We start from the raw sequence: 144,179 nt of genomic DNA, 5'->3' as shown, positions 1-144,179 counted from the left end.
GGACAAACGGGCCAGCCAGTCATGAGAAAACCCCTGCTTACCACCTGAGATAGCTGCTGGATCTAACAAAGTTTGTACCGGGAAAAGGATTGGGCCAGGACTAGGAAGGAGTCTAGTCTTTGAGAGAAGCTTATAGGAACATCTTTGAGGGTGTGATATTACCTATAATCAGTTTCTTAATGTATTAGGCTTAGACTTGTGTGTTTTGTTTTATTTTGTTTGGTGACTTACTTTGTTCTGGCTGTTGTTACTTGAAACTACTTACATCCTACTTGGTATACTTAATAAAATCACTTTTGTTTATTAATAAACCCAGGGTAAGTGATTAATACCTGGGGGAGCAAACAGCTGTGCATCTCTCTCTATCAGTGATATGGAGGGTGAGCAATTTATGAATTTACCCTGTATAAGCTTTATACAGAGTAAAACGGATTTATTTGGGGGTTGGATCCCACTGGGAGCTGGGTGTCTGGATGCTGGTGACAGGTAACCTGCTGAGCTGTTTTTAGTTAAAGTCTGCAGCTTTGGGGGCGTGGCCCAGACCCTGGGTCTGTGTTTGTAGCAGGCTAGAGTGTCTGGCTCAACAAGGCAGGGTTCTGGAGTCCCAAGCTGGCACGAAAACGGGCTCAGAGGTAATTCCAGCACATCAGGTGGCAGTAACCAAGGCTATCTCTGTGACCAAACTCGTCACACAGGGTTCATTCCTTCTTCAGTGACTTGTACAGGATTAATCACATGGGTTGCACTTGATGATTAATAAAAAATAAGTAATAAACATTGTGAATGTATCCTTGTTTCTAAAATCTCAGGAACAGTTTGGTCCCATTGCTGTAACTCATTCCATATGGGCAGAGTGCTGGGTCTGGGGGTGTACAAGGGAGTAAGTGTCCATCCATGAGGTACGAGTTTCAGGATTGGGTCCTATATTCATAAAACGTACATTATTTATGTTTTAAGCACTTTGTGGCTATCCTGATGTTTTTAAGCTAAAACTTTAAAGCGCAAATGCAAGATTTTAGATCACCTTGAAATGTCTTATAGTAATCAGTATTTGTCTACTAAATGTGAATTATTGTTCTGCAACCCACAACCAACCAGTCCCCTGACTCAGGTGCAGTTAAAAGAAGAAAGATTAAATGGTGTAGTTTCTGAGGAGGAATGCCTAACAAGGTGACAAAAGCTGTAAGTAATTTTGCAAAAATGAGTTGATTTGTAGCCAAGACCAGATGACCTATAGCCTTGCCTTAATGTGCTTTGGAAGATTCCATAGTCTGTGCTGCCCATCAGGATAAGAGGTTTCTTTTTATGTTGCATATTTCTAATAAATTGATTTATCTTCCTGTAAAAAATATAACCCTTAAAAAATATGGTTGTTTCCCATACGCTGCCCAACCTTCCCATACAGTGTAACATTCAAGATTTCCTAGAAACAGGAGTGGAGATATACAGCCAGGCAGTTGGCATGTGGTTGCAAAACTTAGGCCAAGAAACAATGAGCGGTCTTGGGTCTACACTTCTGGAATGATTGGCCTTTAAAAGTCTGACAAGTTTCAGTTTTATTACAGCTCTGATTCTCAATAAGAGCCTGGTCATGGATGGTGTTGAGTGGTGCTGAATCTTACTGGCTTTGTTGGGAATTGAGAGTGCTCAGCACCTCACAGGACCAAGCTTTTAAACAATCATCAAGAACAAAACCATGTAGTTCATATATTCTTCAAATAATATATAGGCTATACTCAACAATCAATAAAGTTATTTATACAATTGTAAAAACAGCTCTTGGCAGTCAATAAAATAGAATATAAACACATATCCCTGTCTACACAAATCCTGCAGGGACAAGGCGGCCACACCCAAACTGATGTTTTTGCTGTGATTACATCCACTTTTGACTGTTCATTCTCAAGAGTCCCAAATTTAGTGAGAATCTTTTTAGTGCATGATGATATCAATAAACTATTGTAATAAGAACCAGCTAAGACCTTTGCCTAGATTCAGAATTCAAACTAAGTCAAACTCAACCCTGTCTTTTAACATTTTCTTTTTTAATTTTTCAGAAGTAATAAACCCCCCAACAGTAAAAAGTAATATGATAAGCAGACATTTATATTAACAACACTGAATAATAGACATCAGCATAGAGGAATGTAAACAGACCATGTTTTTAGATTCTTTTTTCCCCTCTCTCTTTAAAAAAAAGGCACAGCAAAGGAACACTACTTTTTCATAAGATCAGTTTACACAAATTAGAAATGCATCCTAACAGTGTTTTAGATATAACATCATATATAACAGTTTCATTAATGCCTCCAAGGGTCACCAAATTTCCATGTATTTTTCCTCAAATTGTTACCAATTTACAGTTATTTTCACCATCAAAGCTGTGTCTGACAGTTTTTTCACTCATTCTGAATAAATGGAATGAATGGAGCTAGTAAAAATGTTCAGATTTTTTTATGACACCTTTTGTCCAAAGTTCAATTTCCAAACCCACTCTCCGATCCCAGCGCACTGGTTTAGCAGGCACCTCTGCACAGTAAACTGAGGGAATATGGTCCTTAGTACTAAGAAACATATATTTGCTTCAGAGCTTTTACAGTCTGGGCTAGTAGGAGATTTATTTTGTTATCTTTGGCTTTTCATTGCAGGTTGTGCCGATGTCTGCTGAGCAGCAGATAACTCTACGGAAGCTAAAGACAAGCTGAGTAGAGGCTTCAGTGAATCCTGCCTTCTAGAAAAAAAAGATCTTGTGTTCTCACCTTTGTTAGGACGGTTGTTTTCTGTGAAATCACTTGTTGTGTGACAGAGAATGACTCAAAGGTCTGTTGTGTGACAGAGACTGACTCAAAAAGGGCACACACACATTAGTCAAAGGCACACTTTGGTGGGCTGAAAACCTTGCTCTTATTTCTACAGTTAAATGAATGAAAATACGAAAGTAGTTTAGGAAAATACTATCAAAAGTCTAATTAAAAAACATAAGAAATTATGTTCAGGAACTGTAAATATATCCAAATTTCAATCAGCTACTTATTGTAAAATGTTAAAACTTGACCTTTAAATGGATTGGGGGCAGGGGGAGGAGAGGGATCACATTTGTAGCAGTTATCTCCAAATGACTGAAAAATGTCTTCCCTAGTACTCAATTACTAGAAATTTGAGTGCCCCTAGTCGAGACTGCAGCTGTTGTAGTTTCAATTATTTCTTACTTTATCTCCCCCCAGTATGAACCACATGGCTGCAGTGCAATCCAGTCCAGGTAACAGTGGGATGCCCACTAAGAAAACCCAACTCCCTGTGTCGAATTAACATGAGGAGAATCAGAGCTCCTGTACGTTTTTCTAAAACCTGGGGCAAGGTTTAAAAAGATGCTACGGTGCCCCGTTCTCTTACCCATCCACTTGTGGCAACTTAAAAACTTGATTAGCAGCTGTTATTAAGAAATATAACGGCACTGGTGTACAGCTTCGTGACAAATAGCTATGGCTCAAGGGTGTGACATTCAGATATCTCCAAGATAGAGAGGCATTCCAATGACACTATGAAGAACACTAATCCTCTTCCTTTCTTGGATAAAGAATTGTAGGCTGTGCAATCAGTTCACTGTCACTAATTTAGTGGATAACGATTATGATTTTTTTGTTCTAAGTAGTGATTTCTTAAAATTCAAATTGATTTTTTACATTTAAATACGATCTTTTATTTACATGTTGCTAGTTCTCTACTTTCTTCCAATTTTATAGTCTTAACTTGCAAGTGGATGTTTTGCACTTGTTTTTAAATTGTTTTTGTAATTGTTAGTAGAATTTGAGATTTTCCATAGCGATCTTTTCTACTAAGAAGTTTCACAGTTAAAATGACAGGTTTCAGAGTAGCAGCCGTGTTAGTCTGTATTCACAAAAAGAAAAGGAGGACTTGTGACACCTTAGAGACTAACCAATTTATTTGAGCATAAGCTTATGCTCCAATAAATTTGTTAGTCTCTAAGGTGCCACAAGTACTCCTTTTCTTTTTACAGTTAAAATGCTCGTCTAAACTGAAAAAGACAAGCCTCAGTTGTCATTAACATAACCGCTGTGAAAACAACATGAACTCAGACACAAAGTTGATAAGCAAATAACCTGGGATGCCTTCGCAACAAGCACCCCTTTCCAATATATTGAACTTCCACACATCAAAAAAGCAAATATGTTTTGACTAGCCTCTACTTTTCCATGAGGGTTTGTAGTTTGACGTCAATGGGACCAGTGCTCTGAAGTCAGTTAGATGTTCTGCAAAATCCCACCCTTTAGTGCCTAAAAATGGGTTTAGGAGAACTCTAGGCTCCTATTTTTGAAAAATGTTGGTTTGTGTGTACAAAAACATTCACAATAATTTTGTTAATGTATTAAAAGTTTAAATAACCTGTCATGGCTAATACTGAAGTACTTTTGTTTTGAAGTGACAAAGATTTGATTCCACTAAGAGAAAAGGTTTTAAGAAAAATACAATTTTAGTTATATGCCTGCTTAATGATGCCTAGGATCAGGGCCTTAATTTTCTATATTTTGTTTATTCTTTAGAGCAGTTTTGTAAAATTCAAATTAGTTACCTTACTAGTAATGGCATTCAAAAGAAAACCAGCATTTATAACAGTTTATTACAAATTTTAATCTAAACTTGCACTAGCACAAATCTTCCAATTAGTTTTACACAGCCTCAGCTGTGTAAATCAATAAATCAATTACTGAAACTGCCTTGCTTTCAATTAATCCACCACAATCACTAGCCATTTTATCTCCCGTCAGTGGATCTTTTCAATATCAGTTATATCCTTCTTGAGGTTAGGTAACCAAATCTGAATATATTCTACCAGCTGAAGGCACATCATTATTTTACATGGGTATACAGCCTCATTTTCAGAGATGCTGAGCACTCTCAGTGCTTCAAATCAGGTAATTAATATATGACATTATAATGAGAGTTCCTATATTATTTTTCCCGCCTTTTTAACAATCAGACATCCTATTTGCTATTTTAGCTGCTGGTGCTTTGTAGTAACTGGAGCTCAACTTTGAACTGAACATGAGAATTTCCTACATCTTATTTCTTGGAGGATCCCAAAAGATCAGTGCCCATCCACTGGGAAAAAAAAAAGACAGAAATTCATGTTTCAGTCCAGCTGTGGAGGTTGATTGATCCTACCTTAGGAGGTACTACGAGTGGTGCACTAGCTGAGAATTTGATTCTTGAAGTGCAAATACTTTTCTGGTGTGTGAATTCAAAACTCTGTTTTCACAAATTTCACTTTGAAATTCACACTGGGTCAACTTTTGTGCCAGTAAAGTTTTGTCAGCCAAATGTTCACAGCAAGTGAATACAAAAAAAAGGTACAAATATTGCTGAGGTGATTCATTGTGCATTAAAAATGGTTATAGGAAAGATAAAGGCATCAGCTGAAATGTGGGTAAAGGTTCAAACAAGAACATCAAAAGTTGGACACAAGCCCCCCTATCAGTATAGAAATGCCTTCTTGGTGAAAAGTGAGACATACTTCAAATGGCCTGATGAATGTACACAGCCAGCAAAATGTGGTTTTTTAATTGATACTTTTAACTGGAATAAAATTAATGGACGAGGAGGGTACAGGGGAAGAATGTGACATGAGTGCATACAGTTCTTTCCCAGCTCGGTGGGAAAATGAAACTCAGCAGTAGGAAGAACTTTGTAAAATCAAAGCTTTAAAAAGTGAATTCATATGTGAGATTTCCATTCCCGGGATCAAAAACCAATAGTAGTTGTGAATGCATCCATCTGGTACAGAAAGAGTGTTTATGTGACAGTTCTTCTGCTGAACAGATTATGTTTTGGCTGACTCACATGATGTCAATGAGCAATTTCGGAAGGTCCAACATATACTTACATCAATTGGCAAAAGATCTTGGCAACTCAACCAGTCTGCTAGGACTTTGGATTTGCCTACAAATTCAACCTCAATTAAAAATTGAGCTGGATCTTAGTACAGCTGCTTAGCAACTGAATTTTTAGACTAGCACATCTGCTGCTTAGATAAGCCACTGAAGCTCAGAATGGTCAGTTACCTACATGTGAGGAGGCACTAAGTTGTTGAGTGTTAGATAGATAGTCTGTAACTCTGATTATACCCACCAGAACCCCCTAGCATATGAAAATTGATGGTTAGAACCATCAGCAGTTGCAGTTCTATCTAAAAGGACAATTACATAGCCTGTTGTTAATGACAATAATAATTCTTCAAATCTATTTGCAAACACCACGACTGGAATATTTGGAAATTTCTTCTGAAATACAGAGAATTTCCTGAGCAAATAGTTTGTATTTGGCACGTGTGATGCGGCTTGGGGTGCAATCCAGACCAGTGAGGGATTGTGTCACCACTTGCCCTGAAGCCCTAGGTGTTTTACAATGATTTCCTACTGTAGCTCCCAGACTGGGATGCTCACAACCAGCCTACCAGCATGTAGTTTCCTGAGTGTCTGTGTGCTAGACAGCCCTGGTTCAGCAGCTCTGACCCCAGCAGCCTGTCTACAACCTCACAGCCCGTCTCTGGCTTTATCAGCCTTGGTTACCACTAGCCAGGTGACCCCAACATGCTCCCACTCCTGAATTTTCCCCAAACCATGAGCTCTGTAATCTCCAGCCCTCTCCTGGATAGTTCAGAGAAATAATAAGGTTCGTTTGTTCCTCTACGGACACAAAACCCACCAGCTTGCCACATTAACTGGAGTTAACATTCATTCTAATTCAAACACAGCACTGGTATTTTAGATTAATAGTAAAACAACTTTATTAACAAAAGAAGATAGGATTTTCAGTGAATTCAGGTTTAAGAGATAAAGGTAGAGATGGTTACAAGCAAATAAAAGTGAAAACACGCATCTAAAAGTTTAAAACTTACTCTAGCAAGGTACAGGCTTGTTCAAGATGGTTTCTCACCTATATTCAGTTTCCGGAGACTTGAACTCCGCCATGGTTGAAGGACCCATCTTTCTCAGCTTGCAAGCACTCTATTCCCTTTTGTCTGTCTTGTGACGGATGCCAAAGATGGCTTCTGTCCTTGCCCATATTTTCCAAAGTTCAATTAACTTGTTTCAAGAGGCAAGATGACCTCATGCTTGTTTCTCCCTTCCTGTGGGCTTCCTATCCCCCTTATGTAAATGGGGTTTCCCTTGTTTTGATTCCACCATGCTTCATTTACATAGGAGATAGGTAAATAGCTGCCTTCCCTCCTGTCTGGGAGCAAACCTGTTTCTCCCTGTTTGGCCACAGTCTTTAAACCATAATATTATTAAGTATCCATATTTCCTCATAATATTAATACATACATTTCACAAGGATATTAATCACCAGTGAGTCATTAGCTTTCAGCAAAGACCTCACTCTATACACTTTTCTAATACAGTATACAATCCATTGATCCAATTGTTTATCACTTGAGATCCAGCCCCCTGTCTTTATAGACCAATAAACTTGAAATGGATTCTTCTGAGGGTTACCCCTCAAAGTGAAGTTTATTCAAAATGGGAGGAAGATGACATGGAGTCTGGTGGAGAAGGAAGCTCCATGCTTTTTCTTCTCCCACTTGTTAGCTTCATAGCTTTGTTTTCCTAATTTGTAGAAATGGACCTTCACTGTCTCTGCCATAAGACTGGGCTGGTCAGAGAATCAAATATACATTCCCTTGTCCTAGGCAGACCTGTCTCCCTTTATACTCCCATGCAGGTTGCATTTCTGTTTTCAAATGTTTTAATTGCCCCCTTCTCTTCTCTCATCTAAAACAGTAGCGATAAATTCCAGTAATAACTCTACCACTGCAGTATCTCAGGCTAGCAGACGCTGATTTCTTTCTCTTTCTCACAGATTGGCCACAAGTCTGGAAATCAAAAGACCACAAGTGTGAATTCTGTCATTCCTAATTTCCTCCATTTCACCTCCATTCACACCTTGTTCAGAATGACAGGACTGGGGTTTGAAGCTGGCTGCTTGCCACCTTTAAAGAAGTTCCTATAAACGCTACACAGAATAACCATCTCTAGGAGCCCCATGGTGACTAACCTCCACCTTGTTGGCATGCTGCAGTGCTAACCACATACTGTCATATGTAAACAAGCCTAAACGTTGTTTGGTCAAATGTACTTACAACAGTTCTGGTATTATTTAGAATAAGTCAGTAAAATTTTGCTCTAACCAAAGTTAATGTTTATCAAAATATGCCTATTCTCACTCCTAATCCCTCCATTCTATATAAAAGGGATTTTCTTGATAGCTGGCTATTCAAATGCAGTTGAGAGCTATCAACAATCAGGAGACTGAGTGTCAGGCAAATATTTCAATGCTTTAGCCAATCACATACTGCTGTGAAGGAGCAGGGTGCAAATGCTCACCATGAGCCCTGCTTAATCTGTTACTTTGGGAAGACACCAGTGGCCAAATCCTGAACTCATCCACACTAGGTTCAGCTAGGGAAGTGAACACCTGCACCACCCTCAAATGTAAATCTGGGCAGAGGTGCTGGAACTAGGGGTGCAGGGGCTGCTGCCGCACTCTCTGTCTTGAAGTAGTAATAACAACCCAAATATTTGGTTTCTGCCTTCAGCACCCCCGCTATAAAAATTGTTCCAGCACCACTGAATCTGGGGTAACTGCATGGACTTCAATGGAGATACTTCAGATTTACACCACCCTGACAGAGATCAAAATCTGTTTAAACAGATACATATCTTGCCAATTATCGCTTATAGGCAAATGGTACATGACCCAGTAAGAAAGTATACAAGATATACAGATCAGCCACCCTTCCTTATTTGCTGATGTAGAAATCCACTATTATTTATAATCTATTTTAGTCTAATAACAGTTATTCTACTATTCTTCAACGCTTGCACTACTAAAACCATATACAAATTTAACCAGCATTGAAATAACACTGATACTGGCAAAAGGATGGTAATACGTGCTTTAAATTGCTACTCATTCCATAAATACATGTATGATATGCTGATTATTCCATATGGGAAACCGTGGCCCACATCAACTCATTCGTAATATATCTGAAACACTTTTTAATGATATATTAAAAATTAACTTGGCCTAAAGGGACAGACCAGTCCAAATTCTCTAAGAAAGTGATTACATGACAATATACTTTGTTTATGCTTAATAAGCCATTTTTAGGTAAAAGTGATTCCCATTACACTGCTCTAACTCATAAACGCTCAGCAAACACGGGATATGATTCAGTTTTATCTCACCAGCTGACCTCCCTATATGTGGTTGGACATTTTTTCCTAACTAATTACGTGTGGTTTTGATAGTGAGCAACCCACATGTTTTAACGGGGAGAAAACAAAGGCTATGTTTTAATGTAATGAACAATTAGGAATTTAAAACAATTTGGCTCATCAATCAGAACATTCAAATGTTCAAAAAAGACCCCCATCTAGTTTAACAGTCTTTTCACCTGGGGCTCATTAGTGCTGGGATTGTTTCTCTCTCCTGCTTCTAACTAATGCACTGCTGGGAGTCCAAGCAGGTGTTCATTTCAGTGCTGTATGCTCCCAGCAACTCTATCTGAGAACTCCATCTCTAGTCAGACCACACTAATGGAACCTTCTGCACTGGTTCTATTAAATTAGAGCACCCTCCAATTCTATATTAGCAAATGGAAATATTAATGCATAGCTTAAGACAACACCACTTGGGTGCCTGAAATATGGCGTTTGATTGGTGTTCTGTCTCTAAGGGAATCAGCCCGAACAACATGTTAAAGATTTCTTAAGGGAACATTTAAAAATGTATAATGGTTTTCTTTTTTCTAATGATGGGGTGTTATCCTAAAAGAAGAAATGGCTTGATTTAGAAATAAAACTGAACTAATTTCTGCTCTCAGTAAAACTGGGGTAAATCTAGAGTAATGCCATTTGAATAAACCTGCAAATGGACTACATGAGTTCAAATTTGTTTAGCCTACACAAGACAGATAATACAAGGCTTTTTCAATTCTACTTCTAACTGTTCACGAGCAATGAATTCAATTGCATTATTCTGGGTCTATAATTTGGCCCATTTTGTAGTACATACAGATTATATTAAGTACCATGTAATCATTTTCCAAGCTGTTGGTTTTATTTACAATTGAATCAATTTTTTTTAGTGACCAAGTTTAATTACATTTGTGCATGTCAGCAAATATATGTAATAAATGTATGGCCAACCCTCGGCCCCCAATATGTCCTTTCCCCTTGTGTCAGAGTATGACATAACAGCTCAGAGTATGACATAATCATATGATTCTTGACCTTTACCATTAATATTTAGTTAAAAATTCATTTGCATTTTCTCTGTTCCAGTACAACTCCTTGGAAGAGGGTTCACATTCTTGTGCACTGCAATTTAACTAAATTAAAATTATGAATTTGTTAATCTCATATTGATGTGTGTGTGTGTGTGTGTGTGTGTGTTTCTATAACATTTAAAGCTTTTCTCAGAGCCTGGGCATGTTAGGGCTTTCCTGCTTCCTTCATTACTTGCAGCTGCTTCATCTTTGACCTGCAGATTTGAGCTAAGGGTTAGTAGAATACCCACATAATCCGTAGTGTCCACGCAGGATGCCTGAGCTTCTTGGTGCCCAATATGAGACATCTTAAGCTGGACATCCAAAAAATGGAGTTACTCAAAATTAATGGCCATTTGAAAATTTAAACCTAAGTAGTTTAATTAACCATCAGAATGGATCTACCTTCACAAAGAAGTTAGCTTGGCCAATAGTGAAAACTGTTGAAATGAAAACAAAAACACTAAGAAAGTGAGAAGTATAACTTGCCTATGAATTTCTGAACTGAAATACACTATACACCAGGAAACGTGATCATGTTGTCATTGAAGCCAATGGGAATGTTACCATTAATTTGAGATGGGAGTTTTGCCTGAGTTAGGAATGTAGGATCAGGATCAATGTGCATTTTTAAATCACAATTGTTGGAACAGCAGCTCTTGTACATTCAGAGAACAAATTACCTTCTCTTTCTAGGTTTCATTTTAAACTTTTTCCTTCTGAAATTTCCTAATAAAACCCAAGTTAAACAATAAGGAAACATTTTATGGAGATAATGTGAAGGCTTTCACTAAAACCCATAGAAGAAAGCAAATCAGAGCTGATGTTAAAAATTGGGCTTGATTCTATGAGCCAAATGTTCATAACTGGCCACCTAAATTGCATGCACAAATTTCCCATTTTTGTGTGAAAATGGAAAGTTACAGGTCCAATAATTACCACACAGAATTTTGGCGTCCAGTTTTGAAATTGCGCTGTGCCCTTACCATACACTGATGCAGTTTTGTTTTTGTTTTTTTTTGCACCTGCGTGACCAGAACAGCAGAGCACTATCATTCCAACGATTTGGAAACCACCACGTTGCCAAGGGTTCAGAAGTAGAAACAAAATGATTATAGTGGATCCCAAAGAGGAAGAGTATTTGCTTCAGAGTTCTCCTTTACTGGGGATGGCAGTAGATATGGAAGCTGGATGCCAATGGAAGCTGTTTCTTCCCATCATAACAAATACAGTTTTCTGCCACAAAAACCATGCAAAGCCCAAAGAATGAGCCAGAAGATGCAACAGAACGTTATTATGGGTATGATTTACACATGAAAGGTCATCAAAGATTATTAGATGTATATCTAGAGATGAGCCTGAACAAAAAGTCCAACATTTTGACAGTCTGGATTTGGAGGACATTTTGATTCAAATATACATCTGAACTTTGCTGTTAGTCTTATCTCTGTAATGGGTCAAATCAAAACCAGGTGAGTGGCAAAATCTCTCAAATTTGAGGAAGCTCAGATCCAGATTCCAAATTTGCAGCTGAGATTCATTGGTACTCATATCTTAGCTGCCCTAACTTTTGTGGGGTTAAATTAAATCACACATTTAATAATTCTTTTACCAAAGTGTTTGTAGTAATGAGTTTCCTTACTGGTTAATCTGACTAGGACTAAGCAGAAACACTTTGAAAAGCTTAGTTCTCCATTTAATTGTTCATTTCAACATGCTGTTGCTTGTCTTTTCCTCAACTTGCCTAGCAGACTTTAGCAGTAACATACACCACTTGTTATTACAAAGTTCCTGCAAGTGATTTATGGAACTCAGCGTGTATTTTATTTAAGGGGGAAATCACAGCAGGGAAAATATTTCATGCCTGTATGTGGCCCTCTTTTGGCTTGCCTACCTGTTGCCTCCCAATAAATGACACATGTGCAACTCCAATCATTTCCTTCTTTTTATACATGCAAGTGAATGAAACTTCTGGGCACCTTTTGGCTTTAAGGTTTGTACATGTGTGAAACTTAGCTCAGGTGACCATAATAAAAAATATCACTCAATATATTGGAAAGTGTCATATGAAAATGGTAAGAATGAGCAAAGTTATTGAGGAAACAATGACTTATTCAGTGATTTATAATAAATCTAACTAACACAAAAACAAATTTTTAACGTTTTTAACCAGACCTTTTCCTGTGCAGAAGGCTAGAAATGGACATTACTACTCAGAAGCATGCCAAAAGTGAGCAGACTTGAATTCCTGCCATACTGAGTTTATTAAAGTTTAATGTGGAAGGAAAGTACCGAGAAAGCATGAAAAGACATTATTGCATAGGGCCAGATCTGCTATCTTTGGCTGTAGAACTAATGCTAACAGCCCCATTGCAATCAATAGGATTAATTAGTTGCATAAGTGATCAACAGCATGGATACCCATGGCTGCAGATCCCATGAAACAGAAACAGTGTGTGTTTGCAAGCTTTTGGAGTTTGTGAGAAGTGGTTAGCTGGAGAAGAGGCTCTCTGTGGAGCACATCTTCCCAGCAAACCCTTTGAAGGGAGCTAAGGGTAGTATAGCTCCTTAGAGGGGCTTAGTTGTTGCTCCAAGACAACTGGTCCGAACTGGGGGTGAAGAGTGAGCTCTGGGAGGCACTAGAGTTTCTGGGAGTGTAACAGTTGCATGCTGTCCCCTCCACAGATGTCCTGTTCTGCTGACCAAGAAGGGAGTGGTGATAAGATCATGGCTCCATTTCTTCCCTTCCTATGCCTTCTGGTGTGGCTAGAGGGAGTGCTCGCAGGGAGCAGTCTATGAGCTCAGTACATTACAGGGGTAACAGTTGTATCTGGCCCTGCACATGGGGAAGCACTGGACAGTGGGAAAGGAAGAAAGTTTTCTTTTGACCATCCTCAAGCACCCCCATGCAACATCAAGGCATAGTCTGCCCCTAAATTAAAATGGTTTTGCCATATTTCATATGGGCCAAATACACCCCTTGTGTAACTCAGCTGACATTAATGGAATTATACCAGAGCTGAACTTGGCAGTGAATGTATCATACCAGGCAAACATAAAGGGCCAAATATTGCTCAATTACACCAGTGTAAATCTGGCATATCACCACTGAATTCAATGGCGATAGCTACAGTAGTGTAAATCCAGTGTGTCCCCACTGAAATCAGTGGCCTTTCTCTGGACTTACACTATTGTATATGAGAACGAAATCTGGCCCCAAGTTAACAGAAGCAGACCATAACCTGAACAGCAAAGTATTTCGATAGTGACTCAGTCCCCCATATATAAGTAACTGAAACTGGCAGTTACTAGGAAGCCTCATTGGTCCACAGCAGGAAGTGGGCAGAAGTGTAGTGCAAGAGTTTTCATAACAATTGCATTCTTACGGTAAAATGTCAGGCCAAGGTCTGTCAGAGCTGAACCTATTTTATTCATTCATGAAATGCTTATGATATTGTTTGTGAACTGTAAGAAATAAAATCTCCCCAAGCAGAAATAAAATCTCGGTCTGGCAACTAAGTAAAGAGAGTGACCTTTCCCCACTGGAAAGATTGGTAAGGTGCTATCCTTGCAAAATTATTCCCTCCTCAGTGTTACTCAGCATATCATGTCTTCTCTGTGTTTGTCTTAATTATAAGATCTTTGAGGCAGGGACTGTCTCCCCTGGGTCTTATACAGTGCTCAGCATACTGTTGGTTCTTACTGTAGAATAAAAACTTCATTCTGTACCCAAAATACATGTGATATTAGCACAAAACAGACTGATTATCAGGCAGATAATTCTGTTCATTCCGTCTACATTTGGCCTGAAGACGATGAGCCAGGTTGCATCCTCTCATGGAGAAACCAGCAGGGAGGGGGAAAGGATACTCAAATATTTCCAAGAGGTTCCACCACATGCTTCTGTGAGGGTGGAAGGGTTTTCAGCTCAAGTGCAATCTGCTGACAACTGTTGACTTTTCTAATAGTGATCTGTCTACCATGTAAAATGGAATTTGGTTCAGAGCATTATCTTCAAGTAGCTTTAGTTACATTACATTATTATGTGGAACTCTGATTCTTTGCTGGTGTCAGTTGGTTCTTTGATTTCAGTGATGTAGTGCTAGTTTACACCAACAGAGAATGTGGGCTTAGGGGTAGATAGAAAAGGAATTTAGGCACCTAATTGTCACTTAAGCTTCGTGGTGCCACTTCAGGTGCCTATGTCCAACATTTAAGTGTCACTGAAAGCCTCAAAACTCACTGCTTAGCTGCCACTTAACCATGTAGGCACCTAAGTTTCTGCTGGTAAAGGCCCCAAGCAGCCTAAGTCATTGCAGGTGGGCATGTGCAGAACTGCCTAAGTCCTGGTGCTGACAAGTTGGGTGGGAGGGATAGCTCAGTGGTTTGAGCATTGGCCTGCTAAACCCAGGGTTGTGAGCTCAATCCTTGAGGGGGCCCTAGGGATCTGGGGCAAAAATTGGGGATTGGTCCTGCTTTGAGCAGAGGGCTGGACTAGATGACCTCCTGAGGTCCCTTCCAACCCTCATATTCTATGATTCTGTGATTGGCACTCTAGGTCATGCCTGCCCCATCAGGATTCTCAGACCAAGCATTCTTCCTCTTGGACCACCTGTGGGGCCTGATCCGGTAAACTTGCTCAGAGCAGACCTGCTGGATTGGGCCCCACACACAGCTAGCCAGAGATGAGCAGACTGGGACTATGGCTGGCTGCCATGCCCAGGTGTATCCCCGTGCCAATAGCTCAATGGTGAGGGCATTCACTGGTGTATCCCCTAGCACAAATCAAGCAGAGAAGTGCTTTGTAATCAGATCTCCCACATCCCAGCTGGGCCATTGGCTATAATGGGGGGGTGTCATCTCTTGTTATTCACAAGAAAGGGCTGAGGTGACTTAGGTGCCTAACTTCAAGAGAGGATTCACAGCTGTGAAACCCAAATGGCAGGAGGCACGTCCCTCTGGCCTGGATTTAGGCACCTAACTACTTTGTGGCTTAAACCCAGTCCTCTCCTTGCCATTTCCCATTGGCTAGCTTAGGTAACTCCCCTTTTGGCTTGCTGGCTTCTTTGTATCACTTTCTTAGGCATCTAACTCTCCCCAGGCACTGTATGGAGAGCGTGGGAGACAAACTTGGAACAGTGAATTCCACAGGGTGGCAGGGTGGCTAGGAGTTAGGCATTGCAATGCCTTTTGTGGGTCTATCCCTTAGGTCTTTAAGAAAATGCATGTATTTAGTTCAAATATACCTTTCATATAAGGTATCTCACTATGGTTAGGCTAAACTAGTTTGCAGAAATCTCACTTGCCTTGGTATACAGAGATATTTTTAGGTAACAAGACAGTGAATACATTTTGCTGTTAGCTCCTTATCTTAGCTAGCTGGGTGTTCCGTTTCATTCCCAGAAGTGCAACTGGGAATAACAGTGTAGTACTGGGAGTACTGATTCATTGGTGCTATAAGGTCACATTTCTCACAGGGAACCAGAGTTCAGAAACCCTTAATCGTACTGAATAGTATCTTACTCCATGAAAAGTCTTCCTGAGACCAATGAGACAACGCATGGAGTACAGTGTTACTCAACATGAATTAGCATGGCAGAATCTGCGACTGAGTGACTGCAACATCTAAGGCCAGGAAGAAATCCCCACCTTTCTCCAGGCAAGATGGAGGAAAAGTCAGGAGTTTGCACATTTTTCTTCTGTGTAGCACTGAGCAGTAACTCTCATTTAGGATCAGGTGCATATACCACACAAGATCAGTTTCCTAAAACTTCAGGGACAGATGGTTTTGGACCTCATTCCTTCTAACCATCATCTTCTAAGTTTGTGTGAAAGTGCCAGAAGCACCATGTCTAGATGTAAATACTTCTAAGAATATTATCCCTGTGCAATATTTCATTACTCCAAGGATTCACAGATATTTTGACTTCAGACTGTCTCCAGATTTCACTGCCGAAAATTGATCTATTTTGGGGCCATTTTCATTTTATTCCTATCAACAATTATTCATATTCCTATTTAACATACAGTGCTAGTAAATGCAGATAAATTAAGTAGGTGGGACATTGGCTCAACTGATTACTTTCAGATGGTAAAGTCAACACTATTGGTCTTAGCAATATCAACCCCAATATCAACCCCAAACTTATAAACCCCAAGTTTACAAAATTGTTATTAAATTTTACTGCATTGTTATGACCCTGATGAATGAAAACATTTCAGTTGGGATTTTCAAAAGCCCCTAAGTGAGTTAGGAACACAAGTCCTATTGAATTTCACAGGGGCTTGCGCTCCTAAATCACTGAGATTCGTTTGAAAATCCTAACCAAATTCTGAGATCCAGTTAAACCTTGGATTGAAGTCTAGCAAGAACAGCTGATTTTGAGAGATTACAGCTGCATTGAAATATGGATCTCATCTGTTAATGGATTTGGATCTCGTGATTCTAATCAAAACCACTGCAGAATGCAAAGAGTTCAGCTGTTGACCTCTCTCTTATCAGAGTCCCTTTAAGACAGAACTGACATCTTAATTATTGCTACTGTAATATTTCACAGAGGCTAAAATACTGGCATAATAAAGACATCAGATAAAACCAAAGAAACCCTGTGGAGATTTTTCAAATAGCTTAAAAATTCTTTGATCTTTTAGACCCATAAACTAAAATAAATGACATACCTCCTTGCTTTGCTCTGTTTATGTTTAGCATTTATCTTGCAGTTAATTAAGGTAAATGTTTCTCTATTTTTAGCAGACCAGTGAATTTTCCTTAAAAGAAAAGAAATCATCCTTCCTTTGCCAGTTATTACTAACCTCTTGAAATGAAGCTCTGCTAATTAATCAAAAACTTCTTACAGGCTCAACAATCCAACCCGAACTGACCCTGAGAGTAAATGAAAACACAGAAGTAAAAACAAGAATCTCTCAGCCAAGGAAAACATCTTTATTCTTTAAATAAGCCTGGGGGAAAGGCGATTTAGTACACGAGACTCCACAAAAAACCATCTTTTTCACCGTTGAGATGGAGCAAATGAGAAATATGCCATTAGGAATGGGGTTTTCAAAAGCACTCAGTGCTGGTTTGCATCCACTCCCATTGAAGTCAACGATAAAATGGTCATTGACTCCAATGGGAGCAGAAGTTAGGCCAGTGTTGAGTGTTTTTGAAAATTGCATCCTAATTGTGCTGTTGCCGTCCCAGGATTTCCTCAAGCTGCTGCAAAAGATGGTAGTTTGGAAAATCAGTTGCCTCAGAAATTCACCCCCATTCATAGGACCAACACTAGGCCTCTGAACCATTGATATCCTTCTGGCAACTATAGCACTTATTCTGCCTTTGCCATAGGGCTTAAATTGTACTTTATTGGAATTTGTCCTCAGAGCTCTTGCAAAGGGGTGTAGGTCACTCAGTGTGCACTGTGGGCATTGGTCTGCAGGAAAGAAAGCTTTTACAAGAAGAACTTTAGTTTTAGTTGCTGCTATTTTAGCAAATGTATACGCCCAGTCAAAGAATGCTCTGGTTGTGGTTTGAAGCAGGCAGTGTGAGGAAGTCAAAGGGCTGAAGTAATTCAGGGATTTGGTTAAGAGGTCATAAAAAAGGATCAAAAAGCCACTTAGGAAAGTGTCATAAAAATTTCAAGATGAGGAGAAGACTAGTTTGCAATAAACTTGCACTTTCTTTCCATTGTGCCTTGCCAACACCTCAGATGAAGGACCTTTCAAAGAGCTGTCTGAATGTGACACCTTGTTACTGCTTTAAACATTGCATTAAAGAAGGTGTGGTACTACGCTGCATGTGTTGCTTTAAGGGGATGCCGGGTAGCTGTTCAGCTACACATGTTCCCCATGGTTCACTGGGCTGGATTCAGTTACTCTCAACTCCTGCCATATGGACCTTTCCCCATAAAGCCTTCCATTGACTTCAGTTGTGCCATTTGAGGAGTATTGTACTACTCAACAGAAGTAAGAATTTCTTCTTTGGAACACCCCTGGGATGGTGCCACTGATGTGCTGCCTCTAGCCCATTGTTATTTCCCACCCCTGTTTTCCTGAATGTGACAAAAGCACATGGAGCTCATTGGGAACTACCAATAGCCTAAGGCTGTACTTTAAACATTACGACCATTTAAAGTCATAGGAGTTTAAAGCAATTTCTGAAAAAATGTTATTTGCTTTAAAATGCCACATTTTTCACGCTTAAAAAGAGGTGAACAGATTTCCTTCAGCTTTTAAAAACACTCTCGGACTGAGAACAAGGACGGAAAGTTTCATCTCTGAAAGTCCTTTTGTTGCTGTCTTTCTGAAAGAGGCTGACTATTAAGTGCATGGAACAAGCTGTGCGATAGATCCAGAGTCCTCCTATTTCTCCCTACCCCCCACTGCCTCAAAATCTAACAACAACAACATGGCTGCTTAAAGGGTGCACATAGTAATTTAAAATAGATTTCCAAACATTTAGACTTAAAAACTTCTCCTTTTTAAGGAAAAGTTGGCTGGCTATCCTTTGGAAGTACTGTCTTTTAAAAGTTATTTACTGTTATGCAAACGCTGCTGCTGTCTTCTCAGTCTTAAATTAGAATATTTATCCTCAGAGGTTCTAAGATCCTAACGTTAAAGATAAACTAAGACTGTTTGTTTCCCTGAGGAATCCCTTCCTCAGTTACAGCGCCAACCACATGCTGAAATGCCAGCAGTTTCACAAGTTCATTTTTATCTTGGGCTTGGATTTTAAACTGCAACGTTTAGCAGGAAGCTATTGTATGTATTCCCAGTGTATTCTTACATATAGAGTAAGGGAGTATTTAGCTCATGGTTCTGGATGAGGCTAACCAAATACTTTCAATTTAATTATAAAATAAAGCAAACACTCATTAAATAATGACATACTCTGCAGTTTCAATATTCATACTCAGACAGCCTTTCCAAGATATTATACCAGCAGTGGCGTTAAATCTATCGTTGCAGACTCACTAACAATTAGAGATCTGCTGTCATAATTTTTAGCTTTCTGTCTCTCACTTCTGATGTGGATTAAAGTCTGCAGTCACAACTCTTGCTGATAGTTTAAAGATATCTGATCCCATAGTATTTATCCATTATTGGCTCTGTTTACCCAAGGGAAAATTAAGTGCTGTGCTTTAGAACAGTAAGATCTGTAATCCACTGATGCCTTAACTGATCTCTGACAGATGTTGGTCTTTGGGAAAAAAATGAAAAGCTACGTCATTAGCTTGGGAAGCCAGTTTTACAAACTTACTGTGCTTCTGCAGGTGCACATGCAGTTATTTGTCACAAAAACTATACAAGGGTGAGAACATTTCTGATGAAAATGGTGATTCCATTTTATTTTATTTTTTATTTTGCCTGCCTGACAGGTTAAAAGGTGCCTTTTAACACTGAAAACATGTTTTTTCATGCACTTAGTTCTGTTTCATCTTCCATGGATAGAAACCTTGACGTAGATACAATTAGTGATTTTTCGGCTTTACTGAATGTGCCTCTAGCTTTTGCAAAGTAAACCATGGAGACATTTTTCTCTGTAAAGTTTAGAGGGTTCAGAGGTTGTTTTTATCCTGGTAATAAGAAGAGTATAGATTGAGACCCTGTTCCAACACGACAGTATATACATTTGTCCAAGGAATAATATGCAGTAGGAACTCCCTCTGATGTTGGGGAGCGTGCTTAAAAACATACACAATAATTACTTAGGATCTGATCTCTCACCCTTACCCACACTGTCAATACTCATAAAGGGAAGTGTGTACTCACAATGCATACAAGAGCATCCTAGGTCAGTTAATTTACCTGAATGTTGTCAGTAGGAAATATTTCCTTCCTTACAGATATTGCTTCTCAGACTGTGGATGGCTAATTTGAGGACCACAGCTAATCTGCAGACCACTCAGATTCTCTTCTGTCTAAGAAAACAGAAAATAGATTTGTCCTCAACTAACTGCAAGTCTGAAATGAACCATTCATACCATAACCTATAAGCAATCCCAACACTGGAACAGATTAAAAGCCCAGTCTTGATAGATGTTGACAGCCCTCACCTCCCATTGGCTTCAGTACTAAGGCATGCAGCACTTTGCAGGATAAGATCCAATAGGATTTAAACCTAGATCATCCTGGGGAATCTGACAGTGTCTCTGGCAATCCCCTCTAGACTGGTTCTGGAACAACATAAAACATGGGCTCCACAAAGAGCTGTTCTCATATACTTTGGGTAGGTAACAACATGGTATATTACTGGTCTGAAACACAAACATGGATGAGCAGAATAAGCACAGAAGGTTAATTAAAAAGAAAAGTCATGACCCGCTCTGATTTACCATAGGAGAGTTGCTTTCTGGTATAAATGTGTATAAATTCTGCTTAAAAGACTGAAGTGATTCACAGCAGACTGAGGGAAAAAACATTGAAAATACTATTTTAGAGTATTTGCTTTCAAACCAGCTGACAGAACAAGGGTCCCAATTCTCCTACCTTTACTCACATCACTACATGACAGGTTTCAGAAGTAGCAGCCGTGTTAGTCTGTATCCGCAAAAAGAAAAGGAGTACTAGTGGCACCTTATAGTATAACACATTTATTTGAGCATAAGCTTTTGTGAGCTACAGCTCACTTCATCATGAGTAATCCCATTGAAACCAAGACAGAGACATAATAAAGCACTAATCTAGGGGCCAGCTCCAGCTCCTATCGATGTCAGTAGAATTATTCCCACTACATTTAATGGGAGCTGGATCAGGTACAGTGTAAGAAAGAGTGACAGAATAAAGCCCTTAACCCCAGATCCTCAAAGGTATTTAGGTGCCTAATTTCCATTGATTTCAATGGGACTTAGGGGCCTAAATACCTCTGAGGACCTGGACTGTGGGAACCATGTTGTATGTTTCTTAGAAAGATCTCCAGCATCACAGGCAGTTTCTGGACCTTTTCCTCAGTGTTATTATTTATCATTACAAAGGAGGTCAGTATAATTATTTCCATTTTACATATGGGGAAACTGAAACAAAGAGATGGGAAGTGATTTGGTTATGGTCATCCAGCAACAGAATCAGGAACAGATCTCGATTCTCCTGACTCCTAGTCTGCTGTTCCATTCACGAGGCCACACTGCCTCCTCACAGCCTACATGTAATACATGCTTATGTCATATAAAATAGTTTCAAAGGCTAGAGGGATTGATTGTGTCAAAGGGTTGAATCTTTTGTTCATCCATACTACAGGTATTACCTTGCACCTGCCTGGTTTGCTTAGCTACTGATTCCAAAACGGTTCTCTAGTGGATTTGAGGGGAACGTCAGGATTTTTGATCATCAGTTCCATACCTTTTGGAAAAAGAGATCATGCTGAAGTATTCGTTTTGAGGGGGGAGGAATGTTACATGTATGGAGACAGAAACGAAGCCATCCACTATACAGTGGGGAAACTCCAGAGGCAAACGAGATCAGAGTCTGGTCACAAGATCTGTTAAAGCTACAACAAACTTTAAAGTTGTATATAACATGGCTGCCACAGCATCTCTAAAACAAGAGCAAAACAATGGTTAGCAGAAGGACTTTTGAGGTAGCCTGGAACAAAAATTAGGCAACAAGAAGCATCCTAATTTTTAAGAAGAAAGTTTTACTTTCCCTTGCAAATATAGTTTGAAGTAACATTTGAAAAAAATTGGGGCCAGATCAATATATCTCCATTGAAGTCAATGGAACTAACCACTTTCCACCAGCTGATGTTTACAAAAACAGCTGTGTTAAAAAAAAGAGGTTAACAAAACTAGATGTGTGTAAAACAAGCACACTTAGAATTCTCTATATTGTCACAGTACTATGGGCCAAATTCAGACACTGTGTGAAAGAATGTAATTTTTGTGGCCTTAAATATACAACTTAGATCTTCTATCCCAAGCTCAATGAGATATATGAACGTACCTATTTGCAATGAAATATTTTTAATTGTTTTCATAACATGACAATGACAATTATGCAGCTATTGATGGGTTGGGTTATAAATGTTGTCCTTAAACAAAACTGTCTGTTTTTCAATTGACTGGACTGCAGCTACATTTCTGCACAGACTGTTACAGTAGGTGGTGGCAGAGGCAAAAGATGGCCATTCAGGTAAAAGGGAAAGTGTAAGTTCCCAGTCCTGAGAAAGGCAAGAACTATAATATATTATCTACTGAAGCCACTGTACCCAGCCCTTTCCAAATATGCAAGAATGATTGATTTAAGACACTATGCAAAACTTCCCTTTTTCAGTAAGTGTACAGTTACTATTGAAACATATGTGCCTTGTTTTAAACAATCTCCATGAAAGAAGGACACAAAAGGCTCATTTGGGCTAAAATAATTTCACAGATTATGGAATTTACTGTGTCTTATTTATATAAGAGGCTACCATCCCAGATGTGAACTGCCCAAACAGACAGAACTGATTGATTACTCCATAGATAAACTCATTTCACACATCATCAAGAAAAATTAACATTTGAAATATGGGAACAAGTAAAGAATCAATTCAGTTCCAAGCAGAATAGTGCAATTAAAATTAGTTTGTTAAATGGAAACTAAAATGATTTAGAAAAACCTTGATATCTAATATTTAATGCTAGTCAGATTTGATTAACAGAATCATTACTTAGTCCAGTTTTTGTTTGCTGTTTGTTTTCCTTCTTAAATAACATTTATAGTCAAGTCTTGCAAGGCTATGTTATCACCACCAAACAAAATATAGGCTGTATCGAACGGAGTGTATGACTGACACACAGTAAGCTGGAAGTCTGCTTTTTTGTGTCTTCATGAAAGATATAAATAATAATGTAGTTGTCTATAATACCAATGCCAGCAATAGGATTGCTTACAGTAACATCTGCTTTTGACAGTAACCCAAAATATAACTTGTATTAAAAAATATGTTCCCTTTGAACCATCTTTCTAAAAATTCAGGAATGAAATCCTGGCCCCACTGAAGTCAGTGAAAATATTGCACCTGGCTTCCATGAACTAGAATTTCACCCCAGCAGCCTCTATATATGCAATCCCTGCTTAGTAGTAGTAGTATTTATATTACAATAGTGTCTAGAGGTTTTAACAGAGATCAAGGCCCCATTGTGCTAGGCACTGTACAAACACCTAGTGAGAGACCATCCCTGCCCCAAAGACCTAAATAGACCAAACAGATAAAGGGTGGGAGAGGAAGCACATATACCGAGCAGTAGAGTGACAGGCCAAGGGCAAACAGCAGGTTAGTAACAGAGCTACAAATAAAACCCACGTCTCCTGGCTCCCAGTCCAGTGCTTGAACCCCAAGTCAGTGCTCTATCTACTGGGTCACACTGCTTCTCCTCTGTGTTTAACCACAAAATATTACCCCAATGGCCTGGGTAGTTCCGAATTACCTATGCAAACTGTTGCTGAAGTAAATCGATAGTGGAGGGGACAAAAAGCTTTAAAAATCTCAGCAAGCCTCAAAGGTCATTCTCTCTCTCATGGGCTTTGCAGTTTGCACAGTAGCCATTTCAGTGTGTCTCCGACATTCAGGGAGACAAGTTTTCCTCTGCAGTGATGTATTGGAAAAGAAATTAAAACCAAATTCCTCACTGAAATTTATACCAAATCACAGGTTGCATTGATAGTAAAGAATCCACATGTCTTGGGCACAAAGTAAAGACAATATCTGTATTTTATATTGTTCCAAAGTTCTGTCTTGGAATATCAGCCACATATATCATTCTCCTTTCACTATCAGTAGCATCCACAAAGGGATTGTGTGTGGTTCTCCCCGATACTGGGAACTCCTTAAATCCTAGCAATGACATTCAGCTGTATCTATGAGCTCTTTCTGACCTGCAATGTATGAATATTCACACAACACTCACTAAATTTCCAAGATCCTCCTATTCCAGCATCCACTTGGCACAGTGTAAAATGTGGGATGGATTTTCTGGGGGAAGTCTCTTGTTAGGTTGTTCTGGTCAGGAATGTAGAGTGGCAATCCCCAAACTATTGCACTGTGCATCACACCAGAAAGTAAACACAATTGCTAGTTTAACAAAGTTTTCTTTTGAACACACTGTATTGGATCCTGAGTGAGGAGAGGTGTGAGGCAAAGACTTTCCACCTTCTCTGGTCCAGTCATTTACTTCTTGATGATGATGACGACGACGACGACGACGACGACGACGACTTGGATAGTGCCACAAGTGTGCTAGGCTAGAGCACCATACAAAAAATACAATACAAATTAACTCCCCCATCCTGCAAGTCTGTCTGTGCAAGGTGGGCCCTGCAGAGCCCCACTGACTTCAATGCAGGGATCTACCCACGTGGAGTTACTCATAGGATCAGGGCCTAACTTTTTAATTTGCAAAAAGGTCATGGAACTAATTTTAGTGTGAACAGGTTTTCTGGCTTTCAGGTTGGGTATCAAACTATAATGATCACATGAGCTCAGGCAATACAAGGCCTGATGTAAACAATTAGCTTGGAGGACAGGCAAACATAGGTGCAACTGCAGTGTGGGAAGAAAAGGGGATGCGAGGGACATGCATCACCATTTGTCCCTCAAACTTTTGCTAGGGTCCACTTTTTATTTAAAATGCCACATCTCATGTCCACAAGGAAGGAGGAACTTTCTGTAGGTTTTTGGCTGCCCAGTAGACTAATGAATGAATCCCGTCTTACTTTAAATGTAAAGCAGGCTGGGCTTGGGAGAAAAGCTTTGAACAATGGAGCATAACCAATTTTTCTCAGGAAGCAGCCCTTGCACTATTTGTGCACTGTTTAATGAACTATGGGAAGCCTGTAGCTTACAAGGCAAAGGAAGCTCCAACTGTAATTGATGAAGCAGGGAATGATATGAGCAAATTCAGCATTCACTCAGCAAAATTATCCATTTTCCTGTCTTGATAAGTTAAAAAATACTTCTGCAGATCTGTGACACAGAAGCACCTCAATTACTTTGCTATTTTCAGTGCGTGTTTGGAAAGATTGGACCTTACTAATCTTTCAGTAGCAAGGGAGTGTGTCCAAAAATGTGACTCACGATGTGGTACTTCTGGAAATGTCCAGTTAGATTTTAAGAGGTGTGTTAGTGTAATCCCAGTCACTGTTATTTTTTTGCACTGTTTTTGCATTGCCTTTGTATTGTATGACTAGCTGCACTGAATTAGATATTGTCCTTTTATATTTGTTTAACAATCAGCCAACCCTGCATAAACCAAGCTCATGTGTGGTCCAAAGTTAGTCATCACAAAGCCAAACAAACATACATTCAGACACCTTCTGTGTGAGCTTGTATAGCACAGGATGGGTTGTTTTAATGGGAAAAGAATCAGGCCTACATACACCCTTGCAGTTGCAGGCCTGTATGGTGCAGGGTAAGTCTCATATACCCTTTGCATGCATAACCTGCTCTTATTTTTCCATAATTTTGTGAAATTGAGTTTCATGTCATTTTTAAATTCCACAGCTAGATCATTTAGTCTAATATGAGGCATACCAAAGGACCTGGGCATTTTTTTAGAATACAAGTAGATATAGATAATAAGATTTAATTGCATCTGAAGAAGTGAGGTTTTTACCCACGAAAGCTTATGCTCAAATAATCTGTTAGTCTTTAAGGTACCTTGAAGATTTAATTTGTTTTTCTGTGCAGGGTTTGATACCCAATTCTGAAAAACAAAAACCAGCAGCTGTTTTGACATTATCCAACTTTTAATTAGAGCATGTGTCTAGTTTGTCAACCAATGAAATGATTATCAAATTCTATGGGCAGCAATACCAAAAAGAGATCTATATACTGCTCTTTTCAAGGGAAAAAGGTGCTATTGGGTTGACAGGCTGAAAGTGACATTGAGGGAAAAACCAAATCTTAAAAGAACCCCAGGAAATATTGTCAAGGAGGGCAGTCTTTGGTGAATGTCACTAAGGAGATGCTGCCTTAGTAGAATTTACAGATCATTTTTAACTACTGCGCAATCTTTCTCTCTCAAATGCAAGGCAAGAAGCCCTGTGATGTTTGCTACTACCCACATCTAACTGCAGTTCACCTAAGATTTTCCAGCAAGATAGAAGTTACAAAAGACAAGCCATAAGATAAATATTTCTGCAGATTTGCTACATTTTAGCCAGCCAAAAATATTCCTTCCACTGCCCAGCACGCAAACACCCGTTCTACTGCTAGGTTTTATGACTGCTCAGGATGGAAGTTGTAAATTATGTGAGATACTTTTGTGCTATAGCATAAACTGCTTTTCCCCCAACTTCTTTTGGGAAATCTAGCTCAAAAAGCAATTTTTGTGCAGGAAACTTAATTTATTAGCAATATCATTTTTAGGGATACAGTAGAGAAAATTACCATAAATATGTTTTACAAATTCTAGACACAGATCACCCATTATTATTGCCAGAGGCTAGAATCCTGGGATTCGATAGCACCATGCTCCTTCTCCACTTCCAACAGCTCTGCATTAATATGGTGCGAAAAACCTATATATAGAATACTTTTGTTAAAATCAGATTATACTAATTCTATATGAGGTGCTTTAATGAAAAATGTTTAATGGATGAAATACTATAAGACTGCAGTTAGAGTGCAGGTGCAAAAATGATATTCTACACTCCCTGGAGAGCAAACTTGTACATACTGTGAAATATCAATTAAAGTTTATAGTTGCCTGTGCCGGTTAAACGTCTTTGTCATGGGAAATTTTTCTCCTCTCTTATGAAGCAATCATTTTGGGTTAAAATGTGCACTGAATTATGTGGGCATTTTGAGTTATTAAGGAATAGGTTTGTTTTACAAGCAAGCTGTAAGCATTCTTTGCTGTTTTTATGAGGTCATCGACATGACTTTTAAATGGGGCTCTTGGCCAACGCCGATTCTCACATCAGTTCATTAATTCACACAGCTGTCTTTAAAAACTACAAGAATAATATATACTGCAGTCTGAAAGAGAGAGGTGGATTTCAAGGCTGTATTTCAATCAAGGGGTCCTGCTGACATCATAAACTATGAGAAGACAGCTTAAGCTGTTTTGTGAACAGCAGCAACCCCTCGATTGAAATACAGCCTGTTTTAATTGATTTTTTTTTTACTATATGGAGAAAGGATACAGACAATCATTTTCCTGTGAGCACAAATATTACAGAAAAGGACATAGCCATGCGCAACACATGGCCTAGGGCACGTACAATACTCAAGGCTGGCAAAGGTCATTCCAAAAAACCTGCCCATGCTATAACATCACGTGCCAAGGCAGGTAGTGTGGCCTACAGTAGTAGGAAAGGTCCTGTAGATAAGGCACCAGACTGGGATTTAGAAGATCTGGGATTAGTTCCTGGCTCTGCCACGGACTTTCTGGTGATGTTCTGTGCCGCAGTTCACAGTTGTCCACTTTTATGTTGTTTCCCTTCTCCCCGCCCCCCCCCCCCGAGCCTTTGTCTGTCTTGTCTAGTTAGCCTATAAGATTTCTGGGTCAGGGATTGTCTCTTTCTCTTACCCTAGCTCAATGGACCCCCAAGTCTTGGTTGGGGCCTCAGGGCACAACTATAATAAAAATCATAACAATAAATCAAATGATAAATAACCTAATAAAATACTTTGTGTTTGACATACAGAGCGACTATTTTAAAAATACTTTAGAGAATTCATCCTGGGTCAACAGATATGGATAAAAAGAGGACTACAATGTGCCCTCAGGAGCGCTGTCAAAATTTGGTTACCCTGCTATACTCATTTCCACAGGTCTCTAACACATCGTCGTTTTGCTGCGACAAGAAGTGGATGCACCAAAATATCTGAGATGGGGATAGCGGGGGGGGCAGAGGTGTAAATTGTCATAGATCCATTGATAATGCAGCTCTGACAACTTACACCCAATGAAGATCTGCCGCAGGATCATCTTGTGGTATTTCCAGCTTGACTGCAAACAGGAAATTCCCCAAATCTCAATACAAAGCCAATTCTCATGAAATCTTCATCCTGGTATCTATAGTCACGTGATTTGGATAAATTAAAATAAGCTTCTGATAGGCATATCTGAGCTGAACCTCCTAACCTCTGGAGGATAGTCCTTCACTAATGTTTTTCAACAGTTTCTACACTGTTCTGGTTTCTGAATTGGGGCTTTGGGTGTTGATAATAGGATCCAGACCCTCTCCTCTCTAGACCACTAGTTCCAATCCAGTCCTGGTCAGTAGTGACCAAAAGCTAGAACCATCTAATGGCTGTTGTTTCACCTATGTGGAATGAATTGATGGTCTCAGACCAGGTCCTCGTTACAAAACCTAGTACAACCGTCATGTGGTTGTGACGCTTCCCAGTGGTACTCAGGGTTGTGAGGCACCTTGCTACCACATGCTCTTAGCATGGGGAAACCTTGTATGGGCCATCCCAACTCCACTGGCCATGGGCAACACAAGCACTCCCCTCTAGGTCTATGCAGGCCCCACTGTCTGTCTAGAGGCTACCAATATGCACACTCCAACTCCTGGAGTGTCTCCCTCGAGTGTCCAGCACCTATTCCACTGCACACTAACAGTAGTCACAGCTCTGCTGTTTCCAAAGAACCAGTACCCCCAGCTTGCCACTTCCTCCCCAGATCACTGATCAGCTTAACACACAGCACTTGGATATGTCTATAGTGAAATTAAGTGTAAGTTTACTGAACAAAGCACAGAGATTTAAAGTAATAGCAAGCAAAAGTACTGGAAACAAACGGTTACATGAAAAATAAAATTACAACATGAATTCTAGAGCATAGACTTAATTAACAAGATACTTTCATGTCTAATAAAGTATTGCTCACCAGCACTTTACTGCAAGGCTGATTGTGATCTGCTTTTCATGAAACAACCCAGGCTATCAAACAATCCAGAAAAGCTGGACGAGCACAAGTCCTTGGGACCAGATGTGCTGCATCCGAGGGTGCTAAAGGAATTGGCAGATGTGAATGCAGAGCCATTGGCCATTATCTTTGAAAACTCATGGCGATCGGGGGAGATCCCGGATGACTGGAAAAAGGCTAATGTAGTGCCCATCTTTAAAAAAGGGAAGGAGGAGGATCCGGCGAACTACAGGCCAGTCAGCCTCACCTCAGTCCCTGGAAAAATCATGGAGCAGGTCCTCAAGGAATCAATTTTAAAGCACTTAGAGGAGAGGAAAGTGATCAGGAACAGTCAGCATGGATTCCGCAAGGCAAGTCATGCCTGACTAACCTAATTGCCTTCTATGACGAGATAACTGGCTCTGTGGATGAGGGGAAAGCAGTGAACGAGTTATTCCTTGACTTTAGCAAAGCTTTTGATATGGTCTCTCACAGTATTCTTGCCAGCAAGTTAAAGAAGTATGGGCTGGATGAATGGACTATAAGGTGGATAGAAAGCTGGCTAGATAGTCGGGCTCAACGGGTAGTGATCAATGGCTCCATGTCTAGGTGGCAGTCAGTATCAAGCAGAGTGCCCCAAGGGTTGGTCCTGGGGCCAGTTTTGTTCAATATCTTCATTAATGATCTAGAGGATGGCGTGGATTGCACCCTCAGCAAGTTTGCAGATGACACTAAACTGGGAGGAGTGGTAGATACGCTGGAGGGTAGGGATAGGATACAGAGGGACCTAGACAAATTAGAGGATTGGGCCAAAAGAAGTCTGATGAGGTTCAACAAGTCCTAAGTGCAGGACTCTGCACTTGTCCAGAAGAATCCTATGCACTGCTACAGACTAGGGACTGAGTGGCTAGGCAGCAGCTCTGCAGAAAAGGACCTATGGATTTCAGTGGACAAGAAGCTGGATATGCGTCAACAGTGTGCCCTTGTTGCCAAGAAGGCCAATGGCATTTTGGGCTGTATAAGTAGGAGCATGGCCAGCAGATCAAGGGATGTGATCATTCCCCTCTATTTGGCATTGGTGAGGCCTCATCTGGAGTAGTGTGTCCAGTTTTGGGCCCCACACTACAAGAAGGATGTGGAAAAATTGGAAAGAGTCCAGTGGAGAGCAACAAAATGATTAGGGAGCTGGAGCACATGACTTATGAGGAGAGACTGAGGGAACTGGGATTATTTAGTCTGCAGAAGAGAAGAACGAGGGGGGATTTGATAGCTGCTTTCAACTACCTGAAAGGGGGTTCCAAAGAGGATGGATCTAGACTGTTCTCAGTGGTAGCAGATGATGGAACAAGGAGTAATGGTCTCAAGTTGCGGTGGGGGAGATTTAGGTTGGATATTACAAAAATCTTTTTCACTAGTAGGGTGGTGTAGTACTGGAATGGGTTACGTAGAGAGGTGGTGGAATCTCCTTCCTTAGAGGTTTGCAAGGTCAGGCTTGACAAAGCCCTGGCTGGGATGATTTAGTTGGGGATTGGTCCTGCTTTGAGCAGGGGGTTGGACTAGATGATCTCCTGAAGTCCCTTCCAACCCTGATATTCTATGATTCTATCAGCTTGTCTCTTTGGTGAAGGATCCTGTGTGTTTCTTTGCATTCCCTGACACACCGGATTAGTTCTTGGATCTCAGTCATAAACAGGACACTCTTCCTCCGATTGTTTTTTCTTGTAGGTTTTCTCTCTTGTAGATTTCGCAATCTTTCAAACTTGTATCTGGCTTAGTATGCAAATAGGCATCAATTATTAGACACACAATACACAAATGGCCAGACAGTGAGATAAGTACCTATTACTTCCTGCCTGAAAGAGGTATGTCACCTCTTGATGACCTGCCTTAACTCCAAGACCATAAGAATATAATTTTATTATAGGTACATAATTCCATAAATATTATCTGTATGTACATTTTGCAGTGGTGAGGAGTGGGTTCTTGGCTCTCAGGAGAGACCTCACATGCCACCCTTTGGTGAATGATTATGCATTTATCTGACCTAGGGAATCCTTGTAAAACCATATGCCTACCCTGTGCCTTCTGCCAGTTGGCACCAAGAGATCCCTGAGTCACAGTGGTGGTCAGTGATCACGGAGTGTTTAAGGTGCTTGCAAGAGGACTGATATATTTAGTGTCCCATTCCAACTGGCAGTACATAACAAGAGCTTCTCAGTGCCCCTCCAGGATCTCTGCCTGGGAAACTCAGCCCTTGAATGCACAGACCTGAATACCACATATTACATGTGGTCGTCTCAGCAGACAGGTCCAAGTTCAAATGAGCACACAGACTCATGTTCAGTCTTGCATCATGAAGAGGTCCCTGAATGTCTATTCTGGGAAACACAAGCAAGGCAGTGTGGGAAATCTGGTACTGCTGCTGCCATACCTTACCTGCTGAGTAGACATAGGACTTCAGTGCCCAGCGTTAAATTAAGCCCTTTACACAAACACTTTGAGAAGAATTACAGTTTTGCATCACAGCAAATATCCCTAAGAGCATGTGTGCATGATAAAAACTGTAGTACTCAGAGAGTCTGGAAAAAATTATCTGGCCAGTAAGTTTACTTAAAAATACAAAGCACACCAAACCTCTGAGTCTAGAAAGAATTTCATTAGATTTTTTCCATTTGCTAATTGCCCCACCACACTTTGTAGATACACATATATAAATTTAAAACAATGTAAATTAAAACATTATAAAACAAAACTGTCACAATGTCACACCTCAAAACATCCAGCAAATCTTCTGAACTAGAAATTCAACTCTCTCAAGCCAGTCCCTCTGACAAAAGCCTGGATTAGTAGATAGAAGTCACGAATTGCAACTTGGGCTCTCTCAGAGCAACAAGGCTAGTGAATTCCAGACAGAGTCCAGGTCCCACACTGAGAATGCCCTACAACTAGCCCCCTCAGAATTGAAATCTGGCACTGACAGCCTCTAGAGCTGCTCCGAATACAAATTTTTCATCCTGTGAAAAACTTCAAGATATGAAAAAAAAATCATCTTGAATCAGGATGAAAAGCCAACATTTTGAAAAATTTTTGCAAGATAAAATTTTGAAAGCATTTTGTCAAATTCATCAAAATTGGTATGATTTTGTGAAAAGTGCTTGGTTTTGACAAAATGACATTTTCTGACAGAAAACTACGTTGATGAAAATGTTTCAACCAGCTCTAACAGTCTGGAGGATCTCATTTATCAGACTGAAGCACAAAGAGACAGGCTATCTCTAAGGTAGCCTAAACCTTCACTCTAGGAACTAGAGAAAGAGAGGAGACAAGAGGAGGACTATGAGAAGAACGGATCTTTTAAAATGATCAGTGGAACTTCTCTCTAAACCCTCCTCCCAATTTACTCTAAATAAAAGTTTCTGCAGTAGGTACTGCAAAGAGGCCAGCAGTGACACAAACATTGTACACTATTGTTGTGTATGCCTTGCACACTAATAATTGATCTTCAATTTGTAAGCTGTTTGGAAGCAGCTTTTGTGGAGATGAGCGACTTACACAAGGAAGGATGACAGTGTGTCCTGACCATAGGCTTCCACTATAGCTGACCAAATGTTCAATTTTCCCCAAGAAGTGTAAAAGGCATATGTCAATCACCTTCATGATCCTCAGTCTTCGGACTGAGACAAAACAGAACCCAGTGATACGGAACAAGGAGCAAGAAGAGGGTACGTTTACAGAGTGTTTTAAAATGACCTCTCCAGAGCAGGGCAACCTGCAATGGGAATAGAGCTTTCCTGGTCACTAAGTAGAGATCATTACAGTGGGGCATGGGCAGCAAGCTACCATGTAACATGAAAAGCAAGAGGAAATATCTAACAGAGAAAAAGACAGCCAGAGTGCCTGTATGAGAAGCTGGTCAATAAGCCATAGGAACTGGCTACTAGTCAAACATCTGGACTTTGAGAAAGACCAGAACAAATAGGTTCACTCATTTAATTCATGGTTCAGTTTAATACAAGTGAAGCCAATGCCAAGGTGGATGCTGAACAAAGGGAAGTGGGTTTACAGTTCCAAGTTTGTAGTGTGTGATGTCAGTAACTAGCCTGTAGAGAGACTGTAAGAACGTAGCTCAGGCACTAACTATCTTACCTCCTCCTGTGATACTGTGCACACTAACAAGACTAGACAGCCCATAAATGACAGCATGACAGTGTAAATCACCATAGGCCAGATTCAGCCTGGCTCTTAACTGGATGCACAGTAGGAGAGGAAGGAAAGGACACAAGCAATGTTGCCTGCATAAAGGCCAGGCAAAACTGCAGTCCCTCCACTCTGGAGGGTGCAGAGACCGCTCTATCCCTACTCTTTATGGAGCTCATGGCATCCCAAGGGATGTGGGAGGAATGGGAAGGAGGTGGACGACATGCTCCCACCTGCACCAGTCCAGGGACTGGGACTGGAACTCAGGAGAGGAGCAAGCTACAGAAGTGTAGTAGCAGGCACACTCCCCATCCCTATGTGCTGGGGAACTTACAGGGTCATTCCTGTATTACTGCTTCCAGCAGAACCCCAAATCATGCTGCATGCGCATGAGCTGCATGTATTCTACCAAGCAAGCTCAGAAATCCCCACCTAAGTGGGTAAGCTCTCTGTGAGTCATCTCTTTGTTTCCCTGCCTATTTTCTCCCATTTCTGCTCATTGTCCTTACACACAGGCAATGCCATGTCCTCTGAGCCCATACCCAGCATGTAAGTGAATGTATCTCAGTACTGTATGCAAAAGCACAGTATAATGTATTGCACCCCTGAACAATGCCGCCAGTTCCAAGGCCACCGTTGCTCCATTCAGACAGTGAAATTGCCTTTTCAGCATTCAAAATGTCTTCTCCATAGCGTTCTTTGTTCATCCAAAGGCAACATTGTGTTTTCTCATGGCCCTCTTCTGGAATGGCCAGATGGGGTTAGCAGATAAGAGGCACGTCTACAACCAAAAGGGAGCCAATCAGAGTCCTTTCAGGCCTACTTGTCCTGTCTAGCCATTCATGCTGCATCCCATATCCCACAAGAAATGGGAGCTTAAAACTCACATCTTGGAGCCTCATATCCACCTGGATGTTCAAGACAGAGGTATGCCCAAGGTGCGTCTAGAACATCTCTGTATGTGCCTGGAAGTAGCAGCACTATAAAAAGGTGCACAGCCATATGAATGGAATCCTGGTCATGGTCCCTGATTTACCTGAGAGCCACCCAGAATTAGCAGACATGATCCTCAATTAAGAACATAAGAACAGCAATACTGGGTCAGACCAAAGGTCCATCTAGCCCAGTATCCTGTCTTCCGACAGTGGCCAATGCCAGGTGCCCCAGAAGGAATGAACAGAAGAGGTAATCATCAAGTAATCCACCCCCCGTCGTCCATTCCCAGCTTCTGGCAAACAGGCTAGGGATAATGACTAATAGCCATTGATGGACCTATCCTCCATGAAATTATCTAGTTCTTTTTTGAACCCTGTTATAATCTTGGCCTTCACAACATCCTCTGGCAAGGAGTTCCACAGGCTGACTGTGCATTGTGTGACAAATTACTTCCTTTTGTTTGTCTTAAACCTGCTGCCTATTAATTTTATTTGGTGACCCCTAGTTCTTGTGCTATTTACTTTCTCCACTCCAGTCATGATTTTATGACCTCTGTCATATCCCCCCATATCCAAGCTGAAAAGTTACAATCTTATTAAACTCGACTCATACCAAAGCTGTTCCATACCCCTAAACATTTTTGTTGTCCTTTTCTGAACCTTTTCCAATTCCAATATATTTTTTTGAGATGGAGTGACCACATCTGCAGGCAGTATTCATGGTTTTATATAGAGGCAATATGATCGTTTCTTTCTTATTATCTATCCCTTTCTTAATGATTCCCAACATTCTGTTCGCTTTTTTGTCATGAGAAGAACCAGGAAAACAGGATGGGACACGAGTGATGACTTTCCATGCACTACAAACTGCATCTTGAAATGGCTTCTTGTTCATTACGAAGTGGAATCTCTGCTGCACGTTTGCAAAAAATAGATTCTCTTTGATGTTGCTGGCAGCTTAAGGAAAACCAATCATACAGTCCACATGATATTTGAATGCTGCAGTAAACTGGGTAAAACTCGGAGACACTGAAGGCTGTGACAACTCAGACTTCTGCAGTTATCGCCCTGGAAAGATCTTTTTGATTCACCATTACTTTCTGTGATCTGGGACAATTTCTAGAGACTGGAGTTAGCTGCTCTGCCAAGTGATAACAGAATGCAGCATGACTCCCTCTTTGGGTCTGAACCCATTTATTTACCTATTGTTTTTTAAGCCCAAACCAAAATTGACTGTGAAGAGCCAATCTGCTTTCCTTGTGGGGCCTGCGTTTTCTTGGGCTGGTGCATGTCATTATAAAGAAGAACATGACTGTCCAATATTACTCAGCTTGTCCATCTGTTAACTGTTCAAATCCACATGATTACTTTATTACATAGATCTGTAATATAGTGCTCAATTGTCTCACCTGGCTTCTCGTAAAGAAAATGTCTATTTATTCTATATAGGTTCTTATACCATGAATTTCCCAAGTGACATTTTTGCATGGATCATAGTATTCTTGAAAGTTTTAAATGACTTTGTCTAGCAGTTTGCATTCTCCTTTATTTTCACATTGGAATTTATTGTAGATCCCCATTATTTCCAACTTTTTCTTCAATACCACTTGCTTCCAGGAACAACTGGCAGCACCAAAATCACCTGCTTCAGTTCTCTCACAGTTTCCCTTCTGTACTGAAGGATACAGACAATTTCATTTGTTCCATTTTTGACAAAAGACCTAGTTTCTAACACCATGTAATCAAGACACGACACACAGGAGTCTTTGAAAGAGACCAGTCTGTATTCTCTGGCACCAGTCACATAACATTGGTCATGGTTTCTAAAGGTTACGCCCTGGTGACATGGCAAGGATCAGTATCCACTGACCTGAAGGGATGCTGCTCCACTCAGATGCTCTGATGAGGTGCTGCATGCCCTCCATTTAATTTAAATCAACAGGAATTGAGGGCTCCTGGCTCCAAACAGATAGCAGTCAGTGGGATGATTGAGTCCTATGTGACTTCTCATTTGCCTATTAGCTAGAAATGCATGGAAAATGCAAATGGTGATATATTATTGCAATGGTTGTTCTAGCCAGTAGCTGTGTTTAATTAATTAGGTTGATGACTGAGATCTATAGGACAGCATTTGAAAGCAATGTGGGAGAGAAGTGTCTGGAAGCTGGTTGTATTGTTATAGTCATCCTTAGCATGCCTAGGCATTTTTGTTCTCTGATTCAATAACAGTACAGCTTTGGTTAAAGAAATCCAAGGATAATTTTATAAATTTTGAATGTACTGCAGGGAATATTTGGCAAGAAGGATGGGATCTTGTTAAGATTAGCTAAAGGTTTTCCAGTTTGCTCCCAGACAAATCATTTTTGGATCTGATCCCAAGAGAACAGTATATTTCTAGAAAAAAAACCTTCAAATTTTCTTTTCTTTTGATGAAAATATTAAGAGCTTTGATGCTTATCTTAATCATTTGGAAAAGTTCTTTATAGCTAATAATAGTGCCAAAGGGGAAAAAAGGTACATAATGTAATGCTGTATTTTTGACCACTGTGGGAAGAAAAACATACACATGAATATTGACCGACTTAATGATACCCCAGAAGCCAAATTTTGTTTAAGGACATAATAGAGGACTTTTAAAAGCTCTCATTTTGCCAAAAAAACCTACTTTTATTGCAGAATGTTACAAGTTATGCCTGAGAAACCAGATGCAAGGGGAAACTCTTTCCAAGTACCTGATGAATTTGACGAAAATGACAAAAATATATCATTTTGGGCAGTTCTTCTATACAGTAGAACCTCAGAGTTATGAACACCTCGAGAATGGAAATTGTTCATAACTCTGAAATGTTCGTAATTCTGAACAAAACATTATGGTTGTTCTTTCAAAAGTTTACAACTGAACGTTGACTTAATACAGCTTTGAAACTTTTCTAAACAGAAGAAAAATGCTGCTTTCCCTTTATATTTTTAGCAGTTTACACTTAACACAGTACTGTACTGTATTTGCTTTATGGCTCTCTCTCTCTCTCTCTGCTGCTGCCTGATTGCGTACTTACGGTTCCAAATGAGGAGTGTGGTTGACTGGTCAGTTTGTAACTCTAGTGTTCGTAACTCTGAGGTTCTACTGTAAAATGCTCAGTGACAGATTTGTTTGTGCACAAAGCCCTGAGCTACAAGATCACTCACTGCAAGCTACTCACACAAAAGACTTAACACTGTAATTTCTGTGGGGGGGGGAAGTAGGAAATTCTTCAACTTGTGATTTCAAAAATATTTGAAGGCTTATTCTTTATTATTAACCTATTCAGTGAATCTCAGTGAGCTTGCAAAATGCAGCAGATTGTCCAGGCACAGTCCCCAATGCAAGCCCGCAACTGCTCTTGCTCAAAGGGGCTTGCCTGCAAACATTCGATCTGAACTTAAACAGCACATGTGCACTTATAAAGGAGATAATTGAAATCAGTTTGCCAGTGAACTTAGAAGCCACCAGAGCCTTTGGGTCTGTACAGGGTCTTTTTATAGGATCATTTTCATTGTAGTCTGTTTACTGAGTTTATAATCTGCCATAAACATTTGATATGAGCCAATACTTTGCTAACTTCTAACTATATGTCAGCTTGTGCGTAAATGTTTCTTACTGACACCAAATGTGCATATGTTAAGTCAGAAATAGTATTCTCTAGAGTATAGCGGGCTAAAATATTAGTGTGGATAAGACAGTAGGTATTAAAAACACAAAATTGAAAATGTTGGAAATACTAACACTTTCAACTCAGCTGCTATGATTGGCTAGTGAGAGAAGGTGGATGAAGTAATATATTTTACTGAACTAACTTCTGTTAGTGACAGAGACAAGCTTTTGAGTTTACACAGAGACATTTTAAAGCATAGAATCATAGAAATTTGGGGCTGGAAGGGACCTCAAGGGGTCATCAGGTCCAGCCCCCTGCACTGAGGCAGGACCAAATAAACATAGAGCATCCTTGACCGGTGTTTGTTTAACCTTTTTCTTGAACATATGAAATGATGGGGATTCCACAACCTCTCTTGAAAGCCTGTTCCAGAATTTAACTAGGCTTACAGGTAAAAAGTTTTTCCTAATATCTAACCTAACTCTCCCTTGCTGCAGGTTAATTGCATTACCTCTTGTCCTACTTTCGGTGGACATGGAGAACAATTAATCACCATCCTCTTTATAACACCCCTTAACAGATTTGAAGACTGTTATCAGGTTCCCCACTGTCTTCTTTTCTCAAGCCTAAGCAGGACCCGTTTTTTTAACCTTTCCTCTGAGGTCAGGTTTTCTAAACTTTTTATCATTTTGTTGCTCTCCTCTGGACTCTCCAATTTTTCCACATCTTTCCTAAAATGTGGCACCCAGAATTGGACAGAGTACTCCAGCTGAGGCCACATCAGTGCCAAGTAGAGAGGGACAATTACCTCCCATATCTGACATACAGCACTCCTGTGAATACCCCCCGGAATGATCATTAGCCTTTTTTGCAACTGCTTCACATTGTTGATTCATATTCAATTTTTGATCCACTATAATCCCCAGATCTTTTTTTGGCAGTACTACCACCTATCCTCTCTTTGTAGTTATACATTTGATTTTTCCTTCCTACATGTAGTACTTTGCACTTCTTGTATTTGAATTTCATCTTGTTGATTTCAGACCAATTCTTTAATCTGTGAAAGTTATTTTGAATTCTAATCCTGTCCTCCAAAGTACTTACAACCCCTCCTAGGTTGGTGTCATCGGCAAGGTTTATAAGCACTCCATTATCCAAGTCATTAATATCGAATAGCACTAGACACAGGAGTGACCGCTGCAGGACCCCACTGGATACACCCTCTCAGTCTGACAGCAAGCTATTGATAACTACTCTTTAAGTACAGTCTTCCAATCAGTTGTGCACCCACCTTATACGTAAGAACCTACCGGGCTGGAATCTGGGACTATGAGGGGTCTTTACTGCTGCTGCTTCTGCATCACCACTGGAGGCTTAGGCTGGGCTCCTATGGGAGGTCCATGTGAGGCTGGGCTTGGCAGGAAGTACTGCCCAGCAGGACCTAAGTGAAGTCTCCTCACGGCCCACTGATGGCTGGTACCAGTACTTAAACCAGGAAGCCAGGATGGGAAGCTGCCTGAGCAACAATGCAGACTGTCTACCTGTCTTCACTCTGGACCCTGCTTGTGATGACACTAGAATCTGGCTTCCGACCCTGGTTTTTTCTTGGTTTTCTTCTTTGATTGCTGTCTGCAACCTGATGTCTGACCCTGATCTTCTGATAATCTGACCCTGGCTGCCTGCTGCCGCCTGAGCTTCAGTCTGCCCTCTGGCCTATCCTGGACTCTAACCTCTTGGTACCTGACTTGGCCTGACTCCCAATTCCTGCTCTGACCACTAGGTCTGACTACACTCATCCCGGTCATTACATTACAGTCATTTCATTTAGACCACATTTTCTTCATTTGCTTATGATAATATCATGTGCTACTGTGTCAATGCCTCACTAAAATCAAGATATATCACGTTTACTGTTTCCCCCCATCCACTATGCCAGTAACCTTGTCAAAGAAGGAAATAGGTTTATTTGGCATGATTTGTTCTTGACAAATCCATGCTATTTCTTATAACCTATTATCATCTAGGTGTTTACATATTGATTGTTTAATAATTTGTTTGAGTATCTTTCCATGTATCAAAGTCAGGCTGACTGGTCCATAACTCCCCAGGTCCTCTTTGCCAGTGATGCAAGTGGAATACATTCTTACCTGTACAGGGAAATGTGGGGGGCGTGTGACAGCCTCACATGACCCTCGATGTGACTCCTCCCCACCGCACCTGCAGCCAGGGCCCCTACGCTCTCCCTGTCCCTTCCCCATGATCCACCCCCCTTACCTGGTGGGGGAGGCCCTCTGTCCTCCTCCCGCTGCACTGGAGACTTCAGAACCGCAACAGCGAAAGGAGCCAAACGTGGGCCCCACGCCTGCAGTTCCTCCGGTGTGGCTTTACCGCCCCAGCCCTTCCGTGCAGGGTCTCCTCCATCTGTACAGCAGCCCCGCTAGAGGATGGGGCTGGGGGAGGTACAGCTGCGCCAGAGGAGCTGTGGACGTGGGGCCACCCAGTAGCCCTATGTTCTGCTCCTTTCCCTGCTGCAGTTCCCGGGAGAGCCCTACGGTTCAGGGCTCTCCCAGGAACCGCAGCGGGGAAGGGAGCAGAACTCCAGCCCCACCCCTGCCCTTCCACGGAGCTGTGTCTCCTCCAGCTCCATCTGAACAGCAGCAGCCCCGCCGGAGGACAGGGCTGGGGGAGCAGGGCTTGGGGCGGTACAGCCGCCGGAGTTGCTGCCGGCAGGGCCGGCCCACAACATTTTGGCACCTGAGACAGGGAGCTCAAATGACACCCCATACCCCCTCGCTTGGGCCAAAACTTTGAAACTCTGGGTCCTAGTGGTGCCCCCCCACAGTCTGGCACCTGAGGCGGCCACCTCAGTTCGCCTCATGGTAAGGCCAGCCCTGGTCAAAGCACACAGAGCGGTGGAAATTCTGGGCAGTGGTGTGGCCCATAGGGCAGTCTGGCAATAGTACTGCAACTTAAGTCCCCAGGGCTGCGTGTTCTGGGCTGCGTGTTCTGTGCACTTTGCTTCTCCTAGAGGCAAAGTGCAGAATAGCATCCTGTGTTTATGCATGCGGGCTACAGCTTAGATGTTACTCTAAAAGCCTACATTTTTAATGGTTACACAGAGCTCTTCTTCAGCACTCACCCAAAGATGAGCTCTGTTGAAGCTTGAAAGCTTGTCTCTCTCCCCAGCAGAAGTTGGTCCAATAAAAGACATTACCTCACCCACCTTGTCTCTCTAATATCCTGGGCCCGACATAGCTACAACACCGCTGCACACATTTTTAATAGCAGCAGAAAGAGTTTGTGAAAGTCCATATAGGCAGAGCACACTGGTAAACTTACTGCCTAATAGCTTTTGTTTAAGAGTTATTCAGTAGTATTTCAAATACTGTTTAATGTATTAAATGTAAATATTTGTTTGCTAAGCAAATTGTGTAATTCTGTCTCTGCGAGGGTGAGTGGGAGTTGTTACTAATATCTAAAATCAGGGTTTTGAAAACAATAGCCCTGGGCTTTGTCTCTGTAATGCTTCCTGAAAAGTACTGAAAGAACATAACACTGTCCTGGGCTTTCGCAATGAGTCCAGCTGAAGTGCAGGAAAGGGGAGTGAAATAATAACTGTACATAATTTAACCCATCCCACCCAACATGATTTTTGCGTGAATCCATAATAAAAGTACCAACTGGATTTTGGATCTGATCCATTGTATTAGACTAGCTGCTTTGGAACCATTATATTGATCTTTGTGATGCTTTTTTGTCTGGTCATCTGTTAACTTACCATTAATTAAAGCACCAGACATAATTCTAACTTTTTTCTTTGTTAGGTACCCAGAATCTTAAACATTACAGACACAGCCTCTCAGTTCAGCAGCCAAACAAACTATTGAGTCTTTCTCTGACAACTCCCCGCTCATTCCACTAAATGCACTTTTACATTCTTGCATTATATATATTTATTCAGTCTACAGATGGACTATTACAACGTTGATACTTGTGAAATCAGTCCTGCAAACAATTTCCGCCAGGTATATTGCTTACTACCACTGACCTCAATAGGAATAGCCATGATAATGCTTGCAGTATTGGGCCTTTTGATCGAGTCCATTGAAGCCATTGATATATATTATCTGGTCTGGAGTTAATATTATGATATACGTTTCCATGTCAGATTCCTTAACGACGGGAAGCTGTTCCAGAATGAAGGTCTGCTGGGAAGAGATGGGATCCACCTGATCAAGAACATGAAGAGCATCTTTGAAAAAAGAAAAGGAGTACTTTGGCACCTAAGAGACTAACAAATTTATTTGAGTATAAGCTTGCATTAGCTACAGCTCACTCCATTGATGCATGCAGTGGAAAATACAGTGGGGAGATTTTATATACACAGAGAACATGAAACAATGGGTATTACCATACACACTGTAACGAGAGTGATCAGGTAAGGTGAGCTATTACCAGCAGGAGAGAAGAAAAAAAACCTTTTGTAGTGATAATCAAGGTGGGCCATTTCCAGCAGTTGACAAGAATGTCTGAGGAAGAGTGGTGGGGCGGCATAAACATGGGGAAATAGTTTTACTTTGTGTAATGACACATCCACTCCCAGTCTTTATTCAAGCCTAATGTAATGGTGTCCAGTTTGCAAATTAATTCCAATTCAGCAGTTTCTCGTTGGAGTCTGTTTCTGAAGTTTTTTTGTTGAAGAATTGCAACTTTTAGGTCTGTAATCGAGTGACCAGAGAGACTGAAGTGTTCTCTGACTGGTTTTTGAATGTTATAATTCCTGATGTCTGATTTGTGTCCATTTATTCTTTTACGTAGAGACTGTACATGGCAGAGGGGCATTGCTGGCACATGATGGCATATATCACATTGGTAGATATGCACGTGAATGAGCCTCTGATATTCTGGCTGATGTGATTAGGCCCTATGATGGTGTCCCCTGAATAGATATGTGGGCACAGTTGGCATCGGGCTTTGTTGCAAGGATAGATTCCTGGGTTAGTGTTTTTGCTATGTGGTGTGTGATTGCTGGTGAGTATTTGCTTCAGGTTGGGGTCTGTCTATAAGCAAGGACTGACCTGTCTCCCAAGATCTGTGAGAGTGATGGGTCATCCTTCAGGATAGGTTGTAGATCCTTGATGATGCGCTGGAGAGGTTTTAGTTGGGGGCTGAAGGTGATGGCTAGTGGTGTTCTGTTATTTTCTTTGTTGGGCCTGTCCTGTAGTAGGTGACTTCTGGGTACTTTTCTGGCTCTGACTTACCAATCTGTTCAGGAGGGCTTTACAATAATTTCAAAAGGGGGCAGATGACAAAAGCCCACCAGTAAGCATCAAAAGGAGACCTTAAAAGAGGGCTAGATGTTGGGGGAAGAGAAGGGATGGAAAATTGCAGTAGGGGCAGAGGAGCAACAAGAATGAAATCTGGGGGATTCTGCTGTACATATAGAAGTCTATATACAAATGCAAGGTGTATGGGGAATAAACAGGAAGAACTGGAAGTATTAGTACATAAGCTAAAAAGTGTGACTTGGAACACAGAGACTAGGTGGGATAAATCTCATGACTGAAATATTGGTATAGTGGGGTATAGTTTGTTCAGGATGGATAGGCAGGGGAAAAGGGAGAAAGTGTTGCATTATACATCAAGAATATATACACTTGTTCTGAGGTCCAGAACAAGGCATGAGGCAGAGCAGATGAAAGTTTCTGAATAAAGATAAAAGGGAGAAAATAGTGGTGACATCATGGGACAGCTCTACTATAGACAAGCAAATCAGGAAGAAGAGGTGGATGAAGCATTTCTAGAACAGATAACGGAAATATTGAAAAACACAAGACTTGGTAGTAATGGAGGACTTTAAATATAAAGACATCTGTTAGAAAAGTAGTATGACAAAACACAGCATTTCCGATAAGTTCTTGGAATGTACTGGGGACAACTTGTTTTAGAAAGTGAAGGAAGTAACAAGGGGCCGGCCATTTGAGACTTGATTCTGACTAACAGGGTGGAATTGGTTACAGATCTGAAAGTGGAACACAATTTGGGTGAAAAGCAGGGGCGGCTCTACCAATTTTGCCACCCCAAGCAGCTGCCGCTGAATTGCCGCTGCCACAAGAGCCGAAAGCCGCCACGGCGGGAAGAGCAGTAGAGCTGCTGCCAAATTGCCGCCGTGGACACAGACTGCTGCCCCATTCTAAATGCTGCCCCAAGCACCTGCTTGGAAAACTAGTGCCTGGAGCCAGCCCTGGTGAAAAGGATCATGAAATGATAGATTTTATGATTCTAAGGAAAGGAAGTTGTGAGAGCAGCAAAACAAGAACAAAGGACTTCAAAAAAACAGACTTTAATAATCTGAGAGAACTGATAGGTAAGGTCCCATGGGAAGAAAATCTAAGAAATAAAGGACTTCAGGAGAGCTGGCAGTTTCTCAAGGAGACATTATTAAAGGCACAACTGCAAACTATCCCAGTGAGAAGGAAAGATAGGAAGAATAGTAAGAGGACAACATGGCTCCACCAGGAGCTCTTTAATTATCTGAAAATCAAAAAGGAATCCAGAAAAAGTGGAAATGTGATGAATTGCTCAGGAGAAGTACAAAAGAATAGCACAACTATGTAGGGACAAAATCAGAAAGGCTAAGGCACAAAATGAGTTATACCTAGCAAGGGACATAAAAGCAATAAGAAGAGATTCTGTAAATATATTAGGAGCATGAGAAAGTCAAAGGAAAGTGTAGCACCTCTACTTAGTGGGGAAGGAGAGCTAATACCTGATAGCTTCAAGAAGCCTGGGGTATTTAATGCCTCTTCTGTTTTAGTCTTCACAAAATGGGTTAGTGGTGATTAGATACTTAACCAAATTAATATTAACAACAAGGGGGAAGGAACACAAGTCAAAATAGGGAAAGAACGGGTTAAATAATATTTAGGTAAGTTTGATGTATTAAAGTCAGCAGGGCCTGATGAAATTCATCCTAAAATACTTAAAGAATTAGTTGATGCAGTCTTGGAACCATTAGGAATTATCTTCAAGAACTTGTTGAGGACGGGTGAGGTCCCAGCAGACAGGAGAGGATAGTATTTATCTTTAAAAAGGGGAACAAAGAGCAGCAGTGCAAGTAGGGCGGTACACTCCGGTACACTGTATCAGCAAGATATTTATAGCTGGTACGGTGTACCAGAAAGAAACAGGAGGAGCAGCTGTACCGCCCCCAGCCCTTCCATGCAGGGTCTCCTCCATCTGCACAGCAGCCCCACCAGAGGACTGAGCTGGGGGTAGGGCTGGGGGTGGTACAGCTGCCCAGTGGCCCCACATACTGCCCCTTTCCCTGCTGCAGTTCCCGGGAGAGTCCTGCGAGAACCGCAGTGGGGAAAGGAGTAGAACGCCGGCAGCCAGGGCTGGTCTTACCATGAGGCGAACTGAGGCGGCTGCCTCAGGTACCAGACTGTGGGGGGGTGCAACTAGGACCCAGAGTTTCAAAGTTTTGGCCCAAGCGAGGGGGTATGGGGGCATCATTTGAGCTCCCCGCCTCAGGTGCCAAAATGTTGTGGGCTGGCCCTGCTTTGACCCCATCCAACACACCCCTCCTGCCTCCATTCCTACCCCCTACATTACAAGTTGTTAGGGGCTCCTCTGGAGGAAGCCTTATGACTCTTCCACAGTGCTTTCACCGGAGTATCCTCCCCTGAGGATATACATGACTTTTAGGGCCCCTTTACACCACTCTAGCTCTTTTACTTGGTGTAAAGAGACCAGAGTGCAGGGGAGGAACTCAGCCCATTTTTCCCGATATTCTTTCAGGACGATTTTCTCCATTTATCATGTGGCCCTAACATGCAGTGTGTGTCATCTCGACTCTGGGACTAGAGGCGAGTGCAAAAGTCTCTCAGACCAGACTCAAATACTTGTCAGCAAAACAGAGGTCTGGTCAGTGCATCCTTCTAGCTGGCAGCTCTCAGTCTTCCACTAACAGATGATGGCCTCTCTTCAGCTTGTGCATCAGATAGTTTTAGTAAGATCTTGTCTATAGCAAAGCTATTACAGATGCTGATACCCAGCCCTAAGAGCCAACACAGCTCCTGGCCTTGTGTCATCTTCATCAGCCAAGTTCCCTTAAGGCTTTCAGTAGCGACTATATTTATAACATTCCCCTTGAGCTCTGATTCACTCAGCTCTCAGGCTGAGTATAGGATATGCAGAACAGCCTGCCCATAATGAAGACTTTCTATATGGCTTCACGACCCCTACTGAGCATGCTCAGTAACTACTACACTTGTCTTCTGGATGTTTCTGGGCTCTTCCCTACCCCTGTTCTCTGCACATGTGCAGAAGCACAGATGATTTCAACTATCCATCTTTATTCACCACTGCTGCTCCCCCCTTTTCTGCACTTAAAAACAAAATGGTGCAGTATCAAGCATACGGGTTACAACCATCACACACAGGAAAGTATTATAGTTGAATGAATACAAATATCAGTTCCATTTTTTCTCAATGCAAAATTGATGTATGATTTTCATGAAATATTCCCATTGCCAACTATGATGAGAAGCCAACCAACTAGAAATTACAAGTTGTGGCTCCCCACAGTCCACAAATTGGTTGCATTGTGTGCCTGGTGTTTTAAAATAAAATGTTTAGTATTATACTGCATAGCCCAAATACTGTTTCAATACATACTTCAGTGAATGATTAATCAGATCAACTATGAATATTCTTTAAAATATCTAAACATATTTTGGGCCTGATTCTAATTTATACAGGGCCCCTTTAAACAGCTCTGGTAATGTAAGGGGGGGTCTTAAAAAGGGGAAAGCTGTAACTGGGTTACCTTGGGCAAATTGCTTAATCTCCCTGTGCCTCAGTTCCCCATATGTAAAATGGGGATAATCCTACCGGGCTCAGAGGGCTGTAATGAGAGTAAATGTGTGGGAGATGCTCACATACTACTGTGATGGGGGGCCTTGTAAGTAAACACAAAGGATGAAATTCCATCTTCAATTCATTGTGCTCATTCATTGCTGGGGCTCCTGAAAGCAGGGATCATAGGGCACACGCAGAATGACTCTAGAATACTGTGACAGGTTTCAATCGGTCCTCCGAGCCCCGAGGGGGCGATGGAGAGCTATGGTCCCACTGGCAGGCCTTAGTCACACCTTTCGGGCACTGGGGAATTAGCAGGAAAGGTGTGCTGGCCGGAGTCTGCAGTGCACCCCTCAGGCAGGGAAGCGCCGGCAGGCGTCTACAGCGCGCCCCTCAGGCAGGGGAGCGCCGGCAGGTTGGCCGGGGTAGGGGAACGCCGGCCCACCCAACTCCACTGCGTTCCAGCCCAGGGCCCTGACAGTGGCAGGAGCTTAAGGTCCCGCCACTCGGTCAGTGGGGGGCCACCCGCGCCCGCTGACCAAACACACCCACCCCACGGTGCAGTTCTGTCCCTGGGCTATGTCCCACCCGGTCTCTCAAGCGGGTCTCTCCGGTCCCTCCAGCTCATCCAGGTATTCCGCTGCTGGCAGCTCCAGCTCCCTCTCTGTCTCAGACTCACGCTGGCCTGGGCTACAGCCGGGCCCCTCCAGGTCCTCCGGGTACTCAGCGGCTAGCAGTCCTGGTCGTCACAGGCCTTCCTCCCTGTCAGGTTCCTCCTGGCCCAGGGCCTCCCCTGGGTCGGCAACAGGACCGCGAGGGAGCAGCCAGCAGCCTGTGTCTGTCTCCCTCCCTGGTGCTCTCCCCACTGGGCAAAGGGTCCCACCCTTTGTACTTCCTGTCCTGCCCCTCCCCTTCCGGGGATTGGCGTAAGCTTGGTCTGGCCCCACCCACTCAGGCTGAGAGGGTGGCTGTTTACCCTCTGGTTCGGAGGGGAGCCACCCTGGCTCCCTAAATACCCCATCCCTCAAATCCAGCTCCCGAGCTGGCGTCCTCACCCTCTCCAAGGCGGGATAGGAAATCCGCATTGGCGTTGTCTCGTCCCGCCCGATGGTGAATCATGAAGGCATAGGGCTGCAGAGCGAGATACCACCGCATCAGCCTGGCATTATTGTCCTTCATCTTATTAAGCCACTTCAGGGGTGCGTGGTCCGTAACCAGTATAAAGGGGGCTCGAGGATGTAGTAGCAGAGAGCATCGACTGCCCACTTAACTGCTAGGGCCTCTTTCTCCACGACGGAGTAGTTCTGTTCTCTGGAGAACAGCTTCCGACTGAGGTAAAAAATCGGGTGTTCCTCCCCGTCCACCTCCTGTGAGAGGACCGCCCCAAGCCCTACGCCTGAGGCATCAGTCTGAACGATAAAGTCACGATGAAAGTCAGGGCTGAAGAGTATTGGACTGCTACAGAGACAGACATTCTTTGATAGTTCGAAAGGCCGTCTCGCACTCGTTGGACCAATGCACCAGGCGGGGACTGTCCTTGGTCAAGAGCTCTGTTAGCAGGGCCGTAATGCTTGCGAAGTGGGGTACAAACCGCCGGTAATAACCAGCTAAGCCCAAGAACTGACGCACCTGCCTCTTCGTGGTCAGCACCGGACATTCCTGGAGTGCTTGGACTTTCCCGATGAGGGGGCGGACCTGTCCCTGGCCCAAGGTGTACCCCAGGTAAGTGGTTTCCTCCCGCCCGATTCGGTATTTTTTTGGATTGGCCATAAGCCCGGCTGCGCGGAGGTCCCGGAGGACCACCGCTACTTGGTTAAGATGTTCCTCCCAGTTATTGCCATAGATGACCACATCGTCCAGGTAGGCCGCAGCGTACTTCGTGTGTGGTTGCAACACCCGGTCCATCAAACGCTGGAAGGTTGCCGGGGCCCCATGTAGGCTGAAAGGCATCCGGGTGAAATGGAATAACCCTGAAGGGGTGGCAAACACAGTCTTCTCCTTGGACCTGGGATCCAAGGGGATCTGCCAGTACCCTTTGGTGAGATCTAAAGTGGTGATATAACAGGCCTCCCCGAGGCGGTAGAGGAGCTCATCAACGCGGGGTATTGGATAGGCGTCAAATTTTGAAATGGCGTTTACCCTCCGGAAGTCAATGCAAAACCGCTGGCTCCCATCTGGTTTTGGTACGAGGACGACGGGGCTCCGCCACTCACTCTGGGAGCGCTCAATAACACCCAGATCCAACATTGCCTGGACTTCCTCCTCCACGGCCTCCCGCATTCGCCTAGGCAATGGCCGGGTTGTCTCTCGGACCACCACCCCGGGTTCCGTCTGGATCACATGGTAGGTGAGCGTAGTCCGCCCGGGTTTCATGGTGAATGTCTTGGGGAATGCCCTTACTAAGCAGAGTGCCTGTTCTTGCTGCTCGACTGTGAATGTCTCTGCTAGCTAGTCACCATTATCCGACTCCTCGGGCGGTTGGGGCCCCAGGTCCGGTTCGGGGGGATATGGGGCAACTAGGAGCCCTTCCTGGTCCTGCCAGGGTTTTAAGAGGTTTACATGATAAATCTGTTTTTCCTTACGGCGACCAGGTTGCCGAATCTCATAGGTGACAGGCCCTACCTGGCGGAGGACCTCATACGGACCCTGCCAGCGGGCAAAAAGCTTTGATTCCTCCGAGGGGAGCAGGAGGAGTACTCAGTCCCCTGGCCCAAATGATCGAGCCTGGGTGCCCCAATTGTAGTGCTGCTCCTGGGTTCTTTGGGCTGTGTTTAAGTTCTCCCTCGCGCCAGCCGCTCCTGCAGTTGTAAGACGTATTGCAAGAGACCCTGTGTTGCGGACGGGTTGTGTTCCCAAGTCTCCCTCAAGACGTCCAACACCCCGCGGGGTCGCCACCCATAGAGGAGCTCAAACGGGGAGAACTTCGTGAATGCCTGTGGGACTTCTCAAATTGCCAGTAGTAAAGGAGGGAGCAGCTGGTCCCATTGGTGGAGGTCCTGGGTGCGGAAAAGCCTCAACATTCCCTTCAGGGTCTGGTTAAACCGTTCGACCAATCCATCAGTCTGGGGATGGTAGACTGAGGTCTGCAATTTCTTAATCCCCAATAGGGCACATACCTGACGGAACAGCTTAGACGTGAAGTTGGTCCCTTGATCAGTGAGTATCTCCCGTGGGAGGCCCACCCTTGCGAAGATCTTCATGAGCTCCGCAGCGATAGTGCGGGCGGTGATACTTCTTAAGGGGACGGCCTCGGGGAAGCGGTGACATAGTCCATCAGGACAAGGATGTATTGATGGCCCGCCTTACTTTTTGGAAAAGGCCCGACCAGGTCCATTGCTACCCGCTCAAATGGTACACCTATGACTGGTAACGGGACCAGGGGGGCCTTCCGTACCTCTGCCGGGGCTACATGTTGGCAATCCGGGCACAACGCACAGTAATCCTTCACCTCACGGTGGACGCCGGGCCAGAAGAACCTGACCAGGACCCTGGCCACAGTTTTTTCCTGCCCTAAATGGCCGGCAGCCGGAATGTCATGTGCCAGCTTCAGGACTGCCCAACGATGAATGCGGGGGACCCCGAGTTGGGTCCGGGCCTCTTGGGTCTGGGGGTCTCGGTCCAGGCGGTAGAGCCGCTCGTGGTTGAGTTCAAACCTGGGCCATTGGGTGGTGTGCCGTGTCTCCACGACCTCACCATCCACCTGGGCTAGCTGCTCATAGGCAAACCAGAGCGTAGGGTCCTCCCTTTGATCCCAGCTAAAGTCCACCAGGTTAGGAGGAGGACCAGCCATTTCCAGGCCATCCTGCCCGGGGGTGAGACCTGGGTCAGCTCCAGGGTCGGAGCTCGAGTCAGGTCCTGTCTTCGTCTCAGGCAGGGCTCCCTCGAACGCCTCTTTGGTGGGTAGGGATTGGAGCACCTTGACGAAGTCTGGCCAGTCATGGCCCAGGATCACTGGATAGGCGAGGGATGATGCCACCACCACATTCATTAACTGAGTTGCTCCATTCACAGTGATGGGGACCCGAACCGTGGGGTACGATTTTATGTCTCCGTGGATGCACTGAATCCGTACTTCCCCAATGGTCTGCTTGGTGTCCGAGGAGAGCGCCTGGTGGACAAGGGTCTGCCCACAGCCCGAATCAACTAAACCTACCACGGGGACCCCGGTGACTTCCATGGGAGCTGTCAGTTTGGCCACGGAGGGCGGACGGGCCCGTCGCTCCCCAGTGCGCACCAGGCCAAAGTTGCAGTCCATCGCAGGACAGCCCCGTTGCAGATGACCGTACTCGCCACATCAGAAACAAGGTCCTACCTCTGGGCATGCCAGCCGCGTGGGGGCACCAGTGAGGCTGCAGAGTTGGCTGGGGCCCGGTGGTCGGGTTAAGCGTCCAGGGCCAGAGAGTGGTGTGGGCTCAGGGCGTCGGGAAAACTCGGTCCTGCCGCCATCTGGTCATCGGGTATGGTGGGGTGCATTGCTTTGGGAAGCGGGCCCCCTCCTTTCAAGTTTCAGTGCATTGGGTCCACGGTTTGGGGGGTGGGCGGCCGGTCCTATTGGGGCCTCTGCCTCAAGAAAGTCCTCCATAAATGTGACGGCCGTGCTCAGGCTTTGTGGCCGGTGCTGCAACACCCAAGCCCTCCCCTGGGGCGGGAGGATGTGCACGAATTGTTCGAGAATGACCTGTTCAGTCACCTCAGCTGCGGTTCAATGCTCGGGTTGGAGCCATCGGGTACCTGTGCCCTTCAGTTCCTGGGCCACGGGCCGGGGTCTGGTGCCCAGTGGGTAGACCTTTTCCCGAAACTGTCGCCGAAAAGTCTCCGGGTAATGTCGAAGGCATCCAAGATAGCCGTTTTCACTCAAGCATAAATGCAGTCCTCATCATCTGGGAGCCCCCGGTAAGCCTTCTGGGCCAGCCCCGTCAGATATGGGGTGACGAGGGTCGCCCATTGGTCAGGTGCCCAACCGGCCACTGAGGCAACCTGCTCAAAGGTCACCAGATAGGCCTCCGGGTCATCCTCCGGCCCCATCTTGGCCAGACGGATTGGTGGGGTGGGAGGGGTCGGGGAGGCTGCCCTCTCCATTTGAGCCCCATCGTGGCCCGGCCACAGAGTTGCAAGCTGCTGGAAGCATTGGGTTTGTTGTTCATGGTGCTGGGCCCCCAGGGTTTGAAGCAACTGCTGCTGGTGGGCCCCCAGCTGCTGTACGAGTTGGTGCTGCTGCTGTTGCTGGCTCTCAGCCAGGAACTTGATAAGCCTTTCCATCTCCATCTTTCCAGTAGGGGAGGTTCACAGGTCCCCTCGCGCTAACCCCTTTCTGCAGGGATAGGGATCGCCTGCCCGCATTCTCCACCACTTGTGACAGGTTTCAATCGGTCCTCCGAGCCCCGAGGGGGCGATGGAGAGCTATGGTCCCACTGGCAGGCCTTAGTCACACCTTTCGGGCACTGGGGAATTAGCGTGAAAGGTGTGCCGGCCGGAGTCTGCAGCGCGCCCCTCGGGCAGGGGGAGCGCCGGCCGGAGTCTGCAGTGCGCCCCTTGGGCAGGGGGAGCGCCGGCAGGTTGGCCGGGGTAGGGGAACGCCGGCCCACCCAACTCCACTGCGTTCCAGCCCAGGGCCCTGACAGTGGCAGAAGCTTAAGGTCCCGCCACTCGGTCAGTGGGGGGCCACCCGCGCCCGCTGACCAAACACACCCACCCCACGGTGCAGTTCTGTCCCTGGGCTACCTCCCATCCGGTCTCTCAAGCGGGTCTCTCCGGTCCCTCCAGCTCATCCAGGTATTCCGCTGCTGGCAGCTCCAGCTCCCTCTCTGTCTCAGACTCACGCTGGCCTGGGCTACAGCCGGGCCCCTCCAGGTCCTCAGCGGCTAGCAGTCCTGGTCGTCACAGGCCTTCCTCCCTGTCAGGTTCCTCCTGGCCCAGGGCCTCCCCTGGGTCGGCAACAGGACCGCGAGGGAGCAGCCAGCAGCCTGTGTCTGTCTCCCTCCTTGGTGCTCTCCCCACTGGGCAAAGGGCCCTGCCCTTTGTACTTCCTGTCCTGCCCCTCCCCTTCCAGGGATTGGCGTAAGCTTGGTCTGGCCCCGCCCACTCAGGCTGAGAGGGTGGCTCTTTACCCTCTGGTTCGGAGGGGAGCCACCCTGGCTCCCTACAAATACCCTTTTAGTTGTATTGCAACTCATAGGCGCAATACACAGATTTAAGCATGGTGTTTCAGACTTTGACATTTCCTAGCTTTTGTAGGCTTACTTTAGAACTTTAATGTTGTCTGGATAGAGTTTCCTGTGCTTTACTAGGAGAGGCATTGTGTAGCTATATAGATGTTAATAATGCAGGTTTCATGAATTAGAAGTAAAGATGGTCAAAGCCTACAGTATAAACTCAAAATTTATAGCTGGAGGAAAGGGGAGGGAGTTACAGTTCAGACATCTTGATTGCAGGCTACAATGAATTCTTGTGTACTTCAGTTTTACAGTGCTCAGGATGATAGTTATGGTAAATACATTCCTGATGGCACATGTTTTTAAGGGTCTTGCCTTCATCTTTTTTTCAATTAAGCTTTTCTGTTAGCTACATATATTTTAAAAGACCATTTTCACTTGCTTTGTAGTCAGTGACAATATCAACTTAAAGCAAAGCTGGAGAGAAAATGAAAATCAGTTCAACTGTTATAAATTAATAATTGAATGGGTGAGATTTTAATGGAAAGAGTTTGCAGTAACCAAGACATTAGACAGAACCATTATTCAAATCAAAATGTCTTACCATAACTTCAGATCAGTCTAAAGCCCTTTTTAAAAACACATTCCATAAAATAAGGATGGGGCTAAGACTGAGTTCCCAGACAGACAGCAATAAAGTCTCTGTCATGCCACTTCATTACACATTCCATCAATGCCACTTGTTTTGTTTCAGTTTTGATATCATTTAGTCTGCCTTTACTTTTTCCTCCTACAAAGTAGATTACTCACTATGAGGGAGATGTTCAAAGGCACAATTAGCAGTTAGGATCACAACTCCCCACTGGCTTTCAGTGGGAGTTGGGCTCCTAAGTGACATTTGTGCCTTTGAAAATCTGCCTGTATGGATAGACAAGGCCAAACAGAGCAGATGGAACTTCAGTGACTTCAGTGCAGTTCACTGGGGCCCACATCCGTGCACCTGCTATGCACAATGCATACTGTTGGGAGACAGGGCCACCAGGGGTGGAGAAGGGATAGTTTGCCTTGTGCCCCCGTTTGAGAGGGGCCCAAACCAAGTGGTATTGTGACCTGGAAGGCAGGGTTGCATCACCACTCAGGTGGGGGCTGCCGGGCCAAACCTGAGCGGTGCTGCAAACTTACGTGGCAGGTCGCAGCGCCCAGAGTGGGGAGCCAGGGCCAGCCCCAGAAGAAATGAGCCACCACTACAGTCCCAGGATTGAAGTAAGTGCACATTTAAAAGTTTCATTGGTATTTTAATTTTATAAATATCCAAGATAAAAATGTATAATACATTTGCCTGATGGCTGACATTAAATTAGAAGTTGTATTAATATAATCATCAACGTTTTAATTTTTTAATCTGCCTCTTTTGCCACTAAGTGTATGCGTAGACACTATGCTAAGTTAAAGTGAGAGTGGTTCAGTTGTTCATACCATGTGAAAAATTTCTGGGGGCACCCCTTGTTCTCACTTACACCAGGGTTGACTCTGGTTTAACAACATTTGCCTGCATAAGGAAAGAACTGCAGCTATCGGGCCAAAGTCACTTCATTTCTCCTCTCCCTCTATTTTAGAGCTTTTCATAGAATGTTTCACCGTATAAAATGAAATTCTGGCCTCAGTGGGAGTTTTGCTGCACAGTTAGATTCAACTTGCATGAATAAGGTCTGTAGTGGACTTCGCAATGTTTTGAAATCTAGACTGTGGATTGTGGAATACAGGAATTGGTGTGACAGTTACCGTAACACATTACTACAACTAATAATTCCCAACAATGAGCTAAGCACCTCATAAAAATGACTAATAGATTCTATCCTTGCCCTGACGTGCATACAATCTCAGATAACAAATGGTAGTCAAAAGCAAACCAGAAAGAAGAGTGGGGAAATGAAGCTGAGGATGACATGTCCCCAGGGTAACACAGTAAGGAATGTACAAAGCTTGAGGATCCTGTAAAAACTCTTTTAAAAATGTGTTATTTTTATTCTCCATTGTTTCTCATAGGTGAGAAGAAGAATTTCCATCCGGTGAAATAATTGTAGTTAATATACTGAACAATGAGACCTTCAGTAAATCAGATAAAAAGAACGAATGGCAGAGCTGGAATTCGCTAGCTAAAACAAGGTAGCTAGCTAATTAGAGATGACCTGCCTCCTTGATATTGCTTAAGGTCTACAGTTACGTTCTTAACACCTGGTCCTGTGAAAAATCCATCTCTAAGAGAGGAGAGTCATGGAGCTGCATAATCTCAGATTTAAAAGCTTTATTGTAGATGTGACAATTTTACTTGCTGTTAAAATAAAAGCTACTATTGCAGCAAAAATCATGTGTTTGTATTTCAAAAGAGTCATTCCACATCTAAAATCCTCAAATCAATTGGGCATTGTTAAGAACAGAATTGCCAAGAAAGTTCTGGGAAAGTTATGCAATACAATGAATGTAATGGAGCCTCATAAAATCTCTCTCTCCAACATCTGTATATGAGAGAAAATGCTGTGGGGCAAGTCTTTGAAATGTCTGGCTGAGCTTCCTTCCCCATCCCCCGGATCTGAGTAAGACTTCGATTCACTGTGCAACTTCTGATCTTGATTTGAATTGTTCCCTCAACAAGATCCGTGCATAGCAGGGACATTCCCTCTGCAGATCTCACTGCTTTATGGCACTGTCCCATCCCCATGGAGGCCGCTCTGCAGGTCTGGGGTTTGCACTGGGAGAGGTGACTGAGAAAGCTGAAGGTGTGTGGGGGGATACATATTGTTCCCCTCCACTCTGGCCCTGCAGAGAATGCCTGGAGAGCCTGATACTGTCTGGGGCCACAGCTGAACTGGACAAATATAACTGGTGTGTCCTAAAGACAGAAGTCTTTGTATCACTTTACCAACTTTATCTACAATAATCATACATACTATTTATATACTATACCTGTATAATAACTATGATATAATATGTATACTCTCTAAATACTATGCCTTTATAAATGTAACTATAGTATACTATGTATGCTATAATACTATATTACTGTGTTGATGTGACATGTAACAAGGCTTCTCCATTTTTTCCCTGGTGTGGACCACATCTTAATATTGTCTCATGGATCACATCCCTTTCCATTTTTGATCATATAATGTTTCAGTGGCAGCTACAGCATTTGCTTACATGAAAGATTGATATTAGGGATATATTTTAGCTGTCTTTAAATGCAAATATCAGCTGAAAACAAGGACAGGAACCAGCAGCATGTGACCAGCCAGTATGCCGCAGACCATGGGCCACAATCTGATAGCCACTGGCATACATTATATCTCTACCATATGAAGAATCTGATACAATGTTTCCCCTGAGACCCTTTCCAGAGTTGCCTTTGTAATTAAACAATATCATTTTGGTATTCATGATATTGCCTAAACTTCCCTGTAGTCAGTATAAAGAATAACTACCACAGGGAATACGTGTCTGAAGTAATATTTATAGTAATCTCAGGTAACTGAATAAAAAGCCTTTTAAAAAGGTGATCGCTCTGTATTGTATATCTTACATTTATGAATGACCTAATAGCCAAAGAATAGGAAGTACAAATTGTTTTATCAAGTTTTGTTCAGAAAAGAAGTTTGGTTTCTATTGGGATTTAATACAATGAGTACATTGCAGTAGTAGAGAGTCATAGAAATTAGATCTGGAACTGAACGCTGACAAATTCTTCAGTACCATTAGCTCATCTAATCTATAATTCTAACCAAAACAGGATTGTTCTCGACAATAAATTCCCAAGATTTTTGTCCAATCTACTTTTAAATGACTCAGGTGATGGACTTCTGTCATTTCCCTTAAGACAATTTTCCCATCTAATAAATCTGTTAGGATATTTTTCATGGTATTCAGACTAAGTTTGCCTTCCATTTACATTTCCTTTGTTCTTTCCTTCCAGTTCATTTTTTAAAAGCATATATTATCATCAAAACAGAAAATAATTTTTCTGTAATCGTTATGTGTACCAATACAATAATATTTTTAAATATTTTTTTTCCAGTAAAAAGTCCACTTTTTTAGAGTAGGTCCTAGTCAGTTTGTCTTCCATTTTAACTCAAACACATCACAATATGATCCAAATTTCAGAAACAACATAATAGACAATACACACCGGGCCATCTCTCTGCCTTCGATGTTCACAGAGAGAATCATTTTATAGGACTGACATACTGTAAAAGAGAGGGTATTAGAGGTGAAATTAGGAACAAATGAGAGGCCCCAACCCAATGAAATATATCTGATCAACAGTGCAAGATATCTTTATCTTCTAACTCCTTCTAGTCTCCTCTCCCCACCAAGGTCAGCCACTCTGAGGAGCAATTTATAAACTCACAGCTCATATTGTGGTTGCAGTTCCAGAAATGACATGAAATTAAATCAGTCTTGAGTGCAGTAGGATACAAAAGTTACCTTCCTAGTTTAGTGAGCCCTTCACAGCTCCCAATAAATCTTCGAAAGGTAGCATTCCACTACAGGTTGCCTATCTTTCTTTCCTTACAAAAAGACCTTGAAATGGAAACAGAGGGGTTTTCTTTGAAGTCATATTTCATACCATAGAAAAAGCCATGCACGGAAGCAACTGACTAAGTGGTTCCCCCTTTTTGTTCGAAGCATTTTATGAAAAGTTTTAAATGGGACTTTTCCCTTAATCCCCAGCATTCCTAATTGCTGCAGCCACATTAGGTTAAAAAGTTGCTGAAAAAGCATGAGCTGATGTCAACAAAGACTTCTTTTAAAAAAGATAAAGGCAAAGCTCTTTAAAACATGTGGGCCAGCAGCAAAGTAGGGTACTTAATCTAACTATAGCCTCTCCTGCAGATTGTAAAACTCAAGCAAACATAAATTAACAATTGGCCTGGAATTGATATCGATCACGGATGTGTATGCAGCATATGCATGTATAATTATTAAATACACTAGACCAGATTCATCTCGGATAGAACATCCTTAATTTCAGTAGAATTAGATCTAGGCTGAATCAAGCCCAATCAGATTAGATGTTCGCATTTATACTTCATAACGCAGAACAAAATAGATCTCTCTCTCCCTGAAGACCACATGTTGGGCTTGATTCACTGAGGGTCTGTAGGTCTGGTGCATAGCCTTGCACAGGTCTCCCTGCAATAGTAAGTATGCTTGGATGGGGTATGAGGTGTCCCAAGACACTCACAACCTCCCTTCTACTGGGAGACTTGTAGCCAACCAGCATATCTCCAAAAGTGAGTGGCCAGGGGGATGCACCAATTAATCACATCCACATTGAAGCCTGCAACAGCAGGGCTCTTCTGGAGTTCTCACCTGATATTAACATGCTCCTCCCTTGATGCATCCCCCAGAGGGAGGGTGGCAGTTGAATCACTGGCTCCCTTTCCTTTCCCTGGGGTATTCCCTGGCAAAGAAGCCCTTCCTGGCACACCAGCAAAGGTTAACCTAGTCCCCTCTTTAATAAAGTGTTATCCTAATTTCTTTGATATTGGACCAATAAGATTCTCACTAGCTTAAATGCTATATACTAGATATGGACTTAAACAAAACCTTGGAACCTAACCCCTTCCAAACTTATATCCTGATCCAATTCCAAACTTTGTGACTTAGGTCCACCTCTATTTTATATACAGAACCGTCCCAATCTCTCTCTCTGTGAATGTGCTCTGAAAAGAACTCCCATATGAGAGAGCTGTGAAGACTACATTTTTTGTTAGGCTGCCTAAAGTGTTATTGGAAAACTTTGTAGGGCAGCTCAAGGGAGTGAAAATGATTTGCCTAGGATGAATGTAACCACCAGTGCATTACTTCACATAATCTAAACAGAGTTTCAGGCACACTTCATCTATCATTCCTTGAAAGAGAGAGGCTGAGTTAATGCTCTCTGACAAATATTATGTTTCCCAAGCAGCCCTGGTGCTGTCTTCCACATTTCCTGACCTACTTTGATTAGATATATAAACAGAAGGAGTAAAACATAGTTTGAGTTTTGCTGTTAGAAATACAAGATAAGGATTCCATAAAGATTCATCAACACCCTAGTGCTTTCTGAGTGAGATGTGGAGCACTCAGAAGATCACAGATTCTTTCTCAGTGCTGTAAGATGAGTCAGTTGGCTAATAACTATGATTTATAACAGGGTTTCAATAGATCTCTGGGCTTTCTAACTAAGGCAGGAAGGGGTAAGCGGTAGGGTGTCACACCTCAGGATGATTGCCTCCCCTAAGGGAGGCTGGAAGGAAGGGAGACATTAAGGTGAAGTGGGACAGTAATCTTGCACCAGTGAGATATCTAATGTCTGACATTGTTAAGGGTGCTGGCAGACTTGCAGCTGCTAATAAGCATCACTCAGAGCACTGCTGATGAAGACACAAAGAAGCTAGAGAAACATGTGAAAGGGAGGGAAGTTGATCAAGTCCTAATGAAGGATTCGCAGATAATGGCATTTTCCCCTAAATCTAAAACTAATGTTTAGGTCACGACATAAAGCTGACAAAAGGCAAGAACATTCCATCTCAAATCCACTGTCTTCTTTACAAAAACAATTCTTGAATAATGAACAATTCGGCATGTTTTATTTATTGCAATGAATGCACAAGAGAATGGGTTAGTCAGCCCCAAAGAACAGTTGTACACAGTTTGTTATTTATTATTATTTATTTTTAAATGGCCCCATCCGAAGCTCTGGGAGCATGTACAAAAAAGTAATCAAAAGAAAAATGGAACGTTATCATGAACATAAAATCGTCCCACACCCACCAAATTAGGATTCCTCCACTATCCAGTGCAATGCGTTCTGTCCACATTCCCAGAAAGAAGTTTTACAGCATAACCTGAAGGTCAGCAAATGATGTATCTGATACAAAAATTAAGATTCTAAACCCTTTGGGTGGAGAACTACCAATAAGAACAGAAACATTTTTCTTATCTCTGATTTCTATAACACCCTCCCAAAACTTTTGCTCTCCCAAGGAGGAACATTGAATATTGGCGAAAGTACAGAACTACAGAGCATTGATCTGGGTTTTGGTCCCAGCAATGTCCCTGACTTGGGTGACCTTGGACAAGACATGTGTAAGCCACACCCACTCAGCATAGCACTCTGTCCCCCTTTAGTAGTGGCTGAGCCACACACAGAGGTTGAGGAACCTACTACAGCCTCAGCTAACAGAGCTGGGTCTTTTAGTTCAGACAGTGGAGGCTCATTCTTTAAATCCAGAGGTTCTGGGTTTGATTCCCTCTGCCAACTAGCTGCCCAGGGGTGTCATGGTACACATGCAATTAGAACTGGGTGGGGAATGGTTTTCCCCTCCTTCAAGAATTTTTGAGATTTCAATAGTCTTTCCTGTCCTATCCCAGGACAAAAAGTCAAAATTGTAAAAATCTTTGCAAACTAAAAATGCAACGACAACAAAAAATAATCCAGACCAGGTCAATGAAAACATTGTTTTTATAAACGTCAAGGGTTTCAGCTTGATTTCAGCCTTCTTAACTTACTCTGCTTCCCTATCTGTAAAATGAGAGTAAAGTCAGATACCTCCACGTGGAGCTCTGAGGTGTACAGTTATTCAGTAGTATTTGGAAAGCACTTTTTAAGATGCTTGGATGAAAGATGAGTGGAAAGCACTTTTTTTCCTGGGAAATGTTTTTACAGCTCCACTTCATGTTTCTATCTAAAATTTTCTGCAAGCTGCTAACCGGATAATTACTATAATGCAAAGTGGCTACGTAATACACAGTAGTGAGGAGTTTAGTTCCTTCATTGAAAAGAGGAAGGATGCTAATTTTATAGATGTCTAACTTAAAGTCTCTTTTGGGAGCGTGAATACGAAGAAGAGCATTCTAGGGTCATTTGTGTTGTCATATTATTTGTTATGTGCTGTCCCAAGGTACTTCCTCAGCTACCAAGGGTGCTGCATGGCCTAGCCAGTTTGCATGGTCTCTTATTCACATCAGTCACACACTCTATTTCTTTTCTCCAATTGTAGCTTTAATCATTACATTCCAAGCACTGCAGAATATAGCACAGACATGTAACAGGGGGAGCCTTTCACCCAGCTTTCTCTACCACAACCAGCTCACTCTCCCAGGCCTCCCCCCTTACTTCCTCTTCCTACCAATTCTATATCTTCCCTAGGGAGCTAGTTACCTCATTAGCCCAATCATTGCTCCAAAGTGTCAACAGTCCCCACCAGAGCAGGTTAATTGATTCCAATTAGGCCTGTAATCTTCTACAGCTAGCACTCTGTCACCTGCACCTATTTGTATTATGTTTAGTGGAATTGTTGTAAATGATGCATGTTCATATTTTGAAAGAAGGTTTTCAGAAAAATACTTATGAAAATCATTTCTCCTAAGGAAGCAAATCAGCCATTAAGGAATTTCCTTTGTGGGTTTGCTTTTCCTTAGATTGGATAGCTCTTGAGCTACTATCAAGTAACAATATTTCAGGTAACTTTAGGTATCTCCATTTATTACAGCACAGAGTTAGGTTCTATGAATATCCTAGATTTTGTGCAGTAAACCTCCTCATCTAATAAACAAATTACCTAGGTAATAAAATTGCAAATTAAATCCATAAAGCAGTATGCACTAACCAAGGCCCAGAATCTAAAATTAGCAATGCTACTTGAGAGTTAAGGTGGTACTCAGCATGAGTAAAAGTAGTAGATTTTGGCCCTAATAAGATAGTGGTCAATGTACCCATACCAGTGTATCTTGTGAGTCATAAAGCAATAGAATATGCATAATCAGCCAAATAACTAGTTACTTAACCCTGCTATTCTAGACATCTAGCTTCCATTCAGCATTCTCTACTAATAAAAGAAAAGCGAAGAAGAAAAAGCTGCTCCCTTTGAATATATATAGAGTCCAACCCCACCTCTCTCCCAGGTGTCAATATTTAGGGATCATATTCTTTCTAACAAGCTTCAGCTAGCCCATGGCACTTGCCAGGTTGATCAGTTAATGAGGAGATTGATGTATCTTCTCTAGCTTGTTCAGAGAAGCTTTAGCCCTTTGTTTGCATCAAGATACTTAGGGGTGTGAGAATAACCATCTGAGTTCACAGATGGGCTTACAGACTTGAGTTTTCAGGGCTTGTGCTCTACCTTGCCTGGGCAGAATGCTTGTTTGCTCCTGCTTGAAACCTAGTTCCTGGTTCAAAATGTAAGTTACCTCCTGGGTTCAAATGATGCTCCATCCTTCTTCCTGGGCTTGAAATGAGATGAGAGCTGCTGTCTCATGAGATTTTGAGCCCATAAAAGCTGGAGTCATTGGACCTGATTCTGAACAAACTCACAACAGGAGCAGCTTATTCAGGAGTAGCTCTGCTGGAGTCAGGAGGGTTTCAGTAAAGCTATTTTCTCCCTTTCTCCTTTTGCAAAGTTCTCCCTGCTCTTCCTCACAATGGGCCTGACTCAACTCTCACTTGGGGAATTCACCCCTGTGCTGTAGCCACTTTGTGTTCTGTGATGGGTGGGAGCAGGTCGGGGAATGGGTAGGTGGTGAGGAGAAAGAGGCATGGCCAGGATGGATCTTCACCCTGGCAATTGTGTGTCACTGTGCATGTCCATAGGGGCCATTGTAACAGAGGGCACAAATTCCTCAGGATTGCCTTAGCTTGCACCTGGAGCCATCCCCCAAATAGAAAGGAACCAGCTGCTTCCCTCAATATCTGCAGCATCCCACATACCCCTCCTCTAGCCTACTCCTGACATGTCACTGGCTGCCCCGTTGCTGCCTACTCCAGCCACATCAGGGATCTGATCCGAAGTCAAGGGGAGTCTTTCCATTGACTTGAGTAAGTTGTGGATCTGGCCCTTGTGTTACTGTGTTCTGTTGCAGGAAGCGGTAACTGCTATGTAGTTGAAATTAGCTTAATTAATAATGACCTGTGTGGGAGAGCACTATAATAGATAGCTACTTTGCCAGTACTTTTACTGCCCTTCCATTCCTGGTGGTGCTGAACTGTGATGTGAGTAGCTATAAAATGCCAACATGAGAAATTATAGCACGGGCATCCACAAGTGTCTGTGACTCGGAAAGCCTTTGGAAGGGTCGTCTGGCTTCAGTTTGTGGAAGACCACATGCATTCCAGTAGCAGTGCCCCCTGTTGTGCATTTCTCGCCAGTGACTGCACCGTTCTGTTATGGTGCTGCTGGGACACTGGATGCCCTTAAAAACATTCCCATGGTGAGGATTAGACAGCAGTACTGCAGTAGTCCTGATATTTTGCTGTGCGCTTATACCTAAGGCATACCACAGACACAGAGTATGCTGTTATTTAGCAAAAGCAAAAACAGTTGGTCAAGGTGACCTCTCCAGCAAGCTAAATATTTGCTTGTTTAATAAGGGCACACCCGTGGCTCAACACTGTTTTGGGGGGTTGTCTTTCTTTGACCCTCTTTAAGACAAACAACACGTGTTACAGCACCTGTTGTTTTGTCCTCCCACTTATTGCTCGGTTGAGTCAACCTCCCCGAGGCGAGTAACACAGCTCCTAGGGCTGCACCCAAGCACTGGCTGTGCTCCCCAGCTGTACGCTTCCTGGCAGCGAGCGCTGTGCTGAGTGCCGTAGTTACTGCTACTGTAACAAAGATGCTCGATGAGCAAGAGCACTCATTTGTGCCACGGCCGCTTTTGAGGGCGTGAGGCTGTGGGGTTCACCCAGACTGCTGAGGGGCTCTGTCATTGCCTGCCCTTTAACCTTCAGTCCTTCTGTGCTGTGTACAGCCCTGACGCCAGCTGCCTGCTCACAGCACAATGGCCTCACCCTGGCTTCCACCAACAGGCTTACTCCTTGCAGGGTGACGCTAACAACCCCTCCAGTCCCGAGTCTCACCCAAACCGTCTCCGCTGCAGTGTCCTGTTCCTGTCACTGGCCCCTCACAGAAGTTATTCAGTTGGCTGCCTCCAGAGAGACAGAGCATACGCCTTCCGAGTGGTTTAACCAAAGACACACACTTTACTTTATTACATAGCACTGAGATAATTTTCTAATAAACAAGAATAAGTTTATTAACAAAGACCAGAGATTTAAGTGATAACAAATAAGAATAGAAGACTCATGTATGGTTACAAGTAAAACAAAACAACGCATACTTTCCAGTGACTAGAACTTAATTTCAGCAAGTCACATTCTTTGTCTATGCAGGTTTCTCACTTACCTAACGTCTCCAGCAACTCTTGCATTCCAGGGTAATAGGATCCAGTTTTCAAAGGCTCAGAGGGTGCTGTACCCTATTGTCCCCTCAGTAATGGATGCCAAAATGGTTTTCTACCTCTGCTTATACTTCCCAAAGTCTATTGTCTCTGTTTAGAACCAGGAAGTTGTCTTGGGGGTGCAGGATCCATACTCATGGTGATCACTAAGCAGTCTCCCCACCCCTAAACCCTCCTCATTTAACTTGATGGCTTTGTTTGCCTTCTATGTAGATGTACTTTTCATTGTCCTTCAAGGAATTACCTGCCTCAATTTACATTGGAGATGCAGGAAAACAGATGAAACAACATGCCTTTGTCTAGGACAGACTGGGATTATAAATGACTTGCGAAACACCTTTTAACAACATATTTTCAAGCATATATAATGCTTTACACACCGCCAAGGCCAGCGTGTTACCAGTTCACATACAATACTCTCATGACAACTTTTAGATACAAATTATGACAACAGTGTATTTGGGCAATGAGTGTGTCAGGCCAGATGTGAGTTATGATATGGTGTGCCCTCTGTCAGTTGGCATTGAGGGACTCCCTGGGTCACCATGGGTATTGTCTCTCTAGAGCAGTGGTGGGCAACCTGTGGCCTGCAGGCTGCACACGGCCCATCAGGGTAATCCACTGGCAGGCTGCTAGACAGTTTGTTTACATTGACTGTCTGCAGGCACGGCAGCCCGCAGGTCCCAATGGGTGTGGTTCGCCGTTCCCGGCCAATGGGAGCTGCGGGAAGCGGCACGTGCTGCAGGGACATGGGTATTTTGGGAAAACAAAATCTAGTGATCTTACTGTTAGAAAACAAGAAACAATTACTGTGATGGTGAAGAAGCCCTTGGCACCAGCTGCTACTGTAGCAAACACCCTAGGAATGTGAGATACTGTATTCTCTCATGCTTTGGTAGGGCAAATGGTTTGCTACTATTCTAGATGGAAATTTCGGTAATGAGGAGTCGTGTAACATAGGGCAGGATGTCAATGATGATTCAACTAGGCATGAGTTCAGCAACATTGATGCTGAATACATTTCTGAATCTGAAAATTGGTTTAATATGCCAGAGGTTACATGAATCTCTCAGGGTTTGCAAAGAATGTCTCAGGCTGGAAAGATAACAACTGAAATAAGGTAGTAGCAAAGAGCTTAGAAGAATTAGCATCTAGCAAACTAATTGCTCTGTCACAGGTAACAGTCTGGCAATACATACATTATTCTAGGGGGAAATCTTGGCCCCATGGAAGTCAAAATAAGTTTTACCACTAACTTTATTGGGGCCAGAATTTCACCTCAGTATTGATCCAATCTGTGCTATTGCTATGAAGATGTTCACCTTGTTTACAGCTTTCTGGTAGGATCACTCTGTGGGAGAGGATGGATAGTCCTGTGGTCAGGGCATGATCTTAGGACTTCAGAGACCTGGAATTCCCTGCTCCACCACAGACTTCCTGTGTGACCTTGGGCAAGTCAATTAGCCTCCGTTTCTTTCAGCTCCCCATACATAAAATGAGGATAATAGCTCTGCCCTACCTCTCCGGGGTGTTGTGAGGATACACACAATAAAGATGCTAGGCACATACTTGGGACAGATAGTACATTGAAAACAGCGCTATGTCAATGAGCGCTAGTGCAGGTATGTCCCCTCCAGCTTGGAATCAAACACCCCAGCTCAAAGTGTAGACGTACCCTAAAAGAGAGAGATTCTGATGATGCATCATTCAAATATACGCAACATTAAGACATGGCAGGTATATGGGATGGAACAGAAAATTTATTTTTGCTGAATATAAGATTACAAAATGCTACTTCGCTTTTACCAAAGTATTTTGCCTTCCATGACCTTAGCTAGTCAGATATATTAGAAAACAAAAACAAACAGCCAAGGATTGATAAACACTTAAATGATGTTTTATTTTTATTTTCTTCGGTCTCTCATCTCTCTCCCTGACTGGTCAGATTAACGTATATATTTATGACTATGCAGGAAATATGGGAGGGAAGATTTTCCCATGATTACACATGTATTGTTACTCAGTGTAGTAATCCAAGATTCAGCCCATTACCAATCAGTTTGGCTTTACCAAGAGGCCATTGTCCTGTCGCTGATGTAAAATAGATTTGCAGATAAAGAATTAAAAAGCAGTCTTTTAAAACAGAAAATGCTCAGTGCCACAGTTAGAATTTCATTGTTTATATATGGAGTCATTAATACATGGTTTATGAGTTGCTTAGGACTAATTTGTATATTATTGAATTTATTCAGAAAACTGGATGATGCTTTTATGACTCTGCTGGAGAACAAACAGAGCTAACGGGTGACTCACAGCGCTTGTTCTGGACTGTTGACTCCATTCTTAACTCCCTCAGCACCTCCCTCCTTTTATCTTTCTTCAATGAACATTATGAGAAGTCTGCCCTTTGTTTCTTTTTGAAGAACACAGAGACACATAGCTCCTTGGCAGCCCCAAAGCCAGGTACCTGCATTCTCCTCTGATCTACCTGTATTTCGTCCCCTCTTCCATTCTATCCGCTCTCCCATTCTCTATGGTTCCAGTTCAGATTAGAGTTAAGCATGTGCTTAAGTGCTTTGCTGAACTGGGGCCTATCTGATTCAAAAACCTGCTTCCTGGATCATGCATTTTCACCCTCAGTTGTCATCTCTTGCCTTCCCCTTCTTTATCCTTATAACACTTTCCTCATCCCAAATAGACTTTTCCTGGTCTCTTGCTGACACCCCCATCTTTGGAAAAATTCCTTGCTTGATTTCTTTTCACTGTGTAACTATCAACATGGTCATTTTCCCTTTTTATAACAAAGTTCTGGAGAAAGTGCTTTCCCTTGCCTCTCTGACCACTATCGCTAGTTTGCTGCAGCACAAACTCCTTGACTACTTTCACGCCGGCTTTCAGTCCTTCCCCAGTACCAGCCTTGCTTCTCCCTGCTTGCTTAATCACCTATGCTTCTGATCATGATTCTTTTGACTCCTTTTATCTGACATCATTTCACTGTGACCTTTATTCCTCCTCCAAAATATTTATTCAATAATACTACAGGGTAACAGAGAACCTTTAAAGACAAGCTACAGTTCATTTGTCTCTGATGAAAGAATGAAGATAGCAGTGCAAAGTGCTATTAGCTACTTGACCATATTAATAAAGAACTCCATAAAATAACAAGATTGTTTTCACATGTTCATGGTTGTGTTAACCATGGAACAAAAAGTATGGTGAAATGTTTGTATTGTGTTCATTGTAATATCATGAAACAAGTGAAAAATTAGAATAGAAAACCTGGAATCATGGGGTGAAATCCTGGCTCTATTCAAGTCAATGGAAGTGTTGCAATTGAGTTTAAAGGGACCAGGATTTCTCATATTCATACTAGACAAGTAGAGAGATGCTTGCCAAAAACAAAATTAAGCAAGCAAACTCAGATCATGTGCAATAAGATGCCCTCATGAACCTTACACATATAATGACAACGTAAGAGTTGTGAAGAATAAGATATGAGCCCATGTGGAGGATTAGCAATAATGTTTTTGACTATGACAAAAGTTTTCTCTGGTGGAATTATTCCATTCTACTGCCAGATAATCAGTCCATTGTGTCTTCATCTTATTTTTCCTTGCCAGATCCATCTTACGTAGTGCTTTATACAAATATGGAATAGCTTTCTCATTAAACTATTTTTTTAGAAGAGGAAGCTTCCAAGTAAGTACTTTGGTCAGTTATTTGTTAATCTTCTGGTGTGTGTTACATATTTAAACTGGTAGTGAAATAGGTCAGAAGGAGGTGAACTGAAGAGGCAGCTTTCTCAAACATAATACGTTTTTATCCTTTTATATGTCCCTGTCCCCTCCCTGTATGTATCCCTTTTCCATCGCTGAAATATTACTCTCATGTGATCATCTGGATCTGTGGATGAAACTGGGTTACTATAGCAAATATGGAGATTTTAAACTGATTAGATCTCACTGCGTCCAAGCATTTGTCCAAGGTATTATTAATATATCTAATCATATAGCTGTAAATATATATAGTTGTGGGAGGGGGTTGTCTTCTTCTGCAGCATGGGGCATGGATCATTGGCTGGCTTGAACTAGAGTAAATGGTGGATTCTTTGTAATGTGAAGTTTTTAAATCATAATTTGAGGACTTTAGTAACTCAGTCAGAGGTTATGGGCCTATTACAGGAGTGGGTGGGTGACGTTCTGTGGCCTGCAATGTGCAGGAGGTCAGACTAGATTATCATGATAGTCCCTTCTTCCCTTAAAGTCTATGATATCTTGCTTCTAGGACAACATACAGGGCCAGTGCTGCTTTATTAATTAATTATTATTATATTTATTATTTATTCTATCCTGGTTGAATATGAAGTAGTTTCTTCTCCAACTTTGAATCCTTTCCTTTCTAACCACTCATTTGAAATTGCTTATCGAGTCATCACACCATTTCTTCCTGCTTTCCAGTTTACAATGCTTCAAGGGTTTTCTTGGCCTCCTCTCCTTCATCCATTTTCTCTTGCTGCTCATCATCCAATTGCTCATTGTTTGCTCGCTTTCCAGCTTCAAGGCTCTGATCCCTGCTCTCTGCCCTCCCATGTGAGCCAGGATCTGGAAGGCTCTGCCTTGTGAGGGGTGGAGGTCAGAGGGTCAATAAGACCCTCTCCCTATTCCACAGTGTGAGCCAAGATCTGGGGGGTATCAGAGCCCCTCGTCTTCCCTACATAGCGTCCAACAATGAAAAGGGGCTCAAGACTCACCCTTCCCCCTGATGTAGTTCCTTCTAGGAGGAAGGGGAAAGTCAGAGAAGTGCAGGGGAGTGTGGAAAGGAAAGGAGGTGGGTTAGAGCTATTGAATGGGAGATGTCAGGGGGGACTTCAGATCTCCCCAGATCCTCCCCATTTTTGTCCAAAACATGCCCCCATAGTGATGGGGAACTGGAAAAGTCTTGTTCAGTGGACAGCACAGGCACACAGTGCTGAGAGGAGGTGGGGAGTTGAGAACAGGCTTGCTTGGTTCATGGCACAGAGCTATAATGCAGAGACCAGGGTGAGAAGCAAGAAATGGGCATGTTTGCTGCATGGCACAGTACACAGCATTGAAATCTCAGTTGGGAGCTGAGAACAGGCATGCTTGGAGCATGCACCAGGAACATAGTGCTGAGGTTGGGGTAAGAAGCAGAGATCAGCCATACTTGATACATGGCACAGACCCACAAGCCCTGACACCATGAGAGGGGGAGGAGGTACCCACTAAAATGAATGGAGCAGTTGACACTTGTCAGAGCTATTGTTTCAGGCTTCATTCAGCTGACAACCTCTCACTGAGATGAATGGGCTATTTCAGATGTCTCTGAGCCTCCAGTGCTACAGATGGATGTGCAGAGCCCCTTCCCATATACTAGGCCCAGATTGGGGCAGGGACTCCGCATCTCCAGTCTCCTGCCTCCAGCTGGTACTTGCACTCCTCACAGTCCACCACTTTCCCTCTGCCCCAAGCTGGCAAGAGTGTGGAGCATGGAGTGGCAAGTAGGAACTGTGTGTGTGTGTGTGTGAGAGAGAGAGAGAGAGAGAGAGCGCGAGCATCAGAATTATGCAGTGGGGTATGTTGTGGGTAATCTCTTTCCCCCAGACACCGCACACCCATGTCCCCCCCGAAGTCTGTCTCCCTCTTCAGTAAATGTCTCCACTGTTTCCATGCTAGCCCCTGTGCCGCTCTTGCATCCTCTCCCCAGCTCTTCAACCTCCGAGGCCTGTGCTGCTCCATGGGGAAGGGGGCTGAAGAAGGAGAACCAGGTTGGACAGGCAGATAGAGGGGACGTGAGGAGAAGATGAAGGGGAAGTGAAGGGACTAACATGCAGCCAGGGAAATCATTGCCAAGGAGGCAGAAGCAGTGGATGGGGAGAGCTAGAAATTAAATGCCCCAAAGCTTCATTAACACAGTTAGTTTCCCAGCAGTACCTCATGCCCTTTCAGAACATTGAATTAGCTACACTCAAACCTCTAAAAACCATGAGATGAAGAGTTAAGGTAACATAAACTTAATCTTCTCAAAACCAGGAAGTAAAGAATTAAAGTGCATATTACCCCTGCAATGTAACCTTAACTCTGCCCTTTTTGGGAGATGCCCTGACACACTAATAATGTACAAAGTAGCACTCCATCCTCACAGCTACTAGTGAACGCTGTGAGAACGGAGCCCATGAGCACTGTTGGACACAGTCTAACTTATTCTCTTTGCTAAGGCAAAACCTGGGTGTAGCAAATGGGAGCTACTTACACCTACTTATGTTCAAACATTGAGCCCATTCCGCACAATCCACCCAGACTTGCTAAATGTTACCGCCCTGTCACCTGGGTGCCCCTCAGTGCCACCTGGCAGAGGGCCCTCATTGTACTGTAATGCATATCAGGCCTGATGCACTCATTACCCCCAACACGCTGTCATCATAATATGTATCAAGAAGGTGTCATGTGAGGTATCATAGGTAAATTGGTGACATGCTGGTCCCAAAAATCATTGTGTGACATATGTTCGAGTTGAGTACAAAGAATTATAGATGTGTGCTGGAAATATGTTCTTAAAATGGGTTTAGGAGGCAGGGCATACACCCAGCCTGCCCTAGACAAAAGAATGTGTATCTACATGTCTGACCAGCCTGATTACTGTCAGAGGACGATGAAAGGACATTTATATAGAAGGTAAACAAAGCCATTAAGCTAATGAGCTGTTGAGAAGACAGTTTAGAGATCAAGTTGGGGGGCAGTTTCAAAGAAGCTACATGAATTCTTTACATTAGTCTTCACTGCAGAGGATCATGAGGGAGATTCCCACATCTGAGACATTCTTTTCAGCTGACAAATCTCAGAAACTATCCCAGAGTGAGATGTCGATAGAAGAAGTTTTGGAACAAACTAATACATTAAACAGTAATAAATCCCCAGGACCAGATGGTATTCACCCAAGAGTTCCGAAGGAACTCAAATATGAAATTGCAGAACTACTAAATATGGTATGTAGCCTATCACTTAAATCAGCCTCTCTTACAAATGACTGGAGGATGGCTCACAGTTCTAGGTGCCTTGAGCGGATATCACACACCCTTTCACCTTGGCCCTAAAGATTCCAAGACATTTCCACGACTCACAATGCCCCGGACTGTCCAAATACTGCTCACAACCCATAGGACAAGACCACCTTGGTGCACCACTACTGACACAGTCTATAGCAGTGGTTCTTAAAGCCGGTCCACTGCTTATTCAGGGAAAACCCCTGGCGGGCCGGACCGGTTTGTTTTCCTGCCGTGTTCGCAGATTCGGCCAATCGCAGCTCCCACTGGCCGTGGTTTGCCGCTCCAGACCAATGGGGGCTGCGGGAAGCGGCGCGGGCCAAGGGACGTGCTGGCTGCCCTTCCCGCAGCCCCCATTGACCTGGAGCAGCAAACCGCAGCCAGTGGGAGCCGCGATCAGCTGAAGCTGTGGACGCAGCAGGTAAACAAACCGGTCCGGCCCACCAGGGACTTTCCCTGAACAAGCAGCGGACTGGCTTTGAGAACCACTAGTCTATAGAACCCAGCATTAAAATGAGGCTTAAGTGATCCTTTGAAGTACAAATGAACCTCTCCTCATACCACAGGAACAATTATGCCACCCCGCGCCAACTAATCCCCCACCATTCAATACAACTAACACAGGGAATGCAGCTGGAATGCATGCTGATAAAATGCTGGAATTCAAATCTGTGGAACACAGCACAAATAATGGCACATTCTCTTAGAATTTCCTCACGTCTACGTGTTGTGGCACCCACATCTCTTATTAAACCATTCCCAGTGGCTATTGCCAGATCTGAGGGGCAGAGTTAAGGTTATGTTGCAACGGTGGCATGTACTTCTGCTCTGTATTTCCTGGTTTTCAGAATTTTGAGTGTTGCTGAATTCATTGTTCTGGAATGGCATGGACAATGCTGCACAACTTTAATGCTGTTTTGTCCCTCTCTCCTCCTTCACTCTCCATCCCATTTCTGCCCACATACCTACCTGCTTTGAGTTTCAGCACTTGTCTAAACCATAACTTCCTACTGCTGACTGCTTTAGAGAATGCAATCCTCCTTTCGGGTACATCAATACAATTTCATCTCCCCAAATCATGCTCCCTATCCCAGATTTAAAACTTTGCTTCCCAAACTCCTGGGATCAGACTTGACCATGAATCTATTTCACTTCCCATATCTCCTTATCTCTAATACCTCCTTCTCATATCTTCTCTGTGCCCCCTTGTTTACATGACCAGAATTCACCCTTGTCAAGTGAGCTGTAGCTCACGAAAGCTTATGCTCAAATAAATTGGTTAGTCTCTAAGGCCACAAGTACTCCTTTTCTTTTTGCGACTATAGACTAACACAGCTGTTACTCTGAAACCTTGTCTTGAATCTACCTCTACTGAACTCCTTAGTACACACCTTAATCATTTCCTGACTCAGTTACTATAACAACTTCTTTTTTGGACTTCCTGATTCCCTATTCTCTACACTACAGGGGATCCCAAATGCTGCAACCAGTCAACTCTCTGACTTAGAAGTCAAGATTCTCCCCTCATCCTTCATCACCATGACTGGCTTCTTATCCATTTCAGAAAGCAGATCAAAATTACTCTCCTGCTTTTGGAAACTCTCTGTGAACTTGCTTTGCCATGCCTCTGTGAGGCTACATTCAGCTACCCGCTTAACAGCTCACTCCATTAGTTTGAACTTGGTCCCTGATTCTCATTTGCATGTTAAAACCCTGTATGGTATGACTGGCATTTCTTCATGAATGCATCTTTCCATCCTCCTTTCAAGATAAGTAGCCTGAAGGAAGAGGTTCTTCAATCCTTACCTGCTTATACCATTCAGCTGCCTCTTCTCTGACCCTTCTCCCTGGTGTATCTATTTTTCCCTTGCTGCACTCTGCTGGGCACTGGACCCAGTGCTGTAAGACGCGCTCTCCCTCTCCATTCTTTGTGTTGCTGGGAAGTGTTTTGTGATGCTGTATATGAAGGATGTATTAAAATAAATGGCATTATACACGCGATTAGGGAGAGCATGATGCAGAATGTTTCTTTTCAAACAGGAAGGCAAAATCACTGTGGTTTGCTCACAGTGCAGCTTGTAATTAGTGTAAGATGGCACTGTATAATGGAATCACCAAGTAGGTGAGCTGAAGCAGGAAATTCTTTGCTTACTAGGCTCTCTGGTCCTAAAATAGTCTCAATCTATTCCACTGCTAAATAAGGGCTCCAGTCTCTGTGGAGGAAGGGAGTGTCACAGCCCTACCATCTCCCAAATTCACCAGGAATTACACCGGTCTCTGCCAGCAGAACTGCGTACAACTCAGGTGGACGGCGATTAGTGTTTCTGCCATTGACCTCCACAGGTTTTCTACCAGATGTGGCCAGCTCTTACTCCTATCAGGGGTCCAAAGGAGCTCCCCTGGCAGGAGGTTGACTGGTGCACTACTGAATCAGCAGGCTCCCCAGATGCCCTGGCCACACAACTTTTCCTGACACCTCCATTCAGTATTGGCTCTTTTTTCCTTAGAACTGAAATTGCTTTTTTTTTTTTTTTTTTTTGCCACCACATGATGAGGCCCTGGTAGGTGCCACCAGCAAAAAAACATCCTCCAAGGATTATTGGCCCATTGGCATCACTGGATCTTAATACTTGTTTAAATACAGATCTGTGTGTAAGGTGCCCAGGTAAACAACATACATTTGACAATTTTCACTAGTCAGGCTTCCAAAAATAGTACGAAACAATTTAAATAATGATTTACAAGTAAGCATGTATATGTGTAAAATGACTGTATTCATTATATATCATGTTTGCCTTCTCAAACTGTTTTTAAAGTCATAAAAGTGTTTATCCCCTCCCCAAATTACTACTTTTCTTGGCACCCTGATGCACATTGGCTTGGGATTCTGGAGCGAACGGTGGGATTTGGGACCGCCCTGGATTTCCAAGCTGTGTTGTCACCCTGATTTGTGGAAGAGCTGTGGCTATAAATTTCATCTGGCTGTGAACCTGCTATGTCTAGGTCACAGTAAATAAAATAAAATTAAACCACTTGGAGATCGGGGAAGTTGCTAACAACAGCAGTCAAATGGTCCTCTCTGCCAGCCAATCCTCAGAGTGGCTTTGGGGTTAGCCTTGGATATGTGTATGGGAGGGATGGATACTTTCAACCATAATGACAGCTGCTAAGTGAGTACAAGAGGCAAGAACATAAAAGAATGAAAATGAAACATTTCAAATTAAAAGTTAAAACCTTAAGAGCCCCCGGCTGAAAGCCCCATGTGCAAACTCCTCTGAATTCTGCACACGAAAGGTTTACAGAATCAGGCTGTAAAACTCCAGATGGTGATTGCTTCTGTTCTGAAGTAACTGTGTTGCTTCCCTTAAAAGAATATTCTAAAGATCAAAACTTAAGAAATATTAGAGAGACAAGGTGGGTGAGGGAATATCTTTTGTTGGACCAACTTCTATTGGTGAGAGAGACATGCTTTTGAGCCATGCAGAGCTCTTCTTCATAGCTTCATGTGGCTCGAAAGCTTGTCTCACTCACCAACAGAAGTTGGTCCAATAAAAGATATTACCTCATGCACCTTGTCTCTCTAATATCCTGCGATCAAAACAACTATAACTACACTGCGTTCGGAAATATTGTCATTCACTGCCATCTAGTGTTAATCTGAGAGACTGCCAAAAACAGCAAATGACTGTCCTCTGATTTTTATAGATGTAGTGTTTTTTCATTTACAGACCCCTAAAATATTTTGAATGGAGGTGTGGACCCCTTTGGAAATTCAACCTGTGGCCTGAGGACCCCTACCATAGAAGTTTTAGACTGAAAACTGACTGAACAGAATTCAACTATAAAGGTAGCATGTGCTCAGCCTGGCACTTGACACAGCATGAGAAAGGGCATTAAACTGTGGGCTTCTATAGTACTGACACCACTTCTGACTTTTGACCTGTAGGTGGGGGTATTTGCACACTTTTGATGGATCAGAAAATGGAATGCCTTTTCTGGGATCTGAAACTTTATTTTCACGATCACCTTTTGCGGGCCCCTTAGACAGACTGTGGACCCCGAGGGGTCTGCAGGCCATAGGTTGAAAACCACTGGCTTAGGCCAACATTTTCATACATGTGGGGCTGAAGTTAGATACTTAACTTCATAGTTTTAAAAAAGTGGCCTGATTTCCAGAGGTACCGAGCACCCCCATATTTCACTGACAGTAGGAACTGCAGATGCTCAGCAACTCAGTCAGGCCATATGTCAGGACTTCCCTGGAGCCCCAGACCCTGGATGCCCATCCGAGGACTTCTTGGCTTCATAGCAGGGAGGAGAGACTTGATTAGAGCTGGATCTCCCAGGGCTTCCAGGACTTACAGGCTCCTGGCTCGGACTAGCTCTATTTTAAAGTAATAGCTCTGTTTAGTCAGTGGAAGCTGCATGCACTTGGAACCTTTGAAAGCCAGACCACTTATTTTGATGCCTAAATATGAACTAAGGTGCCTGACTTTACCCTAGTTTCAAAATCTGACCCAGGGCTGCCACAGTATGTCTGTGGGGTGTCACTCTGGGAGTGAAGATCCACCTGATGAGCAATCTCAGAAGAGATTCCTGGACATCTTTACAGAAGCAGCTCTTAGGAGAATGGTCACCACTTGAACTTGAAAGCGGGAGGAAAAGGGGAGGGGCAAAGCTGGGAAATGTCCTTCATCTTCAAAAGAAGCGATCAATAGAAGCTGTGTCTACTTGCACCTGTGGCTGCATTCAGGCCACAGAACTCAAGAACTCAAGAGTTCAGGCCACTGTGCCTCTGCCCTTCAATGCAACTCTTACTGAGCCAGTAAGAGTTGCATTGAAGGGCAGAGGCACAGTGGCCTTCCTGAGCCTTCCTGTTCTCCCATAGGAATCCAGGAATCATCAGCAATCCAGCAGCTGACTGCACTTCACCTTTGGTAGTCCCAGCAGAATAGCTGTGAGAACAGAGAGAGCCTGTTTCTTTCCCTGTTCTCATTCAGCAGCAGTGTCAGGGAGTATGAAGATGAGCAGATACTAACTAGCTCCAGCTCTGGACTATAGCCAGTTTTGGGTTAGAGATGTTGAGTGAGGTGATATCCTCACTGAAATCATAGTGTGGTGTTATCTATGCTACCTCACTCTAGGCAGTTTTAAAGCACAAATGCCATTAACTTGCCCTGAGGGTCCTCGCCTTTTGTGTAGATTAGTGAGGTTCTACATAGTATGACATCATTCCCAGTACTTAATTTACCATTACCTGAATAATAAGGTATTCTTTAGAGAATGAGTAAAATGATGTGCAAAGGCTAAAAGTAAAATATGTCTGAACACAAAGGCAGAGCACTAATGGTGACAACCAAATACAGACATAAGCAGTTTATTGTTACCATTTCTGAAACAGAAAATACATTGCAGCATTTCAACAGTGCAGTTTAATTAATGTTTATGGCATACATACATGTATATTATTTTATTGCACATATGCATTTTACATTCTGTAAATAAATAAGACCCAAAATGCAGATTAAGCTAAAAGATGAGTTCTTATGGTAGAACCCAGAGTAAAGGTATGTCTACAATGCAGCTGGGACCATGCTTCCCAGCACAGGTAAATACATACATGCTAGCTCTGGGAGGCTTTGGATATGTACCCAGTGGGTTGGGCAGGTTTGGACTCGGTTGGCTATCCTGAACCACCACTCATGGTGCCACAGCCACACTGCTATTTCTAGCACACTAGCTGGAGCAGCAGTAGCGTGTGTCTGTTCACCTGCGCTGGAAAGCACCATGCCAGGTTTGTCTACACTGAAACTTAAACACACTACGTATAAAGGACAATAGTTCAAAGTGACTGACAGAACTAAATTCTGCATTCTGCTATTTGTATTTTAGGATGTACTTATCTGATGGCAGAATCTGGCCTTTCAGTTGCACAACAGCTTCACAATCTTACGTTTATTTTGTACCTTTCAGGGCCTGATCCTGCAGTCCTTACTCAGTCAAAACTCCCAATGAAATCAGTCTGGCTCAGCTTCTTGTTTTATATTAAATGATTTTTGACATGAAGTGATTCCCTTCCTCATTTTCCCCAAAAAGTCAGGTTATTATAGGAATTAATATACTTTGAATCCATGAAAAAAAGATGTTCATAACAGCAGAACAAGTCAGTAAATACAGAGCTAAGAGGTTTACTGTATTTCTTGTAAACCCTAATTAGGAACCTGTTCTATACTTGTGTACATGATGTGAGTACCACTAACATTACACATGGGCATTAGAGGAGATGAGACCCTAAAGTAAAGCAATTTTACAGATAATATATGATGTGACAGTCATGTTCAGAAAGAGTTGTCATTTTCAGCTGTGCTAGAGCTAGGGACATTTTGATTTTACAGCTTTTAACACAGTATCCCATTTACTGTTCATTCGTTCTAACTGCTGTTTCCTAAACTTATGCTGAAATAAATCATTACTGTCTTCATCCTCAGCCTCTGATACTATCTCCATTTTTTGTATGATCAGTTTAATGAGCTCATGCTGTTTTTCCAAGAGCGTTGACATATCCTTAAGCCTAAAACAAAATAAGTATATACATAGAGAAAATTTTAAAATCTAGTTTTACAGCAGATTTCATAGAATCATGAACATTAAAGATGCAAAAAACCTATTAGATCATCAAGTTCACTCCTCTGCCAAGAAAAAAAAAAGTTCCCTAGAGTATATTTAATATCTCATGCCATGGTGCTTCCCCCATTTCAGGAATATTGGGTTGGAAAATGAGCTGCATGGTCCTTAAGAAAAGTGATATATAACTATACATTTTAAATATAAGAGCAGGGCATGAAGTAGAATTATCACTTGCAGGGCATGATCCTGCAAAACCCTTTCTATCCACAATAGTTACTCATTTGTAAAGTCCCACTGACGTAAAAAGGGCCAGATTTTTAAAAGTATTTAGGTGCCTAAAGAGGCAGACTGGTGTCTAGAGGATTTTCAAAAGTGCTTTGGCACCTGCCTAACTAAATCTGGCCCAAAGGGACTACTGACATTGCTGAGGATTTAGTATTAGTCCTATAGAATGCAATTTGACATGTACATCTTTTTGTTATCTTTTACAAAAGAAATTAATTACAGAAATGGAAACCATCCCCAGAAACTGTCTCCCATGAGTTATTGAATGAGTGTTTTGAAAACTCCAGTGGTGGTCCAGTGGTAGAACAATGATACTCAGACTGAGGCTTGGGAATTGCAAGGGGCTCCTCAATGCGTCGCCTGTGGCTCTTTGCAGCACATGATATTAAAACACTCAGATTTAATTATTAACCGATCAGGATCCTTTTACTACGTTATTAATCAATTGTAGAATACTTGGTTAGTCATTTTGCTGTGAGAATTATATATATATACACACACACATACATACAGCAAAATGACTGACCAAGTATATGGTAAATGAAACAATGAATTCACACTTCTGTGGCTCTTTTGGGCAATGTTGATCGCTAATTTGGCTCCTGAACCACTGAGATCTATCACTGGCCTAGAACATGGAAGACCTGTGTTCAAGTCCCTGCTCTGTCACAGATGTCCGGTGTGACCTTTGGCAAGTCATTTAGGCCCAAATTTTTTTAATAAGATTTAGGCTCCTAAATCAGTTATGGGTTACAACGCTGAATGCAGCAACACCTAAATATATTTAAAAATCTGGACCTTAGTGTCTCTGTGCCATAGTTCTTCATCTGTTAAATGAGGACAATAAGACTTCACTACCTCACAAGGCTGTTGTGCATCTAATACATTAAATATTGTGAAATATTCAGATATTATGTGATGAGGGCCATCTGAGTACCTTAGATAGATTTAATTTCACTTTATGAGTACAACACTAAGTGCTATGACACTGGCATTAACTGAAAATATATTCGCAATGCTGATTCTGCTTATTAGTGCAGAAATAAAACAAAAAAATTAAATACCTGTATTTCTGCTTCAAAATTTCCAGTTCTAAAGTTGTGTCAGCACTCTGAGCATCTGTGACAGAGTCTTCAAAACCAAAGCAATAATTGAACACGCTCTAAACAAGAAATTGTTTAGACATTACAACTCAGACATTACAGTGATGCACAAAACCCTAGGGAGATAAATGCAGCAATTTCTCCTCCCTAGAGTGAAGGTTGCAGCTTCTATCATAAAGCTATATTTTAGCACCCTTATAACTTTGGTTTAGAAAATGTATTTGGCCTGAAAACAGCTAGATTCACTTTGTCAGCAAAATAACATGTTCCCTCAAAGTCTGGAAAAAAATATTCTGTGCTGCAGGTCATTAAACTATTACCCTTGTTTGTACTATATTAGTTTATCTCATATTTCTTTGACTTTCTCTGCCAAGCTTCTCACATGGTTATACTTCCTTGAAAACTCATGACCAACTATAGTTGCTTAATTACAACTTGTTTCTTCAAAGTTATGTTATTTTTGTTGTGGATAGTTTGAGGCCTAATCCTGTGCCCAGTGATGTCAATGGAAGATTTTGCCATTAACTTTAATGAGGGCAACATTGTATCTTCTGGTCCCACTCCTGCACACAGAAAAATTAATGACAACATTCCTATTGACTTCAGTCCGTGAAAAACAGAGCCCCAAGTGTTTGTCAGCATTTTACTCTAGGATACATCAACTTACCATAAATCCACAGTATCTTGGCCTATTAGGATACACAGTGATTGATTCCTGGTCCACCCGACTTAGGAACCAATATGGCAGCTTCTTCTCTAAATTTGTGTGAAGATTGACCTAAACATATTTTTGCATTTAGAGTAGTAATTAACATAGCATAACACAATTCTCTTTAGATCAAAATACATGATTCGGATGATGTAAATGCCCTTCATCTCACCAATGTCCTACATTCTGGTAATAGGTTAAAAAAACCCATTTGCTTCATTGTTTTGAAATGTAGACCTTCATCCAATGTATAATATGTAAGTCTGGTTGTTATGGCCAAAAAGAGGAGAAGTCATGAGTTAGTCATAGCAAGATAATGCAAATGTAAAATATTTATAGAGAAAGAACACAAAAAGTCACTGGAGACACTTGTTTAGTGGATGCTGGGTGGGCTGGGAAACATCTGGAGTCCAGCATGGTTTGTAAAGCTCAGTCTCAGAGCTCAGGATGGGTGGCTTTGTGCTTAAGGCTCTGGATGCAGACTTCAGAGACTTGAATGTCCTGCTCTACCATAGAGATAATGTGTGACCTTGGCCAGTCACATACTGTCTCTGTGCCTCCGCTCTCCATCAGCAGAATAGGAATACTAGTAATTCCTTGCTTTTCAGCAGTATTGTAAGAGTAAATACATCAATAATTATGAGGCTCTCAGATACTCTGCTGATGAGGGCTATGTAAGCAGCTGAGATAGAGAGACTGGTATTGAGGGTTTCAGTGGGATTTGGGGAGGATCGTGCAGTTGTCAGAAGGTTAGATCAGAGAGGATTTCCATCACTTGAAGAGGTTGGGTTTGCAGGACTATTAATAGGATTAGTAATAACAGGAGAAATTAGGAGAGATTCTGCAATAGGATGATGGTTGGGTTCTTGTCTCTGTGGTAGGATCTGAGACAATTCAGCAGTCGGAGTGGGTATTATGATGCCCTGACGTGCAGGGGGCATGGGTCTATGGTAGGGCCGCTGTAGGGTAGCCTAAGCTGCCTTGTGTAAAACCGGTTCCAGTAGGAATTCTCCGCTGGCTTGATTCAGCGCTCCACTGGCCTTTTTACACTGCTGCTGCTGAGTGATGAATCCCTCTGTGATGGGGTGTACAAACTCCATCTTGTGCCCACAGGTGTTAATGGACAATACTGGACCCAGGTAGCCTGCCTGCAGCACATGCTGCAGCTTGAGAGGAAGCTTAAAAGGGAGCCACTCAGCTCAGAAGGGAAGAGGCTGGCGAGAAGACAGACCTACCCTGAGGGCTCCTGAACAAGGGCACTAAAGAAGCCTTTCTGTGAGGAAGAGGACTACCTGCTGAGCTGGGGCTGAAGTTGTCTTTTCTTTTGCTATCTTATATTTAACTTGGAGACTTTGGGGGAGATGGATGGTAGGAAGTGACTTAGGGAGGCAAGCTCTACGGCACTCCAAATTGTCCCACATTTTATAGGGCCATGGGTCTGAGCCTGGTGGAGTGGTAGGGCCCAGGATTCCCTGCCAACTGCTCTTGTTGCAGGAGGGGCATAAATCTCATTCCCCCACTCCCTCAAGTAATGAGAGACTAAGGATGTTGAAAATGCTGAGGCAAGGATAAGCCACATACAAGAGTTAAGAACTGGATGGAAAGTCCTTGCTGCTGGGAGGTGAGAGACTGCAAACTGGGTTCTGGCCCTTTGAGGACTCTACTACACCCTCCATCCATTGAAACTGTTAAGGAAATACTGAACATGTATACTTATTTCATTAAACATGAAATACTAGATCAGCTCATTTCCATTATTCATAGCATTGGTATTTCATGTATTTGTCAAACATGGAAAAGATCACATAGGTCATTTGAAGTTTCAAAACACAGATATTTGAGTTTTCTGATAGCCACCTGGATGACTCCTAGTGACCATGCCTGGGGAATAGCATTCAACCAGTCTGATGCCCCATCCTTCAGTTTCTCATCTGTGGTCTCGCTCTCTCTGGAGTCAGGTTACTCCTTATCTTCTCTTTCCTGGTTCTGGGTTTACCACTGGAGCCTACTCAACTCCTGTGGCTACTTCACCCCTCCTGGCCTCTTACCAGACTCCTTAATCCAGTACAGGATCCCAGGGCTTGCTCTCCCACTGGACTTCCTCTTTGCTCCTGGAGGCCGACTTCCTCCCAGGAAGCAACTGCAGACTCCTTTCCCTGCAGCCCTCTGCTGCTTTCAGCCTCGTGGTTTTATAGTGCTGGCCCTGCCATTCCCCATCTGGGCTTCACTCTCAATTAACCTCGGCCCTCCTTTTTTCAGGTGATGCAAAGTGAACTAATTGGCCTCTTAGACCTTCATTATCCCTATCAGAGCTGGTGTGGGGCGCACACTCCGTCACACCAACCAATAATTAAATAAGTGCAAAACATGCATTTCTTCTTCAAGAATTGCCTCTGTATTCCATCCCAAACCCCTGCTTTCAGTCATTTGTATCTCTAGCAAAAGAAATTCCTTTTGAGATGAAATTTCTCATTCCGTAAGCTAAAAGCAAATTTTTAAAAGAAGTTTGAACATAGTCAGTTCAGCTAATTGTGAGTTTTGTGAGCATCAGAAGAGAAAGGTTACTCACCAGTAAGTGTAGTTCTTTGAGTGTATTGCCTCTGCACACTTCTGGGATATATGCTGCAGCATTGTGAAGCTCTGGGAACGTTCTAGAAAGCAGTGCAAACCAGGGCCACATATGCACCCCCTCTTGACATTGAGTTCCTGAACGTTCAAAGCTGGAACTACAAAACAGCTGTACGCTCCCAATCACCTCGGTTCCTTCCACCAAACTTTGGAGCCCTAGAGAAGTAGAACTCCAAGGTAGTGTGAGGATGCAGAAGCAATACATTCTAAGAACTATAATTAATGATAAGTAACCTTTATTTCTTATTTGACAATTGCATATTCTTCACGTTTCCACTCATGGAAGTCTAGTGGTCATACAACCTACAGGTAGGTGGGCTGAGTTCTAAATAAATGTGTGTATAGAACTCCAAGCAGCAGACCTGCAGATTTCTTAAGTGAAAACATTACAAAGTCATGTCACCTAAGCTGCCTTACTCCAGTAAGCAAGCCCCAAGGCCTAGATTTTTAAAGGATTTGGGGCACCATAAATGCAGATAGGTTCATAATCAGGTTTCCAGAAGTGCATAAATGAGTTGGGTGCTCATATACTTTTGAATACCCCACCAGCTGCATCTTTAGGCACCTAAATACCTTTGAATTAAGTTCCTTAATTACTGTCATTGGCTACCATATAACACGTTTCAATACATAGCCTCTGCCCAACTGAGTGAGCCTCTAATATGTTGCAGTGGATCTGGTATCCTTCACATTTTCATGAATCTTGATCATTTTTAGGCTAAATAGATTCTCCCCTTCAAAGGGAAAGCAATAAATCCCCAAAATTACACATACTGTTTTTGGCTTTTATGCTCACATAACTAAAATTGGCTGAACTGACTGTTCAAACTTACTTTAACAATTTATTTTTAGCTAAAAGCATGAAAAATTTCATACTATAAGGAATTTTTGTATAGTTATACAAATGACCAAAAGCTGGGATTTAGGATGGAATGCACTTGTCAACCTACCTAGCTTACAGAGATATTTGAATACAAGTTTACCATAGTGATAAAAATTATATTAAAAACGACACTAGAGACCAATAATATTAATGCTAAATAAACCAGTTCTTTCAAGGTGATGTTTAAGCAATTATATCTTCTACTTACACCCTAAAACCTAACATACACTACGAACCTGCATTGCAATCCTTTTCAGTGCAGCATATTTTTGCACCTCAGCAATGTCTCCAACAGCCAAACCAATCTAAAAATACAACAACATAGAATCAAACAAGTATTTTTAATTACCTGATTTTTTACATTGCGTGGTTTAAATTATATTCGTCACTGGTATTATGATCTGAAAAGCCTTTTGCTAAATCATATTGTATCAGCAGAACTTTACCCACTAAACACAGAAGATTTGTGCATGCCTAAAATCCATAATCAAGAAAGTTAACTGTTTGTTTAATTATATTTTCATTTTCTTAGCAAATTATATTTGGCAGACCTGATGCTCTTTTTAACTACTTCTAAGAACTGTTCAAAAACTAATACAGCTTCTTTAAGGCCCTTTATTGCTTTCATTGACTTCAACTGAAGCAGGATCAGGCCAACATCCTGTAAAATAAAAATCTTTGTATCATTTCTTCTCAAACATGTTGTTTAACAGGGCATAAGCAAAGATGATACATAAAATATTTTCTCTCTCTCGCTCTCTTTGCTACAGTTCCAGTTTGCTGATCCTTTTTATTTACATCAGTCCTACCATTTAGTGTTCAACAATACTTCCAAGGGGATAAGTGGTTCATTTATTTAATACAACCCACTGAGATTTGCTTAAGCAATTTGTTTAAATATGGCTCTAAGAACATCAACCTGTAAATTACTACAGTTAGGTCTAGATATTGGCTTTTATGTCCTGGATGGCGGCACCGTTAAGCCACATCAGTTCAGGAGAAGCACTGGAGAAATTATGCCTCAGACAGGCACAGTCTCTGCTATGGCTTCTCCATGGACATGGGTAGGGGACACAAACTGCTCCAGCCATTAGGCTGATACAAGGTTGCTCTCCATGATGTGCCACCCTTGCTCTGTCAGCTGGTGTGGGGCCATGATCTTGCTTCCTTCCCTGTCCCTTTTTAGGTTCATTGCTTTCTAAGGGAGGTGGAGGAACCAGTAGTCTCTGGACTCCATGGAGCATAGGGGCTAATATTGAGGGAGGGCAACATAAGGGGCTGGATTCTTGCATGCCCACCTTATACTTTGCAGTTGCACAAGGGCCATCACAATCTGGCTCTAAATACATAAATACTTAAACTTGTTCTGCAACAATGGCAGAAAAACACTTGTTTTAGGTAGTAAAATGAAGGAAGAATGGAGAAAAGAGAACCAGAGAAAGTCAAAAGGGAACACGTCAATGTCTTATTTAAAAAAAAAAAAGTCACGTTGCTAACTAATGAACAAAGGTTTCTGCAAATCAGCGTGCATATACACAAATTATCCTATCCAATAATGATGTGTATAAACAGTTATGTTCCCAAATCTCCATATTTTACTATGTGAAATACTTACCAGCAAGTTCATAAGAAGAATTGGAATAAGCAAGGTGAAGACAATGAGAACTGCATAACTCAGGAATGGATAGGGTAAATTATCACTTAGCAGCGGATCAAGGAAAGCTTCATGATAATTAATATCTCCCAGCATCATAGCAAATGTCTGCATTACAGAAAGGAGCGGAGTCTTGTAATGTTGCTGAAAAAAAGAAATAAGGCAGGCAATGTAAACAGGTACGTTTTTAAAATCTGTAATGTCCCCTCTTTTTTTTTTTTCTTCCAGATTCTCAATTCATGAATATTGGTTGTGGTGTATTTAAAACTTGCACATAGATCTGTAAAATTTACAAATAAAAGATAGAGTGGACCAGATCTTCTGCTGGTGTAAACTGGTGCAACCCCATTGACTATTCAGCCTTGCAAAAACTATTGTCCTAAATACCATACCGAGTGATTCAAACTGGAGTGATGCACTTCTGGAGTGGATTAACTTCTGACTGGAGAGAAATGAGGGGACACAGAATCAGGATATTCTCTCCTATTCTATTTTTATTTACAATGTTCATGTAGGGACAAATTGGGCTCCCATCTGCGCTACTGTAAAAGGGCTTCTGACAGTTGAATTTGACAATTTCTCTGATGCACAGGGCACTAAGTCAAATACTTTACAGAAGTCTAAGTATATTATATCAACACATACCCCTTTATCAACCAAACATAATCTCATACAAAAATGATTCCAAGTTCATTTAACAAGACCTATAGTATTTTCCATACAACCTTGTTGACTGGTATTGATCATGTTGCCATTCTTCAATTCTTAATTGACTGAGTCAAGTGTCAGCCTTTCCATTATTTTACCTAAGATCAATGTCAAGGTACAATTATCTAGATACAGTAACCTAGGTTATCTCGGTTTTTTCCTTTTTTAAATACTGGCACCCTGTTAGTACTCTTCCAGTCCTCTGGAACTTCCCCAGCATTCCAACATTTATTAAAAATTAACACCAATGGTCCAGAGAACTTCTTGTCCAATTTTTTTTTAAATCTTGGGGAAGATCTATTCAAGAAGAGCTCCAACAACTCTGGGGTTCTTATGGGGCAATCTATCCTTCTATATTTTCTTTTATAGGGAAAAACAACAGTAGCACCTTTTGGATTGGTTTCTGAATTATTATAGATATGTCATTTTTTCAAAGATAGAAATTATTTTTCACTACATTATAAATTGTCCTAATTTTAGACTATTAAAGTACCTCATCAATTATATCTATCAAATATCTGAATACAGGAAACATACAAACAGGATTATTAACAATGACAACAAATAACTATGCCATTAATCTAACCTGTGAACACAGAAGGACAAAGAAGCTGAGTCCAAAGGCCAATATCAGGAAAAAGAACACAACAGCAATCCGAATCAAAGTCCTCAGAATTTCCCAGAACATTACAATGTAGATTCCATAGTTTTCAAATCTAAGAAAATGTTTGTAGGTAAAAATTAACCACCATCAAATACTATGACAGGTTACTTTTCCTGCCATATCTGTAAAGCAGAGCACAACCCTAATGCAAGCTGCCTGGTTGTCATTTTGCTTCTAGGAAAGATTTTTAAATGGTCAGTACATTTTTCTAATTTCATGCACACAAAAGTGGAAAAAGTCCAGTTTGTTACAAGTTTAGAAGAGGGGTTCTCAGATTTTTTAATATGGTGCATCACATTTTAATTGAAAGATGATTGTCTCATGATTGTCTCATGGGCTTCTCTCCCATTCATGATCCCACCTCCTCTTCCATCTAAGAATGCCTAAGAATGCCTGTACCATGTACAGCAACTGATTACATGTAAAAGTAATATTAGAAAACCAGTCCATCTATTATAGCTGTCTTTTAATGTGACTTAGCCACTAGAAACAAAGAGAGCTGGTACCATGAGATAACCCAGCTGTCCAATTTATAAGATCTTCCTTCTTTCGCAACGAGGGATAAAATGTGCTATACCTCTAAAAGCTGCAGCAAAAAGCTCACAGTTGACGTCAAGGGGCAAGCTACCACGGCTTTAAGACACCTTTGTAGCCTCCTGATTTTGTGCTACAGAGGGCTGCCTATGTAACAGTTGTTTCAAGCTGGCCTATGCACAGAAGTGCTACCCACAATCCCTGCAGCACTATGTCTCAAGTCACCGCCCCCTCCTGCCTGTGATATTCCCCTCCCACTCTCTGCCTCACCCCCAAAGCTGCCCCAACACCAGGGATTACAGTGGGGTTTTCACAGGGCACTAGAGATGCCTTATAGAAAGCTTGTACTGGGTGAATTCCCACTCCCTCCCCCAGCCACATTTAGGGCTTTCACAGCTCTTTGACACGCTGCAGCAGCATAAAAGGGCCATAGCAGATGGAAAAATCCCAACTTTAGCGTTTCTCTAATGATATATTATGCGTTAGTTCAGAGGAGCAGTTTTAGGAATAGAGGACCTAATCTTTTTCTGTTTTACGTTGTGTATATCAGGAGTAACTCCATTGAAGGCAAAGGAGTCATACCAGGGTAAAATGATGTAACTGAGAAAAGAGTCAGGCCTACTAGGTTAGAAAATCGATGTAAATGGTACCTAAAAGTTTCTGCTGGCATACAGAACTAAAAGTGCTTTGGGGAGAGGAAACATTTCACCAGGACAAAGAAGGATGGTCGAGCAGTTAGGGTATCAGCCTTAGACTTAGGAGACCCTGGTTCAAGTCCCTGCTTTACCATGTTGCTCAGTGCTGTGAAAAAATTTGTAAGCTGTGCAAGATAGTTAGATAGAGTTAATCCCTGTGTAGCTGCGGTTAAGTTGACAGAAGAATTCTTCTGTCTACCTAGCTACTGCCTCTCAAAGAGATGGACTAAACTACATAAATGTGAAAAAAAATTGCAGCTGTAGTGTAGACCCTTAGAGTATGTCTACACTTCAAACTAAAGGTATCAGTTCCAGTTGGAGGCAATGTACCTACATTAGCTCTTATTGGGCTAGCATGCTAAAAATAGAGTGTAGCTGCAGCAATGGGAGGGCTAGCTGCCCTGAGTACATGGGTTATGTACTTAGGGCTGCTACTCCTTTCCACCACTGCAGTTATATTGTATTTTTAACATGCTAACTTGATCAATGCTAACGCAGGTACATCTTCTCAAGCTCGAATGTATACCATCAGCTCAAAGTCTAGAGGTACCCTTAGGGGATACACTGCACATCAAACCCAGGCTCTGACTGAGGTTTGAGCCCAAGCTCCCCTTCCATCCATCAACAAATCAATCTGACTTGGGTCAGCAAGCACCTAGGAGCCTGGCGCTGAGATCTTGCTGGGGGGGCATGGGTCAGAGCACAAGTGCCCCTGTGACGCAGGTCCCCAAGCCCTGTCATTTTGCAGTGTGGACAGAGCTCAAGCTGTAGACCTGAGTCAGAAGATTTGCACGGATCAGTATGGCCATGTTAGCACAGCTGAGAGACCCAGGTTGAGCAATTGTAAACGCAGGTTTACAATGCAGTGTGACTGTTCAAACACAGGCTTGGAAACACTGAGTCCACAAGCCAATGTCCCACAGACCTGGGTTTATAAAGCAGAGTAGACATACCCTTAATAGCTCCGTGTCTTGGGTTCCCAATTAGTTAAATAGATGTAACTACTTCCATAGCTCACAGGGATGTTGTGAGGGTAAGTATGCTACCGATTACGAGGTATCCTGACGCTATGGTCAGGGCCAGCTCCAGGCACCAGCGTTCCAAGCAGGTGCTTGGGGCGGCAGTTAGAAAGGGGTGGCAGTTCCTTCGGCCATGGCAGCAATTCGGCGGCAGCCTCTCTGTTCCACCCGCAGTGGCAGCAATTCGGCAGCAGCCTCTCCCCTTTGCCGGCCGCGGCGGCAAATCGGTGGCAGCTTCTTCCTTTTGCCAACCGCGGGGCAGTTTTTTTCACTGCTTGGGGTGGCAAAAACTGTAGAGTTGGCCCTGACTATGGTAATGAGGACCATATTAGTACTTGATAGACTATCAGTCAGCCATGGAAAAATCTTACCCATCCCAGCTCCTTGTTCAAATACGAGGGTGGCAAATTTTTTGTTTTTTCATTTAATCGATGAAATGATACTACAAAGCTGCTCTGGAGTAAAAAACAAACAAAAAAACCCACCTTTTCCTCAGTTGCGGGGCAGTCTCCATAGGTAAAAACTAAAGGGCAGGCTTTCTTAGGCTAGTGGAGGCTGCTTTCTTCTGGATATAATGCAAAACAAGATATAACGCCTTTTATTAGGCGTAACTAATCTTTCTCTTCAGACCTTTTTTCTTTTTAAGATTTTTCAAATGATAGCAAAAAAAAAATCCTGTTTTCTGAAGCTGAAAGGATATACAACATAACATTTTAACAATTTTGTATTTAGGCCACTAAAAAACCTAAAGATCCTTTGTTTTCTTACAAAGTGACATGGAGAGTGCTAGCCACATTATCTATTATTTCTTCAATTGGTGTTATGTGCTTTGAAGTTTTCATTATGAAAAACAATGAATCACAATTCAAAATTCCTTAGGGAAAACAGAAACAGAGCAAAGGCCTAATCCATGCATGTGTTATAATTTTACCCATGAAATTATTCCTAATGAATTAAATGTTTGTATTCTAAGTGTTTGGAGAATCAGGACCTAAATTTTACCTTTGAAGATAAAGCAAGAAGTTCATCCAAGATAAATATACAGAAATTGCTCCACATTCCCACTGCAGGTGAGCTGGGATATTAACAAATAAGGAAGACACAAAAATTATGCTTGAGGTATAAATTATCCAGTCTAATAGATTAGAGTAATCCAACAGGTACTTCAATTTCTAGGATTTGAAAGAGAGAAAAAATTAGCATACTGACAAGTATGAAACCATTAAAAATAATAAATTAGATAATATTTTTCTGTCCTCTTAAGTTTTAGTGTATCTTGAGTATAACCCTAAGTTAGCATTTCACTTATAAGAAAAGAAAAATCCAGCAGTGTTTTTAATATCAAACAAAATTATTAAGACAAATAGAGTATGATAAAATTATATACATATACCTGTTGAAAGAGCTGAAATATCTCTTTGCAGATTCCAAATAAACTCATGGTAAAAACTAAACACATACATACTCTTATGAAGTATGAATCCTGAAACAGAAACCAGAAAGGACAACAAAGTGGTAAATATAATAGAAACTTTGGCTGAAATTCTAATTAGGACACTCATGTTGCATTGACAAGTCTGACAATTCACAGGACAAAATTTTCCAGGAGAATATCATTAAAAATAGTAATAAAAATGTTCTATTAACATTTATGGTGAAATCCACTCCACCTGCATTGAGTTCAGACAATGAGGCTCTATACTGATAATGAGGCTCTATACTGGAGGGGTTGCAGAGGTGAAATCCAGCCCTACAACTCAGAGTCTTTGACCAGGACTGCTGTGCAGCCTCCCTAGAGCGGCTATTCAAGCCTATGAGCTGAAATGGTAGCCACTGCCCATCTATACCACTTGCACAGGGTGTTGTACTGGATGTGTGTAATCACTGAACCTGTGGCCCATCATCTCTGCACCATTATGATCTTCCATGCTGCCTACAGTATTCACAGCTAGCAAGGGGATCCTTTCCGTGGTACTTAAAGGGTGTGCAGGCACCCTTAACTGGCTACTCTCCCTTGATGTCTCCCAATGCAGCCACTATGAAAGACATTAGTGGAATTCCTATGGAATTCCTCACACTGACCCCCACACCACTGGTGAATTTCATACTCACTAAATAAATTCAGACTATGTCTTAGTCATATCTTTTCTCAGACACATTCACATGCCAGCAGCAGAGCTGCTCTCACCTCCTTGCCAGTGTGTCAACCATTATCTGAAACGAACAAATTAGTTTTAAATCTACACCATAGGCCAAGCTCTGCCTCACATACACTGTGCTCCCTCAAGTACTTGGCTCACACCTGGTCATATCTTGACTTCAGAGTTACTGCATGGTTTTAAGCAAGGCAAGGCGAGGGCAAAACTTGGCCACATATTCCAGCAATTTCCACAAGATGCATAAGCCTTGACTGCAAAGTCACATGCAGAGTTACTGTATGTCTTGTTTCTGGATGTTTTTGTCACTGATCTCGCCAGTACACCGTGTGTTGTGGATTTTCCTCCTAGGGCCGAGGCACATTTAATCATTTATAATTATATTAACCATGTTTATATAACTGACACACTGAAATTAACATTATTTTCAATATTTTGGGGTTTTTGTGGGGAGGAGATATTGCAATATAATTTAGATTTCCTCTCCCCTTTTCTCTGTTCCATTCTTTGATTTATATTCACCTTAATATTCATTTTGAACATCATGATATCACAAAAGACAACAAACATGCAGTATTTTAAAATCATTGTTTGAGTGTTCTTGGAAACCTGAAAAGAAAAAGAATCAATACCACCACCACCACACCAAACATTAAAGTTGCATATGTGTGATATTGCTATTGTAAACTTCAACGCTATTTTTCAGTTTTCAGGTTCTTATCTCACCACAGTATATCAACATCTATCCTTCTCTCTAGTTTCCTCTGCCCATTAGCTTATTTCTTTTTATTTGTGTGTAAAGCACAATGCTGACTCATGGTGCTGTATAAATAATGAATTCCCATCTATATCAACAGAATATTGAGGATACCGGGTTAAGCAGATGACAAAGTTACGGTTGCGTACACAACCTTTACTTGTGTGTATGTGTTTTGATTAAGTCTTTTATATGCAATAGCATTCTGTTTCCCAAGTAGGATATCATAAATATTGTCGCACAGCAGCCCTTCTTCAACACTTTTACAATTTACAAAGTGCCTGGGGGTTGTGGGAAGAATCCTGAAAAAGAATCTTGAAAATCCTTGAAATATGTGCAGGAGCCTTTCTTTAACCCCTTACAAGATGAACACAGACTGAGGCAATGGCTTAACAGTATTCCTTCGCTACATTTTTCACTATAGCTACAGCAGAGTTAGTCATGCACAGTACAACCCTTCTTAGTTGCATACTTTTTTGAGCTTAGTGCAAAATGTACTGTGCTTGTGTGGCCTGTGAATGTCAAAGACACAAAACATGGCCAAGTAAAACCCAATGTTCACTGGAATATTCAAAAGCACTATCCATGCCAGATTTCAAACTTGCAACTTTGGACATTACCCATTTTGCTGCTTTTTATTTTTAAGAAAAAGACAGAAAGTGTATTTTTTCAGACACTTCATACTAAAAAGCAGCTTAATCCCTTTTGTTCAAACTCTGCCTTAGGGCAGAGACAGAAACCGGAAAAAAAATGTACCCAAGAGGTAAAATTTTCAGAAAATGAGTAAAAATAGAGAAAAATACTGTGGAATTTATACAGGAATTACCACTTCCCATTCCAGGACAATAGCAGCATGAGAATAGATTGTTTGGATGTATATGTTTTATAATTATATGCCTTATTGTTGCAAAGTGACTAATAATTCTAGAAAACCATTTCAATTATCATATTGCCCTGTTTTAAAATGATAAATTGTAACTAATTAAAAATAGTACCTCATACTCTAATGGTCCTGTTTGATGGGTTTCTGTTGCATTGGAAGATATTCCTGGTCGTATGCGGGTGATCAGAAGAGTCAGAGGAATGAGACCAAGAGAATACACACTGAGGTTCATAATATGTGCTCGGAACCCATAGGCCATCCTGGAAGACGAAAAAAGGTTATATTTGTGAGGTTGTATTTCCAATTGTCCTTTTGTGATCATGGGGAAATGCACTTTAAGGTTGCAACCATGCAATTACAACTGTATATATATTCTTAGTGACTGGCCTTGCCAGGAGTTCAAGGTGAACAAAGGCTTAATGGCTGACTTTAGGGTCTCTGGGCCCAACTCTGCTCTTGTTTCCTTTGAAGTTAATGAAGTTACACCAGATTTTCTGTAATGGAACGGAAAATAAAACTTGTGCCAATATAGATGGGGGTGAGTTTCTGCCTCTTGTAAGTTCAAAAGAATCTGCAAGAATCTTTGCTAACATTCAAGCAATCTTTTTATTTTATCTGCTAATGGTTGAGATATTTAAATATTCTTATCAGGGTGACTGGATGGGAGTGAAACTGACTTAAATTCTACAGTTAAAATTATCTTTCTTTGTAACAAATCTTTTCCATAGGACATATAAACATTTTTATAGCAATGGGTTTCTTTGTATATTCCATTTTATTGAAAATCTGATTAAGAGATTAAAAAATACAATTTACTCTAATATCTCTTTTGGCAGTCCAATTAACAGATACATACCACTTCATGAGCAAATATTCTTTACATACAGGATGATTGAGAAGCTCCATGCGATTATGACGTACCATAGCCTACAAAATGTGTAAGCAAATGTATCAAACATACAGTATATCCAATTCAGTTGAGTGACCCAGTTACAAACCAATTGTTTAGATTACCTATTTCAGTACACTAGAACCCCCTTTATCTGAGCCTCAATTATCTGGCTCTCCATATCAGCCAAATCACCGACTACCCGGAGCTGACAGTGGGGAGTCCCATCATCCATTCTCCAGTTTATCCAGATGTTTTATTATCCCATTTGGCCCAGGTCCCAGTTAGATCAGGATCCCACTGTACTTTACATGAATTCTAGCCTACTGAAAGGTACAGTACATTTGAAATGATCTTATTTATCTAATTTTATTATGATTGAATTGGAAAGAACACAATATTCTTTGAGGCTAATGTTGTGTGAGAACATTGGAATTTGTTTTAGATCAATAAAACATTTTGCAATCTGCAAGTGAAGAAAGGAAATGGTGAATACATCATGGCCACTTGTACCCTGGCCAAATCCCTCCTTAAAAATGCTTTTTCTGCAACTCTGTTTACATTTCAGGATGTGGTCACAAGTGATGAAGGATGAGTTTGCTTAGATACATGCACATCCACACACACTGTACCCTCTCAAAGTATCTGAAGTGCAGGCCCACCTTGATTATCACTACAAAAGGTTTCTTCCCCCCCCCCCCGCTCTCCTGCTGGTAATAGCTCACCTTACCTGATCACTCTTGTTACAGTGTGTATGGTAACACCCATTGTTTCAAGTTCTCTGTGTATATAAATCTCCCCACTGTATTTTCCACTGAATGCATCAGATGAAGTGAACTGTAGCTCACGAAAGCTTATGCTCAAATAAATTTGTTAGTCTCTAAGGTGCCACAAGTCCTCCTTTTCTTTTTAAGTTCATAACATCTATCTATACCTAATAACTGATTAAAATATTTATTATATAAACTATAAGAACTTCCACTGGCAAATTAATGCTCAAGTTTCAGCCCAATGTGCTTTAAAACTGCTGAGTTACAACCCCTGGAAAAGAGGGTTTACAATGAAAAAAATCGTACCTTTAGCTCCAACAATACCAATGTACAATATTTTGATAGTTAAAAAACAGAACTTACATTTAGAGTGGTAAGCGGTTCATAGACAATTTCTTCATCTGCCTTTACTTTTTTGTTAAGTATTAGTGGACACTGGAGATACCTGAAGTTATATTCAATCTGTACAGTAAATACACATATTAGTGTGTGTTTATGACAATATTGATGTAGCAGTTCAGTCTTGGTACATCAAAGCAAACAAAACAAAAAATAAATTAAATATTCTTCAGAAAAAATATGACAGTTGTGGCAGAATAACTATCAACATGGACACTTTGTACTTATCAATCACTCAGTAAAACTATGCAATCTATACGACCAGCTATGATTATTATGGATTTTCATCACTATCAGTAAAATAAATGGGATCTTAAAATACTCTTAAAGAGTATTTCCCCTAAAATATTATAATTTTAAATAATTGTTCTAGATTTTTATTTTATTTTAGCATTGACTACAAGGTAAACGTTATATAGGTAATATAAGAAAGAAACCTGATAGTATTATATTAATTTTCCAAATGATCTCTTAATGTTGTGGACACAATCCAATGAAAATCTACATGAGATGTTTTAATATAAATCCAAAATTAGCACAATTGTAAAAGCAACAAAGACTTAAAAATATATCCTGCTTCCTTGGATATCTGTAAGGTGACTGTCTGTTCTTTTAGATTTTGGAAGTGATAATAAGATGTGCCAATTTATATTCAGAAGCCATTTTCAGGTTTGGAATAAGCACATCCTTGTTAAAATAACAACCTCGTTTACAGGGGACGTGAAGGCATTTATAAAAATTAATGTCTAACAAATGGAAGAAAGGGGAAGTTGATAGTAATTAATATAAATCAGAAGTTATTAATGTATAAAATTGATATGGGAAGCCAAAGGACGTAAGAAGAAAGCTATGGCCTGCAGAGTTTTTTAAAATATAGTAGGAACAAAAAGAATCCTGACAATTGCATTGGTCCATTACAAGATGGAAATGGTAGAATTATCAACAACAACAGAGAAAAGGCAGAAGTGTTCAATAAACATTTCTGTTCTGTCTTTGGGGAAAAAACAGATGATATAGTCTCATAATATGGTGATAACACTCCTTCCATTCCATTAGTATCTCTGAAGGATGTTAAACAGCAGCTATTAAGGTTAGACATTTTAAAATCAGCAGGTCCAGATAACTTGCATCCAAGACTTTTAAAAGAGTTTGCTGAGGAGCTCGCTGGATCATCAATACCGATTTTCAATCAGTCTTGGAGCTCTGGAAAAGTTCCGGAAGACTGGAAGAACGCGAATGTTGTTGTGCCAATATTTAGAAAGGATAAACAGGATTACTCTGTTAATTATAGGCCTTACATCAATCCCAAGCAAGATAACTGAGTGGCTGATAAGGGACTCAAGTAACAAAGAATTAAAGGACGGTATAGTAATTAATGCATATCAACATGAGTTTATGGAAAATAGATCCTATCAAACTAACTTGATATATTTTTTGATGAGATTACAAGTTTGGTTGATAAAGGTAATATTGTTGACGTAATCTATTTACCTTAGCCTTCTCTAAGGCGTTGCACTTGGTATCATATGGCATGCTGATTAAAAACTAGAATGATATAAAATTAATATGGCACACATTGAATGGATTAAAAACTGACTAACTGCTATATCTCAAAATGTAATTGTAAATGGGGAATCATCACAGAGCGGGTGTTTTTCTAGTGGTGTTCTGGAGGGATCAGTTCTTGGCCCTATGCTATTAAACATTTTTTTATCAATGATGTGGAAGAAAACATAAAATCATCACTGAGACAGTATGTCAATGAAACAAAAATTGGGAGAGTGGTACATAATGAAGACGAGAAGTCACTGATTCAGGGTGATCTGGGTACCTTGGTAAAAGGAGTGCAAGCAAACAATACATGTTTTAATATGGCTAAATGGAAATGTATATGTATCAGAACAAAGAATGGAAGTCATGCTTATAGGATGGAGGGGTCTATCCTGGGAAACAGTGATTCTGAAAAAGATTTGAGGGTCATGGTGGATAATCAGCTGAACATAAGCTTTCTGTGGCCAAAAGAGCTAATGTAATCCTAGGATGCATAGACAGGGGGATCTCAAGTAATAGTAGAGAGATTATTTTATCTTTGTATTTGGCACTGGTGTGACTGCTGCTGGAATACTGTGTCCAGTTGTGGTGCCCACAATTCAAAGAAAGATGTTAATAAATTGGAGAGGTTTCAGGAAGAGTCACAGAATAATTAGACGATTAGAAAACATGCCCTATAGCAAGACTCAAAAAGCTCAATCTATTGACCTCAAAAGAGAAGTTTAAGGGGTGACTTGCTTAGTCTATAAGTCATGGGGAACAAATATTTGATAATGGACTCATCAATCTAGCAGAGAAAGGTTTAACATGATCCAATGACTGGAAGTAGCAGCTAGACAAATTCAGATTGGAAATATGGTGTAATTTTTAACAGTGAGAGTAATTAACCATGGGAACAATTTACCAAGGGTCATGATGGATTTTCCATCACTGACAATTTTAAAATCAAGACAGGATGTTCTTCTAAAAGATCTGCTCTAGGAATTATTTTGAGGAAGTTCTGTGGCCTGTGTTATACAGGACATCATACTAGATGATCATAATGATCCCTTCAGGCCTTGGAATCTATATGCAACTTTATGAACACTGAAGACAGCTGCACCACTTAAACCAGGTCTGTGTTTGACTCAAAAAATGAACATTTCGCCTGTTCTCATGGTTAAGAAATTAGCATATATTCTGGAAAATTTATAACCTTTGATTCCAGATTCATTTCAAGAGGTATTTTAGCAAAGTTGAAGACCTATAAATTGCTAAAGTTTAAATTATAGTTATAACAATTTCTAAACATGAAAATCACAGCAACTGACCTTCAAAACAGTTTGCAGGACAAAGAGGAAAATAAGACAACCTACCTGGAAGCATATATTTACATTATGTGTATGTTATCTATCTGTATGTGTATATATCATTTTGTGTGTGTGTGTGTGTATGGGTGTACACACACACACACACAAAATTATATACACAATTATATATACACAGACACAATTATATACATCCACTGAACTGCTAAGCCAATTGTGAATGTGTCCATTTCAATCTTAACTACTATAAAAAAAATGATCAAGGGTATGGAACACATTCCATACAAGGAGAGACTAAAAAGATTAGGGCTATTCAGCTTAAAAAAAAGAGAGAGATGACTAAGGGGGATCTGATAGAGGTCTATAAAATCATGAATGGTGTGGAAAAAATGAATAGAGAAGTGTTATTCACCCATTATCCAATATAAAAACGAGGAGTCACCAAATGAATTTAATAAACCTCAGGCTTAATACAAACAAGAAGAAGTATTTTTTTCACACAATGCACAACTAACCGTGGAACTCGTTTCCATGGGATGCTGTGGTGGCCAAAAGTATACTATATTCAAAAAAGAACTGGATGAGTTCATGGAGGATAGGTCCATCAATGGCTATTAGTCAAGATGGTTAGGAATGCAACCCCATGCTTGGGGCAACTCTAAACCTCTGAAAGAAGACTGGGTGGATCACTCCACAATCACTCTATTCTGTCCACTCCCAGTGAAGCTTTGACAACTACTAAGCAAATGGATCACAGTCTGTCTCGGTATGGCAGCTATTGTATTCTTATGTTCTAATCTCATGCAGAAGGTGAAAAGGGGATATTAGGGACATCTCTTGGTACAAGATATTTCTTCCCTTGTCAATATATAAAGTTGTCAGCATCATTTCCATAAATATTTCACCAACTGGCCCATATACTCAATAGATGACTATAGTATCAGGTTTGAAAGGGCCTTCAGTTCAAGGAACTACATAATATGAATAGTGTAGCCTTTTGTGGGTTCCTGATTAAGTAGAATGGCTTTAGCAGTGCTCTCCTCCAAAAGCGAAGTGTGGAGCTGTCTCCTCCCCTTGTCTCCAGACAGATGTGTAGATTTTAAGTATATTCTTCTATTGCCTTTAAATGGCAATTCTGATTTCATTAATCCTCTTTCTTTTTCTTCTTATCCCAGTTTGGCTCATGTTACTGAACCATCTGGGGAGGAACATGCATCAACACTTTAAGTATGACATCAACACAACTTGTGCTGAAGTTGCTGGAGTCAAGGATGCTGACTGTACTGAAGCATATTATGAAATTGTGTGATGACAGCTTCAAAGGTTAGAGAACAAACAGGGATGTTAAATACACACTTCATGATTTTAGCACCAAAACCATCTAAGGTCTAACCCTGCAATTCTTGAAGTCAATGGAAATTTTGCCATTAGGTTTAATTGGAGGACACTGAATCAGTTTGGTAGGGCGAAGTACTGGGAAACTGTTTTCACCAGTTGATACACGTATACAGATTGACAGAGGTGAAGTCAAGTGATAACAAGTATTCACCAGGCTAGTCAACATGTTTGGCTGTGGCTTAGATACTGGAGTACTAAGAAAGACACTGAGGACTTGAAAGATCAGAGTTCTCAAGGAGTTTGAAACAGACATCAAAAGCACCCAAGGTATCTGTGGTAGCAAAAGATCACCACAGTGTAGCCTTAACTTGAGCTTTGTAGGACACTCATTTTCAGTTGAGTTCTCCTGGGAAAGGATTTTTTAACACCTACTCCTTTGAAGCCAAAGTGGGTCCTCCCATCTTGTATTTACAATAGATGAAGGAACTATTTATGGTGTGGTAGTGTTTCTGTAAAGTCTGTCTCAGCTGACCTATGCAAAAGCAGGTAGTAAAAGGAACACCATTACAGACTGCAATGAAAACGGGACTGATAATGACTGCACTGCATCTTAAGATGGGGGGGCTGTTGTCTGGCTTGCTGGGGGAAGGAGTATACCTCTTTAAGAGGCAGAGAAGCACTAATGCTGGTGCAGCCGAAGAGCAGCTCAATGTGGGGACACTGAATCATCCCTCCAGGTGACCAGACCCAGAAGGAAGGGGAAAGTATATAGAGTAAGTCAGGTGAGGAAAACCCTCTCTCACCTGGACCAAGGCAAGGTGGGGGATTTTTTGTCTTCCTCGCAGCAGGTTCAGTGGGGCATAGGTAGGGCAAGCAGGAACAGGAGTTAGGCTATGATGTCACAACTCATGTAAGCATGGGACAGATGTCCTGTGCAAGTACTCCACAGGAAAGGGATAGAGTGATCAGATAAATGGATTGGTAAAGGAAGCGTTTGTTAAACGAGTGGAAACAGGGGGGTTTGGGGCTGCCATAACTAGAACAGCAGGGAGCTATCCCCTCTCCCTTAGAGCCCATCTTAACCCTAATTCGAGGGCGGGGGGATGGTAAGGACCCAGCAGTGGATTGGCTGGGAACCAAGATGGAAAAGGGATAAGGCTAATGGAAGCCCCCTGGGTAAATAGTGAAATGATCATGGATTTACCTGCACTGTACACTGTTATCTGCCAGGTACTCCCAGACAGTTGCAGTCTAATTAAACCATATCCAGTGTCTCCTGTCCTTCATCTGGTATAACTGGATAATTAGAGGCAGTTGGTACCACTGAACTGCATGACCAGGTAAATTCATGCTACCAATTGATGAGGTGATTTAAATGATTTATTCTAAACTAAAGGGATTCTTGCCAATCACACACTGGGAGCACAGACCCACCAGTTTACTCAGCTTACCTTTGGTGAATTTCAGTTGCACAATGATCCAGATATAAACTATCTAAAACATGTTAAAAAGGGATTAAACTTTACAGAGTAAGCAAGTTTAAGCAGATATAAACTACACTGATGATTTGCCAAAGTTCAAAAAGTGCCAAGTTCACTCAATTTACTACGATCCAAATTTCTAACAAACGATTTATCACTACTAATATATTGCAGGTACATTATGACATATCTTACTGTAATAAGAGTTTTAATAATTAAAAGGTACTAGTTTTAATTACTTTTTTTCTTCCACTTACACAGAAGTCTTGACCTGTCTTTTCCTCTGAAGACTCAATCATACAGTTGTCCAAAACCAACTTTCAGGGTAGAAAGAAAAACAATTAATTTGCATAAATTAATTATGATGATTGCTGAAAATTAGGACTGTTCAGAAAAAAAGGAAGACTTCCATACTTTAGAAAAAAAAGTTTCCATGGTCTTCAACAATACAGCAGCCCTTCTAACAAAAATAATGATTCAATCCACATTTACAGCATACACAGAGATGTGCACAACTTATACTTGTACATATATGTTAACAAACGAGAAATTTTACCTTGTTTACAGGTAAACTTACATTGGATGTATGACAATTTGCACTTGCATGTGCCAAGTCTTTATAAATACTCACACTTGCAGATTTACTTGAAAATTTCACAGAATTTTTAGAATGAAGTAAATTCTTAATGTGTAGTCTAAACAATCTTACCTTTAACGATTCAGGTACATATTCAACCATTTCCAACAAAGGACACTTATTGGCAGTAGAAGAGTGAGAAAATGTTGTCACAGCTTCTTCCCATCTGCAACAATAAGTTGAAATAGTGGAGAATGAATTCCATGCTTCTCAGCAAAGGATAAGAAGTTAAACATCAACTTTATAATGAAAGAAAAAATGGATTATGTTATTTTGAAATCTAATCGTTTTTAGACCGGATGAGCTATTATTTCAGAAATTATTCTGCAAATTGCAATGTATAACAAATTTATATGCCATGAAGTGAAAAACAGCAGTTGAGGCCAATGTTTAATCCGGTTTTCAGATAAGCAGTGATGTTTTGCAAATCACAGGATATACTGAGCTCTTCTTAAAAGCTTGGACTCATTATGAGCCCTACACTGATACCGGAAGTCTGTATCTTGGGCTCACAAAATTCTGAAGGTAATAAAAAAATACTGGGTGTCATCCTGCTCCTCTTAGCATGATTGGTGGTCACTCATGGTACATTTCCATCGGTCCTGAAATGGGCCCATCAGGCTCAGCAAACTGATGGCATATAGAACACGTCCCATCTAAACTTCAACAAAACTCTCATAAGAGCATAAGAATGAACAGAAGAAGATAAGAACAGACACACTGCGTGAGACCAAAGGTCCTTCTAGCCCAGGATTCTGTCTTCCGACAGTGGCCAATGCCAGGTGCCCCAGAGGGAATGAACAGAGCAGGTAATCATCAAGTGATCTATCCCCTGTTGCCCATTCCCAGCTTCTGGCAAACAGAGGCTGCCATATGGAAGCCATTCCAAACCCCTAATCATTTTTTAACCTTTTCTGAACCTTTTCCAATTCCAATATATTTTTTTGAGATGGGACAACCACATCTGCACACAGTATTGGAGCTAGTTAACAGGGGACTTTTGTGAGGGAGTTCTCTGGATAAAGCCAAAAGAAAAGGTGTACTTGTGGCACCTTAGAGACTAACCAATTTATTTGAGCATGAGCTTTCGTGAGCTACAGCTCACTTCATCGGATGCATACTGTGGAAATTGCAGAAGACATTATATACACAGACACCATGAAACAATACCTCCTCCCACCCCACTCTCCTGCTGGTAATAGCTTATCTAAAGTGATCATCAAGTTGGGCCATTTCCAGCACAAATCCAGGTTTTCTCACCCTCCGCCCCCCCACAGACAAACTCACTCTCTTGCTGGTAATAGCCCATCCAAAGTGACCACTCTCTTCACAATGTGTATGATAATCAAGGTGGGCCATTTCCTGCAGAAATCCAGGTTCTCTCACCCCCTCACCCCCCTCCAAAAACCACACACACAAACTCACTCTCCTGCTGGTAATAGCCTATGCAAAGTGACCACTCTCCTTACAACCTGCATGATAATCAAGGTGGGCCATTTCCAGCACAAATCCAGGTTTTCTCACCCCCCCCCACACACACAAACTCACTCTCCTGCTGGCAATAGCTCATCCAAACTGACCACTCTCCCCACAATGTGCATGACAATCAAGATGGGCCACTTCCAGCATAAATCCAAGTTTAACCAGAATGTCGGGGGTGGGGGGTAGGAAAAAACAAGGGGAAATAGGCTACCTTGCATAATGACTTAGCCACTCCCAGTCTCTATTTAAGCCTAAATTAATAGTATCCAATTTGCAAATGAATTCCAATTCAGCAGTTTCTCGCTGGACTCTGGATTTGAAGTTTTTTTGTTGTAAGATAGCGACCTTCATGTCTCTGATTGCGTGACCAGAGAGATTGAAGTGTTCTCCGACTGGTTTATGAATGTTATAATTCTTGACATCTGATTTGTGTCCATTTATTCTTTTATGTAGAGACTGTCCAGTTTGACCAATGTACATGGCAGAGGGGCATTGCTGGCACATGATGGCATATATCACATTGGTGGATGTGCAGGTGAACGAGCCTCTGATAGTGTGGCTGATGTTATTAGGCCCTGTGATGGTGTCCCCTGAATAGATATGTGGGCACAGTTGGCAACGGGCTTTGTTGCAAGGATAGGTTCCTGGGTTAGCGGTTCTGTTGTGTGGTATGTGGTTGTTGGTGAGTATTCGCATCAGGTTGGGGGGCTGTCTGTAGGCAAGGACTGGCCTGTCTCCCAAGATTTGTGAGAGTGTTGGGTCATCTTTCAGGATAGGTTGTAGATCCTTAATAATGTGTTGGAGGGGTTTTAGTTGGGGGCTGAAGGTGACGGCTAGTGGCGTTCTGTTATTTTCTTTGTTAGGCCTGTCCTGTAGTAGGTGACTTCTTGGAACTCTTCTGGCTCTATCAATCTGTTTCTTCACTTCCGCAGGTGGGTATTGTAGTTGTAAGAATGCTTGATAGAGATCTTGTAGGTGTTTGTCTCTGTCTGAGGGGTTGGAGCAAATGCGGTTGTATCGCAGAGCTTGGCTGTAGACGATGGATCGTGTGCTGTGGTCAGGGTGAAAGCTGGAGGCATGTAGGTAGGAATAGCGGTCAGTAGGTTTCCGGTATAGGGTGGTGTTTATGTGACCATTGTTTATTAGCACTGTAGTGTCCAGGAAGTGGATCTCTTGTGTGGACTGGACCAGGCTGAGGTTGATGGTGGGATGGAAATTGTTGAAATCATGGTGGAATTCCTCAAGGGCTTCTTTTCCATGGGTCCAGATGATGAAGATGTCATCAATATAGCGCAAGTAGAGTAGGGGCGTTAGGGGACGAGAGCTGAGGAAGCGTTGTTCTAAATCAGCCATAAAAATGTTGGCATACTGTGGGGCCATGCGGGTACCCATAGCAGTGCCGCTGATCTGAAGGTATACATTGTCCCCAAATGTAAAATAGTTATGGGTAAGGACAAAGTCACAAAGTTCAGCCACCAGGTTAGCCATGACATTATCGGGGATAGTGTTCTTGACGGCTTGTAGTCCATCTTTGTGTGCTCTGCAATACAACCGCATTTGCTCCAACCCCTCAGACAGAGACAAACACCTACAAGATCTCTATCAAGCATTCTTACAACTACAATACCCACCTGCGGAAGTGAAGAAACAGATTGATAGAGCCAGAAGAGTTCCCAGAAGTCACCTACTACAGGACAGGCCTAACAAAGAAAATAACAGAAAGCCACTAGCCGTCACCTTCAGCCCCCAACTAAAATGACTGCTTCTTGGAGCAGCTAGTCCTGGAACCCACATGAGGCAATTCTTGAATGGCCATACTGGGTCAAACCAATAGTCCATCTAGCCCAGTATCCTGTTGTCTGACAGTGGCCAGTGCCACATATGGACGGAAAGAAAAGAACAAGGAACTTATCTATTGATCCATCCCTTGTCGTCCAGTCCCAGCTTCTGGCAGTCAGAGGTTTAGGGATACCCAGAGCATGGGGTTGTGTCCCTGACCATCTTGGACAATAGCCACTGATGGATCTGTCATCCATGAACTTTTCTAATTCTGTTTTGAACCCAGTTATACCTTTGGCCTTCACAACATCCCCTGGCAACTTGTTCCACAGGTTGACTGTGAATTTTGTGAAGAAGTACGTCCTTATGTTTGTTTTAAACCTATTGCCTATTAATTTCATTGGGTGATCATTAGTTTGCATGTTATGTGATGGGGGAAAATTACACTTTATTCTCTTTCTCCACACCATTCATGATTTTCTAGACATCTATCATATCCCCCTTAGTTGTCTTTTTTGTGTAAGAGCCTTTGGTGAGGGACCTTGCCAAAGGCTTTCTGAAAGTCCAAGTACACTGTATCCACCGAATCACCCTTGTCCACGTTTGTTGACTCTCTCAAAGAATTCTAATAGATTGGTGAGAGATGATTTCCCTTTAGAAAAGCCATGTTGACTCTTTCCCAACAAACCTTTTTCATCTGTGAGTCTGATAATTCTGTTCTTTTCTATAATTTCAACCAATTTGCCTGGTACTGAGATTAGGTTTATTGGCCTGTAATTGCCAGGCTTGTCTCTGGAGTATTTTTCCTAAAAATCAGCGTTACATTAGCTATCCACCAGTCATCTGATACAGAGGCTGATTTAAGTGATAAATTACATACCACAATTAGTAGTTCTGCAAGTTCATTTCTGAGTTCCTTCAGAACTCTTGGGTGCTGGTGACTTGTCACTGTTTAATTTATCAATTTGTTCCAAATCCTTCTCTAATGACACCTCAGTCTGGGATAGTTCCTCAGATTTGTCACCAAAAAAGAATGGCTCAGGTGTGGGATTCTCCCTCACATCCTCTGCAGTGAAGATCAATGCAAAGAATTCATTTAGCTTCTCTGCAACAGCCTTTTCTTCCTTGAGCCTTCCTCATGTACTTAAACATTTGCAACAGTTTTACCCAGCAATTTTAAATTAAATCCCTGGAATTATGTGACTTGTGCTCAGGCTTTGATAAAAATCCTGCATCCTTGTACCATTACAGTATCATATTGTAGTGCAAGAACTACTCATTCTCTTGGTTTCTTGCCATGTTTCTTGTGGTTCTTGAACAATTGCCCTGACATGCAGAGGATTTCCTTCCTATAGCTGGTTATTATTTATTTACCATTTCTTCCCGATTCTCATTATACATATTATATCAATATTAATCTTTTGAATATGGAAAATACATATCTGATCAACCATAGTACATTACATGCTCAGTACTTTAACTGCCAGCGAAGAAAGAGAAGACAATGGACACTAAACACCTGAAACTATTAAAAAGTGTTGTATAGGCAGCTCACCTTTTATTCAGAATGACAGCAGACACTACATCTTTATGCCTCTTGTGTATCGCTTCATGGAAAAAAGAGGCTGATGCTTTGTTCAAGATTATTTTGGCACCATCATCAAGAAGCAGTCTCACTGCTTTCGCGTGCCCTTCTTTTGCAGCAAGATGAAGAGCTGTGTTCTTTTCAGAAAGACAACATACCAAAACATTATTAGGAATCACTATGCTTAAAAGAAATGTACGACCCTTTCCCCCTCCCCTTCCACTCCTCAAGGGCAAGATTCTGCTCTCAATTCATAGAGCCATAGGACTGGAAGAGACCTTTAGAGGTCATCTAGTCCAGTCCCTTGCACTAATGGCAGGACTAAGTACTGACCATCCAAATCACTTCAGTGGTGATATATAAAAAAAAAGAGACTTTTGTTCCAAGTGCTTAATTGTATATGCCTGTACCATTACAGAGAAAACAAACTGCATATAGGAAAGGGCAAAGCATATACAAGGGATACTAATTATTAATATCTCATAGTTTTGCAATTAATAAAAGCAAGATGTTAAAAATAAAACTGTCCTGTTCAACAGATCCACAGAATCTATATTTAGGGTCAGGAAGAGAAGAATCTGAAATTAGTTTCCACCAGTATGGTACTACACATATGTCTGCAGGGAATTATTTGCAAGCAGCTCTCTGGAAGGAGGATTTTGCCTTCAGTGACTTGCACAAAACCAAGGTAAATAGTTGTGACTTTCAAAGCACTAAAAGGCCTTAGAAGCACAAGTCCCATTGCAAGTTAGTGGGCAGGAAGAGACGTGCTTCTAGATATCTTTGGCACTTTTGTGAATCTCCCCAAATATCAAACCATCCAGTCTTCTCTGAGCAATGTACAAATAAGGGACTACACAATGGCTTCTGATTAGCTTCTAGTGGAATCTGAAGTGCTGTTTTTAATCTAACAGGTCCTAAATGCTTTGAGCCCTGACTACCTAAAAGATTGTCTCTCCCCCATTTTGGTAAAACAACAGTTGCTTGAGCTGAACATCCCCTGGTTTCTGAAAGGGGGCTGTTGATGCATCATTTTCTACAAGAGGTCTTCAGCTCTGGAACTAGATTCCTCTCCTGGCCAAAAGATCTTGGTTTTGACAAACTTCAGAGCAAGCTGCAAGCATAGCTACTAGGCTTTGCTGGGGGAGTAGACTGAGAGGTTTGAAGAGGTTTGTTGGTGAGTCATTATTTATGGTGGGTTTCCTTTCATTGTTATGAGCTCTTCATATCGTGAGCTTATTATGTTATTATATTCTGCTATATTGTTATGTGGGTCATGTGGCATAGTTAGTAGAGTCTAAAGTGCTTTGTACTTTACGTTTTGTGTTAATGATGTTGATTTTCTGTTGTTTACAGCTCCTAGAACTTGGATGGGCATTTCACTAATTATAAATAAACCTAAACAATATATGTTAACAAGAACAAAACAGTTAGGGTTTTATAACTGCCAAAAGAAATATATTATCATAAACAGAGTCTCTCATAATCTTCAACAGTGAAACAAGTTTGCTAACAGGGATTATCTGTTTGATTGCAATGAGACAACAGAGTGGAAACAAACAAAAATTATACATATACGTACCCCTTCTTCATCCACTCTGTCTGTAGATTTTACATTAGTATCCAAAATTATTTGCATTGTGCGAGTGTATCCTCCGAAGGCAGCATGGTGCAGGGCTGTCCAGCCTTTATAATCACTTTTGAAACAGTAGATATGATGTTATTCACATATTTTTACAAGTATAACCTACAACCTTGAGCTCATGGGCCTGATTCTCCCCTCCCTCACAATAGTTTCCCCACTGTTGTTCTCCATCAATGTCAATGTCTTTTTGCTGAGTAAAGTACAATAGTCTCCTACTAGCACTACATTCAGGTATGTAATGGTAATCTCAACTGTGTAGAAGTAATTGGGTCTCAAAGGCAGATATGTGATCTTGTGGGATCTTGCCTGTTTCACGGGATTCGCCTCTGAAATGAGTGAAAAACTTACAAGACCCTGGTACTAACACTTAACAGCTGATGCTGCATACAACACTGTAGTACTGTTGAATTGTACATTTAAGGCAACTGACAAACATTAAAAGCACACAATTTTATTTCTATTAAAATTATTTCATGTTAATATTGTGACATCCTATGTGTTAGTGAATTGTCCCGGACTAATAACGCATTATATGAAAAGCCCCCTGAATCAGGTTTATTGTAGAATATACTTAATGACTTAAACAAAAGTGTAATATACATGTTAGTGTACATGTGATAATTCATACCTTAGCTTTAATGCAAACTTGTGTGGACAATCCAGAACAACTTTAAAGGTGAGTACAAAATATAAGTAATAAAGTAGCTCAGTAACTCTAATTATTTTAAAGAAAGAAAACCCATACGCTTACCACAGGAAGAGGGCACCCTTCTTCAGTAGAAATTGGACAACCTTTTCATGACCATTTTGGGCTGCCAAGTGAAGGGGAGTCATTCCCTTCTTATCACCTTCATTCAAAAGCCTTGTGTCATTCATGTCTCTGAGAAGTCGCTGACAGGTGTTGATGCGCCCACAGCTTTAAAAGATTAACGTACACGTTAATACTGAGAAAATCTGGATGGATAAAATGGCATTGATACATTGTGTAGACTGCATCACTTACCTGGCTGCAAAATGCAATGGAGACTTCTTGTCTCTACTTTTAGAATAGACAGAAACATTCAAGTCGAGCAAGCTATTTACAGAGAAGGGCACTCCTTGTCTGCATGCATAATGTAGTGGAGTGCACCCCTCGTTATCTTCTTCCACTACAAGATCTTTAATATGTTTCATCTGTTGGCAAAAGGAAATGGTTGTATACATATTACCAATGTTACTGTGGGTCCTAGTTAGTTAGCAGTAATTTTCTGAAGCTACATTTAAAAAAAAATCTTTATGGAACTTTAAGAAAGGTAAAATTAAAACAACAAAAACAAGAGAGCCTTTTAAAAATATGTATGCTGATTGATGGTTTTCAGTGAATTTACACTTCACAAGAAGAACTCAGCAACTTGCAGTATTGGGCCCTCAAGCTCTCTATTTATCCACAGAACAGGTACATACAGGAAGTACAAGATTCTTTTACACTGCCACACCATGCACCTCAACCACATCAGGGAGGAAAATGAAGGCATGTCAGCCTACATGCCTCCTGAATATTTGGTCTCTCTGTGGGGCCATTAAGAAGGAGGCCAGTGAGGATGTTGGTAATTTTGCAGTGTGGACACCTGCAAAGCCATCAGCAGGTGAAAAAATTTGGTCATAAATTACCTGAGGCTAAATTAGCCCACAGTAGTACAGAGAGGCAGAAACTGAACTCCTGTGCAAGTGGGAGCAGCTGCACTACAGCGGAGATTCAATCTCAGGAGGTGGGAGACAGCATTTGCCAACACCCTCCTCTGGGGAATTCAAATGGAAGTGAGGACCTTTACAGAAGACGTGTCAAACTTATTCAGAGGAATGGAATAAATTCTGTTTAACTGTGTTCCATGGGCTGGGGTATAAATTTAGGAGTATATATTCCCCACAGTATACAGTGGAATGCCCACTGATGTCAGTAGATTTGCACAGAGAGCAATAGGAGAATAGAGCCTTTAGGTAGTAATGAAACATTTAGTTATTTATTCAATGCCTCATTGTCACATTCACTACTCAGTGAGGGAATATGCTTCCCTTGAGGCATCACTATTTCTGCTTTGTGTTTCTCTTCCTTCCCCGTCCTTTCTCTTTCCCTCCTCTAATTTTGAGAGTTTCCTCTTTTCTCTGCATTTCCCTTCCTGCGGCAACTTCCAATTCCCAGTCCAGTGTACTTCACTCCCAGCTCCTAACCCCATTCCATCCACTGAAATAATCAGTGATTAAATAATTTTAAAAGTTGACAATGTGACATGCAAGTATCATCATTGTTCTTTAAAGTTGATTCTCCAATCAAATTAATATGGGGAGTTCACACCTCTGACTCATTGTTTCAAGCTGTCTGCACATTCAGGCAGATATAACTGCAGCAGTTATTCTCGGCTAACATCTGAAAAGTTATCTCTGCAGCTATGAGGGCTAGAAACTTATTACATTTTCTTTAAATGAAAGCTTAGATTCCAGAGAATCTGAATATTTCATGTTGCCTATATAAATACATCAAACAGGCCAAATGCAGAATTATGTTTGATACTCCTGTTTTAAAATATGGCTGGGGATTTACTGAAATCCAGGCAATGGAGACTTCCTTAAGAATTTGCTGCAGCATATCCCAGGATTTGAGTGCCTATTAATGGGCAAAGTAGGAGAAAAGGTTCTATAATATATTGCTAATCTCCTGAGCCATTCAATCCCCGGCAGCAAATAACTTTATTCCTTTGCCTGCCAGAGAGATCCGTATTATTGGCTTGGTCATGTTTATTTTTATATTTGTATCTATTTAAATTAACCTGTGGAGACAGTGAGGTGAGTTTACAAATAAAATGAATTTCCATAAATGTTCTGGAAGAAAAGAGAATCCTTAAACAGTTGGACAAAGATATTGAATTCACCAGAGAAAGATACAAATAGATCCTCACTGTACCTGCAGAAATTTCTCATCCAGATGTTGTAATCCTCCAGGTTGCAGTACTGTCAAGTGCAAGAAATTCCGACCAAGCTGATCTTTTAGAGAGATATTTGCTCCTAAATAAATATGGAGATAAATATTAGCAATTCAAAACTGCTGGCCTCTGATAACTAGCTGTGTTTAATTAAAATAGACACGCTAAAATGAAATTAAAAATACAATTATTTCAGCCAATACAACAACAAATATCACACCAAGACTTCTACCGACTCTAAGCTTTCAGTTTCCAGTAATGTATGAATTTCATTTGTTCCACTGTAGCACTCAGATTTATAGGGGTCTAATATTCGGAAACTTTGAGCCTCCACAACTGCTGGTGTGAATGGAGGCTGCATGATCAACACCTCTAAATATATCAGGTTCATAGTGTACTGCTGCCATAGTCATATTGTTTCAACTGGAATTCTATGTTTTAATATCAGTTTACTTCCGTGCTGTTATATGAATAATCTATTATAACATAATAATAGCTGGGCAACACGGAAATGGAGTGTCTTGCTTATTGGAAGCAAGAGAGTGTCTTTCTAAAGTCCATAATAGTTTTACTATAAGCTTTCTATTTAAAAAAAAGAATTATTGTTAATAAAAATTAATGTTATAAATACTAATGAGAGAAATACTCATAAGAATATTTACAGTAGCTTATTCTTAAAAATGTGGCAACTGACAATTAAAGATGAACCTTCATTAACGCTGCAGTAGTTAGTAAAGTTTCAGGTGACACTACACTGTGACCACTTACTGCAGTTTAGGTTTAATACTTAAAATCCATTAATGGTCAGAAACTTGACCATGTCAAAGTGGTATCTTCATGTTCAATAATTCTGTTCCCTCTCTGTGTACTCAATAGTGCAGAGCTGCCTTGAGCTTGTGGAGAGTGCAGGGGGAGTGCACACCAACCCTTAGGAGGGTGCAGCATGTGCTTTCCTTCCACAGCCCACACGCTCTGTAGGTTGATGTGGAGGGGCAGGGACATGGCCCTGCCTCCTCCTTTTCCTTTCTGAGGATTTAGCTCTCTAGAAGGTGCTAGCATGGAGCAGTTCATGTGTTCACTTGTGCCTGCCATCTAGGTAGGAGGCTTGAAGAGGAGTCCCTTGGGAGAGAATCTTAACTTGTATGGACCCTTCTCAGAACCACCCCCCCCCCCATGTAATACTTTTTTGTTCCTTTGTACCTTTTGAGAGTAGTAAATTCACAATTTTCCATGATGCACAGGAAGTAGCCAGCAGAAGTGGTGACCGACCCTCAATGTCAACACTATCAATATTTGCTCCCTGCAATGAAAAAACCCAGGTTTATCATGGATTCATGAACAAATTCTATTTAGCAATAAATTGTAAACTGAGCAGAATTACTCAGTTAGAGTTATGGTTAGACACTTTCACATGCTTTAAATTATGTAAGTTCAATAAACAAATTCCTTCTTAATTTAAATGAATTTAGATCAAAGTTTTCAAACTCGAGTGCCTAAGGTTAGGTATCTAAATCCATATTTAGTCATCTAAATAACAGCATCTTGATTTTAAGAGGTGCTGAGCTGGGGAATATCAGGTCCTTTATGTGGAGTTGGGCAAGGCCGGATTTAGGGGCAGGTGATCACCTAGGTTGCTGGGCTTGGGGGGTGCCAAGCTTGGAGTGCTGTTTTTGTTGTTAGTGACAAAAGGGAAAATAGAATGTTTGAAGTAAAATGTTTCAGGTATTCTGTATCTGGATTCATTTTTCATTAACATCCTAGAAAGTTCTGGACCTTTGTAGAATCTTGTGGAACCTTCCAGACTTTCTGAGAACTATATTTTCCTTGAACCTCCTAGAATGTTGTCAGCCATGCCCTCGCGGTACATAAGGGGCAGGGCGTCGCCAATCAGTCAGTTAGTGAGATATAAGCGTGAAGTGAAGTGAATGTCCAGCTGCAATAATGTGAACCTTGCTTTATTGTGTAATTGTGAAAGTGTACTTGTGTTTTAAGATTTGAAGAGTGTAAGTAGCAACTAATAAAGGACATATTTAATGATGATAGATATCTACCAAACCCCTCTCTACGCAATAATATAAAAGAAATACTGTTACCTCTTTTGACATGCTTAACACGTAATGTTTGATGACTTTCTAAGACTGTGGAACATAGACTTTTGCTCTCCCTAATACTGTCTCTTTTCCCCCCACATATAAACACTGTCTCTTTTCCCCCCCACAAATAAAAGATGCCCCTGAAGAAGCCTTCAGGAGCTCAGTATAGGAAGCGAAAAGCTCAATTGCAATCCAGTTTGCAGCAAGGGGCAAATTTGATGGGAAAATATCTGAAGCAGAACAATATAGACTGGGCTTTAGGCAGTAGCAATCGTCCCAGTGCAGAAGAAATTGAAGAGTGAAGTATAAATGATGGAAGTCATGTTACTAAGGAATTAGCAGATTTACATGAAGATAAGTAATGGAAATGTGAGGAAATTTATGGAGAATCGTCCAGTTTTCCTGATAAGCTAAAGGAGAGTGATGATAAAGAAGAATTTGGCTCACATGAAAAGGAGAGTAATAACAAAGAAAAATCTGGTTTACATGAAAAGAAGAGAAAATATAAAGAAGAATCAACCTCACATGACGACAGAAACAGTAATGAGAAAAATTGCACACCACAAATCGATACATCAGATCCTGCTTTATGGCCGGCGATCCTAAACTCTGCTGATATTGATCGTAAAATTTTGAAAGGGCCAGGCAAAACTGAGGATATGACGCTTCTAGTAAATGAGCGGAAGTGACATTTCTCAAAGTCACCCTGAGAAAGAGTGCTCGAGAATGGTGAGAAACTGAATTGACAATGGCTAGCTTATTCAAAATCAACTGAGAAAGTGCTCCAGTTTTGTTGCAAAATATTTGACAAGAATGTTAAATCATTGCTTGCACTTTCCAGCTAAAATTACTGACATAACTTAGCTGATGCTCTGAAGCAACATGAAAAGTCACCCAGCCATTTTACAGCCTACTCCAAATGGATGGAGGTTGAGTCCAGGCTCAAGCTGAATAAATGCGTAGATGCAGAAAACCAATGCATTAATAATGTAGAAACCCATTACTGGAGGAATGTGTTCAAGTGTCTGATCTCAACTGCCCTCTTCCTTGCAAAGAATAATTTGTCTCTCCCGGGCTCGCTGGATAAATTGTTCACTAAACATAACGGTAATTTCCTCGGTTTGGTAGAGCTCCTTGGGAAATATGACACTGTCATGCATGAATACCTACATCGAGTAGTTCGTAAAGAAGCTATGACCCATTCCTGTAGTAAAACAATTCAAAATGAATCGATTGACCTTATGGCAAGGAAGGTGTTTGACAACATATTTATGCGACTCAGCAAAGCGAAGTACTACGCCATAATAATAGACTGCACTCCTGATATTAGTCACAGTGAAAAAATGTCATTTACAGTAAGATTTGTTGATGACAAGGATGGCTGTATCCAAGTAAAGGAACACTTTATCTGTTTTCCAGTCTGTGGACGACTCTACTGGAAAAGGCCTAACAGAACTATTTATGAAAGTTTTGAATGAGAATAAAATAAAGCTTTAGGACTGCCATGGCCAAGGCTAGGACAACAGCATGAACATGAAGGGAAGAAACAGTGGTGCTGAGGCAAGGATCTTTGCACTGAATCCAAGAGTTTTCTTCATGACTTGTGGCTACCATTTCCTCAACCTGGTTGTGTCAGATGTAGCATCATCTTCTTTAGATTCACTATCTCTCTTCGGAGTACTGAAAATAATACACGTCCTATTTTCAGCATCAACTATCAGGTGGAAGATCCTCAGGGACAATGTTACAAATCAGACCACAAAGCCACTAAGTGACACTTGCTGGGAGAGCCACGTTGACAGCGTGAGGCCAGTGAAGTACCAAATGACTGATGCGCTGATGGCACTGGCACAGTCAAGTAAAGCCAAGGCTGGAATGCAATACGAGGCTCAAAGCCTGACAAACCAGATCACTAACTTCAAATTTCTGGTCTGAATTGTGGTTTAGCAAGATATCCTGTTCCAAGTAAACGTTGTAAGCAAGGCGTTACAAACTCAGTTGATGGACATCGTGACCGCTACTACTTTGATAAGAAGCTGCCTTGATTTCATTGTGGCCTACAGAGACAATGAATTTGAGGATGCCATCACTGCTGCCAAAGAAATGGCAGAAAACTTAGGAGTTGAGCCTGTCTTCACGGAAACTTGTATTCATCCGAAGAAGAGACAGATTGGTTCTGAGGGCAGAGATGAGGTGATGGGAAGCTCGGAAGAAAAATTCAAGAGTGTTTTTTTGCTCAGTCATTGACATTGTTTGGGTGTCCATCAAAGAAAAGTGTGGATAAATGAAACACCATGAAAAGACCTGGGTTTTTTTGTATGACCTTAGTAAGCTACCAGTGGACAGGAAACCACTCTTGAACAACTGTACAGACCTTCACCAGACACTGACATGTGGGGAATATTCGGAAGTCAATGATAAAACCCTCTATGGTGAATTGGACAATATTTGTCACATTTTACGACATGAGACACACTCTCCACTCCAAGTTCTCCAATTCATTTCTGAAGCAGAGCAGAAGGACACTTTTTCTAATGTGTGGATTCTGCTCATGCTGCTGGTCATAGTTGCGAGCGGTGAGCGCAGTTTTTTGATGTTTGGGCTCATTAAAACATATCTTCGATTGATGATGGCTGATGTGAGACTGACATCACTTGCTATTTTATCATTTGAAAGTGGCATTGGCTAGTATTTGGATCTCTCTGATGCTGCGCTTCAGTCCATGAGGGCAAAGGCGAGAAAAGTGACCTTTTGAACTCAAGGACTAGGATTAACATTCTAAGACTGTCACCTACTGTAATCCTATTGAATACTGGTCCACCCAATGTTGGTACACAGTTCAATATCTTGATGTTAGTACATTTCAGTTATTCTTAAAATTAAAAAGTTTCTATAAGCTTAGAGAAAATCTTTTTGATTTGTGTACATGTGGCATACAGATTTACAGATCCTAGTGTGCAAATTTATCAACTTATATGACATGGATAAATCATACATGCAAATTGTGCATCAAAGTTATGAAATGGGCTAGAAATGCCATAAAAATAAGGTATTCAAAAGTTTAATAAATGGGGGGGCACCAAAGAGACTCTTCACCTGGGGCGCCATTTGGTCTAGGGTCAGCCCTGGAGTTAGGTGCCTATTTTAATGGACCCAAGTTTGAAAATAATAGACTTAGTGGTCTGGAAATGTACCAAAATTACAGACCTGATTAATAAGATTCCCTACCTATCCACATAATAGGCAGCAACAGTGCAAGCCTCTTCCAAACCACCATACCACTGCATTTTACACCTGTCCTGGAGGAATCACATCCAGAAATTAATGTAGTTTGATCTCTATGCCCATTAAATCATTGTCTTCTCTGCTCAGACTGCCAGGGAGTGCAATTAAAGGGCCAATACGTGGCAGCTTCGATGGTGGATTTTGTGATGTGGACGTTTCTAGAGTTGAGAGACGAACTAATCTAACATCTAGTGCAAGTCTGATCCAAAGTCAATTGAAGTGAATGGGAGTCTTTCCATTAATTTCAACTATCTTTGGATCAGGCCCTAAATCACGAGAGAATTATTAACCAAAGCCACAATCAATATTTAACTTGAGGAATAATAAATCTTGTTGTTCATAGAAAAGTGGTAAGTTGATTGTTATATACATAACGACTAGAAGCAGCAGGAAGTTATCCAGCAAGGCCATGAATTTCTTAAGGATAACAAATAATTCCCTCCCCCTGCCTTTCAGTTACCATTCATTCAATAACTTAAGAGGGCAACTGAAAAAAAAGTGTTCATTTCTGATAAGCCAATCAAACAGAGATTTTCCTATCCGATTGTCAATCAGAGATTAAATATAGTTTCAGATGAGACAGCTGCAGCGAGTCACATGTAGCCATTTACATAAACATTCTGAGTGGTTACCTTTACTCCAGACATTACTATTGTTGACCTCTCAGGAACATGAATTCAACAATATTGTACATCCTATATGTTTTAATGTATTTAACAAGATTAAGAGCAGTATATTAAAATATATATTTAACAAGGACATCAGGAATAGAAGATAATGTGTATTTATAACATGCTCAAGTTATCAGTGCTCTACAAACCTTGAATTTTCTGACTTTTGTGTAATTTAGTTCTCCTTAACATTACTTTAATGTTATTCCTGCATTTAATATAGTTTTTTTAATTGAAAAGGGAGACAATGAAAATATGAAAGGAAAGAAGATGAAAAAAAGAATAAAGGACTAACAAAGAAGCCCCTTAGTGATATAAAATCACTTCAGGGAGAGAAACTTTAATTAAAATGTTCTTAACTCAAGATGCCTTAACTGAGGCAGTCCTTAAGAGAGACATCCTTAACTCAGGAGGTCTTGAGCATGTAAAGAGATCTCAAAGCTAACTTGTCCAGTATACAAACAGAATTCTAAATCATGATAGCCCGAAGTCCTAATGGAAAATGATACAACCAATTCTAAAGCACATTTGTGAACATTTTGACTTTGCTGTTCTGATTTTTTTAAATTACTCACACACAACTGAATGCCTAATATGTGTATGCAATTACATCATTTGTGTGCACAAATCAGATGCTTTCCAATACAGTAGAGACAAAGAACTGTCTATGTGCATATGCAAATACCATAGTTGTGAATATAATTGCACAAGTATTGGATACACAATTGACCACAATTTCCAAATACCTTTTTAAAATTACATACATAAAGTTCAAAACATTAAAATAATGACCTAGATGTTCTTTTTCAAGCTTAATTTGTTTTGCTTCTTAAGGCCCTGATTTAGCAAAACCCTAAAGCATATCAATTTCTGTTCAAGAAATAACATATACATATGCTTAAGTCCCACTCAAGTTAAAGCATCTGCTTAAGTGTTATGCTGAATCAGGGCCTACATGAGGACGACAAAACAAACCATTAGTTCAATTTTTAGCTGCAGGGCTTGATTCTCCACTGCTTTGCATCTTGTGCAGTCATTCACATTGGGCACGAGTACAAAGTGGGTGTATAATGCTACAGGAGAATTCTGCTTTTGTGGGGATGATCAGGCTCTCATTGTCTAAAACACGACATATAACTTTATACCTGTTAAGAATGTTTTGACAGCTGCCATTTTTATTTCCAAGTAGAAAAAGCACTTACAATAAGATAAACGTTTATACAAGCTTACATGCTTTAAATGAGATGTGGATTATTAAAGGATACAAGTGATAATCAAACCCAAAGTCAATATTTCTCTCTTTTTACTATGGAGACAATGGGCAGGATCCTTAGCCATGTTGTGGCAGGAAAGCTGCACTAAACTGGGAGCTCATGAGTCCCACAGAGCAGTGAAATCTCTGACTGACACAATCAGCTCAATACCACCCTTTCCCATTTAACCCTGCTCATATCCAGTGTAGAAGATGCCACAGAAGCATGCAAGGAGAGAGGAAACAGAGGTAACAGCTGAAATGTGCAGTGTTTTGTTGATCTTAGCTAGTACTTTGGGGGTTATCAGAAGACACTGCAAATTACAGGCATCCTGAGGTGGTCTTAATTAAGCTCCAAACTGCATCAGGGAGCAAGAAGCGCAAAGACAGCACATAGTCACTGTAATAGAATGTTAAACTGTATTATACTGTTCATCCACTAACCAGCGATGAGTGTATAAATACCTTATGTAAATGACCCTCAGCCATACCTGGAAGACCACTGAAGGATCTTATGATGAACATATCTGGTGTGTATAAGCAAGCTCTGAGCCCTGACCATACCAGATACAGAAACATTACATGGTGTCAGGAGTAAGATAAGAACAGAAACAGAAGGAAAACAGCTATAAAGGTTGCAGACAGAAGGAACACAGCAACAAAGGTTGCAGGATCTCATCAACATGCCAGTCTTCAATGCTCCAGAGAACTTCAGTTTGGATAAACCTTCAGAATGGACAGACTGGAACAATATTGTGAAAAATTTTGCATTGCTACCAAGCTGCACAAAGAAACTGAAGATATACAGGTATCATCTTTAATTTATGCTATGGGGAAGCAAGCAGATCGTATCTTTCAATCCTTTAAAATTACTGAAGACAGTCACAAATATGACTATGAAAAGGTTTTGGCTATGTTTGATGAATACTTCATACCTCAGAGAAACGTTGTTTATGAAAGAGCATGTTTTTACCAGAGAACTCCGAACCAAGGAAAAATGTTGAATGTTTTATAAGAGCTCTACATATATTGGCTGAAAACTGATTTGGGGAATGCAAAATATAAATATATCAGAGACACATTGGTTATTGGGTTAACAGTTAAAAACCTTTCACAGCACTACAACTGAAGATAGATTTAATTCTAGCCATAGCTATTCAAATAGCAAAATAGTGGTGAAACAGGAAAACCTAGAGAAACTTGACAAACTTAAAAACCTGAAACTAGCTTAGCAACTGCAGACACTTGAGTCTTAAAAATCACTATCATAAAACCCCGATGCAAGAAGAGAGGGACACATTCCAGCCTACATGCACAAGGTGTGGAAAAAGTCAAATCCCAAGAGATGATGAATGTCCAGTTAGAGGCACAGGTTGTAATAAGCATGAAATATGGACATTTTACAGCTGGGAGTTAACTCAGATTACAAACAATCAAGAGCCCTTGTTTTGGGGACCTATCACTTACAATGACATAGAACCTGCCTGGACAGTGAAACTGAATATTCATGGCATGACTATTGACTTTAAAATTGACTCAGAAGCTGATGTCTCAGTCACCTCAGTCAGCACTTACAATCACCTTCAACCCCTCCCAGAGCTGAAGACACCTGACACAGCTCTGACTAGCTCTGGAGATACTCTGAAATGCACAGGTCAATTCATCAAGAAACAACTTACAAACGCAAAAGCTTTGCATTCAGAGTGTATGTGATTAGGGGATCTAAGACCAACAACCTTCTCAGCACCCATGATGGGCCTAGTGAGAAATGTGGAGGAAGCTGATGATATCGGACTTTGGGGCAGAGATTGAGCACAAATCAATTTAAGAGATAATGCTGAACCACAGTATACAAACACCCTGTACCAGAAAGACCTTGGAAGAGGCTATGGCAGATTTATGCAAATTCAGAGGATATCATTACCTAGTCACTGTGGACTATTTTTTCAGGTATATAGAAATAACGTACTTGAAAGACCTAACCTGTTGCAGTATTATCGAGAAACTGAAGAGCACTTTTGCTTACTTTGGTATTCCAGAACAATTAGTGATGTACAATGGACCGCAATTCATTGCAGCAGAATTTAAGTCATTCCAACTGAAATATGATTTTGGTCTGGAGACTGTCAGCTCGCGATCCCCTATGTAATAACCTCGTGACCCCCTGAGGGGTCCCAAGCCCCAGTCTGAGAACCCCTGGTGTAAATACTATAAATGGTAAGAATGTAGAACTTAAAGGGGGAGATGTAATGGAATGCTAAAGCTAAACTGTATTATACTGTTCAGACAGAGGTGGCACTTTGTGTAAAATATCTTATTTCAATGAACCTCAGCCAGACATGGCAGAACATTAACAGATCTAATGATGAACACATCTGGTGTGTATCAGCAAGTTTTGAGACCAGTCCATATTGGGTACAGGAACATGATAGTCACCTTGACTTTCCAGCATGGATCCTATGTTGAGCATAGCTCAGACAGATCTCAGGAATGCAACAAAAACATTCTAGAGAACATCAGAAAGGAATGCAAGTTCATTCTTAACAAATACAGTGTTAAATACTGGATTTTCATCCTTTAGGCTCTAATTGTTTGTAGACATGGACTTCCACATTCACAAACTAGTGCCTACCCTTCACAGGTGAAAATATGTATGTGCCTGTTACTACTCAAGGATAAGTTTAAATAGTCTAATGCCAAGTGTCAGCATTTGCTGATATTTAAAAAAAAAAAACCAAACTGGTTCCGTAGCTCACTTTTACTCAAGTTCTTAAGACAAGGACAACTACTTGTATGGACTAAAACATTTCTAACATTTATTGTCTATTGACACAACATTAAGGGCAAAATCTTCAGCTAGTATAAATTGGCATAGCTCTACTGACTCCTGACAATTTGCTCAGCACTGTACTAACACAGAGGATATAGTAATATAGTACAGCATACAGTGAATATAAAAATCTTATAACCTACATCGGTGTTAATTTGCACCCACATTCTAGCCAGCAGCAGCCTCAACTATGTTTCCCCTTTTTCTTTCCCAATTATTCCATGAACAAACCCAATACATTTTTTGGGGTGTGTGTGTGTGTGTGTGTGTGTGTGTGTGTGTGTGTGTGTGTGTGTGTGTGTGTGTGTGTGTGTGTGTGTGTGTGTGTGTGTGTACGTACACACAAGATATTGCTGGACCACACATGAATCCTTTTCTCCGCCTAGAAACATCTGTGTGATGCCTGTCACACACACGGTGAGTGTGAGATTTCACTTCTGAAAAAAGCAAATGAATTAAATTAAATGTATATTTAAATTTTATTTCCTTTCCTTGTTAATTACTTTAAAAGTGAGGCCAACTGAATCATTCTGGTATATTCTATAAACACTTCTGCATGTTAAAACTCTGTCTGAATAACTCAAATACAAATATAGATTCAGTTTTGCAGCATCATTATGAACCCCTACAGAACGTTACAGTGGAATCATAACTACAGCAGTACTGTAATTTGCAGCTGTGTATTATGAAATATATTTAAACAAAAAAACCTGTTCCTGAAGAAACATTCCTCTTTGTAATTTCCTGTACTTGCTAAACAGGAAATTATTTTTTAAGTAAAAGTCTTTAATAGATGTTTCTATACAACCTGCATTAGTAGCTAGCAACAATCTTTGTTAATATATTCCTTGATTAAATATTTACCATTGAAATTAAATACTCTGCCAGTTCATAGTGATCAAATAATGCAGTCCTGTGGGGAAAAAACATATAGTTATTTTAGAAAGATCAATGAACTTTAAAAGTAAAGCCCAATGCTTTTCTCCATCTGCTGCCTTCTTTCAGTGCTTTCAAATGATTTTCTTTATATAAACAGAGAGAAAGAGAGAGACCAAAAATGTTTCCTCCATAATAAGCTCATAGAATAAATTATTGTGGACCTTGTGGACTCCCTGTATTGTGGGCCTTGGATTTTTAACCATGTTCAATTATACAGATATGCTAAAAACTCATTGAGTGAAATCCTGGTCCCCCGCCCCTCCCCCCCGGTAAAGTCAATGGTAAAACTCCTATTGACTGCAATACAGCCAGAAATTAGTACCTTTTATAATACCACAAAATGTTGATACAAAGTATTATGCACCAGGAGCTCAACTTATTCTGTGTACACCTGAAACTCCAAATGATTTCAATGGGATATGGCACCCGGAACTCCCACTGACCCTACTGGAAGCTTTGGATGTGTACAGAATGCCAGATCAGGCCCTGCAATTGCATTGACCCTGCTCAGGGAATATTCTGACCATGGTAATCAATTCCATACCAAAACTAGGGAACGAATTAAAACATACCTCAGGGCAAACTTTTGTAGTGATAATCAAGATGGCCCATTTAGACAGTTGACAAGAAGGTGTGAGGATACTTAACATGGGGAAATAGATTCAATATATGTAATGACCCAGCCACTCCCAGTCTCTATTCAAACCCAAGTTAATGGTATCTAGTTTGCATATTAATTCAAACTCAGAGGTTTCTCATTGGAGTCTGTTTTTGAAGCTTTTCTGTTGCAAAATTGCCACCCTTAAGTCTTTTACTGAGTGGCCAGAAAGGTTGAAGTGTTTTCCTACCAGTTTTTGAATGTTATGATTCCTGATGTCTAAATGAGCCATCTTGATTATTACTACAAAAGTTTTTTTCTCCTGCTGATAATAGCTCATCTTAATTAATTAGCCTCTTACAGTTTGTATGGTAACTTCCACCTTCTCTGTATGTGTGTGTGTATATCTTCTTACTATATGTTCCATTCTGTGCATCCGATAAAGTGGGCTGTAGCCCACGAAAGCTTATGCTCTAATAAATTTGTTAGTCTTTAAGGTGCCACAAGTACTCCTGTTCTTTTTGCGGATACAGACTAACACGGCTGCTACTCTATATACAGGAGATATCTCCTGCCAGGAAGATCAAATATTTAGCATATGGACAAAAGAAACTCCAAGATGACAGGACATAGGTTTTGTAAAATATTCAAACTGAAGCCTTAACCCAGGACTCTAACTGGGTCTCAATCCCACACACGCTTGCTGCCCTTAACAGATTAGAGCTACTACCTACGTTATGGAGTCTTCTGAGGAATCCTGTTAACAATGAATTCTTCTTGTGATGCCTGGTGGCACATTCCTCAGCCAAAATTAATTGGGTGGTGACAAAAATCATCTGCTGTTGAGCAGAATGCCTGCTTTCCTATTTTCCTGCCTTTCTTCAACAGCAAAATCCTGATCTTGCTACTGCTGCTGCTTTAATTTACTCCAGGCTGAGATGCCGTTACATGTAAAAATGGCCATTTACAAATGCGTGATTTGCATAAGCAGGCATAGAAACTGTGCATGGATGTGCAGTTGCACCGTGATTTTTCTGAAAATCAGGCACTAAATGGCTTTGTTACAGAACAGTGAAATAGACTCCAGTGCGTTTTTGACATTCCTTGTTCATTCATTTGTTTGGGAAGGTCCACTGAATCCTGGTAAACCAAGTTTAGCATTTTTTTGGGCCCGGTGCCTCAAGAGGCTTTTGATAGTTCCAAAATGTCATCTTCTATCTTCCCATGAGTATCCCTTTTCCAGTACTGCAATTTCTTTCAGCTTGTCTGCCCACTCACCCTACACTAGAGTAGTTTTCCAGTTCAAAGAGGCAGTGTACATTGCTGAATGTACCATGTGAGATGCCAGAATCTCGATCTCTCTCTGGTCTTGACCCTAGGCACAGGACACCAGGCATCCAGCAGCTTGATCAATCAACCAATTACAATGTGTCCTTGTGAGACCACCTACCTACTGAATCCCCATATCAGTGAGAAACCCCTCCAGATGTGGATGCACATCCCCTGTTTTCTCTCATTAGTTGAAGTTATATTGTTGGATATTGTTGGAATTGAAACAGTGATTATGAATATAATGTTAGAGGATTCTCTTACCTGTGAAGCAGTGTTTCCTTATTCCCATCTACTGCATCAATAATAGATTCATCACCAGAATAGGATGACATCATTAATTTAACAATCTCAGTTGCTCCTTGGGTGGCAGCAAAATGAAGAGCTGTGCATTTTTCATTCTGCAAACAGGATTATACGGCACAATTTAAAATAAAATTATTTTTCAATCAATTCTATCTGCTTAAAAGATGAATCGTAGCCTGACTTCAGTGATATGAATTGCCATGCAGGAGACCACACTTCACTTCGTACACTTGGACTCTTACATATTAGGCCACAGAAGTCTAGGAATAATGCAGTGTTAATTAGATCATTTTTAAGGTCTACCAGATACTCTTAGTCATTGAACAGCAGCCCCTTGAACTCAATGACATAGATGGACTGTGAAAAAGTCCAAGCTGTCCTTTGTAGCTAGAATAATAATGGCCACACTGAGTAGCTTTGAAGGTTGGACGCTAAAGCAGAGGAAATCATCTGTAGGTACTCATTTTTTGTCATGTTAATTATTATATTTAATTTATTTCCTGAGGTACATTTTCCAATTTCTTCATTTTATAAAAAGTAATTGTTTGCTTGTTAGCCCTTATTAATGTGATCTGTTTGACTGGGTGAATCATATCCACCCTTTATAGATGTCTGAGCGGTCCTGTGTTTTTCCTTTTGGCTACACATGTATAACTTTTAATGATCAGAAAGTCTCGTTGAATTGAAATAGTCTTTTTCATGATGCCATATCCATGCTTAAATACTCCCTGCACCATCCACTCACCAAAAAGAAAAAGCACAAGTGTTGTATTAACAGTTTCACCACCAGATGATCTCATTTAGATTCTACATATCCAAACAACAAATACATAAAGGAAAGACCTATCTTTTTGTCATTAAGAGCCAAGTCATGCAAATCCTTACTCACATGAGTAATCCATATTCACATGAGTAGAATTCACTCACACAAGTAATCTAATATGTATTTGCTAAAAAACTGAATGAAAAACATAAGACTGTTAATACAACACTTGTTACCTAGGTCCTACTTATTACAATCAGACTAGTGGTCAGAGCGTGGTGAGCAGAATTTGACTTTTTAGATATAAAAAGTACTACAGTCTTTAGGTGAGTAAATGTTGCTTGATCCACCATATCCTTACTAATAGTCCTTACTCACACAAGGAGTCCTGTGGAAGTCAATAAGATAGCTTGCATGAGAAAAACAAACAGGGTCTGGTCAATAATTTGTTCTCCTAGAGCATTCAACGTTCCTTTTGTCACTGCAGGCCTTTTCTGCAAAGTTTCCCCCTGAAATAACTGTTTGTAAATACCATATGCATTTCATTTAGCTTTTATAACAGAAATACATTGTTTTAAATGTCCCAACTTCCAGCAAAGTGATGTTAAGAACTGTATAACTGGAAGTGCACTTCAGAACACAAATACATGCCAGTAATATTTTTGCTTTCAAGCCTATCCTCACATTTCACAGTGTTTCTTACAATTGGCTTTCAGAATTGAGGAGCAGCTTCTGACATTGCTTCATCTGCTACAAAGAGGACTTAAAACTGCCTTAGCCAGCTGAGGATTTCTCCTGACTTCAGCATGTTGCTCCCCATCTTCTCACTTGCACAACCACATTACCTTCAAACAGCTCTGCTATTGCAACGTTTATTTCAGAATCAAGTTCACAACTACCTTCTCTTGTGGTGAAATACTGGCTCCATTTAAGCCAACAAGAATTTTGCCATTGACTTCAACGGAGCCAGGATTTCATGCTTTGTTTGTAGGAGTTTTCTTGTCTTTGGATTTGCTACAATCTCCCTCAGGAACCTTTTCTCATTCTACTCTCCTGGATGACACCACTAATCTAATCAGTGTTGGAGGGAGGGTTTTCTCTTCTGCAGTTCCTGCCATCTGGAAAAGTCTTCTTGTCTTTCTCTATCTCTGATTCTCCATTTATTTACAAATTTCACCTGAAACCTTATTTTTTTCTCATTTCCTTATTCCTCTTAATTTCCCTTAACTATCTTTGGAATTGCATTATTTCTCTGTGTAAAACTTTTCAGGATACAGTTTGTAAGGGAAAAAATCTACTTAAAGTATTTCTAACAGATACAAGTATATCATTAGGGCCCTTCATTTTTTGTTTTTATTTAATCTTTACCAGGAATTTATCAGTGTTTATTACTACAACAACAAAAACAGATGAAAATCGGTGGAAGAAACGTAGATTATGTGGGTAAATATTGAGGTTTATTTCAGTGGACTGAAGGATGGGAAAAAAGTATTCAGTAGATTAATGCTTTGATGAATGGAATTCAATGTGGTTTGCTGCAGAACTAAAACAGAACTCAAAACACAATGCCACCTCTGAGTTTAAGAAAACAATATATCTCTAATCCCCAAATAAAACTTTTCATTTGAATAAACAGTTTACTCTTGTAGACTTAGAACTATTAGCCTATAAATGTTTACATTAAATAATTGGGCCACATCATTTGCAGTGCATACACTCAATTTAATCCTTTTCTCCTGTTTTTGTTTTTTTTAAACTTTCAAATACTTCCTTATGTTCTGAAACTTATTCTGATACAGATTTTCATTATCTTCCCATTTTAGGATGTCAAATCTTTAAACTGTTATCTGCTAACAGCTTGAAACGTGCATGCGATGGGTGTGAGATTCATCAGTAGGTTCAGATGCGCACGCACTTCAGAGCTTGCATGCTTGCCTGTTTGTTTATTGTGCTTATCTTCTAGACTAAAACATAGCCTGACTTCAACAGGCAGCTTTTCATATACACACAGACTCATGTTTTATCGTAATACATATATCTCATGCAAGACATTGTATTTTTCTAATAAAACAAGTTATCTTTATATATTTGAATAATACAAAAATAGGGTGAAAATCGGAAAAAAATGAACATTACTTTCTGTAAAACCTGTGATTTTTTCGGTAAAATTAGTTTAAACTGAAAACGAAGGGGATTATGTATTGTATTATATTATATTACCTGTTTCAGATCAATCTGTGCTCCAAATTCGATGCACATTTTAATCATTTCCAAGTCTCCACTCTGAACTGCCAGATGGAGAGGACTGCACTTTCCATTATTGGTAAAATTGATGTGACTTTCAGTAGAATGACCTAACTCTTCACCTGAGAAAGAAAATAAAATACAAACGTATTAAATAAAGATAACACAAGAAATCAAGATTTAAAAAACAAACAAATATAGGGATATATTTTCCCCCTAAATACCAATATGTAACTCCTGTTAACACTCATGGAGTTCTGTGAATGCACTGAGCATATGAGTTATGGCCCTCGTTGTACAAGCACTTAGTCATATCTGTAACTTTACTCATTGGAGCATGCTCGTTGAACTTGTAGAGAGTTATAGTGTGTAAATGTTTGCAGGATCAAAACCTTTGTTTGCACAGCCCTTTGAGAAGCAAAGTACTAAATACACACTAAGTGTCACTACAGGTATGTCTATATTTGAATTGGGAGACGTGATTCCCAGCTCGCTTAGACTTACCCGCATTAGCTCTGCTCAAGCTAGTGTCTAAAAATGGCAGTGTGTCTCAGCAGGACAGGCGGCCACATGGGCTAGCTGCCGCAAGTATAATCCCACCTGACCCCTGGGTACGTACTCAGGTGGCTACCCTGAGCCACCGCCTGTGCCACCATGGACACATTACTTTTTTAGGCACTAGCACAAGCAGAACTCATGGATGTACATCTACACAAGCCTCCCAGCTCAACTATAGACACACCTGTAACAGGATAGATGGCCCATTAAATGAAACTGGGTTCAGTTCTCCTGTCCCAGTCTAGGTGCTCCCAGTTGGGCCAATTAAGAGGATGGGGCAGCACCTGGGGGCCTATAAAAGGTCAGTTAAATGTCAGAGCTGGGTGAGTCAGACAGGAGAAGGGAGAGAGAAAGCTGCCATAGAGAGAAGACAGTCCCTGGGAGAAGTCTGAAGGCAGGAGAGCAGCAAGAAGGGTTTGCTGGCTGGCTGGCATCCTCAAGTCAGAAAGCCAGGGCTGGAGAGGGCTAAAGGTAGTAATAATAGGAGGAGGAGGAGCAGGCTCTAAGATTCCTCCTGGCTCTAAGCCAGAGCCAACAGCCAGAAAAGGCTGAAGGAAGGGGCAGCAGCAGAGGGGCTTACCAGCTGATATCTCCTTGCTGGAGAGCTGGATCCAGAGAAATAACGAAAGGAGGATACTCCCAGAAGAGAGGCTTTGGGAGTTTCCATGAGGAGAGCGGGGTTGCTCCCCAAAAGGAAGGCCTGGAGTAGCTGTCATAGCTGAGGAACAGAGGACTGACAAAGAGTCCACGTACAGAGGAAGATGCCAGAATGTGGTCGGTGTTATGTCAGTGGCCAAAAGGATAATGTGCTTTTTAAGGACTACTTGTACTGGGGTGATATGGACTATGTTTTGGAACTTTTACTGTGGACTATTTGCACTATGTTTTATTAATGAACTGTGTGTGGATTAGAAGATAAGCCTCCATGGAGATACTGGGGACTCAGAAGGGAAAATGAGGCGAGGGGACAATTGAAGGGCTGCCTTGAGGCCACAAGAGTGCAGCTGGGAGGAGGCTACTCATTTATAGTACCCTATAACTAATAAGGATGAAACAAAAGAGATTTGGAACATTTATTTACCTTTTTTTAAAATAATTTCCATACATGCTTTTGCACCTGAAAAGGCAGCTGAATGGACAGGCATACATCCAGTTTTGTTTGATTTACATAAATTTCCTCCATTTTCAAGCTGAAAAATAGCATCCACATATAGTTAAATGGCATGCTGCAAATTATGACCAAATAACACGTTATCATAGATGTACTTTCTCACTTGTAATGTCTGTGTCTATTCTATGTTTTGATGATCTTTAAAATACATGATTTATTTGAAAAAAAAAAAAACAGAATAGCAGGCTAGACTTATATATATAAATCCAATAAACAATGAAGTATAATTCCTCAAGGAGCATGCTTGAAGTTTACCCAACGGTTTTCTAAAATTCACATTTCCAAAATCACATTTCATTTGGGGTTTCCTGGGTTTTTTTAAATATACTGGACCAAAGTGGGGTGAGTTTTTTCACCTCTCTCACAGCAGACTGGGGACCCAGTGGGGAAACTTAGTAGATAGTAGGTGTAGCAGCTGTCCAGTGCAGGCACAAGGTACAGAGGGAATACAGTTCCCCGATAAACTCGATTTGGAAAGGGATTTAGGGGAAGACACCCCCAAGGAAGCTGGGAAAATGGGGCTGGGGCTCCTACTGTCTGGTACAGTGGGGAGACAACCCCTAATCCCCTTTTTCCAGTCCCCCATAACCGTCATTCAATGGTGCTGGGGTCCCAGCGAGAGACTGGGACCAGGTTGGGAAGGGGGAGGGCAGACAGCAGTTCTCCCAAATAGGAGAAAACAATTAAGGAAATAATGATGACCCACACTGTATGATTTATTGCTGGGTATTCCCAGATATTTTAAGTGAATAAAGTTGCAGCCTAATTAAACTACATCCATTGCCTCTTCTCTTTCTTCCAGCTTGGCCAGGACAAGCTATTTTTCTCAGGAATGGGCATTGTTTTAACATAATGCACTCAAGAATCTTGTTAACACATTTTTTCATAGTGCTGCTGTAGGTACAAAGAGATTTAAAAGATTCCCAAGGAAAGACAGGCATATGCTGGCAGATAAAACACACTGCATTTCAGAAAAAATAAAAAAAATATACCTCATGCAAGATGCTAAAATGTCTTTTTTCTAGCTTAAGACACCAATTTTGCAAATAGATGCACCCTCACATGTAATGGAACTATATGAGAGCACAACGATGTGACACACTTATTTGCAGTATTATAAGAGGCCATTGAAGTAAACGGGGCTCCACTCAGGCACATGCAACTTGCCGTACTGGGGCTTTAATTTATGCTTACACTTCTTCAGTTAAGCAGAGCTATACAAAGTAGAAAAACAGACAACACATTGTATTAAGATAAGTGGAAGAACATTAGGGGAAATCAAATAATTCTACGTACCAGAAGCGTCAGTGCCTCAGGATTTTCTTTGTAACATGCTACTATTATAGGTGTGTTGCCAGTTTCTCCTTCCAGATTAACATCTGTACTGCTGTGTTGGACCAACACCTAGAAAGTAAACATAAGAACGGCCATACTGGGTCAGACCAATGGTCCATCTAGCCCATTATCCTGTCTTCCAACAGTGGCCAAAACCAGGTGCTTCAGAAGGGATGAACAGAATAGGTAATCATCAAATGATCCACCCCATCACCCATTCCCAGCTTCTGGCAAACAGAGGGTAGGGACACCATTCTTGCCCATCGTGGCTAATAATCACAAAAGAGAACCTTTAAAATTTTGCACTAATTTAATTGCTTATCATGCATCATTTCTTATTATTAGTGTTCTATTTAAGGAGCACCAACAGCATGCAGAGTAATGGAAGGAGAGGAAAGGAGTTCCAGATATATGTACAACAGTGCAAGAAGATACAGGTGAGAGTAGGCCAGGGAAACAAAGCTTATGTTTACAGTAGAGAGTCACTAGTAATTGAACTAGTGGGACAATACTGCTGTAAGCACCAACAGTAAAGTGACTACACACTAGCGATACTATTTTGGGTCAAGTTCTGATTCAGTTTTGCCCTGTGTTTACACTGGCACTGAACTATATACCACTGAATTTCTACTGCTGTCTGGATATCTAACAAAGTTACCAGAACAGGTCTAAGAAGTAATGGATTCTGGGAGATCTGAGAAAAATTAAATGTCTCTAGATATTATCTATATTTCTCTGTGTTTTCTCTTGCTAAATAAACTTTACTTTATTTCCCTTTCAAATAGCTCCCATATGCCTTGTCGGCACTGGAGAATTTGGCATATTACTAGCTTTTGGAAAGGGAAACAAAGGGAGAGTTAGGTTAAATAGAGGAAAGTGCGGGGGAAGACATGAGAGCATATATGTAAGCATGAGCAGACTTGTGCAGAGTCTTGAAGGTGAATTTAGGCCCATATCCAGAATTTAATTTTCAAATTCCGTGTTCCACATTTATTTTTAACAGACAATGCATATGTGCAAAATTGTGAGGAGGAAGCTGGAGGTTTTGGCAGCTGTTTAGGGGAATCTCTGACATCTTACAGAACTTTAGTTACATTATGGACCACAGTCGTGTTTTCTTCCTTTTCGTGTTTGAGAAAACTATTGGAAGAGTTTGGATTCAATTTAGAAAAGTTCTTTTCTGGTGATGTCATAACAAATGCATGAGCTAGTAACTTCCAGAATTCTACTTACACAACATATGCCTCGTCAAAAAATGGGGAAATAGTTTTGCTAAAAATTTCAAAGTTGTTTCTGCAAAAAGAAAAGGAGTACTTGTGGCTTCTTAGAGACTAACAAATTTATTTGAGTGTAAGCTTTCATGAGCTACAGCTCACTTCATTGGATGCATGCAGTGGAAAATACAGTGGGGAGATTTTATATACACAGAGAACATGTAACAAGAGTGATCAGGAACGGTGAGCTATTACCAGCAGGAAAGAATAAAAAAACCCTTTTGTAGTGATAATCAAGGTGGGCCATTTCCAGCTTGATAAGAACGTGTGAGGAACAGTAGGGGGGGAAATAGTTTTACTTTGTGTAATGACACATCCACTCCCAGTCTTTATTCAAGCCTAATGTAATGGTGTCCAGTTTGCAAATTATTCCAATTCAGCAGTCTCTCGTTGGAGTCTGTTTTTGAAGTTTTTTTGTTGAAGAATTGCGACTTTTAGGTCTGTAATCGAGTGACAAGAGAGATTGAAGTGTTCTCCGACTGATTTTTGAATGTTATAATTCTTGACGTCTGATTTGTGTCCATTGATTCTTTTATGTAGAGACTGTCCAGTTTGACCAATGTACATGGCAGAGGGGCATTGCGGGCACATATCACATTGGTAGATGTGCAGGTGAACGATCCTCTGATAGTGTGGCTGATGTGATTAGGCCCTATGATGGTGTCCCCTGAATAGATATGTGGAAACAGTTGGCAACGGGCTTTGTTGCAAGGATAGGTTCCTGGGTTAGTGGTTTTGTTCTGTGGTGTGTGATTGCTGGTAATTGCTTCAGGTTGGGGGGCTGTCTGTAAGCAAGGACTGGCCTTCTCCCAAGATCTGTGAGAGTGATGGGTCATCCTTCAGGATAGGTTGTAGATCCTTGATGATGCGCTGGAGTGGTTTTAGTTGGGGGCTGAAGGTGATGGCTAGTGGCGTTCTGTTATTTTCTTTGTTGGGCCTGTCCTGTAGTAGGTGACTTCTGGGTACTTTTCTGGCTCTGTCAATATGTTTCTTCACTTCAGCAGGTGGGTATTGTAGTTGTAAGAATGCTTGATAGAGATCTTGTAGGCGTTTGTCTCTGTCTGAGGGGTTGGAGCAAATGTGGTTGTATCGTAGAGCTTGGCTGTAGACAATGGATATTTGATGTGGTCTGGATGAAAGCTGGAGGCATGTAGGTAAGTATAGCAGTCAGTAGGTTTCCAGTATAGGGTGGTGTTTATGTGACCATCGCTTATTAGCACTGTAGTGTCCAGGAAGTGGATCTCTTGTGTGGACTGGCCCAGGCTGAGGTTGATGGTGGGATGGAAATTGTTGAAATCATGGTGGAATTCCTTAAGGAATTCTTTTCCATGGGTCCAGATGATGAAGATATCATCAATGTAGCGCAAGGAGAGTAGGGGCATTAGGGGACGAGAGCTGAGGAAGCACTGTTCTAAGTCAGCCATAAAAATGTTGGCATACTGTGGGGCCATGCAGGTACCCATAGCAGTGCCACTGATTTGAAGGTATACATTGTCCCCAAATGTGCAATAGTTATGGGGGAGGACAAAGTCACAAAGTTCAGCCACCAGGTTTGCCGTGACATTATTGGGGATACTGTTCCTGACGGCTTGTAGTCCATCTTTGTGTGGAATGTTGGTGTAGAGGGCTTCTACATCCATAGTGGCCAGGATGGTGTTTTCAGGAAGATCACCGATGGATTGTAGTTTCCTCAGGAAGTCCGTGGTGTCTCGAAGATAGCTAGGAGTGCTGGTAGAGTAGGGCCTGGGAAGGGAGTCTACATAGCCAGACAATCCTGCTGTCAGGGTGCCAATGCCTGAGATGATGGGGCGTCCAGGATTTCCAGGTTTATGGATTTTGGGTAGCAGATAGAATACCCCTGCTCGGGGTTCTAGGGGTGTGTCTGTGCAGATTTGTTCTTGTGCTTTTTCAGGGAGTTTCTTGAGCAGATGGTGTAGTTTCTTTTGGTAACCCTCAGTGGGATCAGAGGGTAATGGATTGTAGAATGTGGTGTTGGAGAGCTACCTAGCAGTCTCTTGTTCATATTCCAACCTATTCATGATGACAACAGCACCTCCTTTGTCAGCCTTTTTGATTATGATGTCATAGTTGTTTCTGAGGCTGTGGATGGCATTGTGTTCTGCACGGTTATGGGGCAAGCGATGCTGTTTTCCACAATTTCAGCCCATGCACGTCGGCGGAAGCACTCTATGTAGAAGTCCAGTCTGTTGTTTCGACCTTCAAGAGGAGTCCACCCAGAATCCTTTTTGTAGTGTTGGTAGGAAGATCTCTGTGGGTTAGTATGCTGTTCAGAGGTGTGTTGGAAATATTCCTTGAGTCAGAGACATCGAAAATAGGATTCTAGGTCACCACAGAACTGTATCATGTTCGTGGGGGTGGAGAGGCAGAAGGAGAGGCTCCAAGATAGCCCAGCAGAAGAATCTGTCCTAAGAGTATAGTTGGATAGATTAACAATATTGCTGGGTGGGTTAAGGGAACCACTGTTGTGGCCCCTTGTGGCATGTAGTAGTTTAGATAGTTTAGTGTCCTTTTTCTTTTGTAGAGAAGCAAAGTGTGTGTTGTACATGGCTTGTCTAGTTTTTGTAAAGTCCAGCCACAAGGAAGTTTGTGTGGAGGGTTGGTTTTTTATGAGAGTATCCAGTTTTGAGAGCTCATTCTTAATCTTTCCCTGTTTGCTATATTGGATGCTGATCAGGTGGTTCTGCAGTTTCTTTGGGACTGTGTGGCACAATCTGTCAGCATAGTCTGTGTGGTATGTAGATTGTAATGGATTTTTTACCTTCAGCCCTTTTGGTATGATGTCCATCTGTTTGCATTTAGAAAGGAAGATGATGTCTGTCTGTATCTGTACGAGTTTTTTCATGAAGTTGATAGATTTCCACTCCATACGGCTAAATTCAGTGCCTTGCATAATGACATGCTATGAAAGCTTATGCTCAGATAAATTTGTTAGTCTCTAAGGTGCCACAAGTACTCCTTTTCTTTTTGCGGATACAGGCTAACACGGCTACTACTCTGAAAGTTGTTTCTGTTTCACAGGATTTGGAACAGTCCCATTTGCTTAATTTGCTTAATTTCAGCTTTATCAATATTTGTATTGAAATTGTTTTCAACATGGTTATAAAATGTTTTGTTTACTAAAAACCAAGTTTTCTTACTAAAAACCATGGTCAGAACAAATCTTAATGGATAACTTTGTTGGTAAGTCACTTTTGCTTAGCAACTTTTGAGTACAGTTTATCTCTTTTGTGAGTACCTGCCATTTGAAGAACTTAAAGGGCTATATTTTCAGTGGGTGTAAGCTTCTTGTGTGTGAATTTGTACACTTGGAATTTTGCATATAACTAGTGAAATTGTGTGCCCAGGTGGCTCTTGAGCCCTTTATGCATGTATATTTACTTGGACTATAATCTTACCTTAACTATTTCATTGTGAAGGCACTGCACAGCTAGATGAAGAGGTGCCATCATACTGGAGTTTAGAATGTTTGGGTTAGCGCCTCTGCTGAGAAGTAATTTAACACTTTCAACCTGGTTTTTTTTTGTGGCCCAGTGCAATGGGGTGTTTCCAGAGGAGTCCATCACATTTAGCGCTAGGTCAAAAGGTAAAAAAACAAAGTACATACTACAATAAACATGTAGCTGGCAAATGTTCTGATGCAGTTAATAGACAACTGATTTTCCTGTGAAATATATTTTCAGTAGAGGTTCTCTGTCACGGGGTTTGTTTGTAGGTTTGTTTAAATAAATCATCAACCGTGAAAGACTCTTGCTGCTATTACTAAGGTGCCAGTTACATTATAAATGAATTACAATTAATTAATTACGTCCTATGCTGAATCCACAATGTTATTATTGAGAGGTAATATTACATTAAAAATGTCATCATACAACAACAGAGGAGAGCAAGGATGAACATGTAACAAAGATACCAAAACAATGTTAAGAAAATCATGATTCCTCTGTGAAGATGGCAGTAATAAATCCGAACACCAATCTACACCATTGAAGTAATGAATGCTTTTATTTAAACTATTTTTATTTAATGATACAGAAGATAATTTAATAATGTATTACCTTCATTGGAAGAATCATCTAAAATCATCTCCATTAATTCTATGTGACCTCCTCCTGCAGCATGATGCAATGGAGTGGCCTTCAGTTCATCCAATTTGCTAAGCCCAGAACGATTTTTCTTAATTAAACTCCGTAATCTGCAAGCACTTCCATCTGAAATCACCTAATTTTGGGTGCAAATATTGTAAATTGCTTTATTTTTTCCAGTAAACAAGACTTTAGTAACATCATATGCTAAAAAGTAGATCAGAATAAAATTTCTCTCTGTCTTGTTTGCCTATCAGTTTCAAAAGCAGTTGGACTACATATATTACTTTTACTTAGGACCTTGCACACGTTTTTCATTATGTGACAAATAAATGTGTGATTTGTTCCTGGCCTTACCATTCAATTAATTTCTAAAAGTAAAAGCAGTTATTTCTGAAAATGTTCAACTTTTTCATTGATTTATCATATAAAATCTTATAATTGATTTGAGCTTTCAATATATCAAAGACAAACTACATGGATCAACCAAATATATAAACCAGCTGGCAACAGAAAATTAAAAAAACAGACACTTTCACACCAATCCAAACATGAAATACAATATTTAAAAGTATAAGTGTAATTCAACATCCTTACTCCAACTTCTTCTAATTTTCCCTTTTGCTAAAAAGAATGGCAAAGAATAAGAATCAGAAAGTACCACGTGAATTGCGTATATTTTTCATATTATTGCTCCTGTCTTACAGCCTGATAATGCATTTAAATAGCTGTATTCAAATACTGAAATGAGTATGTGCTCTTTGCAGTTGTTATATTCAGAAACCTCCATAGCTCACCAACTGCACAACTCCATGCTGAAGGAATCAAATCCTGCTCCACTGAAGTCAATGGCAAAACTCCCATTGACTTCAATGAGTGCAAAATCAAACTCAAGACAAGCAGCAAAAAGAAATTAACAAAAATGTAAGTAATCTAGACTCAGCTGTTTTCCCTTCTGCATAAAGTCAAAGATCTTCCCACCCACCAGCCTCTATTCTGTTCCCCTGTGTCCAGGAGGGGAAGAGGTTAACGATGAAGGAAAATAAACAATCTTGACCCTTTCCCTGAACAGAACTTTACACTGAGATTGAGAATGATTCGGGGCTGCGCCTCCAAGTCACAGTTCAAAGAGAGGGGGCTTGTGCCCTCAGGATTCTGGACTGCTTTGGAGAAAAAAATCCATTAAAATGTTCACAGCTGCAGGAAATTATGCAGATGCATGTCAGACAATAGAAGCGGTCAGAAAATCATTACTTAATGAGAGTAAACACTGAGATTCAAAACGTTAAAGCTTTCGTACCATTAACATCTAAATTGTCAATATCCCATCCCCGAATATACCAAGTAACCTTAGATCAAACTCTGGTAAGTTCTCAAGGGACACAAGGTGGGTGAGGCAACGTCTTGTATTGGGCCAAATTCTGTGGGTGAGAGAGACCAGCCTTCAAGCCACACACAACTCTTCTTCATGTCATAATAGCTAATAATAATCTAGGGATACCCAATATCACAGTAGCGAACATCTGAGGACCAACAGGGCTGCACCATCACTGCAGGCAAGTTCTCAAGCGGCATTTTCCTTCCTTCTCCTCCCCCCCCCCCCCGGGGGCTGTGCATTTGGACTGTTATCCGTGGAAATACAGTGTGTGGGGGCGCGGGGGCGTTAGTGGGTGTAGGGGGAAACAGAGGGTTGCTGACATTGACCCTTCCAAGCCTCCTCCCGCCCCACGCCCTCTGCTGCCTCCAGCCTCTCCCATCCCCTCCCCCACACCTTAGACAACTCAGCCCCCCATCTTCCCCCCTTAGACCCCGCTCCCCCGGCAGAACCTTCCCCGCGCCCTCAGCGCCTGCCCAGCCCCGTCCTTGCCCCATTCGCCAGCCCGTCTGCCCCGCTTCTCGCCGCACCGACCTTAAAGACGTCCTGCGAGGCGAGGGAGGCGGCATCGGCCTCGCACACGACCCCCTCGTAGGAGCCGCACGCCGCCTTGTCCCGCGGCTGGAACATCCTCAGCAGGGCGCGCTTCATGGCTCTGTCCGCCGCCCGCCCCAGCCACCTGGAAGGGAGCGAGAGCAGCGAGTGAGTCCCGTGCCGGCGGGGGTCGGGGGGGGAGGCGCCTGCGGCAGGGCGCGGAGCGCGGCCGGCTAGGGACACGCCTCATGCCGCGCACCTCAGCTCCCCCACGGGCGGCCCCCGCCGGGAGCCCGACAAGGCTGGGGGACCCGCAGCGGGAAGAGGCTCTAGGGACGCGAAGCGCTGGGGGCACTCAGGAAACGTCTCCCCGCCTGGCCAAGGAGACCAGCCCTTGCCCGCCGCCTTTCCACCAGCCGGCAGCCCCGGCCGGCACGACTCAGGGAACCTTTTCCCGAGCTGCGCCAGGGAGGCTGAGCCCGGGGTCTTTCCCCTGCCGGCCAGGAGCGAAGCACTGCGCTGAGGGGGCGAGGAGAGCGTTCGGTGAGGGAAGGAAGGGGGTGAATTTTGCGCCCCCCAGGGGCCTGTGAGAGGGAGATTCACAGCTGCCAGTCCTAGAGGGGCCAGGTGGGTGAGGTACATGGGACCAACTTCTGTTGGTGAGAGAGGCAAGCTTTTGAGCCACACAGGGCTCTCCTTCATGTCTGGATAAAGGCTCTCCCAGCCGCATGCAAGGTGGAACAGCTTATTTTAGCATGAAAACCTTCAAAATTGCCCTGGTGTTCTTGTTGATCAAATAACTGGACAAGCTCTGAGTCAAAAGAACAAGGAAAACCCAAATTTACTCAACTCGCCAGCAAAAGCTTTGAAAACGTTTGAAATGTCAAATTTTGATATTTCCTTCAGATCAAGCAAGATTTCCCTACTGACACTGAGGGACCTGAACAGCCCCATCTTGAAATCCCAATTTTAGCCCCAGTAAAATTGTGTATTATTATGATCACTCAGAATGAAATTATGAAAATGTTCATAATCTTTAAATCAAATCTTTAAGTGTTTTCTGGGGCACCAGTTACAAAAATATAACCATAGTGATGTCAGTATGGTTACACAGTTGTAAATTAATTAGGGTATTAACTAGTAAATTCATTTCTTGAGTGCTTTAGGATTTCCAGCATATCAACAAGTATGAGGTATTTATAGAGCTCTGGATCATGCACTAAGTATAATATTAAATGAAAAAACTCCAGTGCAGTTAACTGAAATGAAAAAAAAATGCAAAAACTTAATGCATTGTTGCAACCTAACTGCTAAAGAATCAAATCCTCAAATCAGAAAAATTCTACAACAATGTTGTCTTTGCCATAGTGCACTGCTGGCAATGCTGAGCCCTGGGCACTCTGTGGGAAGGGGGGCAATCCTGGCTCTACTAGGCTCCCAGAAATAGAAGGTAGCCTTTGGGCTGATCTGTTTTACGTTTTGCTTCCTCTGATCCCCCTGGGTCATTCCAGAAGCTGGGGATTGGCCAGAGGTTGTGGCTAATCCCTGTCCACGCCTCAACATGCTGCCTATACTGAAGGCTGTGAAGGAGGGTATGATAGGGTCAACTAGCCCCATGATAGGCAGCTGATTAAACTGACTTCAAAACTGTTAGCTAGGGTCAGAATTTAGTCTTGCATTTTTATGCTCTACATGCATATCTGCACCACTGTATAAATAGTTATAATTCTATATACATTTAATATCATGAACTATAATCCTATGTTGGATCATATTAAAGAAGTTCTGTATTAAAATCACAAATGAGTTTGATTCCCCATAGTTTAAATTCCAGGGTATTACTAATTAAGAGGTCTCTTGGGTTTTGGTACTGTTTCTCTCCCTCTATGTGTGAAACTTGCAAGCTGCTAATTGTGTTAGTACATTCTAAGACAGAGTCTGTTCTCAAAGCAATTCACAGAGACTCAAAGCAATACTCTAACAACAGAAACAGCACCCAGAGACTCCTCGCCCTTTTGTTGTATTAACAATTGTGATTAAAATAGAGATAGAGGATGTATGTGGATGGATGCTTGGTGTGGATAATAACTGAATGATCAGGGAGGTGCCAGCCTAAGAATCCAGTGTCCATCGGCTGAAGAAGGCGTCAAGTGGAAATAACCAGAGGACCCCCGGAGGGCAGACTGGAATCCACCCAACAGCCTCAAGAATGGGAGAACCAAAGAACAAGATAACATCTAGCAGCACGGAGCCGTCAGGAATGTGCCATCTGCTGATTGATTCAGCAACAGCATGATGAAGCAATTCCCACAGACTGGCCTAGGAAGAAATTCCTATAAAAAGAGACTCTAAAAAGTGAGAACTTTGGGGTCTGATTCTGCAAACCAACTTCCAGGAGCATCAGATGAGCATCTGACAAGGCCCTGCTCCCTCCTCATGTCCAGGCCACCTGGCCAGTGGCTTGGCATGAGCAACTCTAAGGCTGGTAACTATGATGACAACCTTGCAGAACCTCTGTGTGTGTGTGTGTGTGTGTGTGTGTGTGTGAATGTGTGAATAAATATGAGATTGAATGGAATGTTATAGCTATAACTAACTGCTTACTATGATAACAACCTTGCAGAACCTGTGTGTGTGAGTATGAATGAATGAGTGAATAAAGATGAGATTGAATGGAATGTTACAGCTGTAACTAACTACTTACTATGATTCTTTCTGTATTCACAATAAATGTGGTATTTTGCCTTTTTCCCTTTAATAAGATCCTGCTGGTTTTTAATTTATTGGTACAACATTTTGGTGGAGAATTGCGAAAGGGGGAATATTGGTAAAAAACCTCAGTTATTGTAAATATTGGTGTGCACACCGCCAGCTCTAGTGAGCTAGGCATTTCTATTAGGTTAACCAGACCTGCTGGCCTCCGAGAAGGTAGCAGGGGACCTGCTGGCCTCCGAGAAGGTAGCAGGAAAAACAGATTAAACCAGACCTGCTGGCCTCCGAGAAGGTAGCAGGGGACCTGCTGGCCTCCGAGAAGGTAGCAGGAAAAACAGATTAAACCAGACCTGCTGGCCTCCGAGAAGGTAGCAGGGGACCTGCTGGCCTCCGAGAAGGTAGCAGGGAAGAACAGGTTAACCGGACCGGCTGGCCTCCGAGAAGGTAGCAGGGAGAAATAGGTTAACCAGACCTGCTGGCCTCCGGGAAGGTAGCAGGGGACCTGCTGGCCTCCGGGAAGGTAGCAGGGGAAAAACGCATAGATTAAGCTATGATTTCAGAATCTAGGCTGTGTCACTTGCTAAGTAATACCAGCAGTGACAAAGAGATTGAAATATCCATGTTAAGATGTTTAAAAGAAAACAGGGTAAGCCAGTACCAGAGGGAGGAATGGAGTCAGAAGGAACTCCAACCTCACCTTTTGTTAAAGAAATTACACCTTTTAAACAAAACCTTCAAAAATTTGGGCACAGTCCTTGGACTAAACAAGCCCTAGCTGATCTCTGCACTATTTCGGACCTAGAGGATAGATTGGCTCAGTATATCCTCATATACAAACCTTCTAGTGCTGCCAAAAGAGATGCAGCAGCAATTTGGTTGTTGTGGGAGGCATGTAAGGATTCTTCCCTCCGCTTGTCTTCATGTAAAGAGGAAAAGGCACAAACGGAAAAGGGAGCAGACAATTGGAAGGTGCTGGCTACAAATACCCAAAGCCAGCTGAAAATAGTGAAAGAGGCACTCCAGGAATACAAAAAGAGTGAAAAAGTTAACTCTGCAGAGGCTGGAGGGAGGCAGGTAAAGGGGGAGAAGGTCCTATGTATGGCACCCCCAGGCATAATTACAAAGAGAAAGAGTAAAAAAAAAAAAAGTTAACTCTGCAGAGGCTGGAGGGAATTAAGCAGCTAAACTTTGTGAAAATGTTAAAAAGGAAAAGTGTTAGAGAAAGAGCATTCTTGGTTTCTTTGCAGCCATTCTGAAAGAAAAATGGGCCCTTTTCCAAAGGAATGTCTGTAAATTAGCCAGGCAAAAGAAACTGATTAAAATCATTTGACTGGACAATTTAGTCAAATTTGCTAAAAGAACATAAGGGGGTTCTATTGGAACTTAACTGCCTCAAATGTATAAAGGGAATGTAAGATGTAAAAAAACAGAGCAACGTGGAAGGGATGTTAAAGAAAAGAAAATGTGTATGTATCTATCTCTGTGTGTGTAAATATGTAAAGTTCTAAGGACCAGTTGGTTTTGTTTTAAATAATGCCACTAAAAATCCATTTGACTCTTTAATTCAAAGTTGCAAAACTGACAGACCTTTTTGCTAGACACAGGTAATTAGTGTTGTTTGGCTTTGGGATTTGGCATTTAACCCTTAAAAGGTAACTCAATGCTTTACAAAATTTAAAATGTTTTTAAGTTGTGGCTGCAGCTGGGCAGTCAAAATCAGGAGAATATAAAAAAAAAATTTTCTCGATTCTTTTTGTTTGTTTGTTTGTTTTTGTAACAAAATAACAGATGAGAGTTGTAGAAAAAAAAAATTAAAAAAAAACAGTGCCTCTCTGAAGCAACAGCAGGGGTGAGGTGCACAAAACAAAAAGAAGCAATGTTAGAAACACTGAGTCTTAAAATGGCTCTGAGTAATCAGACTGTCACTTTGATAAAGGTACATGAAACCTCTGTAAGCAAAAAAAGAAATAGTGACACCTTATGTAAAAATGGATCTGGATAATGTTATAGAAGTTAAACTATGGAAGGAATGTGCATTTGCCCCAGAACATGTGCAGGGTATATTGTAGAAGGGGCAAAAGAAATGCAAACATACCATGCTACTTAATTAAAATGCTATTAGGGCTCCAAAGGGAGCCACAATAGGTTGGGTTTTCTTTTTCAGATTGCTGTGTGTTTTGGAAGCAGAAGTTAAAAGTAATCAAAACTCTGGTGAAAGTTGATGGTGTCCCTTTTAGTGAGCTGCTGATGGCTTTAAATCCAAAAGCAGGAAGCTTCTGTGAAAATGCAAATTACCTAAATGATAAAGGAAGGAAAGAACTAGCAGCACAAAGGAGCTGCAGATAAAGGACACACCTGGTCAGCAAACAAATTGCCTAAATAAAAGGCATGGGATAACAAGATAATTTTAATAAATTTAATGATAATAAGTATCCCTGTAACAACGTATAGTGTGTATGATTTTTGGAAAAACCCTTTAAGGTCGTATGGTAATGATGCTTCTCAGTTATTACCTGTAAATAAAACTTAAAGCTTAACACAGCAGGAAAAACATTATAAACTTGGTCTGCTGTATAAGAAGGAAAACTCAGGGATTTAATGACTAAACAGTGGGATAATTTCCCCATAACCCTTAAAAGATAAAAGCCATTGAAACCTGGCCCACCTATAGAACAAAAACAGGAAAATGTGGGGGCAATTCCTCTGTTTTGCCTGCAATCAGCAAGGGTATTTGTAAAAGAAATATTTTAAGCAATAATCTGCCACCCCAAAAGGGGTAGAAACATGTTCTTTTTGTCTTTCAGAAAAATCAGGAAAAGCTGATGCCAGCTGAAAAGTAACCCAATACCATGAATCTACTGTCACAATAGAAATTGTGTTTTGTGTTCTATGTTTTGTCTTGTGTTTTGTCTTGTTGCTAGCACTGTTGTGTGTTTAAAAAAAAAAAAAAAGAAGATACTGAAGACCTGCAGGAACTTAAAAATAAATTAAGCTCTCTGTCCCAGCTACAGGACAGCCTGATACAAAAACAAGTACATGCCAACGTAGACTTGGTCCAAATTGGTCTGGGTAACCTAAAAGGCCGATGGAATCTTTAGTAATGGCTTAATACTACCACATGGCTTATCCATTAAAAAAAATATATATATTAGAAATAGGAAACTACACAGCCATAGCTCTGGGATGCACTGAAATGCAGATACTTGCACGAGCTACTTTGGAACACAAAATGTTCTGCGTCATATTGGGAAATATTAAGGGTTTGATGCATTTGTTAAAACAAAGAAAGAGATCATTGTTTGACACTTATCAACATGAATGGATGCAATATGTTTCCAGTATTGTGAAACCAGACTTGTTAATGGGAGAAATTGTTGTCAAAATTGCACACCAACAGTCCCTGGAGGCAAAGGTATTGAAGGTTAACCCACTCCCCATATTACACATGGGATCCTTCTGGCTACCCTGGACCTTGAGCCAGTGGGCTGGGGAGGGAGGGAAGCTATTGGACACTAGAGGTTGTATCGAATGGACTCCTCAAAAGTGGGTGTGCCTCACCTTGCCTGTTGCCCCAGAACCTTGTAGTAAAGATACATCACTAGGATCGTGTATGTGGCATGAATTGGAATCACAAACTCAAATTGCCTCACAGTACCTTCTCTTGAATAGGCTACATAGAAAGTGACACTGACGATTATAAATCTTAGTGTCAAAAGGGGGATTATGTTGGATCATATTAAAGAAGTTCTGTATTAAAATCACAAATGAGTTTGATTCCCCATAGTTTAAATTCCAGGGTATTACTAATTAAGAGGTCTCTTGGGTTTTGGTACTGTTTCTCTCCCTCTGTGTGTGAAACTTGCAAGCTGCTAATTGTGTTAGTACATTCTAAGACAGAGTCTGTTCTCAAAGCAATTCACAGAGACTCAAAGCAATACTCTAACAACAGAAACAGCACCCAGAGACTCCTCGCCCTTTTGTTGTATTAACAATTGTGATTAAAATAGAGATAGAGGATGTATGTGGATGGATGCTTGGTGTGGATAATAACTGAATGATCAGGGAGGTGCCAGCCTAAGAATCCAGTGTCCATCGGCTGAAGAAGGCGTCAAGTGGAAATAACCAGAGGACCCCCGGAGGGCAGACTGGAATCCACCCAACAGCCTCAAGAATGGGAGAACCAAAGAACAAGATAACATCTAGCAGCACGGAGCCGTCAGGAATGTGCCATCTGCTGATTGATTCAGCAACAGCATGATGAAGCAATTCCCACAGACTGGCCTAGGAAGAAATTCCTATAAAAAGAGACTCTAAAAAGTGAGAACTTTGGGGTCTGATTCTGCAAACCAACTTCCAGGAGCATCAGATGAGCATCTGACAAGG

General features: G+C 41.4%; 1 protein-coding gene across 1 annotated transcript; it reads right to left on the bottom strand.

Moving 5' to 3' along the window:
* Positions 1 to 76,824: 76,824 nt before the first annotated feature.
* On the bottom strand, positions 76,825 to 137,270 carry TRPA1 (transient receptor potential cation channel subfamily A member 1). Its single transcript, XM_074943052.1, has 27 exons — positions 137,085 to 137,270; positions 135,149 to 135,311; positions 134,489 to 134,664; positions 129,760 to 129,867; positions 128,374 to 128,482; positions 126,711 to 126,856; positions 123,686 to 123,822; positions 121,420 to 121,468; positions 111,625 to 111,724; positions 110,406 to 110,506; positions 108,471 to 108,640; positions 108,219 to 108,383; positions 107,405 to 107,519; positions 105,793 to 105,959; positions 101,049 to 101,142; positions 100,597 to 100,656; positions 94,627 to 94,725; positions 93,461 to 93,531; positions 92,717 to 92,864; positions 90,202 to 90,291; positions 89,811 to 89,980; positions 86,483 to 86,612; positions 85,150 to 85,332; positions 83,771 to 83,839; positions 79,982 to 80,092; positions 79,276 to 79,373; positions 76,825 to 77,870 (listed from the first exon to the last, which is right to left on the bottom strand). Exons 1-27 carry the CDS (start codon positions 137,199 to 137,201, stop codon positions 77,672 to 77,674), a joined length of 3,345 nt encoding a protein of 1,114 aa, XP_074799153.1. The 5' UTR covers positions 137,202 to 137,270; the 3' UTR covers positions 76,825 to 77,671.
* Between the last annotated feature and the right edge of the window lie 6,909 nt (positions 137,271 to 144,179).

This window comes from Natator depressus, chromosome 2 (genome assembly GCF_965152275.1).
Source record: "Natator depressus isolate rNatDep1 chromosome 2, rNatDep2.hap1, whole genome shotgun sequence".
NCBI lineage: Eukaryota > Metazoa > Chordata > Testudines > Cheloniidae > Natator > Natator depressus.
Note: the sequence above shows the minus strand (reverse complement) of the source record. Positions and strands in the feature narration are given on the sequence as shown.

Excerpts from the sequence above, each read along its gene's own strand:
- TRPA1 (XM_074943052.1), bottom strand. The coding sequence starts at position 137,201 with ATGAAGCGCGCCCTGCTGAGGATGTTCCAGCCGCGGGACAAGGCGGCG. Across the intron at positions 108,384-108,470 it reads CCATTGCATTTTGCAGCCAG|CTGTGGGCGCATCAACACCT; the intron begins GTAAGTGATGCA and ends AATCTTTTAAAG. Across the intron at positions 92,865-93,460 it reads GAATATTTGCTCATGAAGTG|GATGGCCTATGGGTTCCGAG; the intron begins GTATGTATCTGT and ends TTCGTCTTCCAG.